Here is a 144,179-nt window from a genome sequence, read left to right as displayed (position 1 = left end):
AGACCTAATGGTTAGCAGGCGTCAGCAGGCACATTATCAGTAGGGTGATGGAATAGAAGAACGCACAGGGATTAGCGAGCCAGAAAGGATAATTGCCTCCTTGTAAAGGGCAGACACGTAGAAACAAGAACAGGAGCCCAGGCCTTCATGATGATTTTGTTTACCTGAGATAGGTGGACCTAAAAAGATTATTTTTAAATTCTATTCTGTAAGTGTGCACAAATACAGATTGATTACACACAAATCAGAATTTCTTGATTTTGGACCTAGTGTTTTATTTTGGTAGCAAGGGGCAGGATATGTTAAAAATTATCTGAGAAGGGAAAATTAGATCTCACATAATGACAGAGCTTTAGTTAAAACAGAACTTATTGTATAAATGAGAAAACTGATGCAAATGTGAAAGTCTCGCTTGGTCTCAAACTTAACATCTAGTATCTTAGCAAGATCTCTTGTCTCCCAGAGTTCAGTCAACTGGACAGGACAGCCAATTGCCTTGGCATGCGGGATGGTGATGTTAACTATCCTGGGTTTATTATGGCTTTGGAAATAAACACGTGTACAAAAGAACAAACAAGTCAACCTCAGAATTCCTGGAATGTTATTACATGAAGAAAACATTTATTATCACACAGATAAATTAATCATTACCCTCACTTACGCCATTTATTGAGCACCTACAAAGTGCTATGTTGAAACCTTTATATAATCTGGAATCAGTATCAAAGGCCACTTCCATGATTTCATTTTTTTCCCTTTTCCCCTTGTATTGCCTTTCTATATGGCCAAAGATCAGAGTTATTTTCTCTTTTATAAATTTTGCTATTTAACACATTATCTTTTTAAATCCAAATTCAAGGAAAGCTCAGATACAGTAAGGAATCAGCTATAATTTCCTTGGTTTCCCTTTCTTCCAGTTCATCAATTAGTCTTCTGATGTTTCTAGGAAAGTTTGAGTGGTTTTGATTTATTTTTACTGGACCTACCAGTTGTATCTATGGACACTGAAACCCAGTTGTTGGGTGCTACCTAAAGACATCTTAGTCATTCTTGGACTGCAGATACAATGATATTCCCATAAGATTATAAATTCTGATGGGATTTATAAAAATATGGGATTTATGAAAAATTCCTAACCCTTAGTGATTCCACAGCCTCCATACTACGTTAACCATTTGTTTTTAATGATTCTGGTGTAGATGAAGTTACTGCACTACCAGTTATGTAAAACCATAGTACAAACAATTATGCCTGGCATGTAACGCTTGATAATGATAACAAATGACTATGTCTCTAATTTTTGTATTTATTGTGCTATAGTTTTATCATTGCTTTAGAATGCACACTCTCTACATACAAAAAATGTTCACTATAAGGCAGTGTGCCATGCTCATCCAGCAGCAGCCTCACAGAAAGTAGGATACTGCATCCTTTGATGATATCATTTTCTCTTGGGCTTGATTTGATCTCATGTGGTTTTAGTCATCACGGCCCCCAAGCATGCAAAATCCACTGTTAATGTTGCCAGTAAGAGATCATGTTGAGTGATTGACCTGAACACAAAATTAAGGGTGATTAAGGACTAGAAATTTGGAAAAATAGGGAGTGATATTGCTCTCCAGGCAGGCATGCTCTCTTCCACACCAGCTACCATCCTGAAGATAAAAAGCAGTGTGATGGAAACTGTTAAAGTATCCAGTTCATTGCAGGTGATGGGACCACAACAATTTCAGAGAACCTACATCAGAAATGGAGAAACTGCTCATGGCCATGAATTGAACACCAAACACCGAAGAGAATTCCTCTCAGCATCTGACCATTGTGGCCAAAGCAGAAAGTTTATTTGCAGGATTAAAAGACAAGGCTGGATTCCCCTATCAAGTTAAATTTGCAGCTGGCTCAGGGTGGTTTGAATGATTCAAGAATCATCAGTTTTAGATGACGTGAAACTGACTGGTAAGTCTGTAAGTGCTGATGTGAAGGCAGCTGAAACATTTTTTTTTTTTTAACTATAGATAAGTTGATTGTGGAGAAAAATTACTTGCCAGAGCAAATCTTCTGCATGTATGAAACCTTCCTGTTCTGAAAACAGATGCATGAAAAGAGCTTTTATGTATAAGAAGACCAAGTCACTGTCAGGTTTCAAGGCTTTTAAGGACAGATTAAGTCTTGTGTGGGAACAGCATTTCAGGCTACACGTGGAAATCCTCTGTGAGTTGGCACCTGTGGATCCCAAGGCAGTCACGGGCATCAGCCAGCATACTGCAGGGCAGTGAGAGTCATGGGTGGCCCAGCCCATTCAAAGCGCCCTCTTGAATGTCTGTACTGGCCAAGTGAATAGGTATTATTTACAGAATAACATATTTTTTAAGATTTTGCTCATTATTGGTAATGACCCTGCACATCCTCCTTTTATTGGGGATCTTCACCCCGATATCAAAGCTGTTTTTCTCTTTATAGGCAGGATGACTGTAGTGGGCTGAAGTTGTGAATTTCCCTTCCCCAAGGTCAGCCAAGCTCTAAAAAATTCCAGTAAGTTAACCTCTGGTAAAATAGTTTCTCCTGAGGGCAGGCCCTAGTAAGAGGAACAGAAAAATGAAATACGTTCTGGCGTATTTCCAAATATTTATTTTTCCCTACTTCTGTTATAAGCATGAGGAGATTTAATCACCATTATTTGTGGTGAGCTTCTGGAGTTAAAACTACCAAATGATTGTCCTCTACCCATCCCCTAGGAGTTTTTAGCACTCAGAATTGTGACACTGAGCCTCCAGGAATTAATTTGTCGATTACAGCTCAGTTTTTTGTTTTTTGCTTTTTTCTATTCTGGCGCTGGTTCCTGTGGCAGTTTCTGCTTTTTAAAGTCCTGATCCTCTGTTTCCTCACCTTTGTTAGAGGGGGCAGCAGTTTGCCCTGTAAACTCACTTCTCTGATGTATTTAAGAAGAGCTGCTGGTTTTCAATTTGTTCAACTTTTAACCTGTTTTTAGGATGCAGCAACAACTTGCATGCTCCAACTAGAAAGAAAAAGTTGAGTATATATGCTTTATAATCATACTTAGAAAACCCCCTTAAAAAGTTGTAGAAAGAAATGTACTAAAAATGTAGTAAATAAATTAAAAGAAATCCTAAAAATATTTTAAAAAGTTAGAAAGATGGCAGGGTAAGAGAAACATAGGAATGAAAATAAAAATCAGTAATCTATGACATCATTATGTAAATAATGCATTTGACAAAATTCAACATCTATTCATAATAAAAATTCTCAACAAACTTGGAAGAAAAGGAGACTTCTTCCATCTGATAGGAATGTATAAAAAAATCTTACAGCTAACAACAACTGAATGATTTTACGTAAGATCATCAGCAAGGGGGAATATGTATTCTCACTGTTCTTATTAAAAATGTTCTGATCATTCTAGCCAGTACATAAAGTTAAGAAAAGCCATATAGATTGAAAAAAGAGGAATGTAAATTTTCTATTTCTAGATGATTTGATTATCTAGCTTGAAAATCCTAAGGAATCTGTGATGGGTTAGTTTTATGTGTAAGCTTAGCTCGACCTTAAAGTTTCCAATTTTTCAAGTACTATGGATTCAGTACAATGCCAGTTAATAACCTAGCAGAATTTCTTTTCATATAAACAAGCTAATTCTAAATTTGATATGAATAGGCAAAGGGAAATTTCAAGTGGGAATGCTACATTATACAGGTATTCTGGAAACTGGTTTATCAATTTCTTATAGTGCACACTCTCTATATACTCAATTTCTTATAAATTGAAACATAAATTTACCATAAGACCCCACAGTTTCACTCTCTTGAATTACCCAGACAAGGAAAACTTACGTTCAGCCAAAAATCTGTATTCACATCCTTACAAAAATTCAATTCAAAATTGCCCCTAAACTGGAAATAATTTAACAGGTGAATGTATAAACAAACTGTGATACTTTTCATAAAATAAAATACTACCTAAAGCAATAATAAGGAATGGAATAGCATTATATGTTATTAATTTGAATACATTTCAAAGGAATTCTTCTGGTCAAAAGATACTAGTTTTAAAGGGATGAGTAGTGGTAATGCATGGTTCCATTTAAAAGGCATTTCTGAAAACATAAAAGTATATTTTCTTCTTTTTCCATTGCCTATAAAATTTGGCATGATCTGTTTTTAGAAATTATCTTTTACTTTTATTCATAAATATTAGTTGTCTATTTTTTTGAGACTAAAAAAAAGATAAGAAGTTAAGTGATGACTCCGTACTGAATCTCAGAGTCAAAGCATTCTATGATAGACATACTCTTATCTGACAACGTGAATGTTACTTTCTTTGCATCATTATTATTATCATTAATATTGTTATTGCTTAATATTTTAATGTAGCAATTGTCTCATTCCTTTTCTGATTGTATTTATGTTCGTTGGTTCTTTATAAGGTTTTTGTTTCTGGTCCTTATCTTAAACATTGTTATTGTTATTAAATTTTAAGCCTTTTTAATTTTGTGAAGGCTAAAAAATGGAAACCTATATACACATATATGTAAAAAAATATATTTCTTAAAGAATAACATTTGAATGTCAAAATTAAAAAAAAATAAAAATAAAAGGCATTCCGAAAACATAAAACTATTGAGATGGAAAACACCTCAGTCTTGGTCAGGGTTTAGGTACCAGAAGATTTGACTGCAAAGGGGTAGCATGAAGGAATTTTGGGGGTTGATGGAAAGGTTCTTATCTTGACTGCAGTTTTGATCAGATAAATCTATACATCTGCTAAACATCGTAAGAGTGTATGCTAATAAAAGGCAGTTTTATGGTATGATAATTTAAAAAATATAAAATATTGTAACAATGCTATACCCTGACAGAAACAATCACCTTTTACTCATTTCCCACATAGCTTTTTTACCAGGTTTTAACATACTATACAATACACTCACTCAACATGTTCATTTCCATGAGAATATAAACCCCAGTAATAAAGACAGAGATTTTTTTCTTCTTATTCTTACTGATTTAAGCCCAATACCTGAAAATATATTACCAATAGCAAGTTCTTAACAAAATGAATGCAGGCATGTTAGGATATATTAAATGGATATTAGGATAAGATGATTGTCCAGAAAGGATCTAGCCATGTATGTCTCTATTTTTCATATTACATGGCTGCATAATTTCCAGAGATTCCACATATATTCCTTTTAATTCTAAAGTCATATGCATAATAGTAGTTTATTGGAAAATAGGACTTTGTGTTCAAATATTTTCTTCAAGTGCACTCACAATAAAATAGGTAATTTAATGGAAGAGAATGAATTACTATTGTACTTTGATCTTCTTATCACGGTGAACTTTGTGTAGTTAATCAAACTGCATTCAAACTCTCAGTGGGAAGTTAGTTATAAATATTACATCTTTTCATGTTGTATTTTATTGAAATATTTAATTATAGCATATTATGCCAGAAATTACAGTAATACAGTTATATGTTTTTCTATATTTAATAGACAAAATAGATTTTAAATAAAAACCAGTATCAAGAGGTAAAGTAAATGCATTATATAATTGCAAAAGACTCTAATCATCAAGAAGCTATATTTTCAACAAACCTGGAGCTCTTAAGTATGTGAAAAAACCATTAGCAGGATTAAGGGAATTAATAGCAACTCTACAATAATACTAGCAGACATCACTACCTCATTTTCAACAATGGAAATAGTAACCATTCACCAAGGTCAAGTTTAGGAAGGACTTAAAGAACATAATAAACCAAGTGGATCTAACATATATACAGAAGATGCCACCAAAGAACAAAACAAAATGAAAGCAGAATAAACATTTTTTTCTCGTATACATGCAATATTTTTCAGGATAAGCCACATGTTAAAACATAAAACTAGTCTTAATAAATTTTAAAAGATTGTGATCATACATTTACAAAAACAAAGAAATAAAGCTGTAATTCAAAAGCTGAAGGAAAACTGGAACATTTACAAATGTGTGGAAATTAAATGATCTACTCTTAAAACCAGTGTGTCAAAGAGGAAATCAGAGGAGACATTGGATGTACTCTGAGGGAAAAACAAAAAGGAAAACACAATGTAACAAAATTTATGGAATGTAGTGGAAACAGTGTTTAGAGGGAAATGTATGTTTGGAACTGCTTCCTTTGATAAAGAAGATCTCAAATCAACAATCTACCTCTACGCATTTGAAAGCATGAGAAAAAGAACAAGATAAACCCAAAGCTAGCAAAATAAAGGAAATAATAAAGATTAGCACACAGATAAATTAAATATAAAACAAACAACAACAACAAAAATAAAACAATGAAAATCAATGAAACTGACTTGGTTCTTTAGAAAGTTTTGCAGTTGATCAACCTTTAGCTAGACTGACTAAGAAAAAAAGAAGAAAGAATCAAATAAGTAACATTAAAAATCAGCATTGATGGAGGGAATGTAGATTAGTACAAATTATATGGAAAACAGCATGTAGATTCCTCAAGAACTGAAAGTATAGCTACCATTCCATCCGGCAAAATCTCCACTGAGTCTCTACCCAGAGGAAAAGATGCCGTTATATCAAAAAGACACAGGAACTTCTATTTTTATTGCAGCGCTCTTCACAGGTCTAAGATACGGAATCAGCTTAACTGCCCATCAACGGATGTGTGGATAGAGAAAATGTGAGATGCACACACACACACAATTATCAATTACTAAACTCAGCCATACAGAAAATGAAATAATGTCTTTTTAAACAACTCGGATTGAATTGAAACACAATACCCCAAGTGAAGTGTGCTAGGAATGGGAAAACAAATGCTGCATGTACTTACTCATAATTGGGAGCTAAATGATGAGTGCACGTGTAATACAGAGTGGTATAAGGGATGTGGGAGACTCAGAATGGAAAGGTTGGAGGGAGGCAAGGGATTAAATAGTACCTACTGAACAGCTCACTTGTATTTGGGGGATGGATCCACTCAAAGTCCCTACTTCACTGCTGTACAAGTCATCCTTATAACAAAAAATACTGGAACACCCTATATCTATGTATTGTAATAAAAAAAAAATAAAGAAAAGGACCTGAAATAAAATGGGAGAGACTAAATACATATATATGTGTTTGCTAAGGACAGATGTGAGAAATGATATACAAATTGAGCAGAGTTATAAGACAAAATATCAATACACCAAAAAGGAAGTTTTGGTCCTGTGTACTAACTGTGAGCTATGTGAAAATTAAGAGAATAATCCCACTCACAGAAAATTAGAAAAATAATTCTACTCAAAGAAAAAATACCAGGTGATTTTCTTATGCAAGGAGATGAAAGAATAGCACAATGATAGCTACAAACTAGTTTAAAAAAGCCTGCACAAATAAATTGGCAGGCAATTGTTGTTCACGAACTGAAATATGTAACATTGTTAAAATGTCAAAAGTTCCCAAAGTGATCGACAGATTTAACGCAATCCTCATCAAAATCCCCATTGCATTTTCTTTGTGGATAAATACAAAAATACATCCTAAAACTTACCTGGAATCTCAAAAGATCCTGAATAGCCAGAACCAAAACAATCTTACTCAAAGAAAAAAAAAAAAAAATGATGTCTCACTTCCTGATTTTCAAATTTGTTTTAAAACTATAATAGTTAAAACAGCGTGGCAACAACATAAAGACAAACAGACCAATGGAATAGAACAGATAATTCAGAAATAAACCCTGAGATACGTGCTTAAATAAATTTGGATAAGAGTGTCAATACCATTTAGTGTGTGGAATGCAGTCTTTCCAACAAAAGTGCTGGAAAAACTGGACAGCCACATGCAAAGGAATAAAATTGGACTCTTACTTTATAGTATATGTAAAAATTAATGTAGAAAAGGTGAAAAATATAATTAGAAATAGTAACTCTAACTTTCTTACAAGAAACTGCAGGGGAAAAACCTTGGATTTGGTGATTTCCTGGATAGTACACCTACGTGCAGGCAACACAAATAAAAATATATAAATTGAAGTCAAGATTAAAGTTGAAAATGTTGGGCGGCACCTGTGGCTCAGTGAGTGGGGCGCCGGCCCCATATACCGAGGGTAATGGGTTCAGGCCCAGCCCCGGCCAAACTGCAACAAAAAAATAGCCGGGCGTTGTGGCGGGCGCCTGTAGTCCCAGCTGCTCGGGAGGCTGAGGCAGGAGAATCGTGGAAGCCCAAGAGCTGGAGGTTGCTGTGAGCTGTGTGAGGCCACGGCACTCTACCCGAGGGTGGTACAGTGAGACTCTGTCTCTACAAAAATAAAAATAAAAAAAAAAGTTGAAAATGTTTCTGTACATTAAAGTACAGAATGAACAGAGTAAAAGGCAATCTGCAGAGTGGAGGAAGTATTTGCAAATTTCGAAATGTATAAAGAAGTCCTACATTGAACAACAGTACAGCTTATTAAAAACTGAGCACCCGGGTAGACATTTCTCCAGAGATATACAAATGACCAACAGGTGTTTCACAACCCCAATGATTAGGAAAAGGTAAGTTGAAGCCACAGTGAGTTACTATCTCACATTTGTTAGGGTGGTTACCATAAAAACAAACAAAATAACAAGTGTTGGCAAGGACGTGGAGAAATTAGAAAACTTGTGCCTTATATGGTGGAACTTAAACAAATAGAGTTCCTTGCTAATGCACTGAAAGTGTTTACTTAGTATTTACTATTTTATAGGCCATGAGATAACTAGTTTGAGGCCATATGGTAAATTGTTTGAACACTGAAAAAGTCTTAGTTAAATGGTTGGCAAATACACACAGATCTTTACAAAACAGATAGAAAAAAGAGGATTTAAGAGGGCACACCATTCAGGGCTTCAGAGGTCAGGGAAATTGGTATTAGCCAGGATGATGTGTTATTGCTTTCAAAAATATATTACCCTAAAAAAAAATCTCAATTCTCTTTTGAAGATATGTGTGGGACAGTTTAAAAAATAATTGTTATGGGATATATTTTATATCTAAAATTTATTTATTTATTCAGGAGTTCCTTAGCAACTTCACTGTATCAGGTTCTGTTGACATAAGGGATATAATAGCAAAAAAGGACACTTTGCCTTAATGCTGGAGAGAAAGACAAATACATAATAATTAAAATAGAGTAATATCAGATCACTTGCAGGTCTTAAAAATACATACAATTAAATAGAATAATTTTTAACTCTAATACTTTAAAGACTCAGTAGGTAAGTATCTTAAATCCAGCCTTCCCTACCTCTCTTCCTTTATTTATGGTGTTTGTTTTCATTTGATGAGAAGAGTCTACTTAGGAAAATAAATTTGTTAGAAACCAACATAGTTCATGATACCATTTTAAATCTTCAAAGTAACCAACTATCTTATAGATAATTATTGTGCATTTATTTAAATATTTTCTTTATATAAATCATTCCTTGGGTAAGTCATATACACACACACACGTTTGTCATAGCCCCAAGTTCTGTTTCCTTATTTGTCTTATATTTCAGCCCAAGTCCATTTGGTTATTTCATTCTTCTACATTTGCTTTTTAAGGATTCATTTTTATCAGTTGTAGAGGAATGGACACCATGCTTGCAAGGGACAGTTACTGACTCTTATCACATTAAAAGGAAACACTGAGAACAGGACAGTCTCCTGGCAAGCCTAGAGACGTTTTGTGACTTGGGGGCAATCCCCCAAGTAACTCAGTGTTCCGGAATAAGATAAGATCAGTCTCTCACTAGTACGCAGTGTTAAACATTGATGCTTAGTAGTTCTTCATGAGGGTTGTGGGGAAAGAGCACGTGAGGAGAGCACATGGCAATCCTTACACATGCAGGTATGTAATTACTTTAACTCCCCACACCTGTTGTGCATGTCAATCACCTTAACTCTCCACACCTGTTGTGTATAACCGTAATAAATAGCTATTGCAGAGGGGCTTGGGGCTATCCTGCAACTAAGGTTAGCCCGCCTCCTGCAAGCTTGTACTTCTAATCCGTGCCATGCCTGATTCCTTCCTGTGGTGACCGAGACCAGGGCCTTAGGGGTCATGACAATCAGTCTTGCTATTACTATAATAGTAAAACAGATAATGTGTTAAGTGTCGTAGGTAATAGGAAAACATATTTTGAACCAGCTTTAGTAGCAACACTGTGACACTTTTTCAGGGTGATGGAATTCTCTTCCCTGAGTTATAAAGGAGGGCTGAAGCTTCTGATAGTGCTGTCTGAGTAGGAGGATGGCATCACCACTGGCCCAGCTTTGGTCTCCATATTCTCATGATAGTCCACACTCCAGCATAAGCCGTTCTTTTTTTTTTTTCTTTTCTATTCTTAGGTTGTAACTGGGTTATAGCTTTCATGTGACGGTCCTACATTAGTTTCATAATAAGGGTGAGTACATTGGGTACTTTTTCTTCCATTCATGAGACACTTTACTAAGAAGAATATGTTCCAGCTCCATCCACGTGAACATGAAAGAGGTAAAGTCTCCATCTTATTTTAAGGCTGCATAGTATTCCATGGTGTACATATACCACAATTTATTAATCCATTCATGGATCGACGGGCACTTGGGCTTTTTCCATGACTTAGCAATTATGAATTGGGCTGCAATAAACATTCTGGTGCAAATATCTTTGTTATGGTGTGATTTTTGGTCTTCTGGGTATATTCCCAGTAGAGGGATTACAGGATTGAATGGCAGATCTATTTTTAGATCTCTGAGTGTTCTCCATATATCTTTCCAAAAGGAATGTATTAATTTGCATTCCCACCAGCAGTGCAAAAGTGTTCCCTTTTCTCCACATCCACGCCAACATCTCTGGTCTTGGGATTTTGTGATATAGGCTAGTCTCACTGGAGTTAGATGATATCTCAAAGTAGTTTTGATTTGCATTTCTCTGATGATTAAAGATGATGAGCATTTTTTCATATGTCTGAAGGCCGTGTGCATGTCTTCTTCAGAGAAGTTTCTCTTCAAGTCCCTTGCCCAGCCTGTGATGGGATCCCTTGTTCTTTTCTTGCCAATGCGTTTGAGTTCTCTGTGGATTCTGGTTATTAAACCTTTGTCGGAGACATAACCTGCAAATATCTTCTCCCATTCTGAGGGCTGTTTGCTTGCTTTACTTACTGTGTTCTTCACTGTGCAGAAGATTTTTAGTTTGATCAAGTCCGGTAGTGTATTTTTGAAGCAGCTTCAATTGCCCAGGGGGTCCTTCTCATAAAAAACTCGCCCAACCCAATTTCTTCAACTATATTTTTATAGTTTCATGTCTTAAGTTTAAATCTTTAATCCAGTGAGAGTCTATCTTAGTTAATGGTGAGAGGTGTGGGTCCACTTTCAGTCTTCTACAGGTTGCCAGCCAGTTCACCCAGCACCATTTGTTAAATAGGGAATCTTTTCCCCACTGAATGTTTTTAATTGGCTTGTCAAAGATTAAATAACGGTAATTGGCTGGTTTATCTCTTTGTTCTCTATTCTGTTCCAGACATCTACTTCTCTGTTTTTGTACCATGCTGTTTTGATCACTATTGATTTGTAGTATAGTCTGAGGTCTGGTAGCGTGATTCCTCCTGCTTTGTTTTTATTTTTGAGTAATATCTTGGCTATTCGAGGTTTTTTCTGATTCCATATAAAACAAAGTATTGTTTTTTCAAGATCTTTAAAGTATGACAGTGGAGCTTTAATGGGGATTGCGTTGAAATTATATATTGCTTTGGGTAGTATGGCCATTTTAACAATGTTGATTCTTCCCAACCATGAGCATGGTATATTTTTCCATTTATTAACATTCTCAGCTATCTCTTTTCTTAGAGTTTCATAGTTCTCTTTATATAGATCTTTCACATCCTTTGTTAGATAAACTCCCAAGTATTTCATCTTCTTTGGCACTACTGTGAATGGGATAGAGTTCTTAATTGTTTTTTCAATTTGACTATTTTTGGTATATATAAAGGCTACCGATTTATGAATGTTGATTTTGTAACCTGAGACACTGCAGTATTCCTTGATCACTTCTAAGAGTTTTGTAGTAGAGTCCCTAGTATTTTCCAGATATACAATCATATCATCTGCGAAGAGCGAAAGTTTGATCTCTTCTGACCCTATGTGGATACCATTGATCGCCTTTTCTTCCCTAATTGCAGTGGCTAAAACTTCCATTACAATGTTAAAAAGCAATGGAGACAATGGGCAGCCTTGTCTGGTTCCTGATCTGAGTGGAAATGATTCTAATTTAACTCCATTCAATATGATATTGGCTGTGGGTTTGCTGTAGATGGTCTCTATCAGTTTAAGAAATGTCCCTTCTATACCAATTTTCTTAAGTGTTCTGATCATGAAGGGATGTTGGATGTTATCAAAAGCTTTTTCTGCATCGATTGAGAGAATCATATGGTCTTTGTTTTTTAATTTATTTATGTGCTGAATTACATTTATAGATTTACGTATATTGAACCAGCCTTGAGATCCTGGGATAAAACTGACTTGGTCATGCTATATGATTTGTTTGATATGTTACTGGATTCTGTTTGTTAGAATCTTGTTGAATCTTTTTGCATCTATATTCATTAGTGATATTGGTCTATAATTTTCTTTTCTTGTTGGGTCTTTTCCTGGTTTGGGGATCAGGGTGATGTTTGCTTCATAGAATGTGTTGGGTAGTCTTCTTTCTTTTTCTACCTTTTGGAACAGGTTGAGTAGTATAGGTACTAATTCCTCTTTAAAGGTTTGGTAGAATTCTGACGTAAAACCATCTGGTCCCGGGCTTTTCTTTTTAGGGAGGTTTTGTATGGTTGATGCTATTTCCAAACTTGATATGGGCCTGTTCAACATTTCCACTTGATTCTGCCTAAGTCTTGGAAGGTGACGTGCTTCCAAGTATTGGTCAATTTCCTTCAGATTTTCATATTTCTGAGAATAAAGTTTCTTGTAATATTCATTAAGGATTTTTTGGATTTCTGAGGAGTCTATTGTTATTTCATCCTTGTTGTTTCTGATTGATGAGATTAGAGATTTTACTCTTTTTTTCCTGATTAGGTTGGCCAAAGGTTTATCTATTTTGTTGACTTTTTCAAAAAAACAGCTTTTCGATTTATTGATCTGTTGTATTATTCTTTTGTTTTCAATTTCATTTAGTTCTGCTCTGATTTTGGTTATTTCTTTTCTTCTACTGGATTTGGGGTTGGAGTGTTCTTCCATTTCCAGTCTCTTGAGAGGTCCCATTAAGTTGCTTACTTCCTCTCTTTCTGTTCTCCTGAGGAAGGCTTGCACTGCTATAAATTTGCCTCTTAGAACTGCCTTTGTGGTGTCCCAGAGGTTCTGATAGTTTGTGTCTTCATTGTTGTTTTGTTCCAGAAATTTGGCAATTTCCTTCTTGATCTCATCTCTGATCCAGCTATCATTCAACATAAGGTTATTTAACTTCCATGTTTTTGTATGTGTATGCAGATTCCTGTTGTTACTCATCTCAAGTTTTATTCCATGATGGTCCAAGAAGATGCATGGAATAATTTCTATTCCTTTAAATTTACTGAGGTTAGACTTGTGACCTAAGATGTGATCGATTCTGTAGTAAGTTCCGTGGGCTGATGAGAAATATGTGTATTCAGTTTTGTTGGGATGAAATGTTCTGTAGATGTCTGCTAAATCTAAATGCTGGATGGTTAGATTTAAATCTAGAATTTCTTTACTCAGCTTTTTGTTGGAGGATCAATCCATCACTGCCAAAGGAGTGTTAAAATCTCTGACTATTATGGAATTGGAGGAAATCAAGTTGCTCATGTCTGTTAGAGTTTCTCTTATAAATTGAGGTGCATTCTGGTTGGGTGCATAGATATTAATAATTGAAATCTCATCATATTGAGTCTTACCCTTAACAAATATGAAGTGACAATTTTTGTCCTTCCTTACTTTTGTTGGTTTAAAGCCTATTGTATCTGCAAATAAAATTGCAACTCCTGCTTTTTTCTGGTTACCATTTGCCTGAAATATGGATGACCATCCTTTCACCCTGAGTCTGTATTTGTCTTTTAAGTTAAGACATGACTCTTGTATGCAACAAATGTCTGGCCTGAGTTTTTGTATCCAGTCAGCTAACCTATGTCTCTTTAGAGGGCAGTTTAAGCCATTCACATTAATGGAGAGTATTGATAAGTTTGGTGAAATTTGGAGTATTGAGTTTTTCGAAAGTCCAGTGGGCATTTTTAATCCTTTTACCATTGTGGAAGTTGGAGTTTGATCAGAAGTTTCTGAGTGAGTTTACTTTTGTAGTAGAGGATTGGGTTGGTTATTATGGAGGATAGGTCTGAGAATATCCTGAAGAGTTGGTTTGGTTATGGCAAATTTCTTCAACATATGAATGTCATTAAAGTATTTAATTTCTCCATCATAAATGAAACTCAGTTTAGCTGGGTACAAGATCCGGGGTTGAAAGTTATTTCGCTTGAGGAGATTAAACGTTGATGACCACCCTCTTCTGGCTTGAAAAGTTTCAGCAGAGAGATCTGCAGTCATTCTAAGTCGTTCTTACCTTTGAAGGTAATAGATTTCTTTCGCCTGGCCACTTTGAGAATTTTCTCCTTCATAGTAACTTTAGTGAAGTTAATTATGATATGCCTGGGGTATGTCTTATTGGGGTTGAGTCATGCTGGGGTTCTGAAGCTGTCTGCTATCTGAATTTCAGGTTCTCTAGGCATGTCTGGAAAATTCTCTTTCATAATTTCATGCAGAAGGGCCTCTGCGCCCAGTGAGGCCACTTCATCTGTTTCAGGAATTCCTATGAGACGGATATTTGCCTTCTTCAAGTTATCCCAGAGCTCTCTGAGTGAGTGATCCATTTTTGCTCTCCATTTCTCTTCCTCTTTGAGAGTTTGGGAGCGTTCAAAGGCTTTATCTTCGATGTCAGAGATCCTTTCTTCTGCTTGGTCCATTCTGTTGCTAAGGGATTCTACTGTATTTTTCATATCTTTGAGGGATGCAAATTCTTGTTTCAGTGTGTCTAAGTCTTTGGTGGTTTTTTCTTTAAATTCGTTAAATTCTTGAGACAGCTTTTGAATTTCTCCACGAATTCCTAATTCCATTTTGTTAATCTTGTTTGCCATCCAAATTCTGAATCAATTTCTGACATCTCAGCCAGTTGTTTGTGAATGGGATCTTCAATTACATCTGCCATATCTTTCCTTGGGGTGGTTGATCTATTCTGGTTATTCATGTTACTAGAGTTTTTCTGCTGATTCCACCCCATGATTGTTTTCACTCCCTTTGATTTTCCTCTGGTGTTTTGTTGAGGACCCGTACAGTGCTGTGGCCTGAGAAACTGGGGCCCCGTTTGGTGTAGAGGGTCTAAGTGGTTCTGTCTTATTTTCAGCTTGTTTCTATGTGACCCTAGTTAAACAGTTGTGTCAGCCGTTCTTTACACATTTTCTCAGCACCCTCCTTCCTGGCTCTTGTGTATCCAACTGCTTCAAATGGATGGAGCAAATGCTCACCCTGTGTCTTCTTGGGTTTACCTGAATTTCTGGAGATTTTGAATTAATACGTTTACTGTGACTTCAGTTGTCTGATTGGTTTACTGTGACCTCAGCTACAGAGAAGAAATGCATCTACAGATTATACTAGTGTTTTATCATAAAAGTGATGGCCTTATGTTCTTCTAGTCTAGATTGTGTATGGAAGCTGGAATTTAGACATTTTGAAGTCTGAATAAAACCATCTACTATTTGAGAAATCATTTCACCCAAATTGACCTATCAGAAAAGTATAAATTCTTAACAAGTCAGTGTTTGTGAAAAAAGTTGTTATATTATTCCCTCTAAAAACGTGTCCTGGGGGGTGACAAGTTTTCAGTTTTGTTCCAGCAGCCTAGTGATTATCAAAAGTGGGTATTGTCTGAGGTCTTTTTCTTTCTCATGTGGGCAAAATTGGAACAATTAATTAAATATAAGTATTATGAGGTATAAGTATTATGGGTGGCATGAAACACAAGGGATTTTCCTGCATTAGAATATCTTTAATATAATTCAAATAATGTATTCTAAATTTAAAGTAATCCTGACTATTAGCCTGACTTTATATTCTAGCTATAAAATCTTAGACATTCTGGGGAAAAAAATCACAAGCTGTATCCCATTCTTTGTTTTATGTATTCTGAAAACATCAGGGAAGTTTACTAACAACATAAAACATCTTCACTATGGCTTGTCCTCTCATTTTAATTGGAAAATTTTCCTACTGTAGGATGAAAAGTTTGAGATTTTTGCACACTGTACACTGTCTCACATACTTTATGAAGCACTGATTATAGAAATGAGAAATATAATTTGCCCACTTACTTATCCCAACACAGAGTTGGCATTTGGTAGCTTATCAATAGGATAAAATGGTCATAAAAATCTAAAAATGTGGTGAATGTGAGTATTACAGCTGGAAGAGGTTTCTTGGTTAAATTGTTTTCTGGCTTAGAAAAAGTGTGAGTGAAGTGAACCATTGAGCCCATATTTTCCTCCTAAAAACTTAAGTTTCTCAAAACTATTGCAGATATGAATGTATACTAAAAGGAGTCTTAGAAGATGTTTGATGTAATCTTAGTTAAAAGCTTTGAAAAATCACGTGTTGCAGATGGTCACTGATAGAGATTGCTTTATTATTTTTAAAATACTAATTTTAAAATTGATTTAAATTCACTTTTAGTTATGGCAAGTTAATAGATTTTTTTTTCAATTTTGTTATAGGTGTGAAGGAATAAAAACATGAGCATTTAGTCTGTGTTTCACAAAGAACTTACTAGTATTGTTAAAACATTTACATAATTAGAATTAAAACCTAATTTCAGCGGGGGCATTGGGCCAGAGGCTCCCGTTAAGAAGGACAGTTAAAGACAGAAGTTTAGCAAGAAAGCCAATGGTTGAAATCTAAGCCAAGAGAGAAGGTTGAAGAATGCACATCAACCCTGCTGAGGCAAGCTGCGACCCCAGGATACAAACAAAAGGTACAAAATCCATTGCCCAGTGGACAGGAGTCCTCTCCCCCACAAGACCAGGTTGAAGTATACTCCATACAAACAAGTGAGCAGAGTTCAAATATCTTCCCATTATATTCCATGGGAGAGACCCTCTAAAAGCCAGACCTCCTTCCCCTACTAGGGTGCTATGGTGCTCTCCTGCCAGGCATAAAACTATATAAAACTGTATATATTCTCTACCTGCAATTTTGAATTCCCAGCACTCCCCTCCCCTCTCACCCTCAGGTCTGGAAGCCTGTCCCCATAGAGTCCAGATTCTTGGGCATTTTCTTGAGGGGTGTGTATGGGGCATGGGCCGTTGCTGATCTGTGCTGCTTCTCCAGCACAGGAGAATGGAGAGGACAGTCAACTGAGAGGGAACCATGCAGGAGTGGCATGCCCCAAGGCACAGAGCAGCAGCCAGGATGGCAGGAACAATAGGATTCACACCACTGGGGCTGTTTTGACAGGACACTCTCAGTCTCTCTGGGCAACCAGAGGAAGCTGGGCATCCTCTCTGGTAGCAGCCACTGGTGGAACAGATCTGGTACAGAAATGCAGGCCCGGAGTAAAGGGTACGCCCCAGAGGCGGTACCGGCCTGGGAAGAGCACAGGACTAGAATACGTGTGCAGAGACAGCAGACTCCCAGGGCTGGGTTGACCCAGAGGACTACTTCAATGAGTCTCAGATGCACCCGGCCATCAGGGGATCATAGCTGAGACAAAGGAAGGCAGGCAGTGGCTGGAATTGACAGCTAAGTGCGAGTTCTGACCACGGTCCACCCTTACAGAAACTGCAGCTGAGACAGGGCAGTGGCACAGACAGGGCTGAGTTGCTCAAACAGCATCTGATCTGCAGGGGAATATAGCCACAACAGAAACAAATTCTGTGAAGTTGTTCTGTTCTGTCAGCAACATTAATCAGAGGCAGGGCTGGAACTGAGTGAACCACCCCAGCCCCCATTAAGCACCTCCCACTGCCAGAGAGTGGCAGCTGGACTCAGAAGACATAGATCATCCTGTCACTCAGCCAGACACAAACCCATGGAGGAGCATATTCTCATTGGAGGGAACTGGGTCACAGCCCTGCCGGGTTACCAGTGACAGGGTATAGAGGTAAAAGGTGAGGAAAGAGACGTCAATCTTCACAGACTAATCTATTTGCTGGGTGGGTCCTCCTGATCTCATGGAGCACCAGAGCAAGTTGTATTTGAGTTGCCAGCAGACCCCTGCAATCTAGTTGCCGGAGACATTTGAACTCTCCCACCTGAGACCAGTGCTGACTGGGACAATTGATTTGGACATCTTGAATTGGGCCAATCACCTGAGGACTATCCAAAGTGGTACCCTGCCTGTGTGGTTGTGCAAAGGTTGATTTTCCTTTTCCAATTGTTGCCTGTGGAGAGCAGGGTGACTTAATTGCTGGTATTTCTCCACAGCTGAGCCTTCAACCCAGAGTAACTGATTCACTAGGGTAAGACAGTGACCAGCTGAAAATAAGACACAGCCACTTAGCCCCACCACCTCAAGAAGGTCTCCAGTATCTCAGGCCATAACACTGTATGAGTCCTTTGCAAAGCTCTAGGGGAAAAGGTACAGACATCAGTCCAAGCTTTTGGGTGAAGGACTGGCCAAACACTACTCCTGAAGCCCCCAAGCCAACTTAACCTTATCTGATCATCTAGCCAACTGGTATAAAATAATCATGGGGCAGAATCAGCAGGAAAACTCCACTAACATGAATAACCACAGTAGATCAATCCTCTCCACCAAGGAACAATTTGGTGGACGCAAATGATGATCCCATTCATAAACAGAATAGAGTTAAAGTTGGAATTAGAAATTCAAGGAGCATTTCAAAAGTTGTCTCAAGAATTCAACGAATTCAAAGACAAAATCACCAGAGATTTTGACACATTGATTCAAGAATTTGCAGCCCTGAAAGATCTGAGAAATACAGTAGAATCCCCCAGTAATAGAATGGGGCAAGCAAAAGAAAGGATTTCTGACATTGAAGGCAAAGCTTTTGAACACTCCCAAACTTTCAGAGAGAAAGAGAAATGGAGAGCAAAAAGGGGTCATTCTCTCAGAGAGCTCTGGGATAATTATTTATGATGGAGAAATTAAATACTTTAATGACATTCACATGTTGAAGAAATTTGCCATAACTAAACTAGCTCTCCAGGATATTCTCAGACCTATCCTCCATAATGACCAGCACAATCCTCCATCACAAAATTAAACTCGCTCAGAAACTTTTGATCAAATTCCAATTCCACAGTGGCAAAAGGATTAAAAATGTCCACTGGACTTTCAAAAACTCAACACCCAAATTTCTACCAGGATTATCAATATTCTCAATTAATGTGAATGGTTTAAATTGTCCTCTAAAGAGGCACAGGTTGGCTAAATGAATACAAAAACTCAGGCCAGATATCTGCTGCATACAAGAATCTCATTTTATCTTAAAATATAAATATAGACTCAGGGTGAAGGGATGGTCATCTGTATTCCAGGAAAATAGAAATCAGAAAAAAGCAGGTGTTGCAATTCTATTTGCAGATACAATAGGCTTTAAACCAACAAAAGTAAGGAAGGATAAGGATGGTCACTTCATATTTGTTAAGGGTAATACTCAATATGATGAGTTTTCAATTATTAATATTTATGCACCCAGCCAGAATGTGCCTCAATTTATAAGAGAGACTTTAACAGGCATGAGCAACTTGATTTCCTCCAGCTCCATAGTAGTCGGAGATTTTAACACTCCTTTAGCAATGCTGGATAGATCCTCCAAAAAGAAGCTAAGCAAAGAAATTTTAGATTTAAACTTAATCATTCAACATTTGGATTTAACAGACATCTATAGAACATTTCATCCCAACAAAACTGAATATACATTCTTCTCATCAGCCTATGGAACATACTCCAAAATTGATCACATTTAAGGTCACAAGTTTAACCTCAGTAAATTTAAAAGACTAGAAATTATTCCTTGCATCTTCTTGATTCACCATGGAATAAAAGTCCAACTCAGCAACAACAGGAATCTGCATACTCATACAAAAACATGAAAGCTAAATAACCTCATGTGGAATGATAGCTGGGTCATAGACAAGATTAAGAAGGGAAATTACTATGTTTTTGGAACAAAATGACAATGAAGACATGTATTATCAAAACCTCTGAGATACTGTGAAGGCAGTCCTAAGAGGGAAATTTATAGCACTGCAAGCCTTCCTCAAGAGAACAGAAAGAGAGGAAGTTAACAACTTAATGGGACAGTTCAAGCAACTGGAAAAGGAAGAACATTCCAATCCCAAATGCAGCAGAAGAAAAGAAATAACCAAAATTAGAGCAGAATTAAATGAAATTGAAAACAAAAGAATTATACAACGGATCAATAAATCAAAAAGTTGGTTTTATGAGAAGTTCAATAAAATAGATTAACCTTTGGCTAACCTAACCAGGAAAAAAAAGAGTAAAATCTCTGATTTCATAAAAAAAAAAAAAAAAAAATCTCTAATTTCATCCATCAGAAATGGTAAAGCTGAAATAACAACAGACTCCTCAGAAATTCAAAAAAACCTTAATGAATATTACAAGAAACATTATTCTCAGAAATAGGAAAATCTGAAGGAAATTAACCAATACTTGGAAGCATGCCAACTTCCAAGACTTAGCCAGAATGAAGTAGAAATGTTGAATAGGCCTATATCAAGCTCTGAAATAGCATCAACTATACAAAATCTCCCTATAGGGAAATGCCTGGGACAGATGGCTTCACGTCAGAATTCTACCAAACCATTAAAGAGGAACTAATACCTATATTACTCAACTTGTTCCAAAATGTAGAAAAAGAAGGAAGACTACCCAACACATTCTATGAAGCAAACATCACCTTGATCTCCAAACCAGAAAAAGACCCAACAGAAAAGAAAATAATAGACCAATATCACTATTGAATATTTGCGCAAAAATATTGAACAAGATACTAACCAACAGAATCCAGCAACCCATCAAAAAAATTATACACCATGACCAAGTGGGTTTTATCCCAGGGTCTCAAGGCTAGTTCAAAATATATAAATCTATAAATATAATTCAGCACATAAACAAATTAAAAACAAAGACTATATGATTCTCTCAATTGATGCAGAAAAAGCTTTTGATAGTATCCAACATCTATTCTTGATCAGAACACTTAAGAAAATTGGTATAGAAGGGACATTTCTTAAACTGATAGAGGCCATCTACAGCAAACCCACAGCCAAAATCATTTTGAATGGAGTTAAATTGAAAGCATTTCCACTTAGATCAGGAACCAGGCAAGGCTGCCCATTGTCACCACGGCTCTTTAACATTTTAATGTAAGTTGTAGCCAGTGCAATTAGGGAAGAAAAGGTGATCAAGGGTATCCATATAGGTCAGAAGAGATCAAGCTTTCTTGAAAGCTTTCTTTCAAGAAAACACCAGGGATTCTACTACAAAACTCTTAGAAGTGATCAAGAAATACAGTAGCACCTCAGGTTGCAGAATCAACACTCATAAATCTGCAGCCTTTATATATACCAACAATAAACAAGCTGAAAAAACAGTTAAGGACTATATTCCATTCACAGTAGTGCCAAAGAAGATGAAATATTTGGGAGTATACCTAACAAAGGACATGAAAGATCTCTATAAAGAGAACTATGAAACTCTAAGAAAAGAAATAGCTAAAGATGTTAGCAAATGGAAAAACATACCAGGTTCATGGCTGGGAAGAATCAACATTGTTAAAATGTCCATACTAACTAAAGCAATATACAATTTTAATGCAATCCCTATTAAAGCTCCACTGTCTTACTTTAAAGTTCTCGAAAAAGTAATAAATCATTTAATATGGAATTAGAAAAAACCTCGAATAGCCAAGACATTACTCAGAAATAAAAGCAAAGCAGGAGGAATCATGCTACCAGACCTCAGAGTATAATGATCAAAATAGCATGGTACTGGCACAAAAACAGAGAGGTAGATGTATTGAACAGAATAAAGAACCAAGAGATGAATCCAGCTACCTACCATTATTTGATCTTTGACAAGCCAATTAAAAACATTCAGTGGGAAAAAGATTCCCTATTTAACAAATGGTGCTGGGGGAACTGGCTGGCAACCTGTAGAAGACTTAAACTGGACCCACACCTTTCACTATTAACTAAGATAGACTCTCACTGGATTAAAGATTTAAACTTAAGACATGAAAATATAAAAACACTAGATGAAAGTGCAGGGAAAACTCTTGAACGAATCAGCCTGGGTGAATATTTTTTGAGGAGGACCCCCCGGGCAACTGAAGCAACATCAAAAATATACTACTGGGACCTGACCGAACTAAAAAGCTTCTGCACAGCCAAGAACACAGAAAGTAAAGCAAGCAGACAGCCCTCAGAATGGGAGAAGATATTTGCAGGTTATGTCTCTGACAAAGGTTTAATAACCAGAATCCACAGAGAACTCAAATGTATTAGCAAGAAAAGAACAAGTGATCCCATCTCAGGCTGGGCAAGGGACTTGACAAGAAACTTCTCTGAAGAAGATAGGCATATGGACTACAGACACATGAAAAAATGCTCATCATCCTTAATTATCAGAGAAATGCAAATCAAAAGTACTTTGAGATAACATCTAACTTCAGTAAGATTAGCCCACATCACAAAATCCCAAAACCAGAGATGTTGGCATGGATGTGGAGAAAAGGGAACACTTCTACATTGCTGGTGGGAATGCAAACTAATAGATTACTTTTGGAAAGATGTTTGGAGAATACTTAGAGATCTAAAAATAGACCTGCCATTCGATCCTATAATTCCTCTACTAGGTATATATCCAGAAGACCCAAAATACCATTATAACAAAGATATTTGTACCAGAATGTTTGTTGCAGCCCAATTCATAATCGCTAAATCATGGAATAAGCCCAAGTGCCCATTTACCCACAAATGGATTAATAAATTGTGGTATATGCACACCATGGAATATTATGCAGCCTTAAAGAAAGATGGAGACTTTACCTCTTTCATGTTTACATGGATGGAGCTGGAAGATACTCTTCTTAGCAAAGTATCTCAAAAATGGAAGAAAAAGTATCCAATATACTCAGCCCTACTATGAAAATAATTTATAACTTTCATATGAAGGCTATAACCCAATTATAGCACAAGAATATGGGGAAAGGGGCAAGAGAGAGGAGGGGTGGGGGGAAGGTTGGATGGAGGGAGGGTAATTGGTGGGACCACTCCTACGATTCATCTTAAAAGGGTACAGGCAAAACTTATTAAATGCAGAATGTAAATGTCTTAACACAATATCTAAGAAAATGCCATGAAGGCTATGTTAAACAGTTTGATGAAAATATTTCCGATTGTATATGAAACCAGCACATTGTAACCCATGATTGCATTAATGTACACAGCTATTATTTAATAAAAAAAAAAAAAACTAATTTCAGAGTCCTATGAGCATAGAGTTTCATGCAGTTTTTACTGGTTATCCTTAAAAATATAAAAATTAGGCGAATTTAAAAGGCAATTTTATAACCTGATTTCAGGGTTCTAAAGTTATTTTCCAGTGAAATAGGGCTTTAAATTTCTAATAAATATTTATTTGAAAGTAAGTAAATCTCACAGTGCTAGGAAAATCATCTTAATTATGGAGCAGTCCCTGGTCACTTTATATTTATTTATTTTTACAGTTATTTGTGGAACTTATATTTCAGGAACTTATAAGTTAATAGACATTACAGAGAAATGATGGCCTGTTTACTTTAAATTTTTTTATTGTATTTAATCTTTTTATTAGCTATTTCCATTATGTAAATGTACATTTCATACTTTAAAAGTGCTATTTCCTGGGCGGCGCCTGTGGCTCAGTTGGTGGGGCGCCGGCCCCATATACCGAGGGTGGCGGGTTCAAACCCGGCCCCGGCTGAACTGCAACCGAAAAAATAGCCAGGCGTTGTGGCGGGCGCCTGTAGTCCCAGCTACTCGGGAGGCTGAGGCAGGAGAATCACTTAAGCCTGGGAGTTGGAGGTTGCTGTGAGCTGTGTGATGCCACGGCACTCTACCGAGGGCCATAAAGTGAGACTCTGTCTCTACAAAAAAAAATAAATAAATAAAAATGCTATTTCCTGTAATAAATCCCCTCAGATACAATGTGGAAATTGGTAAAGAAAATTGTTGATAAGTTGGAAATTTTAGGACTGTTTTCAAGAGTGATATGTATTTTTAAAACTTACAATAGTTACAATGATAATTATAAAAATTATTTTCCGATATTCATTTTTATCAGTTTTTTTATGTGAATAACACAGATCTAATAATATTAAAAAGGCAAAGTAAAATTTTCTGTACACATCCTATGATTAACATTTACTAAATAGCAATCTGCTTTGTCCATTTGCTCTAGGGAGGATTACAGAGGACAATTTTCAAATATCAACTTATTAGAAGTTCTCCAAGTATTTGAAATGAACTGTTTCTTCCTCATCTATCTTAGTCAGCTTGGGCTGCTTATAAAGAAGAAGAAAGCAGTTTTTCACAATTTTAGAGGCAAAAAGTTCCAAGACCAAAGTGATAGAGCAGGTTTGACATCCAGCGAGGACTCATTTCCTGGCTTCTAGATCCTTCTTGCTGTGTCTTCAGGGGATGGGATGAGAGCAAGAGCTTTCTCAGGCTTCTTGTATCAGGACCATAATTCCATTCACAAAGGTTCCATCTCCACAAACTAACCACGTCTCAAAAGCCACCCCCTCCTAACACTGTCACCTTGGGAGTGAGGAGTCCAACATATGCATTTTGGGGGTGCATAAGCATTCAGATGTGAACGGGGTATATTCACAGTCATGACCACAGACTACATAAACATGCAGATCGTAACACTGTCCAAATTCACAGCTCCCATTTCAAGAATGCAAATTTGACAAAAACAAGTAAAACCTTTTTCATCAAATAGCTAATCATGAAAGAGACTCCCCTTCTCATTTTCTATTCCATTCTATAGTTATTTGTATCATGATACTATCAGTTAAGATTTTCATTTCTTCTTAGTATGTAGCATGTTGCTTGTGGTCTCAAGATTTATCATAAATACTTAGCAAACTACATAATAGAAGGTTAAAGAAGGAAATAAATGATGCACACAATTCAGCTAGCCTTCCCTGGATCCATTGTAGACATACTTAATATTTACTCATTAGAATTTGTTGTTGAATGGCTGATGTCTATTTCTATCATTTGTATTAGATAAGTATCTAACAAGCTCTTCTAATTAAAAGTTTCCAATGTTCACTGGTTGAAAGAAGAAATACCATTTCTTTTTCATTTAATATTTTGAGGGAAGTGAATGATGTAGGGTACATAGATAGTTATATTCCCCAAAGTGGTTCCAGAATCTAAGAGCCTTTGATCTTTTTACTCATCCTGGGAAATATATGGTTAATCCTGATGGACAGAAGCCCATGTGTGGTTGCTGCATAGAGAAATTAAGCAGAGGATCTGGGCCAGGATAAAAGTCTCTTCTTAAAAGTGTACTGCGCAAGTTGCGCGCATGAATTCTGACTTCACCCCATTGACTGGAATTCAGTTACCTAAACAAAATATTAACAGCATGAGAGGTTGGAGAATGTACAACCACATACCCCATTCTATTTAGGCGGTTTTATCACTGATCTGAAGAAAAAGAAAGAGAAATTGCCTCTACTGGTGGTCAGAGTGTAATATAAAAATGTTCCTGAAAAGGAGATATGTTAAGCCCAACATTTGACTTTTGAATGTATTGGTGTTTTATTCTCAATGCTATCCCCAGCATGAGTTTGTTCTGCTCGCCTCCTAAACAAGGATTTTATCGGCCAACTGTATTGTTGAGCTGCCTTTGCTGCTGGACATCGGGCAATCCAGAGCTGGCTTGTCATTCTTTTCTTTTTTTTTTTTTTTTTTGTAGAGACAGAGTCTCACTGTACCGCCCTCGGGTAGAGTGCCGTGGCGTCACACGGCTCACAGCAACCTCTAACTCTTGGGCTTAAGCGATTCTCTTGCCTCAGCCTCCCCAGCAGCTGGGACTACAGGCGCCCGCCACAACGCCCGGCTATTTTTCTGTTGCACTTTGGCCGGGGCTGGGTCCGAACCCGCCACCCTCGGCATATGGGGCCGGCGCCCTACTCACTGAGCCATAGGCGCCGCTCCTGGCTTGTCATTGTTACTGCTCTCTTTCTAGTCACACAGCACAGATCTAAGTTCATTAAACACACCTCTTTACCTTTCCCGTAGATGCCCTTCTCTTCCCTGTTTGACTACAACCATGTTCTTGATGGCCTTTGGTGCGTTTTGACAGAACAATTGGTATAGGGATACAATCAACACTCACTGCTGTATCCTGCTCCACACAGAATACTGTAAGTTAAATAAAGGCCAGGAAAACACTGTCCTTGCTCTCTAAATGTCCCAGTTTCATAGGATCCTCAGAAGCAAACATGGATAACATTAATAAGAGAAAATCTAAGTAATACAAGTGTAAAACAGATTGTTATGGAGGGGAAAGAGGAGAAATGAATGCTTTTGATGGCAAGAAATAGTAAGGTTCTGAGAAGTCATTTTGCAAGAATAGAGATGTCAATTTAATTCTAACAATTTGCATTAAGAAGGTGCAATCCGGCTTCTGGACCAAATAAGCTTGGGGATGACCTTAAGCAAGTGGAAGGGGCTTAGCAAATGATGGTTGGTGGAGAGTGTGTTGATTATGGGGTGTAAGATGGAGTGTCCAATTTGTACTAGGAGTTTAGGTTAATGAGTTTGGTTTTCTACTTCTGGGTAGTAAGTAGGTGCCACTGGAATATTGCCCTAGGAATGTAATGAGTTTAAATATTTTCATGGAGATAGGTAGGTGGATTTACTTTAAAAGTCTAATATAAGATAATTTGAATAATTGGGGTCTATAATGCAGGTTTGAAGTTATAAGTTACAACAGCCACAATAAAGGGAACAGAAAGGATTGCATATGAGATGATGAAAGTATTTACTACAAATATTAATAAAATTCTGAACAAAAGGAGCTGAAGACTTCCACTCCTGTGAGAAAAATAGAAATATTAATTGACATAGAGAAAGAAAGAATTGTCTTGGTGGAAATGGTGAAGGGGTTCTGTTTTAGATACACCGAAAGTGAGTTACCTATGATCTTGACTGAGATCTAGAGCGCACCGGCTCTCCTCCCTCCCTTCCTTCCCCATTCCCTTGACTTCCTGGCCCCCCACCATGAATTGATTTGAGCTTTTCCTTTATGTGGGTATAGATCGTCTACTGACTTCATATTAGTGTTGAGTGCATTGGATTCTTCTTTTTCCATTCTAGTGATACCTTACTGAGAAGAATGTGTTTTAACTCAATCCAGGTTAATACAAAAGATATCAAGTCCCTGAGTGCCTTTGTATTGTGATTCTGTCTAAATTTAGCTTCTAAGAAGTTCATGAATATCTTACTCTCCTATTGACTGGAATTCATCGAAGGAACCAAGATTAGGATGGGAAAAGGAGTGGAGCAAAGAATAAAAGAAACTTTTTCAATCAAAGGCAAAATCAGGGCATCAGAAAGGGAGATCAGGGTATGAACTAGATTAGAAAATTTGATTGCAGAGACAAAAAATATTACTTAAAATATTTCCATACACTAAAGAAAATATAAAGCAGAAGCAATTAAAATTTGGCATAGGCAAAGCAAGATGGAGGGAAAGAATTTAAAAAAATAATAAAGCTGACATCAGTTCAAAAAAAATTCAAAAAAACAAAAAAAACAAAATAAAATAAAATTTGGCATAGGCTTACAGTTTCAGTTCAAAGACATGAATAGCTGGAAAGAATGTTTACTCTTAAAAGCAAAAAAACAAACTATTAACTACTTATCTTCAATCCATCAAAGAAAAATTACAAGGACAACAGCCTGAAATTTAAGATTCATAAATGTTGTTACATGAATTAACATTTTGTAACTCACCATACCTGACTGGTTTGCTATGGTGTGGATATGACGGGTGTTGACAGGCACCTGGGTTGTTTCCTGTTTTGAGAAATTATAAATAAAGTTGTTATAAAAACTGATGCAAAAATTTACAACCAACTTGTTAATATTTATCTGGCTGTGCTTTGGCTTGAAGTGTATTGAATATATAGATATAATTATAGAGAATCCCTAGCTTAACAAGACTGTGTTTTCCAATCCTTGAACACAGTATCTCTTTCCTTTTCTTCAATATTCTCTGACTTCTTCTAAATACGTTTTTTTTTTTTGCACAAATGTAAATATTTACCTATCTATCTACATATTCATGTCTTTATCTATATTTTAGTTTCAGTTTCTGATCTTTACTTGCTGCAGTGGAGAAACCGGATAGACTTTTGTAGATTGACCTTACATCTTGTGACCTTGTTTAATGAAATCTCCATTCTTGAAGTTTTGGGTAAATTTAATGGGATTTTCCACTTATATAATTATGTGACACATGCATAGAAAGTAAAATCGCTCCTAAGTGTTATTCCACTGGACTTAGTTCTGCCCACTAAGGACATTCTATAATGATCCTAATCTTATTTTCATAAACTTGCTTTCTTTATACTAGTTCATCTCCTTTATATATCCCCAGAGTCTTGTAGCAATCTGTGAATGCACTTCTTTTATTTTCTCTTTAAAGTCATATTTAGCTTGCCTTAAACTAGCTGCTCTATTTTAAGTGACTACATTATTTTGGTATATATTTTTTTGAAAGATAGTTTGTAGATTGTGTGCAGAACTCAGATATTGAACTAAATTGAACTATCTGTGTGATAGTAGAACAGCAGTAACAACAATAATAATAATAATTAATAGGCTTCATTGGCCCAGATAATTCTCATAGTTGCCTTATGCATCGATATTTCAATTAACACTTCATAGGTAAATAGACATAGTTTTATACAAGTTAAGAAATTTGGTGATATTTTCTCAGGTATATATAATAAAGCTGGTATTAATGCCCAGATCTCTTATATCAAATCTATTGCTCATAAACACTATTCTAGCATAAACGAGAATAGTGAATTTATTCTATAAATTTCACTGTGTAAAATGGAAATTGTTTACCATATGAGTTTGCTAATTCAATTAGTACTATACATAGTAAGTAGGAAATTAAAACTCTAAGTTTATTTATGAATTATTTATCTAGATACCTCTATTTCTTTTTTTTTCTTTTTTTTTTATTAAATCATAGCTGTGTACATTGGAGATACCTCTATTTCTATGTTTAATTATTGCAGTTTTGGTCAGTTCCTCAACCTTAAGGTTAAAAACAAAGCAATGGATAAATTTTATTTTATTATCCCTTTTTATGAAATATTATCATCTAATTATTAGCTTCTGAAAATTTTATTTTATTATCCCTTTTATGAAATATTATCATCTAATTATTAGCTTCTGAAAATATTTAAAAAATTCTAACTTTTGAGTATGTTTCTACTTTGCAGTAGAATTTAAATTTCACATAAGGAGACAAAACAGTTATTAAGACAACATCTAGATAATGAAATAAATGTAACTTTTTAAAATTGAAAAACCAACTGAAATACCTAATTTTATGCTCCTAAGATAGTTCATAGCCTCTAGAAATCAAGGACTATCTGATAGCACCATTACTAATTAACTTAGATTCCTAGAGAAAAATGTTTATGCAAACTACATTCAGGGTTGAGGATTTTAAAAATTGTATGCTGAACAGAAGATTACTCAATACTGATAGGCTGGTGAGGGTGCAATAAAACTTTATGAGCAGGTCAATATATAGCTGCACAATTTTCCCTGATAATTATTTTGGCAGCTCTACCTAACTCTGATGCAGCGTAGAAAACAGAACAAGCTATGAAATAAGGTAAGTCTTTGGTTCGTATTTTTTGCTGTTTTTCTATTTCCAAGCAATTATGCTTTTCTTCATCCATGTTGACAATATTTTTTATATATCTGCACTCATTTAAAATAGAAAAATATTAAATTTTATACTGCCTTTTCAAATATATTGTACTAAAGAGCCCTTGTACTAAAACATGAGAAATTGTATTTTTTTTAAAGAAAAAAGAATACATGTATTTTCTTTGTCCAGATATTTATTAAAGTTTTTGTCCGGCATAGGTGAAATAATAACTGGTTTTAATTGCTCTAAACAGAAGAAGAGTGGACTGGAAAATAATGTGAAAAATAGATGAATAAGTATATTTAAATATGTTTTAAGAAAATTAGGCTGAATACATTAACTTTTTCCTGGTAGATCTTGTAAAGATCTTTTATCAAGTTATCATCTAATGCAGTACTATTCATTTCCATAAAAAATATCCAGAGAAACCATATTAATATAAAATTTCTAAAAGTAAGTTTGCTTAAAATTACTATGATCCAAAATGATCATTATAATGATCACTTACAACATATAAACAATTTTAGTATTGATTATTGATGAATACTCATATGAGTAATTTAATTTTGGTACATTAATATCGTTCTGATTTTTCTAGATAAAAGAGAATTTCTTTTGTGAAATTCTCACAAAAGCATTTTTCAGAATTTTATTAATAAAATAAAAAAGCACAAATTTTGTTATTGGCATCTTGATGCCAAAGTAGCATATTGCTTTAAATGAAACTTATTTAAAGTTGAACATTAAATGTAACCACATCATTTTTACATAACATCAGGCAACTGCGTTTTATTTTCCAAACATCTTTATATATTACCTGTTGCTTTGATTAAGTTTTGCTTATAGTTTCTTTGAAGATTACTGTGCAATAAACAGCTTTCATATCTGTAACAGGAAATTATATGCTAAATTTGAATGCTAATCAATCTTCAAACGTTTGTTCCTAAGCTATATTAAAAATTAAGCTTATGCTCACTAAAAAGTAGTCTTTGAGCTACATCCTTACTTTTCTTGCTGTTAAAATGTAACAATCTAATAGAGGTAATTGACATGCATGTGAATAATTGCAATAGGCATGTTATATGCCAGGGTGAAATGGAGAAACGATAGATTAAGAGGAATAGACTCACAAAGGCCCTGATATTTGAAGTAGATTCGTCAATCAGATTTCACCTGGAAGATGAGATGGGGAGGGACCGTGTGCTCTCCAGAAAACTGTGCAACAGTGTTGGGGAAAGGATGACACTATAAGTCTAAAAATATTTTGAAGGGAAATTCAAAAACTTATGGAGTGATTGATGTAGGAGAAAAATAGGAGAATGTGAAAAGAAGTTCTAAGTTGGGACAATTTGGCACAGGGACTGATGCAGATATCCCCACAGGAGGAAGGACTATTTTAAGAGCCCCTCCACCCTGACCCCCCAAAAAAGGAAAGAAAAAAAGTTTGAAAGCAGCAATAAGACATTTACCTTAAAAATTATAAATACCTATTTCAACTTATGTCTTTGAATGAATGAAGATTTACATAAAAATCATGAAAAAAATCACCAAAAAGTTCATGATAACTTGAAAACCAGAAGGAGGTGAAGATGTAAAGTCAAAATCAAATTAAACAAGTCTGGTTTAACATAATAATTCCAGCAGGGTCCTTCCCGGTCTGCATTTGGGTACCCTCTGTGCACTAATTCAAACTCATCTTGTTATCTAAAAATGAATGTATATTTTTGATATGAGAGTTTGGTATATTTTATTTGTTGTTTCATGGAGGAAATTGTTGATTAACGTACTTTTAAATGCTTTAAACTGAGCAACAACTTGCAAATATATACTTCCAAATATATATACAGGTATATATATTCTTTTCCACTATATTATTGTGGGATTTAGTGTTGGAATTGGAAAAAGAAGAGTTTAATTAGAAAAATCTCAATTTTTGACTTCAAACTATAAAATTATTTTTCTTTAAGTTCCTAATCAATAAGCATCTCTTTCATAGAGGTGCTGTGCGAATTGAAAAACATAATACAAATGGAAGTCTTTGACTTGTAAAATGCTCTAACTTGGAAGGGTAAGACACACCTACTTAGAAATACTTTTTTTTCCTATTTTCATTTTAGTGTCCTCTTGTACCACTAATTCATTCTTTTTACTTAAAATTACATATGTTGCTTACTTTGTTTTTTTGTCAATGTGAGTTATTTCAGGTTATTAACTGCTAGAACTATGTGCTTTGATCTTGCTTAGAAAACAATGAATATAATTTCATGATAATTGATTTAGTATGGTTACACACTTTACATTTTGAACACACGTTATTTTCTTTCATTAGATGGCAAGAAGGAAGTTCACTGGATTGGAAATCTCTCTGATTGTCCTCTTTGTCATAGTTACCATCATAGCTATTGCCCTTGTTGCTGTTTTAGCAACAAAGACACCTGCTGTTGAAGGTAAGTCATATTAAAAATACTTACACATTTAGTGTTTTTCTTTGTTATTCCAGATTTCTCTTCTCCATTAAACTAATCACTTTAAAGTATCTTCTTCCCCCAGTTAGTTTCTTCTCTCATTTTTGGATCCTTCTGTACACTTTTTCCCCAAGAGTAGATGATTCTCTCTCCTTTCTTTAACTATAAAACATAAATGGTAAGTGTGGTGCAAATGCATAATTGTTTCCTTTTGAATCTACATGAAGACCTTCTGTGAACATATTTTTTTTCTGAAGAAACATTCAATAGAATTCTGTACTGTCAATTTTTAAGTTTATTTGGACCTTTTCCTTTTTATAATTAGGTCTCGAATTCGTGGGTCCTTTTTAATATAAATTTATTTTAATTTTTATCGTATAAATTCATGTATACATTAATGAAGTGTTAATTACTAGACAAATCTAAAAACATTAATTAATGTCATGTTTTATTTTATTGAGCTTTTTCCTCCACCAGAAATTAGGGATCCTACTTCAACTCCAGCTACCACCTCGTCTCCTTCTGGTTCAGGAAGATGTCCAAATGAGCCGAATGATGCTGTCAATGAGAGAATAAACTGCATTCCAGAACAATTTCCAACACAGGTCTGCAAAAGATGTCCCTAATATTTTTATGGATATATAAATCATATATATATAATTACTTAATACTGGATCAATTTCATATTATTAAGAATTTTCATGTTATTTAGGCTGCATTTTTTTATTTTAGTTCTGTAAAAGCAAATGTTATATAATAGAAATTACTCAGCTTGCTTTTTTGTATGTCTGTTCAGTTCAGATTAACAAGTTAGTATTTATTCATCCTTAAAAAGTTATTGTTAACTTTAGAAACTTTTTTGAAATTATATCCTTTCCAACAAAACATACCAGAGAGAATATCTCTGCTCCATTAGAGTAATTGTGATGAAGGCCTTGGGCGGTGCCTGTGGCTCAAGGAGTAGGGTGCCGGTCCCATATGCTGGAGGTGGCAGGTTCAAACCTAGCCCTGGCCAAAAAAAAAAAAGGGCGGCCCCTGTGGCTCAGTGAGTAGGGCGCCGGCCCCATATGCCGAGGGCAGCGGGTTCAAACCCAGCCCCGGCCAAACTGCAACAACAACAAAAAAAAAATAGCAGGGTGTTGTGGCGGGCGCCTGTAGTCCCAGCTACTCGGGAGGCTGAGGCAAGAGAATCGGGTAAGCCCAAGAGTTAGAGGTTGCTGTGAGCCATGTGACGCCACGGCACTCTACCCGAGGGCGGTACGGTGAGACTCTGTCTCTAAAAAAAAAAAAAAAAAAAAGAAGGCATTAAAAGGAGTACTTGTGAAAAATATAATAATGTTCATTTTCTGAAATTGGTTATTTTTTGTTATATGACAGTTAGGAAGGAAAAGATCAAAATAGAGAAAATTAAGGTTAGCCAATTGGATTCTTGTGACTCAAAATTAATTTTTTTTTTCTTCCTAAGCCTGTATGGGAATAAAGGTCCATTTGTGCGTGTGTGTGTGTGTTTACAAATTCTGACAGCTAAGTTTGTAAACTCACCCTAGAAAAAGTGCTAAATACCTCATTGCTGAATATCACTATAGTCGCCTTCAAAGTCCTCCCAGTGGGGAGCTGTACAGTGATGCTTGCCTATAAGTCCACATTTCAAAGCAATTTTGGAACTCTTTCTGGAATGATCATCAGAGCTGTTGTTGTCTGAGGTCTGAGAATTAAGTTCACCAACTTCCTACCATGCACTTACATTAGCAGCACTGTACAAACAACTTGGTAAGGTTTCTTAACCTTGGTATATCAAAGTCTCACAGCTGTGCTCCTGTCAATGTGTGGTGATATCTTGCTGAGTGACACTTATTATTGTTGTTGGATATTTCTGAGTCCTGACAATTCTGTTGGTCATTCCAGAAAAGGAGTTCTAAAATTACTTTAAAGGGTGGACTAGGGGCTGGTCTAAGTATAGCTTCCCAAGGAGAGTACTTTGAAGGTGGCCATAGTGATACTCAGTAACAATGTATGTAGCACTTTTTCCAGCATGAGTTTGTAAAGTAGTTGTCAGTCCTCACATATGTAGTCATCCTGGGGTATTTGCAGGAAATTGTTTCCAGGACTCCTGAAGATACCAAAATCTGAGGATGCAGAAGTACAGGGCTCTTGGATACGATGTCATACCATTTGCGTGCAAACTCTGCACATCCTCTCACACATTCATAAAAAAATCATTTCTAGATACTTACAATGCCCAACACAATGTAAACACTATGCAAATAGTTGTTATACTATATTTTTATTTGTATTGCTAATTTTCAGACAGTTTTGATCCATAGTATATTGTGTCCACAGATGCAGAGGAAGGACTGTATCTATTGGCATTTTACAAATGTTTGCATTTGCAAATATAATATCTATACCTACGTCTCGATTTTCCCATTCCCCCTTACCACACTCAAAATAAATAAATAAACTATACAATTTCCATTATCCCTATACTATTTTTTGCCACATCATAGTTAAAACATAATTTTCTGATTAATTTTCCTTGAAAAATTCCAAATAGATAAGATTTTCCCCAGGACAATAGCAGGAGTAGCAGGCCCTATAGCTTACTCAGTGGTAAAAGAGCTAAATGACATAATATTTACTGCAGCACACAGAGGAAAGTGGCCAGATAGCCCAGTTAATTTTCTGCTTCAGAAATGACTGCAGGTCCACATAGAATTCTGTTAGGAACAACAGTGCCTACAAGGGTCTAATGGGGAAGCAGCATTTAAAAGCCAAATGGGTATCATTTTGAGGCCCAGTTATTAATCTTTTGAGCCCCTAGATGTTGGGTTTTTGAAGAATTTATTCAATATGAAATAAATTAAACTTATGAGTTTAACAAATTAAACTTCAAAAGTGATATTTAAGTCTGTCATTTTAGGGAAAAAATAAACTTATCATTTTAAAAGTTTAATGCATCAATTTAAGTATTTTCTTGACATTTTTAACTAGTAAAAGTAGAATGTAGCCAAATGATTTTAAGGTAGTGCTAATTTTAAATAGACTCTCATTCACAGAGTATTTGAATTATATGGGGACTGAGAGGATTTTTTAAGGCTCAAAGAAAAATTCTAAGGTCATTCTGCTCGATTAGAGACAAAGCTAGAATTAGGACGTTGTTGTGAAGTTACATGTGACCTTGTTTTCATGAAGTCAATAGTCCTTATTCAAGAACTAGCATCTTATAATTTTTTCTAACTGGGTGATTTTACAAGGTAGTATTTTTCTATTATGGGAAATGGATTTAAAAAAAAATAATGGATGACTGAAAAAATAAATTCAACTTAAAATTAGGAAAGGGCCTACCCATTTCTACCTGTGTTTCTCTTTTAAGAAATGTTACATTTGTCAAATTAGATTTTTATTCAAACTTGGTCACCCAGAGTTTTTAAGAAAATTTTGTTATTTATAGTTTTATACCTTAAATAATATGTTTTCACTAAGTCCCTTGACGATTCTTTAAAATACCTCACATGTGAATTTTTCATCATATCAAGTGACCTACTAGAGCAACTATTTATCATCTTAACCATATTGACACTTCTCAAGATGAGAAGCATGCCACCTGCTTAAATGGGATTTGCTCCAGACAAGGCGGGTGAGCCTGAATTTGACCAAAATGAAAAATTTCTTAGCATTCTTAATTTTTTAAAAAGCTTCTTTGAGTTTGTACATGTCTCAGGATTTATCATGACTCTGAAAATTTTCAAAATATGATTAATATTGTCGTATAAATAACCAATTTTTAATTATAAAAGGCATGAACATTTATGGCACAATAATGAGAAAACAGGAAAAAGTCAAAATGGAAATCTAAGAAATGACTATCACTTTAACCACAGTGTTTTACCACAGTGTTTGCTGTAACAACATAACACAGATGCAAATCTGACACACTGACATTTATATTCTCACTGTTTTAGAGGCTGGAAGGCCAAGATCAAAATGCTATCAAGGGTGGGTTTTAGTCGGGGTCTCCCTTCCTGGCTTGTAGATGGCAGCCTTCCCATTGTTACTGTCATAGAACTTCCTCTAAATGCATCTGGAAAGAGAGAGAGAGAGAGACAAAGAGAGAGAGAGAGGAGGGAGAGAGAGAGATCTGGAGTCTCTTCCTACTCTTACTAGGACAACAAATCTGTTGCAGTAGGGGCCCACTCTTATACTATATAATCTTAATTTCCTTATTAAAGAATTTATCTTCAAATACAGTCAGATTGGGAGGTAGAGCATCAGCACATGAATTGAGGGGAGGCACAATATATATGTACTGCATAAGGCGTATCATAACCATATGTTATATAAAATTTATATATGATTACTCATGTATATGAAATACTCCATTCTTTATAATTATATATACACATATCTATACACATATTAACTACAAATAGGGATATAATAAATCTTTTGTATTTTTTAACTACTAGAGATTAATGAAACTCTACCTATTGATGGATGGTGTGTTTTAATTTTTTGCTTTGTCCAATGAAGCAAAAAGAGGCCTGATTTTGGATGAGGAATTAAAAATAATGATGGGGAAAAGCCTAAACTCCCTAAAAATAAGAGAAAATGAAACATAAACAACAAATATCAAAAATTTCACGAGAAAAATAAATTATAAGAGAAATAAATTACGATTGTTTTTAAAGCAAAATAGAATTATCCATTTTTAAACTTACATTGGTAAGTACATGTAGTAAGTTGAATAACATTTTTCAAAAAATTCATGTCTGTGAGGAGTCATAGATTGTGACCTTATTTGGAAATTGTGTTTTGCAGATATATTTAGTCAGCATGAAATCACACTGGATTAAGGTGGTCCCTGAATCTGAGGACGGATGTCCTTATGAGAATAGAGAACTGTATACAGAGACAGATAGGAAAGAATGCCGTGTGAAGACAAATGCAGAAATTGAACAGATGCATCTATAAGTCATAGAAGACAAAGGTTCACTAACAGCCACAGAAGCTAGACAGGGTCAAAGGAGAATTCTTTCTTTCAGCTTTGGAGGCAGGATGGCTCTGCCAACACCTTGAATTCGGACTCTGAGCCTCCAGAATGGTGGAACAATAAATTTCTGTAGTTTTAAGACACATTTTCATAGATATTATGAAAGTCCTTTGGAAACTAACACAGTGTGGTTTACAAAATTTAAAGTAAATCTTGATTTGCTACACTTTTTTTATTTTATCAAAATATGATTATATGGTGCTCATTTTTTTCGTCTTCTTTTTTTTTTAATTTAGCACCTTGAAACTTTTCTAAATAGTTACTTGCATGTCTAATTCTGCATCTTTGTTTTGTACTAACATTTAAAAAATCTTTTATAAAGACTATCTGAATGATAATTTTTGTACAATTACATATTTGTATTGCTGGCAGTATTTCTATGGGTTAGGTTTAGGTAAGTAGAGGTAAAATTGCCAGATCACAAGTCACACATACCTTAGTTTTTGATAAATAACAACCATCCAGAATGATCTCATTTGATTATGTAGAATGATCTCATTTGATTATGTGCATATGATATATGGGAACATATTTGATACCATTTTAATTTGACTTTGTTTAGTCAATTGACTAAACACGGAATCTTTTAACTTATTTCTATGGAAAATAACCAATAAGGAGAACATATGGGTGTTCATATTAGGAAAGTATATCATGCTATTAAATTTAGATATTACATAGATTTATAATTGACCACTGTTAATGCTTACCATCACCATATCAGTCAACTTTGTATAACATTTGTAATTTTTCTTCCACTTCACATCTCTCATTTAAATAATAATACTACTGAAAATTTAGTATTTTGCTTTACTTATTGAATGTGATTGCAGCAACCATTTGTGATACCTAAAACATTAACTAGTTAAAATATTTTAAATAGTAAAACATTGAACTAATAAATAGTGGAAAATAACTATCATAAGAACTTTATGTAAACTTGAACCCAAGGTCATATCTTCATCTTTACAGCCAACCCTGCAGCTTGACATATAATTAGTGCAAAATAAATGTTTCAGTTTTCTGCATCAGCACCAAGAGAACGGAATAAAATTTCCCAGAGGACAAGAACCTTTAAAATACAAGTTTGTACATGGCTGAGTGTGGTGGCAGGTGCCAATAGTCCAGCTTCTCAGGAGGGTGAGGCAGGAGGATTACCTGGGCCAAGGAGTTGGAAGTTGCAGTGAGCCAGGCTGATGCTACTACACTCTAGCCTTGGACACAGAGTGAGGCCCTGTTTCAAAAAGAAAAACAGAAGAAAAGAAACATTTGCCCTAATAGCATACTTTAATAACCACAATTTGAGCATCCATCTCTAGCAGGTTGCAGTTGAATTCATCAAGTAATTGTATTTCTTCCAAATAAAGAGAAAGAGAGAACACATAATATTTTGGTATCATGGTACAAATATTACAATTTGGTATCAATTGTATATTTAAAGGAGTATACAAATTGTATATTTGAAGGAATACACTTGTTTTTCAAACATTATTTCATTTAAAAAAAGAGAGACTGAAACATCTGATAATAGTTCCAATCATACTATTCCTTTTAAAAACTATTTTTCCAGGCTACTTGTGCCCAGCGAGGCTGCTGCTGGAGGCCTCGGAACGATTCTACTGTTCCTTGGTGTTTCTTTGCAGATAACCACGGATATAATGTTGAAGAAAAGACAACAACAAGTACTGGTGAGAACTGCTGTGTCCTAATGATTCAATATGATACATTCTAATTGAAACAAAAGTGTGTAAAATATTTTCTTTGGAAACATACCTTAAACTTAATCCATAAGAAGGGTTTACACAAGAATGGTCAAATGGGTTACTGAGAATTTCTAATCTCCATGAGTGTATTTAATTTAAAAACTCTCAGTTGTGATAAATGTAATAAACTATAACAAATATACAAATTATTTAGTAATTATTCATTCTTATAGTTAAAATTACTCATTCCAGCTTTTTCTTTTTTTCATTATTCAAGGATCTACAGCCAAATTAAGAAGGATATCTTCACCTACAGTCTTTGGAGCTGACATTGATAATGTTCTTTTGACAACTCAGAATCAGACGATCAATCGTTTCCGGTTTAAGGTTTGGTTTTTGAGATTTCCAAAAGAGATTCAACAGTAAAATACATTTATGAACACATTTTTCATGTGACCAATCTACTTTCCCTCTTGAGAAATATTTATTCCGGGGGGGGGGTAAAAAAAAAAAAGAGAAATATTTATTCCAAATCAAAGGCCTAACCAGACACTGCTTTTCTGAGCCTATTTACTTAAATATAACAATTATATTCCTTCAGTACTTATTTCTGAAAAGTATAATAATATAGTCCAGGTGAAATATTTGATATGGTGTCTTAGAGAGAATTAAGACTGAGTAAACATTAGTAATTTGTAACTTTTATTATTTAAACTATAGGCTATGATAAAGGATGAAAGTTTAACTTGAGAAAAGTGTTTAGAGTGCCATCTAATTGTCACTTTTACTCACTGTGCCTTTTTACCAGATATTAGTTGTATTCATGAATTTAATAAAACTGATTCTCACTGATACTTGGCCAATAATTTATTATTATTATTTTTGTTATTTGATTTGGAAGTAAAACCAGCACCATATAATTGGTAAATTAGCTTTTTAGCAACAATTTGCAGGACCCAAGGGTTTTCTTAAGACAAAATTGAAAATTCTTATGGGATTATCTACAGGGGGGAACACTGATAAGCACTGCTCAAAAAGTCTAGCGTTCAATAATTAATATTTGATAATACTATTATTAATATTCTTATAAGCCAATAAAAATCTTCACATGATTATATATACAATGCTTTTGTAACCAATCGAATCTTTTTATTTCTTAACAATTTACATGGTTTGTACATAACCACTCACATACATTGAAATGAAGGTTATAACTAGATTAATACTTCTGTAAAATTTTAGATGTATTATATTTTACTTGAGGCTTGCATTTAATAATTAATTCAGAATTTAAAAAAATAATGGTTTGGAATCAAGTATTTTAATTCGTTTAAATTTTTGCAGATTACAGATCCAAACAACACCCGATTTGAAGTTCCTCATCAGTATGTCAAAGAATTCACTGGGCCCGTAGCTTCTGAGACATCGTACGAAGTTCAGGTTACTGAAAGCCCCTTCAGTATCAAAGTTATTAGGAAAAGCAATGGCAAAACATTGTAAGTAGTTATCCTACTTTACCTTTATATAAAACAACTGGTCATTTTTATTCTATTGTTATAGAAGAGGAATGTCTTATTGTCAAGGTATTTTCAGAAAGAATAAATTTCCTCTCCAAAGAGGGTAGATATACATCTTTGTAAAGATTATGGGGATAAGGAGTTTTTATTTTCTTTAGATGAAAAATGCTAGAACTTGCATGAGAATATACAAATTTGAGCACACCATAGGTGATGGTGGAGAGCATCAGGGATGCAACTATTCTCTTGTGTAATTTTTACATATATAGAATGCCTGTTATATCTTTTCCCCTTATTTATCATATTCTGTTGCCCATTTGTAGAATCAAATAGTTACTATTCAGAGAGGGGTAATTATCATGGTAATACTGAAATGATGTATGTATATATTAAATGAACTATAGGCTGAATACATTTATATGAATATATTTATGGGAGTGTATTTGTACAGGGGATTTAGTTAGAGCCTATGGATAGTTTCAAGGGAAATTCTGTTCATTGCCAAGAAATGTTAATAAAGCAATCATCAAGATCGAATCTCAGCAATTACTTCTAATAAATATATGTTGATAGTTTTGCAATTACATTTGTGTTAAAGCATAAAAATATTCAATGCTAAGAAAAAAGAAAAGAGGCCTGTGCAACTAAAGCATAATCTCACATATGGAATCTAGCATCAAAAAGTCAAAATTATTGTCAAGGAGAGGGTTAGGGTTGGTGGTTACCAGAAGCTAGAGGCTGGAGAGAATGTGGCGATGACAGTCAAAGGATTAGACAAAAGGAATCGTTTGAGATCTGTTGCATAGCAATAATGTAGTTAATAATGAATTTAATGTATATTTCAGAATTGCTAAGGGAGTAATGTTGATTCCAGCTGTCACACCACAAAATAGTACATAGGTTGATGGAAATATAAATTATCGTGATTAAAAAATTTAATAACATATATAAAAAACATCTCATAAAAATTCTATGAATATAGTCATCCCTCTGTATCCTTGGGATATTGGTTCAAAGATTGTGTAGTATTTTCCTATAACTTAGACACTTCTTCCTGTATACAATAAATGATCTTTAGATTACTTATAATACCTAATACAAAGTAAAGGCTATGGAAATAGTTGTTATACAGTATTGATTAAGATATTATTATAATAAAAATTGATTAACATATTATTATAAGAAAATCATGTAGAGAACACAGGTGATCTTCCATTGTTTTCTCAAAATATTTTCAATCTATAAGTGGTTGACTCCACAGAACCAAAATGCATGGATACAGAGGACCCAACGTATATGAGATTATTATTTATCAATCAAATTGAAAAATGAAAACAAAACACATTAAATACAAGATAACATTTCTTTATAGTACAGGTTTTGTCTGCGTAAAATATGCAACTTCAATTTTTTGGCAAACAATGATTTTTAACTTAATTTTTACATAAATTTTAGATATGAAAATGTTAAGTGTGATACTGTATTTTAAAACTCAGTTCCAAGAACAAAGCAGATCTGGGCTTGAAACCTTGCTCTGCTGTTTATCAGTTTATGACCTTGGAAAATGCCTAAATTTGCCAGCTTATGTCATCTGTAAAATGGAATTGATAATACTAATTAGACTTTAAATTTCTCATGGTGCTCAGAAGAGGGAGTGCATATGAAAGGTATTGTCAATGATGAAGCAAATTGTATTGATGAAATGATGAAGTTCTGTGTATGGGACCTGACAATTAAGTTCACGAACACATCCTAGAAAATGTGCTACGTACCTCATTGCTGAATGTCACTCTAGTCACCTTTGGAGTACTCCCCTTGGGACGCTGTGCTCTCCCACCAGCTCCTAGTCTACCCTTCAAAGCAGTTGGGAACTCCTTTCTGGGATGGCCACCAGAGCTGTTGTCACATTGCCCTTGACATCCTGAATGCCATCAATATATCTTCCTTTCAATATTTCTTCTCGCTTGGGTGAAGGAAAAGGTCACTGGGAGCCAGATAAGATGAGCAGGAAGGATGTCCCAACACAGTTATTTTTCAGTAGCTGAAAACTCCCTGTCATACAGTGCTGTGTCAGCTCTTCACTCTGTTCATCCCTGAGCAGCTTTGGGAACATGTTTCCACATATCTTTCTCATACCAAGAGTTTCATCGAAGACTTTCCTGTTTCTCTGCTGATATTTATTTGGTCTGCTACGCTTATTATCATCAGGCGATGATTCTGAACCGCAATTCCATAACTTTTCTTCAGTCCTGCTTGTTACTGGCCACCCTCAGAAAAACATTTAATTCAATTGTACACTGCTGTTTTCTTCAAGGCATTATCCCTTACACTTGGCCTAACATATCCCAGATTGCAATTCCACTTTTGGAAATTACCATTGTTCATTGCCTAATTCAAGCTCCAACATCCTTGTGATGGGTACACAAAAACAGGTGATGGCAATGTGAACGCCACTCTCCAAGACATAGCCATGTGTCAACAGGAACACCCCAGTGAAACCCTGACAGTGCAAGGGTGACGAAGCCTTACTTGTGAGTTATTTGTACAATGCTGCCAAGGGAAGCACTCCATGGCAAGTTTGTGAACTTAACTGTCAGAAGTTCATAATTTGAGTGTTTCTAAGAAGTGACCAGAGGTAAACACTGGCATCTTTAACAAAGTATTTTGAATGACTTGAACATAAAGCCGTGTGTGGAGCACTCACAGATGTCCATAGATCATTTATTAATTTATTTCATGGTGCAGGTTTGATACCAGCATTGGTCCCCTGGTGTACTCTGACCAGTACTTACAGATCTCGACCAGACTCCCCAGTGAATATATTTATGGTATTGGAGAACACATTCATAAGAGATTCCGTCACAATTTAAATTGGAAGACATGGCCAATCTTTACTCGAGATCAACTTCCCGGTGATGTAAGAAACTATCTCTTATTATAAATAAAATGGGCCTATTGGAACAGATAATCAGTTTTAGCTTATTTGAAGCATCATTTAATTAAAATCATCAGTGAAGCTATTTGGATGTCAGGGATACATAATCTAGAAGCTTCTTTATCTAAGGGGTGAGAATTGATAGTTAAGCTCTAAATTAACTCAATGACTAAAGATTTTGTGAATATTTGAGCAGTCATTTCCACTTTATGGATTCTTTAACTTTTATTTTCACATTTTATCATTCCTTTTTTGTCACCTTATACATAAACCCAGCAATGGCTATTTATTGCACTAAAATAATTGCAAAGACTTTTCACATTTTTCATGTCTTCATATGGTATGGTGTCTGCCTAACAACTAGACATTAATCTCTGCCCTTCTTCTAGTTTCAAAACATCTGATTATCTTCTAGAGATTCAAATATCAGCTTATTTGGTTTTCTTTGCGAGTACAGAAACTTAAGGTTCTTTTTCATTCGTCTATTATTGAGGGCTCATTTTAAATTTCACATCGTAAGAACTTCTTTCAAACTCTCTCATGAGCCTTTTTAAGCCTTTATTTAGCACAGCAATCACCACAGTGTATAGTCTTGTGTCTGTGAGGGTGAGATTCTTTTTTTTTTTTTTTTTTTTTTGTAGAGACAGAGTCTCACTGTACCGCCCTCGGTAGAGTGCCGTGATGTCACACAGTTCACAGCAACCTCTAACTCTTGGGCTTACGCGATTCTCTTGCCTCAGCCTCCCGAGCAGCTGGGACTACAGGCGCCCGCCACAACGCCCGGCTATTTTTTGGTTGCAGTTTGGCCGGGGCTGGGTTTGAACCCGCCACCCTCGGCATATGGGGCTGGCGCCCTACTCACTGAGCCACAGGCGCCGCCCGAGGGTGAGATTCTTGAAGACAAAAGTCAAAACATTTTTTTCAGATTGTTTTTCATTGCTCCATAATTGAGTTGGGTCAAATGTTTGTATATTTTAATGCCAATGCTATTTCATTCCCACCAATAAGCAAATGAGTATTTTTTTTTTTTTAGGAGCCTCATTTGCTCTAACATTTTTTTTTTTTTTTTGCTCCAGCACTCTTAGTACATTTTATCAATTTCTGTTTACAGCATCACTGTCTGAGAACCTAATTGCTATTTTCTATACATTCTTTCCTTTAAATCTCCATACCAAATCAGTCACAAGGTTTTTTTTTTTTTCCTTTCACATCATCTGTGTCTTTCCAAGCAGTCTCCACAATTTCAGTTCTCATCAGCTCTCACCAAGTATACTACAAAAGCTCCGTGGGGGTCAGCATTGTCTTGGAATTCCCCACAGTGCTTATATGGGGCATAACTGATAAACACACCATTACTTTATTATAACAAATAGCTTATCAAAACTCATTTAATCATAATCAAACATGAGCGAAAGTTAAATAGTATATTACTAGTATAATGTGTATATTATCAATATGTCACATAATTTTATGCTAAGATAATCTACATAGTTAAAATAAGTTAGATGTTTTTATACATATAGATCTGTACAGATACTGTACAGATACATACAATGAAAAAATTGGTATTAGAAATACAGAAAGTTATAGATACAAAAATATGAAGATCATTTTAATATTTATAATTTATTTAAATACAAGCTGCAACAATTAAGTTCATGAATTCGTCTTAGAAAAATTGCTGCAAACCTCCTTGCTGAACTATGGTCACCTTCGAAGTATTGCCCTTGGGAAGCTACGCACTGGCACCAGGGCCTAATCCACCCTGCAACGCAATTCTGAAACTGTTATTTCTGGAATGACTATCAAGCTCTCATCAGATGAGGTCTGACAATTAAGTAGTGAGCTTTCCATGTGCACTTAAATTTGCACCACTGTGCAGACAACTCGGTGGTTTCATTTGCTTGGTGTAGAAATGTCTCACAGCTGTGTTTGTTCGACATGTGATGGTGTCTGGGCAAGTGCTTGCTGTTGCATGTGTTTCCGCGCTGTGTGATAGCCCTGAAGGCCGTTCCAGAGAAAGTGTTTTGAAGTTGCTTTGACGAGTGGACTAAGTGCCTGCATTGGTGTGTGGCTTTCCAAGGGGGCACTTCAGAGGTGACTATAGTAATATTCAGCAATGAGGTGTGCAGCACTTTTTATAGGGTGAGTTTGCAAGCTTAATTGTCAGGCCATGTACACTTATTTTATACTTAAAATAACTTATTCTAAGACACTTTGAAAATTTTATTTTCAAATTTTTGCATTATAGAATAATAATAATTTATATGGCCATCAAACATTCTTCATGTGCATTGAAGATACTTCTGGAAAGTCATTTGGTGTTTTCTTAATGAACAGCAACGCGATGGGTAAGACAAATCTATTTGACCAAATGTTTAAAGGAGATATAATTTGAAATGTCTTAACTGATCTCCTTATTCCAATTATGTGTATCACACATCAGAGTCAACTCTACTGTCAATGTTTTGCATGTGGATCTATTCTAAGTAGGTTTTGAGATTAGTGAGTCAATGAATTTCTGTATATCAGTATTTACATTTTTGAGAAATTCTGCTGTTTTTTCATTTAGACACTTTATTTTCCCTTGAGAGAAAAATTGAAACACATTCAGGCCAATGAATATTTTCATTTCCCAAAAGCTCATTTGTCAACATAGAGTAAGGGGTCACCACGGCTAAAAAAAAAAGCCTCTATAAAGATAGGAAGATGGAAGAGTAAATTTTTAGTTTGTCACAATTCGAGTAATGTGGAATCTTTTGTTTTTAATATTGTGAGTTAAATATTTAATAAGTAAATCAATGATGATAAAAAGTTACAAACATTAATCATGTCCTTGCAGATTCAATTTATTACACGGTTACCCAATTCCTATTTCTTAAACATAAAAAAATTAAATTTAAGACATTTATTTTTAGAAATTCATATGTGATAGTACCATTTCTCAGAGAATCTTCAATTAAAATGACTAATTAAAATGCTATTTTAGAAAGAAATTTATTTTTGTAAGAGGCTCCAGGGGAGCTTTTGCCAACATCTTTAAAAGGAACTATCTGAGATACACGATTGCTAGGTAGAGTCTTTTACATGGCAGCACTCTGCCACCCTGCTGTATTATTCCTACATTCACTATCTTATTTCTTCTCAGTTATTTAGAAATAGTGTAAATGATGTGATTCATATAAAATACTTTAAACCAACTTTGCAATTATTGTATTATTATTTGCCATTTACATAGACTCTTCTAACATTTATTTTTTAGAGATTTTCATCCAGCCTACTCCAATAGTAACCTACAGAGTTATTGGTGGCATTCTGGATTTTTACATCATTTTAGGAGACACACCAGAACAAGTAGTTCAACAATATCAACAGGTGTGTTTTAGGTCTATTTTGTAAATTATTTTCTGCTGTACTTTTCTTTCATCTAACATGTTTACATATGTATGTGACTTTATTTTGTATATTGGAGATCTCTTAGCTAAATGTTTCTTAAAATTTTATCCTTTTTAAGATACAAATACATGATTTTTATTTTTCCCCATACAGTGAATTTCTTATGTATACTTAAATGTCTATATTTCTGATTTTAAAATGATTTTTTTACCACTAGAGTGCTGGGATAAAGAGCTGCATTTGTTCGAGATGTTGCATGTAAATCTTTTCTGGTTTATAACCTACTTTGGTAGATCAAAGCAACTAAAGGGAAATATCTTTTACACTGAGGAGAGGCAATGGATTCGTAGATCATATATTCTTTTCATCAAAGTTCTGAGGAAACCAAGTTTTGAGATAGGCCAGTGAAACTTGCTGTGAATGTGTAGCAGGTATACGTCAGGAAAACTGGCTTTGAGCCTCAGGCTGAGGGAGTGTCAAGCTTGAAACCTAGTTGGAAGCCTTACATTTTAAATAACTAAGCAACTTTCAATTCTTGTTAAGTACCATCTTAGTGTACCTGAAGCCACGATAGACTTCGAGTATAATCATAATGACTCCATGTGAGTGATCGCCCTTTGATTTTGTACAAAGTAGTTTTCTAGACATAGATTATGGAGAAATCATAGATTCAAAAAGTTTGTAGAAAAACCTAAGCCAAAGAAAATGGATCCAGCTCAATAAGATTATTTCCCTTTATATAACCTAATACTTGGTTTTAAGTGAAAAAAGAAAGTGTCAGTGACATCTAAATTTCCATATGCAAAATTGTGTCTTCTGAGACAACAGGGTCTCTTTTTCCATGGTGCACTGAGCCTGCTTGAGCCACCCTGGGGTGTGACAAGGAGAAGGGAAGGAGCCAACACCTGCCCTGTAGGTGAAGGAGATTAGAACCTCTGCAGTAACTAGGAGGGAGCATATATTTTACTAACATTTTTTTTTAATTTTTTTTATTATTATTTTTTTTTATTGTTGGGGATTCATTGAGGGTACAATAAGCCAGGTTACACTGATTGCAATTGGTAGGTAAAGTCCCTTTTGCAATCATGTCTTGCCCCCATAAAGTGTGACACACACTAAGGCCCCACCTCCCTCCCTCCATCCCTCTTTTTGCTTCCCCCCCCATAACCTTAATTGATCCTGCAATCCCATTACTGGGCATCTACCCAGAAGGAAAGAAATCCTTTTACTAACATTTTTGCAAGCTCAGAGATAAATAACTTCCAAATACAAGGAAAGAGAGATTATGTACTTTTCCAACTTCCTTGTTTCTTACATGATAACTTTTTTCGTTGTTATAGGAAGTGGCGTGTTACAGGACAATTTCCCTTTCATCTCAACATGACTTTATTGCTGTTCTTCTCCTCTCTTTTTTAACTTTCCATGATGAAAAAAATGTATATCTTAACAAATGCTACTTACTGGAATGTTACACTTTTTTTTTTTAGCACTACAAAAAATATTAAGGACAAAACATAAACTTGTTGAGTTTCATGGAAAAAATAGAACAGAATATCTAGGAACGATTTAAGAATGCAGGCTACATTAATCTTTGTTTAAAAATATGCAAGTTTAAATGAATACTGGAGATACAAGAAACCAGAAGCACAGTGGTATTAGTCACTAATGCTAATTGCATTTCCCTTTATTGAAACTGATTACCTGTCCATTTACTCCCAGCTCGTTGGGCTACCAGCAATGCCAGCATATTGGAGTCTTGGCTTCCAACTGAGTCGCTGGAATTATAAGTCTCTAGATGTAGTGAAAGAAGTGGTGAAGAGGAACCGGGATGCCGGCATACCCTTTGTAAGCAGTATGAAGGGATTATGGGAATATATGTCAATTATTGTCAAATAATACTAAATGTGAGAAATTTTTAGATATATTCAATACATATTGTATTATATATTTATAATTATAAACCACATTTAATCAATCATAAAGTCTATTTATCATCATACCTTATGCCCATGACTTCTGAAAGCTACAATACATTCTTCTGAAGAACTGATTATTAGTTATACTGAAACAGAATATGTATTTAACCATGAATGAAATCGTATCCAGTTTTTTAAGTACACCTTAACTTTAGAGCCTATATATTTTAGCTGGGACTACAGGCGCCCACCACAACACTTAGCTTTTTTTTTTTTTTTAATTGTAGTTGTCATTGTTTTATCAGGCCTAGGCTGGGTTTGAACCCACCAGCCCTGGTATATGTGGCTGGCACTCTAACCACTGAGTATGAGGGCTGAACCAGAGCCTATACATTTTAAAGTGATTTTCTGAAATATGCAAAGTCTTGCTTTCCATACAGTGAAACCTATCACTGAAAAAACGTGGACAAGCATTTAATGCATTTGTGCTTAAGAATCAGAAAAAAAAAACTAGTTTTATAAACAGTATTATTGCTTTTTCAATGAAATAAAAGGAATATTTTATCTGTCTATTTATTTATCTATCATCTATCTTAGAAAGGTCTCATTCTGTCACTAAGGCTGTAGTACAGTAGTGTGATCATAGTTCACTGTAGCTTCAAACTTCTTGGCCTCAAGAGATCCCTCAATCCTCTGCCTCTCAAAGTACTGGGATTGCGGGCAAAAGTCATCTTGCCTGGGCTTCTCATCTTTCCATTTAAAATATAAATTCGTTGGGATTAAAGTTGATGGGATTAGCGAGTTCTTTCAGTATTATTTGTTGAAATGCACTGTGTTAACTTCCAGGACACACAGGTCACTGATATTGACTACATGGAAGACAAGAAAGACTTTACTTATGATCAGGTTGCATTTCAAGGGCTCCCTGAATTTGTTCAAGATTTGCATGACCATGGACAGAAATACGTCATCATCTTGGTAATGATTGATTGTAGGTTAACACATTGTTAGTATTTACACACTTAGAAATGAATAGAATTTTTTATCATTTCTTCTTTCTATTATTAGGACCCGGCAATTTCCATAGATAAGCGTGCCAATGGCGCAGCATATGAAACCTATGACAGGGGCAACGCAGCAGGTGTGTGGGTAAACGAGTCTGATGGAAGCACACCCATCATTGGAGAGGTAAATTGTGATATTCATTAAAGTGGTTGTGTCAGATTGATGTATCCTGAAACATTAACATCTCTGTGAGAGACAGGGAGAGTGCATCGGTACATATATTTGCTTTCACCTCTGGTTTTGATAGATGTTTTAACTGTGGAGAGAAGTTTTAGGCAAAGGAAATATACTAAATATCTCTAAAAATGTTCTTATGAGAAGTTGTATGGAGGAGAGTGAATAAAATACACCAGATACAATATTGTACCCTCAATGAATCCCCAACAATAAAAAAAAAGAAAAAAAAATACCAGATAACTTTCAATGCTACAAATAAAACTAAAGCTAACAAAGTAAAATAAACAGCAAAATTGTTATAACAAAAATTCCATGCAGACTTTAATGTAAAATAATTACAAATGTAAGTGCTTATTTAGTGGGCACTAATTTTGTGATTTACATTTAATCTTCACAATAAAGTGATGAGATGCTATGACAAAAAGTTCTTATTGTACAACTGGAAAATATAAATCTTTCAAAGGTGAAATAACTTTCCTATAATTAAAGAGCTCCTAAAGAGCAGGATCAGTAATATACCTAGATCTCAAATGCACATTATTAAACAGAATAAATACTCTTTAGAAGGCAATGTTACAAAACATCAAAAACATAAAATATCTGGACACGTTAAGTGTAGGTAATGAGACATAAGCATTTCTGTGATAAAACAAAAAGAAATAAAATAGGAGACATATCAATTTATCAAAACCATGTTTATAATAGCAGTTTCTTGTAATAATGAAGAATACTATAAACATCATTCCTACTGGATTCACCAAACTTAAAATTTCTAGTGAAAGTCTTCTTCAAATTATTATGAACTTCATCAGGAAAAAAAAAAAGACACATTTTTTTAGCTTACTAATATTTCACAGAATATATGTTTTCAATATCTGCTGTAATGCACATGGATAGATCAGAGATCCAAAATACAAAATAATATCATTCACCTAAATTTATCTACAATTGATTTTTTCTTGCCTAATGCTGTAAAGAGAAAGTAAAATGCTGTAAAATAAGTTAACCATAATTCATAAAGGAACAACAGCATATGTGATGTTTAATAACATGGAATTGGGGATAAAATCCCCTGGGTTTGAATTTTTGCTGTACCTGTTAGTGGTGGTGTGAGTTTGAAGGACTTAACTTCATTGTGCACCACTTCTCTCATCTGCAAAATAAGTATAATTGTAGTCTCCACCTTCCCTGTAAAGTGGTGATAAAAATAGTACCCAACTTCTAAACTCTTAATAAGGATTGAGTGTAAATAATAATAAAAGTCCTTGAAACAGTACCCGGTGTTCATGTCATATTAGTTTTTGATAATAAAAAATAAATATAAAAGGTGATTTTTAATTTTTATTTCTTCGAAGGAAATGCCTTTGGAAAGGAACTAACTTACTTTCTTTTATCAAACAAAAAATGTATTACATACGGCTTTTTGTTTATTACCCTAACCTACGAGGATGTTCAGAAATAAATTTCCTTACAGTCAAATGGCAGCCCTTAGACACTTAGAAATGAAAGAATCCCTTGTTCTTACAGTTTTCTCTTCCTAAATGAAAGTTTATGACCTCAGTCTCATTTACTTTAACTTTGCTCTTAAAGTCGGCCCGAGATTATTGGGAATACACAGTCATGTGGACTTAAAGAAGTCCAATAATAAAACTTCAATGATTTTTATTCTCAATTCAATCAGTTTGAAATTCAATTTATTTATTTTTCCTTTTTTATATAAATATTTATATGTGAATTATCTATCTTTCTAGGTATGGCCAGGATTGACTGTCTACCCTGATTTCACCAACCCAACCTGCATAGACTGGTGGGTGAATGAATGCAATCTTTTTTATCAAGGAGTGAAATATGATGGACTTTGGATTGTAAGTAGCTACTTTAAACCAGTGAATTTGTCAATAAACATGAAATTATTTGTCCATTATTAAGTCAGTAAGATGTATTTTTGTTATGTTCAACAAAAAATTAAAAGCCTCCACAATTTTTTTCATCAACATTGAAATATACCTGTCATGTGCACAGGTTAGAAAAGATCAAAAACTAAAAATACAAATTGAGAATTTTTTTCTTTCCTAGAAATGTTCTTCATAGAATGAATTTTGTTTCTTTAACCAAGGAGTTGTATCTCCCTGAACAATACTTAATGAGATTTGACGATAAACTGATAGCAGTGCAATTCCAAAAACACTAATTAAGGTTTGTGATAGTCAACCAATTTCCATATGAATCTGGACAAGACCCACACTTTAAGATTTCCTTTTAGTAAGCTGTGGGATAGAACAAACCAAAACTGGCAATAGGTTAAGTGTTTCATCTCAATCAAAGTTGTGTTTTCTGCTAGCAATGTGAAATGGAATAAAAGTGTGTAGAATCTTCAGAATTCTATGATTATTAGTAACAGAATGAAGATGAAAATTGATTTCACATGAAAGAATCAATGTAAAATATTTAAATATTTTGAAGTTTTGTCATACAAGCATGGAAACATGGTTAGATCAGAATGTGATAATTTTACCAGTTCACAATATAAGGAAAATAGTCTTAAAAGGATAAATTATTAGTTTACTAAAGGAAAAAGATTAAACACTTTTACATGAATTTCACCACATATTATATAAAATATAGCATTTAAATTTTTATCATCTTTTATTAGAATATGTCTCAGGCATGTAGGTCTATTTGTCAAAGTCATACTCATTATATTTAATACTTACCACATATACTATATTTTAATAGAAGTCCCTTGTAATGCATTTTGTAAATTTATCATTTTAAAAATTCTGAAATCATCTTTCTGCAATTTATCTAAATGATTTCAGTGAAACTTCAGTTACTTAATATCATGTAAAATTAAATTAAATTAGTATTTCCAATATTACAACTAGTAGACACCATTGTGTCTGTGATACTCAGCAATGAGGTATGTAGCACTTTTTCTAAGATGAGTTCGCAAACTTAATTGTCCGCTGTCGTTGAACAGCAGCAGCTCTGATGGCCATTACAGAAAAGGAGTTCCAAAAATTCCTTTCAAGGGTGCAGTCTGTACTGGCATCAGAACATAGTTTCTCAAGTGGAGTACTTTGAAGGCAGTGGCAGTGACCTTCAAGAATAAGCTATGTAGCACTTTTTCTTGAATGAGTTCACAAATGTAATTGTCTGATCTTTTTTTTTTTAAACTTTTTTTGACCTTTTATTACTATCAGTCCACTGAAGCTTTTGCCTTACAACTACAATGGTTCGAATCTACTAGTTGTAATATTTAAAATACTAATTGAATTTACTTTCACGTGATATTAAGTAACTGTAGTTTCACTTAAATCATTTAGAGAAATTACAGAAAGATGTTTTCAGAATTTTCAAAATGATAAATTTATAAAATTCATTTTAAGAGGTAAATTCTATTAAAATATAGTGTATGTAGTATTAAATACAAGTACAATCTAGATGAATAAACATCCTATAGACATATTTCAATGAAAGATAATGAAATGGTGAGTGATATATTTTATGTAATATATGGTTAAATTCATGTAAAGTGTTTAATTTTTCCTTTAATAAATAAGTAATTCATTCCAATGTAAGGAAAAATTATTTTCCTTACATTGTAAACTGGAAAAGTTATCACATTCTGATGTAATCATATTTCCATGCTTGTATGACAAAATTTTTAAATATTTTTGATTAGTTCTTCCATGTGAAATCAATTCTGTTTTTCATAAATTGCATAAAAATTTCTACTTGGAATGACGGCTGACAAATTTTGTAAATTTTATGGCAAGTTTGCACATACATGACTCAAACACAAATGAAATTAATTTCATAGTTGAGAGTTTCACCCTGTAATTCCTCAAGTACACTATACATACAAGGTGTTAAAATGGTTTAGATGAAGAGTCTCTCAAAATTTAAAGTAATACAACTCAGTACTCCCAAATTATGAATTTCAGCAGTTTCTTTTTAAATTTAATTTATGGGTAGACTCATAAAGAAAAAAATAAACTTATTGGCTATGTAATCATAGAGTTTTGAAATTTATTTTTGCTGGATACTGGAAAACAATATTGAGATTAATACTCTAGGTAATTTCAAAGAAATAACTCCCATGTAGCTTTAGGTATTTTTATGCTTCAGAATACCTATATTATTTTCTCTCATTCCTGGCTATTCTGAAAATATTTGGGAAATGGAGATATTTCCTTTTTAATATCTGCATCACAGTGATAAATCTCTTCTTTGTAAACCTTGAACACCTTTAATTTCTCATTTTAACTCCATGTGACAAGTTTCCTTAGATTCTCTCCATATCTAGACACTTCCATGAAAAATTTTTGAGAGTAATGGAATTGAGTAATCAAGTTCACTGTAATGGGTCAGAAGAAGCCCATATTCAGAAAAGCTTTAGCAAACTTAATTAGTAGGGCTAGTTGTTATTACAGTTTTATGAAAAAAAGCAAAGTCTAACTGTAACACAAATGATTTGATTTTACATTTTTAGAAAAAAATGTTTTTATAAGTCTTTGTGAGTGACACTGTTAGTCTGTTAGAATATGAGGTCAGGCAATTAAATTCATGAACTCAATCTAGACAAAGTGTTACGTATCACATTGCTAAATATTACCATGTTCACTTTGAAGTCGTCCTCTTGGCCTTCTGGTGATCAGAGTGATGTTCAGCGATGAGGTATACAGCACGTTCCCTAAGATGAGTTCACAAACTTAATTGTCAGGCCTTATTTGTAGAAAAATACTAAGTTTTTAGAACAATTTAAAAAGCAATAGGAGAGATAGATACAACCATTGAACAGTTAATATTGAAGCATTAATGTTAAAGAAGATGCTGGAAAGCTAGAATAAGAGGGGGGGCAGGGCAGTGCCTGTGGCTCAAAGAAGTAGGGCGCCGGCCCCATATACCAGAGGTGGTGGGTTCAAACCCAGCCCCGGCCAAAAACTACAAATAATAATAATAATAGTAATAATAATAAATAAGATGGGGCAGAACTCAAAAAGGTGAAAATTAGTTAGGTCTTAAATATGAATGGAGAAGAGAAGTGCAATAAATAAAATATAATTCTGAGAGGAATAAAACTACCACAGAAACAAGGATATGGCTGAGTGATGCTTTTATGGGAGCAGAGATAGTTTATTAAAGAGATATGGAAAATAAGACTTACAAATATATAAAAATTCCCAATGTAATTAGCAGAGAAGGAAGAAGAAATAAAAATACGTGTTACAACATATGATCTTATGTACTTAATTGGTCATGATCACATAACTAGTTAGTGGTGAGAGAAGATTGGGGCATCGATCTAAATCGCTAGAAAATACATTTTTAAAAATCCTATCACTATATCTCCAAAAATGGTGTAGGTTCCTAGTTTCCACAGTATGGTCAAACTGATCTATTATTAGTTCCTTGAGATTTTTCAAGGATTCTGTGAAGTCTTAACTATTTTAATTCTAATACCAAAGGCTATTTGCCTTTTTCCACTTTCAATCACTCATAAGAGTACAGGAGCTGTGAGCTGGACAAATGCCGTACAAAACTATATAAGCGGAAAAAATAAATGTGCTAGGGATGGGTATAATGATAGGCGGACTCACAGTGAGAAGACTCACGCAACTATTCAGAAAAGACAGTTGCTTAAAACTTATATGATTAATGCCTTATATGTGAGGCCTTATATCAGAACTAGACCAATTTCTTAATCTCCTCGAAGATACCTCTATTATCTTATGTAAACATTCTCCTTATTTTTAGGTTTGTAGCTTATATTTTTCTTTTGGGAATAAAATAATATTATGATTGCCTTATATAAAACAATATCAAACAAGTATAAATTTTCTTCTTGTATGATTTTAATAATTTTACATCTACTTTTCTTTTATTTTGTCCATTCAGGACATGAATGAAGTTTCCAGCTTTATTCAAGGTTCAAAGAAAGGGTGCAGTGAAAACAAACTAAATTACCCACCTTTTACTCCAGGTAAATTTTATTTGATGATGCAACTACCAACAATTGACAATGATTTTCTCCTTGACTGGTAATTACTCGCATATATTTCTATAATCTTTGGTATAATTTTAAAATCTTGAAATCAATGTTTTCTTTTTTCTCTTAGCCAAAATGTTCTTTCCTAGGATTAAATTTAAGTAAAGTAATCCATTTAAAATCTTTTAAATGAGTCTGTAGGTATAGGATGTCCAATATATGCTTCTATCATATATGATAGATACGTGTGTATGTGTGAGTGTGAATGTGTGTGTGTGTGAGAGAGAGGGAGCGAGAGAAATCCTATTTATATGAAATGTTCAGAACAGTCAGATCCATAGAGCTAAGAAATGGATTTGTGGTCTGCAGAGCTGGTGGAGGGGGCGGAGAGTTACTGCTGATGGGGATGGGGCTTCCTCCTATGGAGATGAGAAATGAATATGTTCTGGAATTAGATAGAGGTAGGATTGCACAACAATGTGAATGTTCTAAATGACAAAATCTTGCTCTATTACCCAGGCTGGAGTTCAGTGGTGTGATAACAGCTCAATCTTGAACTCTTGGGTTCACTCAGTGATCCGCCTGCCTCATCCTTCTGAGTAGCTGGGACTATTGGGAGGCACCATCACATCCTGCTAATTTTTTGTAGAGATGGGGTCTTGCTAAGTTGCCCAGGTTCATCTCAAACTCCTGGCCTCAAGCAATGTTCCAAAATTGGCCACCTAATGTTATGGGATTATAGGTATAAGTTACCAGACCTGGCTCATTTTTTTTTTCCTTAAGTCTTCAACAGGAAGCCCAAGCATGAAACAGATAAAAAGCTGGATGGGAAAAGAGTAGTCCAATCACTTAGCTAGTCCCTGCCCGACCTGGAGGCCCAGGCTGTAGAAGGCTGCCTTTTCTAGGAAGTTTCCTCTGACCATTTTCTCCATGACCATCATGCAGCCCCAATGCTGCTTAGTTATTTGGTGCAAACTCAGAGGGAGGGGCAGGGCCCTGCCAAGCTGGGGCTGGATTTGGGGAAGCTTGCAGAATAATTATTAATGTGGGAATAAGTATAAATCTAATAGTTGTTCCAAGATCAGCATGAGTAGAAGGTAAAGAACTCATTAGAGCATAGTGAGTTATTTCCCTCTTTCGTTATTTTTGACTAAATATGATATTACATAGAACATCATAAAAAGGCATATAAAGTTTAATATGAAAATATATCTCTTAAGAAATCTTTCCTATCTATTTTCTCTAAGATATTCTTGACAAACTCCTGTATTCTAAAACAATCTGCATGGATTCCGTGCAGACCTGGGGGAAGCAGTATGATGTTCATAGCCTCTATGGATACAGCATGGCAATAGCCACAGAGAAGTAAGTATAATTTCATTCAGAAAATCCTTTCATACTTATTATCTAGAAATGTTCTTGACAATTTAACAATATAACTAGGAAATAGAAAGAGTAAGAAAAAAAAACAAAGAGTATGTTCATGATGAAAATGTGTGGACTTGAAAGTATCAGTTTTTACCAATATTCATAAATTTGAAAATAGGTTATTCATGATTCTTGATATATGTACTTACCATAGATTTCCTATTTAATTCATAGATTTAAATTAAAAAGTTTAATTCACGTCATCTCTGAATATAATTGTGTTTTAAGCATGACCTTGACAAATAACCTGGAAAAATATTCCTCCTACAACAGGTCTTGTTTTTATATAAAACTATTTTTCAAAAACAAGCATTTTGGGTGACGCCTGTGACTCAATGGGTGGGGCACCAGTCCCATATACTGAGGCTGGCAGGTTTGAACCTGGCCATCCAAACTGCAACCCAAAAATAGCCAGGTGTTGTGGCAGGTGCCTATAGTTCCAGCTACTCAGGAGGCTAAGGCAAGAAAATTGCCTAAGCCCAGGAGTTGGAGGTTGCTGTGTGCTGTGATGCCTCAGCACTCTGCTGAAGGAGATAAAGTGAGACTCTGCCTCAAAAAAAAAATTTTTTTTTTCAATTAAAATTACCCTAAATAGCATTACCCTAAGTAATTTTCTAATGGAATATGTTATAAAACATGGTACAAAAACAAAAGAAAGAGACAATCACATTGATTATTTGCTATTCCCCAATCATTATTTAAGGTTCTATATACAATAGTCAGTAAAATGAAAATAATGGCCTCAATGGACTTGTAATTTTCCCACAATTAAACAATTATGAGTGAGTGTTAATTCAATCCCATGTTTTTCTTGTCCCAAATCACACCATGACATCAAAATTCTTAAACCCTCTCTACATGGTGTGTGCTTACTTTTCAAGCACAGTAGAGTAATAATATGTTGCAATGCTTAAGATAATAAATTCTGTGTAAGAAAAAAAAAAAACTTATGGTCCAATATGATAAAAATTATAATATAGAAAAGTGTCTGGGAATATTATTATATATTTACTAGAGTAGTCTGGGTAATTTTTAGACTGATTTAATTTTTTTGTGTATTCTCCTGATTATTTATCATTTATAAAAAACTAACACTAAGGTTTGGGTACAACTAGAGGTAAGATGAACAGTACTGGTAGTTGTGGATCATAGTTGACTTCTAGAAACTAGAACAAGAAATACTTCTTAGCATAATGAGGAAAAATTTTAAGAAAAGACCTGCTCTGCCAGAATTTTTAAGGCCAGCCCTGTATTACACACTAATCATCACAAAAGAAGCCCATGATTTTAAAATCATCCAAATGCTAAAGCTTAGAGCCCAGGTGTCACAATGGCTCAAGAGGTTAAAACAAACAAACAAACAAACAAATAAAAACAGTAAAATTTGATTCAACTGGATGAACAGAAATCTACCTCACTTATCAATTATTTAAATAAATGTGAATGGATTGAATTCCCCTCTCAAGAGACATAAGCTGTCTGAATGGATAAAAAAAAAAAAAATCAAGTATCTGCTGTCTCCAGAAAATGCATCTAATCCACAAGGACTCATTCAGACTCAAGGTAAAGGCTAGAAAACAATATTCCGTGGAAATATAAACCAGAAGAAAGCTGGTGTATCTCATGTCATATTAGACAGCATAGACTTGAAAGCAACAAAAGTAAAGAAAGACAAAGATGGTCATAGTATAATAGTAAAGGAAACAATTCAACAAGAAGACATAACAATTCCAAGTATTTATACACCTAACACAGTTGCATCTAGATTTATAAAGCAAACCATATTAGATCTACAAAGAGATAAACAACATTATAATAGCTCAGGACAACACCCCTCTGATAGAACTGCTAGATTCTCCAACAGAAAATAAATAAGCATGGGACTTAAATGAGACTCTAGAGCATTTGGGCCCAACAGGCACCTACAGAACATTCTAAACTGTTGCATATAGATTCTTGTCATCAGCATACAGAACATTCTTTAAGATTGATCACATCCTAGGCCACAAAGTATGGCTCTACTAATTTTTTATAAAGGGAATTATATCATTTATCTTCTTAGACCATAGTGGGATAATATTAGAAATCAACTCTAATAGATACACTTCATTCTACATGAAGTCATGGAAATTAAACAATCTACTGCTGAAAAAATTATCGGGTCTGGGATGAAATTTATATAGACATCATGAGATGTTTTTAATGACAAAGGGGACACGTATTATCAAAATCGGTGGGATAGAGCAAAAGCAGTCCTAAGAGGAAAATTCATAGCCTTAAATATCTATATCAAAAACAGTAACATCACACATCAACAATCTAATGGATTATTAGGAATAGAAACACAAGGAATTAGAAAAGGAGGACAAACCAGTGCTAAACACAGAAGAAGAAAATAAGTAACTAAGATTAGAGCAGAAGTAAATGAAATCAGTAACAAGAGAATTGAACAGAAGATTTAATGAGACAAAAGTTGGTTCTTTGAAAAGATAACCTAATTTACAGACATCTTGCTAGATTAACCAAAAACAGAAAAGAAAAAAACCTTAATAGCTCAATCAGATATGAAAAAGGAGATATTACAAATGATATAGAAATAAAAATCACCATCTCTGAATACTATAAAATCCTCTATGCACATAAACTGGAAAATGTTGAGGAAATTCACAATTCTTAGAGACTTTGAGAAAATTATATCTCCCGAATATACCAATATCAAGTAACTAAATTGAAGCAGCAAATATCGTCCAATGAAAAAAGTTGCAGACTAGAGATTTCACAGCCAAATTTTACTATACGTGCAAAGAGAAATTGGTACCTATACTACAAAAAATATTTCATACCACCAAGAAGGAAGTAATCCTCCCCAATTAATTGTGTGAATCCAGTGTCACCTGATACAAAATCCAGGACAAGACACAACAGAAAAAGACCAATATCTCTTATCAATATAGATGTGCAATTCTCAGTAAAAATTCTAGGAAATTGAACTCAGCTGTGCATTAAAAAGATAATTCACTATGACTAAGTGTGCTTCATCTCAAAGATGCGAAAATGTCTCAACATACACAAATCTGTAAATGTGATTCACCACATAAACAGAAGCAAAATCAAAAATCATCTCAATAGATGAAGAGAAAGCATTTGACAAGATTCAGCATACTTCTATGGCAGGAACACTTAACAAAGTAGGCATAGATGGAATATACTTCAAACTTGCAAAGGCCAAATGCAAAAAACTCACAGCCAACATAATGCAGAATGGGGAAAAATTGAAAGCATTCATGCTTATATCTGGAACTAGAAAAGATTTCCCATGGTCATTACTTCTATTCAATATAGTGCTGGAAGTCCTTGCCAGAGCAATCAGATAAGAGAACAAATTCAAGTCTATCCAAATGGGAAAAAGTGGGGTCAAACTATTACTCTTTCCTGATGATATGATCTTATATCTTGAAAACCTCCCAAAGATTCTGCCAAAAGACTCCTGAAGTTGATACATAAGTTTAGTAGTCTCACTTTACATAATCAACATACACAAATTAATAGCATTCCTATACACCAACAACAAGTTAAACTGAGATTCAAATCAAAGACACAATGCCTTTCACAACTGCAACAAAGACTAGAAGATACCTGGGAATACGGTTAATCAAGGAAGTAAAAGATCTCTACAGGGGAACTATGAGGTACCAAGAAAGGAAATTATAGACAATGTAAATAAATGGAAAACTATATCGTTTTCATGAATCAGCAGAATCAATATTATTAAAGTGTACTATCCAAAGTGATCTATAGGTTCAATGCAATCACCATTAACATACCAGCATTCTTTTTCACAGAGCTAAAATAAATAATCTTACTCTTCATTTACAACCAGAACAAACCCAAATAGCCAAAAGCAACCTTAAGGACAAAGGCAAATTGGGAAGCATCACCTTACCAGACTTCAAGCTATACGGCAAGGCTATGCTGACCAAAACAGCATGGTGCTTGTGCAAGAACAGAAACATAGAGCAATGGATCAGAACAGAAAACCCAGATATCAAACCATCCTCATCTTGTTATCTCACCTTTGACAAAGCAGACAATAACCTACAGTGGAGAAAATAATTCGTAGTCAATAAATGATGCTGGGGAAATTGAATAGACACATGTAGAAGATTGAAACAGGATATGCCCCTTTCACTACTCAAAAAATGTAAACAGACTCAAATCTAAGACTATAAGAATTTTAGAAGAAAATGTTGGAAAAACTTTTATAGATATTGGCTTATGTAAAGAATTTATGAAGAAATCCCCAAACAATCATAGCCACAACTAAAATTAACAAGTAGGACCTTATTAAATTAAAAACTTCTGCAAAGCCTCACAATCAAAAGAGTGAATAGACAACCTACAGAGTGGGAGAAAATATTTTCATTCTGTACATTGCCATAAAGGGCTAATAACCAGAATCTGTAAAGAACTCAAGTAAATCAGCAATAAAAAAAAAAAAAATCATACGATCCTATAAAAAAATGGGCAAAAGACATCACCAGCTTTTCAAAAGAAGATAGATTAATAGTCAACATCTCTAATCATCAGGGAAATGCAGATCAAAACCACCATGAGAGATCCGCTATCCCCAGAGAGAATGTCTGTTATCAAAAAACCCCAACACAACAGGTGCTTTTGCAATATCGGTGGTACTGCAAACTAGTATAATCCCTGTGGAAAGTCTTATGTAGGTATCTCAAAGAATTAAAAATAGACCTACAACTTGATCTAGCAATCCCATTACTGGGTGGTTACCCAAAGGAAAAAGTCATTTTATAAAGAAGACATAGGCACTCAACTATTTGTTGACAAAAAGTTCACAATGGCAACCATGTGTCACCAACTCAAGTGCCTGTCAATCCATGAGTGGATTCCTAAAAGGTGCTATATGTACACTACGGAGTACTAATCGTCCATTAAAATAAGGTGAACTAATCGATACCTCTTGTAGCTTCATGAATGGAATGGGAGATTATTCTTCTAAGCAAAGTATTATGAGAATAGAAAAACAAACACCGCATGTACTCAACCCTAAATTAGGACTAATTGTTCAATACTTATGCACATGTGACCGTAAAACTCAGTGGAAAGCAAGCAGGTTGGAAGGTAAGAGGGGAGAAAACTCACATGCACAGGTACAATGTATATTAATCAGGTAACGGGCACACTTAAAGCTTTGACTGAAACTGCACAAAAACAATTCAGGTAAACAAAATATTTGTACCACCACAATATTCTGAAAATTTAAAAAACAAAATGTAAGTTTAATCACAACATTTCTGGCTAATATTTTAATTGCAGATATTGTTTTGAGCTGAAGTTTAGGTAACTAAATGTTACATCTATAAAAGGATTTCTTTGAGTTTAAACCATATATTTCCAAGATGAACATTGAGTAGATACCAAAAGCACATCATTATTTAATTTTGGGAAAGATGACTAAAGTCATTCAAAATCTCTCATTTCCCAGTGGTTCTTTCCATTGTATTTTACAGTATGCATTTAAATAAGTAAATGTTAATAGCTAAATGCAAAATTGATATATGTTTTTGACAAAATTGTTTCAAATAATGTGGCTTGGCTCCTGGAATTGTAAAATATGCGTCTGAAATTGGGATTTTAGAATTTACACATTACAACTTTATTTTTAAAATAAATTTTCCTTATTAATTTGGTTTTATCTTTAGAGCTATAGAAAAAGTTTTTCCTAATAAGAGAGGCTTTATTCTCACCCGATCGACGTTTGCTGGATCTGGACACTACGCTGCACATTGGTTAGGAGACAACACAGCTTCCTGGGAACAAATGGAATGGTCTATCGCTGGGATGCTGGAGTTCAGCTTGTTTGGAATACCTTTGGTAAGCCACTTTCACAGTACTTTTTAAATATCATCTTAATAAGTTTTGGGAAAATGTTTAAAAGGGATGTAAGAGAAGAATAAGGAATATATGAGAAAAATAAAAGGATGGTTGATGTCTATAATATTGAAATCATTAGAATGGGAAAAATATTAACAAAATTTAATCAGAGCAAACTAATTTAGGAGAACAAATGTAAATATAAGCATGGTATATAAAATGTTTGTGTGAGAAAGGTAAATGAATGACAATAAAAGTAATAAGAAAAATAAATGTTACAAGTCTAAATCTATTTAAAATACTGGGTACCAGTATACATTAAATTTGTTCAGAGGAAAAAGGTAAAGACAGAAAAAACTGTTCAAAATTTCAAAAGTGAAGATCATGTATACTAAGAAATTCTAAACATAACAAATCTGACATATTTCTATCAAACAAAAAAGCAGGATACAATATTAACATTCTAAACTAAAGAGAGCTACTTCCTAACCAAAAAATGTAAAATATATTAAAAATTATAGTGACTCGTTTTTTTTGTTTGTTTGTTTCATATGCACAATAAAATGGCAATAAAAGGCAACCACACACACAATCTTGCTATGAAAATTTAACAAAATACATTATCAAACTTTCATTAGTCGAAAAATAAACTGAGTTGAATTAAAAGGAACCTTAGAATTGAGTGCAAACAATTTCACTTTTCTAATCTTGTGGAATTTCAGTAAATAATTAGTATTTAAAGGAAAACTTACAGTCTTTTATGCTTAAGTTAAAAACAAAGAAAGGCTAAATATTAACGAATCAAGTGCATGAATTTAAAACACAGAAAAAGGAAAGATGAGTAAACCTAAAGAAAGAATGTAGGTTAAAATGAAATAAGGAATGAAATTAACATAATAACAGCAAAGTCTCTATAAAAAATTTAAAATTCATAATACGAAAGTTGCTCTTTGAAAACTTTAGTCAAATGGACTGATTTACGTCATGTTTTGTAAAAAAAAGTGATATTAGAATGTATTTTAATATGAAGTGTCATTTATTGTAACATTAGTAATTAATTATAAAGAGTAAATATTAAAATCAGTGTAGGACTTTTTGAGAAATACTTAAACAGTAACTAAAATTGAAGATATTCTGTGTTCAATAATAAGAAGGCTTAATATAATAGGAATATGCATTCTCCCTAAAATGTTTTGCAAATTCAGTGGAATTCCAATTTAAGCCATAAAAGGGATATTGAGGAACATAAATAGATAATTACAATTCATGTCATAGATGATACATTTTTAACTGAGGATTTGTTTTGCTAGTTTAAGCTGTAGTAATCAATACAATGATACTGGACTATGGATATGTAAATAGGTTAAATATAGCAACATGAGACACAAGTCCATGCATATATAGAAACTTGCTTAATTATAACACTATCATTGCAGATCAGTGAGGAACGTATCAACTATTCATTATCCATTTGAAAAACTAAAATGAAGCTATTTCTCAAATCATACATAAAAATCTATCCAAGATAGACTAAAGACCTGTGTGTAAAAATTAAAAACGTTCTCTATCTTAGAAGAACTTACAAGAGTTTAAATGTATGACTTCAGGTTAGAGTACTAATTACTTAAACAGAATGCAAAGAACACAGATTATTAAGGAAATGAAAACTGTCCATCAAAAAGTCATTTGAGAAAAGTTAAAATGAAATAAATTTACATACAGGGAAATGATATTTTCAGTTAATATAGTCAATAAATAATCAATACTTAATTTAAAGTGCTTACTGTAAATCCATTAAAAATAAGAATAGAAAAATTAGTAAGAGATAGAAACACAATTCTATAGAAAGAAAAATCCATATGGAGTCAATAAAAGTATAAAAGAGTTCTCAAATTCCCTAATAATCCGAGAAATGCAAATATGAACATTGCATAAATGCAACCTGAAATGCACAAGTTCATAATTTTGTACTCGGTTCCTACTATGGTAACGTTTCTTAGGGGGGAATCTAATCAAGGGAGGTGAATTTGGATTAAAAAGCAACACATTTTAATTTACTTTTTATCATTAAAGATTATATCCAAAGAGATAATAAAGACATAAAAACATGATACTAGAAAAATGTTTCAAGAGACAATGAAGAACAAGCTGTGTAAAGTAATGTAATTACAGACCAGGACGGTGGAAAAGTGGACAACAGAAGATTGCACTAAGTTAGAGCATGTAAGGGCAATAAAACGTCCAGATAATAAATGATTCAAGATAATGAGTTGAGGCAAAAAATTCGAGGCTCCAGGCAAATGTGATGATCTGAACACAATAGATATATTTGTTATTTAGGTGGGAGCAGACATCTGTGGATTTGTGGGTGAAACCACAGAAGAGCTTTGCAGAAGGTGGATGCAACTGGGGGCATTTTACCCTTTCTCCAGAAACCATAATGGTGACGGGTATGAGGTAAGTGACTCTTGTTCTTAATGTTTTGAAATAAAACACAGTCATGTTTTTAACAATACAAATTATATATGTTAAATATATAGATGATATGGTCTGAAGGATTGTAGCTTGATTTTTAAAGAACAGTTAGAAGTCTTATTTTTATAGCCTCTCTCTATATTTTGTGTATAAGAAAGGATTAAACAAGGAAATCATGATAAAAAAGTATTCATGACCTAAATATTTTATTTAGGCCTAAAGAATATGTTGTACAGATTGTTAAATCACTGGTATTTTAAATTAGCACCAAAGTTTTTTGAATATGGATGTGAGCATTCTAATAACGTAGGTTGTACGTCACTTTTTTCTCATAAAATGTATATGCTATCAAGGATTTCCAGTTCGGGGGTTTTGTTAAAGAAAAAGAAGAAATTAAAGACAGTTTCAAAGCAATTTGAATCCAGAGTCTTTCTATAATGAATAGCTTGAATAAATATATTGAGGGAAAACACAACTAATACTTTTGAAACATGAGTTTGGACTCGCAGGAGGAGAAATATAAGAAAATACAGAGCTATTGTACCAGAACTGCGAATTCAACTAGGGCTGTCAGAGGCATATTTTTTTCAAGGAAATGGTGAAACTCTCTTAGGCAGTTAAGTATATGTTGATTAAAAAATTATTCAGTGTTCACACACTGGTTGCAATCAGGGCTCACATGCTGCTTGAGAGGCAGAGCAACTACTCAGCTCAGCCCGGAAGCAGGCAGCGTAAGACAGAATTAAAGATGTAAGTGGGAGTTTAGTTACTTCCAAATGCACCTAAATGATACATTCAAGAAATTTGTGTCCATGGGAAATTCTGATACTACTAACATTACATTCTATATTCAGAGAACACAGATGAATATAGAATGTAATGTTAGTAGTATCAGAATCTGTTCAGAGAACACAGATGAATATAGAACGTAACAAGATATCCTTAGCTACATTAGAGATTTATTGTTGAAGTAAAGGGTGAAGGGAAGGGAGAATTAGAAAGTGGGGAGTGTTTTCAGAGTCTGGTTTGGGTCTGAACCCGGTGAAGATGACTGGGAAGAGGACAGTGGTGGGCAGAACTGCAGCCATGGAGCTCTTGTCACGAAGCTTCCATCAGGCCAGTGAAGAGTCCTCAGGGCACAGCTGGACACCTTCCCTGTGTCTCCAGGAATAGCCTGTGTGGTATTCTCACCTTGCTCACCTAGTGGCTGGGAGAAACCAAAGGGAAACACACTTCAGTGCAAACAGAGTGGGGGATTCATCAAGGAGGGGCAGAAACCTTTTATTGATTTTGATAACCACGGCAGGGGATCTAAACAGTCTGCCCCCCATCAGTGCACCTGGGCTTACAGAGTGGCTTGAGCATGATTTCAGGAAGGCTGTACTTGGAATTGCAAGTCTGTGGGCTGGCCAGGCAGTTCTGTTCCCTGTGTCCTGAGCCAGCAGACTACCTGAGCTTATTCTTCCAATGGACAGGGCGCAGCCAAGATGACAGGTCCTCAGGCTAGTACATTTAAAGTCTTCACTTACATCCCATTACAGAACAGTTCACATGACTGAGCTCCAGGTGGAGAGGTGGGCTGTGCCCTTCACCTTCACTGGAGGGGCTAACAAGTCACAAAGCTCGGAAACAATTCATGTTTCAGTAATTCATTCTACCACTGTTGACGTGTGAAAAACTCAATTTTGTTAAAAAAAAAATTCATCTTTTCTGAGCATGTATATTTATATTGACATTCTTTATTATATTGCTTTAAAAATATTGAAATATACACTTCAAAATTAAGTGTAATTAAAACATGTAACATATAGCTGGAAATATTAAGACACCTTGATGATGAAATAGAGATAAGTTTAATTTTTTTTGTAAAAAAGCTAAAACTTGTATAATTTACTAAAAATTTTTAAATTTATACAATTTAAGAATAGCTTCAAAAGCTCCTATTTTAATCTTTTTTACACTTTAGTTTTCTTATGGTAGTTTCTCCTCCTTTTTCACAGCATCAGGACCCAGCATTTTTTGGACAGAATTCACGTTTGGTCAATTCGTCCCGGCACTATTTGACAATCCGCTACACACTGCTACCGTTCCTCTATACTCTGTTTTATAAAGCCCATGTGTTTGGAGAAACAGTGGCAAGACCAGTTCTTCATGAGTGAGTATAATGAACAAAAACAAATATCTTTATGTTATATTATAATTATATCTATATATAATATTCAAGCATATGTTGAAAAGATTAATGGAGATAAATCAAGGTATCAAGTACATTTCTGTTGTTTATTTTTACATTTGTGTAATTGACTTGCTAAGCTATATAATGATAATAAAAATAGATAATTTGATACATTGGACAAAAATAGGAACAAATTGAGAATTAATAGAAACCACAGGAAAAAAGGTATGTAAAATATGTTAGGAAAATTATAGCAGTAAGAAAGTTAGCCATGGAATTATTGAAAACATATCAAGGAAATATTTGCGTAATTATGTAAATATAGACGGAGGGCCTTGTATAGCAATAGCAAAAATGTGATCTGTGCTTATCTCAATCCAGATCAAAATAAAACTCCATAACAAAGAAGTTTAAAGAGAAGAAAGTAGAATATGAAAGATTTTTTCCTACTTTGTGAACCTATCATACAAAAGAAAAGTAATTAAACAGAATAGTTGTTCACTAGAGATAAAAGTAACCTTATCACCTACAATAGAATTATAAGATAATTTCCTTTCTTCCTTCCTTCCTCTCTCTCTCCCTCCCTCCTTTCCTTCTCTTTCCTTTATTTTAAACTAAAATGGTAAACTGAATAAGGAATTTAGAAAAGTTTACTTTGTCATTATATCTTAAGTGTTGTCTTTGTTCTTAGGTTTTATGAGGATACAAACAGCTGGATTGAGGACCTGGAGTTTTTGTGGGGCCCGGCATTACTCATTACTCCTGTTTTAAAACAGGTGGGTTTTATAAGTTTAATAGATGTATTGCTTAAAGGGAATTCTGTATAAGAAAATACACACTGTGTTGTAAATAAAGCGCAATTTGAAAACCAGGTGATCGCATGAAAATGATGGGAAAACAGTGGGGTGTGGTCTGTGGTTTTTACCTACTTTTTAAAGTGCGTGTCCACGGAGGGATGCTCGGATAAGCATATTCATGTATGCAGTGAACGTGCAGTTTGTAAAAATCCGTGTACATGCTCACATTATTTTAATTGCCACTCAATTAATTACATCTTTGTCTCTTTGCTTTTGGTATTTTTTACCTTGTGATATTGTCTAAAGCCTATAAAACAGCCTTATAAGCTATAGAAAATACATGGAGCTTAGAAACATAGAGGAAATTATTTTCCCCTGACTATTAAAAAAAAAAAATCCTGACAATATTTGACAAGATTCTCTCTGTTAAAAATGAGACTAACAAAGTATGTATTATCTTGCTTTATTTTAGGGAGTAGATACAGTGAGTGCATATATCCCTGATGCTACCTGGTACGATTATGAAACTGTAAGTAAACTTAAAAGACGTTTACGATGGCTTCCAACATTTTGGGTACCAGGAAGCAGTTTCATGAAAGACAATTTTTCATGGACTGGAGTTAGAGGGGGATAGTTTTTGACTGTTCAAGAGCATTGCACTTACTGTGCACTTTATTTGTATTATTATTACATTGTTATATCTAATTAAATGATTATACAAATCACCATAATGCACAACCAGCGGGAGCTCTAAGCTTGGGATGGGAGGTGGTGACACACGAAGTGTTGCTGTGTCCTCAGAACCACTTCAGATCATGGGACGTTAGATTCTTATAAAGAGCTGGAGGCCTAGATCCCTCACACGCAGTGTTCACAGTGGGGTTTGTGCTCCTATGACAGCGGTTCTCAACAGGAGAACAGGTCCTGTCACGACCCACAGGAACTGTGTGAAAGGGTGGCAGCCTTAGGAAGGTTGAGAACCACTGTCCTGTGAGAATCTAATGCTGCTGGACTGACAGGTGTGGTTCAAGGGCGAGGCGAGCAGTGGGGAGGAGCTGGAAACACAGACGCAGCTTGTCTTGCTTCCCTGCTTCTCACCTCCTGCTATGGGTCTTGGTTTGTAACAGGCCACAGATCAGAATGGGTCCGTCTCCACAGACTGGGGACCAGAGGACTCAGAGATTCATAAGGAGATTATTGAACACTTGCACGTGGAAACCTAACTTCAACACATAGCACAGATATTTGTAGAGTTCCTATTACTTTTAATATCATAATAAATAATAATTTCACACTTGAGAAATGTGTAAAAAATATTGAAGTATACCCTTTATTACATAAGAACTAGACTTTATTATGAAATTATATTCTTTAATATAAAGATGTAGTATTCATTTTTAAATGGTGGAAGTAAGAAGTCAGCAGTAATTAAGGAAGAAACGGTTAAGAATTTTATGCTTTTTCCTATTTTACATGGTTATCTTATAAAATAACTGAGTTTTCAGCAAATCTTAGTAACTATTTTTATATATTATATCCCAACATTTGGAAAAGTCTTTTCATTCATCATTTCAACTTTGAAAGGGCAAGATAACAGCATTTATACACATAATCTACTTTTTTTCTATTGACCAAGACCTCTTAAGAAGCATGTATTTTAATAAAAGGCATTGGTTTTTTTGTTTGTTTGTTTGTTTTTGAGATAGTTTCACTGTGTTGTTCTGGGTAGACTGCTGTGGAATCATAGCTCACAGCAACCTCAAAGTCTTGAGCTCAAGAGATCCTCTTGCTTCAGTTTTTCATTTTTAGTATAGACAAGGTTTTGCTCTTGCTCAGGCTGATCTTGAACTCATGATCTTAAGCAACCCACCTGCTTTGACCTCCCAGAGTGCTAGGATTATAGGCATGAGCCATTGTGCTCTAGCTAAAAGGCATTATTCTATGTTATCACTTAAATTTGCAAAGGAGACCCTTTATTTGTATAGAAACAATGATTTTTAAGAAAATCCTTTCTAAAGACATGGTTAATTTTAACCCCAAACAAAGAATAAAAAGTGGAGCTAAATAATGGCCTTGCTAATTATTATAGATAGGATATTAGTTTCTTTAGGTTGATTGCTTTTTTAAAAAATAAAACGATTTTTCTTCTGCTTTGTGCAGTAAATAGAAAAGATAATTCTCTGTAGAAGATGAAAATATATTAATATTCATTTGGATAGCATGAATTGCTCATGGTAAAAATTGTTTCCATGTGTAAATTTTAATTCTTATAGAATTTAAAGTCTTCACTAGTAATACAAAAATCTTTTTGTATTTCAAATATTAGGGTGCAAAAAGGCCATGGAGAAAACAACGTGTTAATATGTATCTGCCGGCGGACAAAATAGGATTACATCTTAGAGGAGGGTACATTATCCCCATTCAAGAACCAGATGTAACAACAACCGCCAGGTAAAATGAAAATCGTTAGCTAAGATCTGAAATAAAATTCTGATATTTTATAATTTTTTAAGAACCTGAGTTTAATGTTTAGCTTATTACCAAATGATAGTTGACGTAGAGAACTAATACTTAACTCTAACTGTCATTGTTTAAAATAATAAAATTATGTATATTCCTACAAATGTTTTAAATTCAATAAATGAATATACAGTAGAACCTCCATGGTTGACAACCTTTCTACATCGACCACTTCCTGAAGATGACCCCATTGCCGCAGACTGTATGTACACCGCACCGACTGACCCATATGGTAGAGCTGGTTCCTCGTGTTGACCACCTCAGTACATTGACCAGTTTCTTAGGGCCCCGTGGGTGTAAGAAACTGGTCAGCAGAAACTTACAGAGGCTCTTGTGTAATTTGATTAGAAGAGTAAGGCTCCGGCCCCATATACCAAGCCTGGTGGGTTCAAACCCGGCCCCGGCCAAACTGCAACAAAAAAATAGCCGGGCGTTGGGGCAGGCACCTGTAGTCCCAGCTGCTCCGGAGGCTGAGACAAGAAAATCGCGTAAGCCCAAGACCTGGAGGTTGCTGTGAGTCCTGTGCATCATGGTACTCTACCGAGGGTGGTACAGTAAGACTCTGTCTCTACAAAAAAAGAAAAGAAAAGAAATAAATTCATCTCTTGTTCCAAAACTTTAATTATATTCACCATTCCATATACAGAATTGAAGACAATCTTTGATACTTAATAACATAGACTATTACATTTGCTACATAATTGAGAAAATAATGTGTCTATTTTTACTTACTTTAATTTCTATAAAAAATAAGTTACACGAGTTTATCTTTCTGCTATTTTTTTCTTTTTTACTTTTAAGTTGATAAAAATGTGTGGATTTTTAAGTTAGATAAAAAAATAAGTAAGTTGTTCAGTAAAAGTAAATCTCAGAAATATTTAGAAAAATAGAAGAATCTTGTAAATTGTGACTCTCACCAGCACAGAGTCTCGTCTTGAGTTCACATGTGTTTCTATATCTGAAATACCCCAACAGAGAGTCACTCCCTATTTCTTACCCTGCTGTGTTTTTCTTAACATCAGGGATATCTGAACTTATATTCTTTGCTTTTTCTTGTATGAGTGTTCCTCCTCCCTTACGCTCTAAATGCCCTAAAAACGGGGACTGAATTGCTGCAGCTTTGTTCCCCAAATCTATACATGATCAGGTTGTTATAGGATTTCCAATTCCCATATTTCTTGAGGAAACAAACTAATGAGAGAATGAATGTGTATTAGTAATTTAATTATTTTGGCCTTCTACAATTAGCAATTGTCATAATGCAACTATTTTATGATTATGCTCTAAAAAATGGCTATACTGTCGAGCTGTACTTAATTAACAAGAAAAGCATATGCTTTGGTCAATGAATACTAAAAGGTATATATTCTGTACAGAGTAGGTGCCTTGACTGTATGGTGTGAAGAATACTATTTTGTGGCAATATAAAAATGAGAAAAATATTATTGTTGATCATAGGTCTCATTTGTAGTATTGCAGTTATCTTCATTTATAAGGTAATTAGAGGTTTCACTAAGCATTTTTTAAATTTTCATATCATACTTCTCATTGTTTGCACGTAAGATGCAGACTTAATGCATTGCGCCTTAGGGTTACTCAGGTTGAACTGAACAGTCACAGGACATTTTTTTTTCTTTTTGAATTAAAATGTTACACTGTTTCAATTTTGAAGGTGTCACAACCTTTTAAAAAATCCAGTCTTGTATTTATTTCTTTATTTTCTAAGTATATAATAAATTATTTCTGCATGCATATAAGAAAATTGATATTAAAAATTATTGATACATATGAACAAACATGAAATAGGTTGAAATGAACTTATTTACAGGATGTTTTATTATACTTATTTGTAATCATATATACACCTAATTTTCCTTAATAGCCGTAGGAATCCGCTAGGACTTATAGTTGCATTAGATGAAAATAATAGAGGAACAGGAGACTTCTTCTGGGATGATGGAGAAACTAAAAGTAAGTTCCAAAGTTGCTTGCTTCCACATATTCATTCTGATGATGGAAAATGTTGATTTTATTTGCATAGGTTGCATACATTTTAAAAACATCAAAAATGTCCATTTTTAATTCCTCTTGTTTTATCTGTTGTAAGCCTCAGATGGTGTCATATAATTCAAATTTTTACTCATGTCGTACGTATTTAATTAAAATATCTAGTTTTTTTGTCTATTGGATTGTTTTAAAAATCATTGACAACACTTTATCTGTTAGATTAATATTAAAAATTAAAATGATCAAAAAGTTCCCAGATATAAAAATTGCATCATATTTTAACTGCTTTAAATTACCATAGTGGTTAAAACTAAAATGTTGTTACTATAGAGAAAAAAAAAAAAAACTGTGGCATTTAAGGGGTTTAGTTAATTAGTGTCAAATGATTTGAGGTAAAAGTGTCCTCATATAAATGCTTCACAATTTTTTTTTTTATTTCTCAAGTCTCAAACTTACGATTTCTATATAGCAAATAAATGACAAAACTGGCTACTTTATGCTAATGTGTAATAATGCCACGGTAAATTTGTTTGGAATAAATTATTCAATTACAATTTTCTTTATAAATGTAAGGGCTTTTAAAAATCTTGTTTCTGATTGTAGAGGGTTCTTGGTTACATATTTTAATGTGTGCACACACAAAATGACGGGTTAGCTGCTGTTTTTGCTTATTACTCCTCAGATATATTAAAGAATATACTAAATGCCTATAAACATTCAAGTATTTCTAACCTAACTTCCAGAAGTTTCCTATGTATTGATGAACTGTCCTCCACCTGGAAATATGGAAAGTATGAAAAAAAGAAAGTCATGCTCTTTAAGTCTTACTATTGATGAAAGTGTAGATGTTTTAAAACTACCACAAAGATTCAATAGCTCTCTCTGAAGAATTGGGATAGTCACAGTTTAAATCATTTTTATTTATGATATTAAATGGATGTGTTAAAAGTAAAATGTATTCTCTATAATCATCATTTCACTGGGATATCTTCCTGATGCAAGCTGTGAAGTAAGAAGCAGCATTCACAGCCGCTTACCATAAATAGCCTCATGCTTTTACCTGCAGTCTTAGCCTTGGTAAGCGCAGTCTTTTGTACCCTTCACCTACATTTCTATCTCTAGCCCAGAGCTCTGTGGACTCAACCTTTCTTTTTGTATGCCTAATGAAAATCTAAAACGTAACCAGCCAAAAAGAGCTCAGATCGTACCACCACGGATCTGCCTCACCTGGGGTTTTCTCCTTGCCAGTTGATGGCAACGTCATCTCTCCAACACCAAACACCTTGAGTTGACCATTCTTGCTCCTAAACTAAGAATTTCGACTAGTTCTCCCTTGATCCAGATCCTTCCATCAGCCCCACCATTCTCCCAGCTCTCTTTTAATTACTGCAGTAGCTCCCTAACTCATCCTTTTTTTTTTCATTCTATTCCAATCCACCGTGTGAACTTTCCTTTTAAAACACGACTCAAATCATTATCACATCTCTGCTCAAAACCTTCTAATGATTCTCTTTTGCACCCAATTAGGAGCAATACTACCTAATGCCCAGAGAACTTGCCATGGTGTGCGCTGAGTGCTGTTATGTGTACCCGTGCTCACGGATAAGCACACACACTCATAGCCCCAAATACTCTCCATTTCTCATTCTATTTAAGCTCATCAACCTTCTTGCTCTTTCTCAAACACCGGGAGGTGACAGCACACTGGGGTCTGCTTTCCCATGGAAATAAATTCCAAGCACTTGCTCTTTAGAAGTTCTGTGAAAGTGGATTCCAGCTGAATCTAAATTCCTTGTCATTGTTGATCAAACAATGCTGTTCACCTAATAGGGCTCTTGTTAGCCAATAGGACAAGATTTTAGGGTTCTTCCAGTTTCTTGAATTAATAGCTATATTTCCATATGCATCCCTTTATTTCTTCAGGTAAAAATTTATATTATTGTAATAATTTCTTTTCATAGAAGTAGGTGGTTAAGGATAGGAAGTATATAATTTAATTAGTTCTCTTATAATACATACGTAGATATAGTTATATGTATATAAAAAGGTAAAGAAAATGATAATTCTGGATAATGAATTTGTAGGCAAACATGCAAACACTAACTGGTCTTCAACTTCAGTTCTGATTATAATTTGCTAGGATTAGAATTTCAAGCAATATTGTTGAAAGTATTATCTACGTCCTAAGATTCCCTTTATATATTTCACACTCTGTTTCCTCCAAATGGTTGCATTTCTAACGTTTTTTATTAATGAGCTATGTTGATAAAAAGTCTTGTTATGTATATGGTACAAAAAATTATTGTCTTCTCCAAATTAAAAGTTATTTTAATTACAAAATAAAGTTTATTTCCATCTTTAACTTATATCCATATTTTTTCTTTTTTCCCCCCAAAATTACAACAAATGAAAAACTAAAGAAAAGGATGCAAAATAAAATTACGATCTGCCACATCTTCCCAAGGAAAATATCTCATTATGTGGTTTACAAGTGAGAGAACAGGCACCCATGCAAAAATGCATTTACAATTATTTATCTAGTACACTAAGATTTTTTTCTCTCAATCTCCAAAAAAATTTTAGCAGTTTCGGAAAAATTAAAGTAGGTTAATATGTATTCTTTTCCTTTACCTTCTGGGCATTTACAATATCAGATTAGTTTGTCTACAGATAGTGAAAAAGTAACTAAAAAAATTTGTTTAGATCTTTAATCAGTAAACAAAATCCATTTTTTCTTTGTTGTATAACTGCAAAAAAGAGCAGAGAATTTAATATTGCATTTTGTGCTAAAAACTTTCTTTTTTTCATTTCAGATACTGTACAAAATGGCAACTACATATTGTACAGATTTTCAGCTTCTAACGTAAGCATTATCCTTTGACACACAGTTAAATGTACACTCTGTTAACGTCTGGGTTATTCTTTTATCATGAATCTTTTTAAAGATCTTCATATTTACCTCCAGGTTTTAATGAAATGTAATAAAATGAATTTTTAAATTAAACATTTAAATTTTAAAATTATACATAAATTTTTACCTTAGAATTTTAAATTTAACTGTATTATGCGTTTCTAGCCATGAAATTGATGCCTAAAAGTCTGTATATGTCTTCATGCGGTAAATTCGGTTTTAAGAAATGTTCTCTAGGAAAAAAAAACTGTATTTATAAATGTTTTAATGTATCAGCTGCAGCAATAATAAGTATGGATTTGGGGTAGAGTTGAAAAACCTAAGTGCAAAGTAAAATTCTGAATAATTTATAGGAATGATTTTCATAGATGTTGGATTTTCTAATATGTTCTTTTTGCCAAAGCTTTTTTTTTAAATAGAATCAATATTAAGGCTAGAACAAAAGGTGTTATATATGTTGTATCATGAGTCATTTATATTATCTGTGTAAAGTTTTATGGCACATATATAAAAATGAAATAATTATTAATGAGTATATTTATCTATGCTGCTTGGATGGGGAGAGTTGGTAGGATGGTTTTTTTTCTTATTTCATACCTCTATTGTTATTTAAGTTTCCTGCCTGATGACATAACAGATAATATGCTATCCCATTTTTTCCAGAATTCTTTAAGTATTGAATGCACACACTCAGGGTACCAGGAAGGAACTACCTTGGTATTTCAGACCATAAAAATTCTTGGGTTGACAGACACTGTCACAGAAGTTCTGGTGGCGGAAAACGGTCAACAAATGACCGCCCACAGCAATTTTACTTATGATCCTTCAAACCAGGTAAATGCAATCTTTTAAAATATTTGCCCGCCGTCTACTATTACCCTGGTACACGTCATCAGGCACATGGTTTCTTCTTCTTCTTTTTCTTTTGTGACACGTCTTCCCTCCATCCCAGCTTGTCTCCCTCCCTCCCTCTGGCTCTTTTCACTTCTCCATTCTTCCTTCCTTTTTTCTTTTTCTTTTTCCTGCCAATATTTCCTTCATGTCCCTCCAATTTGTAGTCACATATCAACATGAACAGGACTTCTTGCTACGTCTCCCTCCTCATTTCACTTTCTCCTGGATGTCACTTGGAGCACAGGCCTCCCTGTATTTTTCATACCATCTTTTGCCCTGAACTGCACCCTACCTATTGTGGACAACAAAGACTCCAGTGATTTAGCTGCATATTGAAGATTTTTCAACATATTTATTCAATCCATTTCTTTAATTGATCTCTCTATTCTTTCTTTTAGGAACTTTCATTCTCCTCAGGATGTATCTTTTGCTTTCCTGACTTCAAACTTCACATGTTTTTCCTCCTATAGCAGACTTTCCATTTCTTGTGAGTTTTTGTCTTCTTTAAAGAGGGCAATAGTGAAGGAAAGAGGCCTCACGGAACTGAGCTCTGCTTTCACTCTGCATTTAAGCACTTTTAATTAATTTCTCTTTATCTCAGCATCTTCATATATAAAATGTGATATTTAAGTCATAATGTTGCTTCGGTTAGTAAATTAATGTATTTGAAATGTCACGGAAAGTAATAGTTTTTGAAACACAAACCAATTTTTTTTGCATTTATCTTTCCACCATTTGTATAATATTAGATTACTAATAATATCAGCATAGGCTAATTATAAACTGTTTAAGGTATAAAACATTGTCTTCATTTTTTGCACAAAATTAATTGTTTATTTCACCTTTGTGTCATAGTCCTCGAAGCATCACAAACAAATAGAAAACTGAAATTGAAATTGGTAATGTTACCAAGTAGGGAATCAAATGAAAGTCTTGTAGCCACCAACAAAGTTATAGTAAAGACAATGCTCTATTGAAAATAAAAAAAAGGAAATTGCTAGAAAACTGTATGCATCATACTCCTTCAAACCAGCAAAACACTCCCACATGCACAGGAACACAAACAGAATTTTTCTCCCATAAGGTATAGAAATGCAATTTTTAAAAATATTGTGGATGGGTAAATGTGTTTGTAATGGGAATTCCATGAAGCAATTCCAGAGCGGGCCAGGAACACATTTAAGGATTCTGGGGATGATGTGTCCTGTGACATGGAGGTATGGGACAGGGCAGATGAGACTTCACTTACACCTTAGCAACATTAAGATGAAATCAGATTTAAATGCAGTCCGCTCTGCCGTGAAAGAGGCTTGGCTCAGCTCTGGGGTTTCAGTTGCTCCCTGCAGTCTCCAGTGAGAGGGCTCAGAAGGCGTCTTCTAAACAACAAAGCTGTGTCTGCGTTTGGGCCGCTGGCAGCTGCTGTTTGCATGAGACTGACAACCCATCATGACCTTTGGAGGAAGTCGCCACTTTTCCTTGGAAGTTGCCACCTTTCCTTGTGTCCCCTCCGTGTGTAGTGACAGCTTCTCTGCTTACACACTGGGCAGTCTGTTACTGTCTTATCACCTTCAACGCTAACACCAACCGCAGCTCCATGTACATTGGCAGTGCGGGCATCGAAGTTTCCCCAACAAGACTGCGCAGTGTCTGTGGCCAAGAGCCATGAGGCCACTTCCTCTCTCCTGTTCCTTCAATACAATTAGCAAACTTCCTCCCTGTTTGTTTTTCTCGCCTTTCCACAGAGGCCCAACACCTTCCTCATGAAGTGAATAGCCACAGCTAGGCATTAAACGACTAGATAACTGGGTATGGTTGCACAGAGCCAGAACTTCAGCAGGCTCAAAGCTTACAGATTAGCTGAAGGTTTGCTTTCCAAGTTTTGCTTTTATCATAAAAAAAATAAAAAGCGCCCATCTGCTCTCTGTAGGAGTCGACTGCCGTGTTCAAGGTTAGCAGCCCTAGTGAGTAGAGCCTGTTTGCTCCTGTTCCATAGGTGGGGGATTAGAGATAGGGGTGGCTTCTGGTTCCCCATTCACCATCTCAGATCCATCCCTGGATCATTGTCTTCCAACATTTTTTGTCTAATTCCTAAGCCCTATAATTCAGGGCTATTCACTTAGCAATTTTCAGAAAATATGTCATGGGTAATTACTTTTTATATAATAAACTTGATATAATTTACATATTCCTACCATTTAAGGTTAAATTAATATAATTAAATAATGACAAGTTTATAGAGAACGTTATTAATCTAGAAAGATTACATGCTATTATAATACAAAAAATAATTTTGTTTGGTTAATATGTGCAATATCAATATATATCTGTATCCATTTTTATGTCTAGCTTTATGCTTAAATGAAACATAACCAGGCTCTAGTAAGTTTATCTTTCTAATTCTGCAGCTTTAACCTTTATATGGATTTTCATTTCTCAAAATAGTTTTGAAAGTACGTTTTTTGGATATCAAAGAATAAGCTATGTAGATGAAAATGCTGTTGAGGATAAATTTCGTCCATGTTAATTCCCAAGGTATATAAGGAAGAACCAAAGAAAACTTTATAATCCCAATAACAGAAATTATTGTGTATATATACAGCTATTATATACATAGTGCGTATACACAATATGTCTATTGTGTATGTGCATATATATATATTTTTTATACATCCTCTGATTCTTTTCTTTTTTGCATAATGCAATATTTTCCTCTCTCACCATTATCTCTCTAACTTTTAAGGAGTATATAATCATAGGTTTAGAATTAAAGAAATTGTTATTTCCCTTCTCTGACTCTGCGAGCCAGCATATCAACTATAGCGCACAACTTTTTTTTCTTCCCGGCATATTCCTTGAGGGAATTAACATTTATTTCAAGCCTAGCATATTTCAGGCATTGCTGTAGATGCTTTAAATTTACATCTTGTCAAATCTGTGTAGCAACCTCTTTCATTAGGAGTTATTAACCTGGCCCTGGCCCAAAACTGCAACAACAACAACAGAAAACAGTTATCTTAGGAGGGGCGCCTGTGGCTCAAGGAGTTATTGTCCCCATTTTCTAGACAAGGAAATTAAAGATAGTGCAGAATATATAACTTTCTCAAAGATTTACAAGCACCGAATGAGAGAACTGAGAAATGTCTGACAGATAACTCCTTTCCACCAGTGTCCCACAGTCTCCCATAGCTTTTCCATCTCAGGGTTTTATACATTTTGGTGGCATAACACTTTTCTCCCTTGTATTCTGTTCCTCAAGAATTATATTCAAACCATTAATGATTTGAGTTGAAGAACTGCTGGAGGTGCTACATTCTGTAAAATGTTACATATTTCTAAATTGTGTGATGGTGAGATGTGGTCTTTAATGTTTTATTTTATTTGTTTTTGCCTTCAAAGATTCTCCTGATAACGAATCTCCACTTTAACCTTGGAAGAAGCTTTAATGTCCAATGGAATCAAGTTTACCCAGAAAATGAAACCTTTAACTGTTATCCGGATGCAGACAACGCGCCTGAAGCAGCGTGTAGACAACGAGGCTGTTTATGGCGAGCGGTAATAATAGTTTTGAGTGTGACTCATGATTTGTACATAAGTATTTCAATGTGAGCTTTATGTATTATAATTTTTATTCTACAGCATATAAAGTAAACTCACATAAAGAAGTATTTAGAATTTGAAATTAGCATCTCTGATAAACAGTTTTTTATCTTAATTATTTCTCTAAAGCAGTTCTGTAAATGCCAATAAATGAATGTATAAGTTGCTTTCCTGGCACTTCAGAGAGTACAACTTTATACTAAAGTACTGATAACACAGTGCTTTACTTGTTGCTCTGTTTATTGTTGGGTAAGATATTATGCCAGTAGTTGATAGACTTTCAAAAGCATTGTCTCAAATTATTAAAATTTATTTATTTGAGTGATTAGTTTTGTTCCATAAGTGATGATAATTCCAGCCAGTTATTCTGGCTATCATTCGAGCAGGATTAAGTTGGCTGTGGATAGCAGGTGTTTTCACCAATGTTGTACCAAACAGATATGAGAACTATCCCCTTTTGCTATTAGATTTTGTCAGGAAAATATGTCATAGAACCAGATAATTAAATGCATGTGTTAAATCACAGAGGATAGTCAAGATACATCTCTCAGCAACTTCCAGAAATGTCTACGTTTATGTGAGGGCGATACACAGAATCTCTAGCCCCATTCTTCGCCATTGGTTGTTAGAGCTGCATAGTCTTTACCATTAGTGAAGATTAAGGAAGAATTGAGGAACAGAAAAATTGAGGAGAAGAAACAGATTGTGAAATGAAGAGTACTCAAAGAGTGAAATATTTTTTATTTCTCCATCTTCCCTTTAAATAACAGCACTCTAGTCAAATCTATGCCCATCCAACCCCGTATTGGATTCAGAGCATTCATGTTCTTCCATTGTCAAAACACAACATAAGGATATTCATTTCACTAAAGCACAAATAACTACTAAATATGAAAATGTAAACAAAGAAGTATTTTTTTCTGAAATTATAGTTTTTCAGAACTATAAGTATTTTAGCATTTACAGATTTTTAGGTGAAATTTTAATGTTAGGAAGTGAATCAAAAGAAAGATTTGAATTTGATTATTTGGGGTAGAGAAATACTTCCTTGTGTTTCTTTAGATGACGTTTTTTCTTTGTTTAGTCATCCAACAATTTTGTATTGAAACTATATTCTAGTCATTGCTGTAGGTGAAAAAAAAATAAACAACTCTCTCATGTGATAGAGCTTTTTTTGCAGTGGGAAAACCATCAAACAGTAAAAAAATTATATGTTAGATGTTAGATATATACTGTAGAGCAGTGGTTCTCAACCTTCCTAATGCCGCGATGTATTTTTATTGAAGCAAAGGGGTCGCGACCTACAGATTGAGAACCACTGCTGTAGAGAAAAATAAGCAAGAAAAGGGAAGGGACAAAATACCAACAGTGCAGTTTCAATGATTGGACAGGGAAGGTTCTTTGATAAGGTGACACTTGTTAAAAAGGATGAAGGAAAATTAAGGAATGTCATAAGATTCCAGAGGAAAGAAACATTTACCTGAAGTGCATCTGAAGTGCAACAAGAAGGTAGCTGAGAGAGGCCACAAATGGCAGGAGACTAGTGTGATGGATATAGAATCAGTGAAGGGAATATCGGTCATAGGACTATGGCAACAGGTAATTGAGATCAATCAAGTAGGCTGTTTTTAGTACTACACGCTGCTCTTTAGGATAGGATGCCACTGGAAAGTTTTAAACAGACAAGGGATGAAAATGTACTTCCATTTTTATGGGACTATGATAGCTGTTTTGTTGGAAATAAACCACTAAAAGAATCAAGGCAAGAAGACCAGGAAAGAGGCAAAATAAGATGGACAGATTAAAGCAGAGTAGAAATGGTAAAATTAATAAGAACTGACTGAGTTTGTGCATTTCGCAAGACAAAGCAAAAATATTTTGTTCTTTGATTAAATGCATCTTAAAGAATGGTTCAAGTTTTTGGTTTGAACAACTGGTTAAAAAAATTAAAAACAGCTTAGATAGGAAGTTATGTTTTGAAAATTAAAATTGAGATGCCCAATAGAAATCCAAATGCAACTTTATAGTTGTAAGAAGTATTTAAACTAATGAAATGGAGAATTTTATATCCTAGATAGTATGTAAAATTTTTTTTTTATTTTTTTTTATTGTTGGGGATTCATTGAGGGTACAATAAGCCAGGTTACACTGATTGCAGTTGTTAGGTAAAGTCCCTCTTGCAATTATGTCTTGCCCCCATAAAGTGTGACACACACCAAGGCCCCACCCCCTCCCTCCGTCCCTCTTTCTGCTTCCCCCCCATAACATTAATTGTCATTAATTGTCCTCATATCAAAAATTGAGTACATAGGATTCATGCTTCTCCATTCTTGTGATGCTTTACTAAGAATAATGTCTTCCACTTCCATCCAATAGTATGTAAAATTTAATGTTAACCTGTACACAGGTTTGAAGTCATGTGATAGGAAGACATCATCAAGGAAATGAGCTTTAAGACATGAGAGGAGTTTAAAACCTTTTCTCTGAGATCATTACAATGTGTAGTCAGAGAAAGCAGGAGGAACAAGCCATGGAACTGAGAAAGAATAGTTAATGTATTAGATTGAAAACAGACAACAAATTGGGTATTGAAAGCCAAGGGAAGAGAACACTTTTCTGTTTGAATCACAGCATTTTTTTGTATGTTTTTTTTTTTTTTTTTTTTTGGCTGGGGCTGGGTTTGAAGTCACCACTTCTGGCCTATGGGGCCGGCACCTTACTCCTTTGAGCCACAGGCGCCACCCAAGAACATTTTAAAATAGTGAAATGAGCCGTGTAAATTCTGCTTGCAAGTCGGTAAGATGAGAACTGGACATTGACATCTGAATGCAGCAGTGTGGAAGCCTCTGGTAACTCTGACAAGTAAATATTTGTAGAGTGCTGAGGGGCTAAAAGTGTGATTACAGTAAAAATTAAGAGACATTGGAGATATGAGTAGGGTGAACTCTTTTATATTGTTCTGTAGAGCAGAAAAAAATGGGCCAGTAGTTGGAGAAATTAGTGGGGTGGAATTTACTCTTCTTTCAACATGGAAGAAATAATGTAAGTTTATGTTGTTCAGGATAACCTACAATGAACACAACATATGCCATGCAGCAGAGTGGGGAATTAAAGAGAGATGGCTTTGTGGGCCAAGAGGGATGGGATTGAGTACACAGTGAAACAGCTCACCTTGCGCAGAAGACGGATACTACAGAATTACTTTGCTACAGGAGCTGAAGAGGTGGCATAGGGGTAGATTTGATGTTTGCTTCTGATTTTTGTTGTTGTCCTGTTTCAGTATGAATTGATTTTCGTTCTGTTTGTTTTCCTGTTTCATAGTGATAATTTTTAGGTGATAATGATAATATCATTATTAGGTGATAATGAGAATAGGAAAAGAATTTTGGTGCTTGGAGAGGAAAGAAACTGTCATGTAGGGAAATGTGATGGTGAATGAATGAGGAAAACCTAGCGTGATTGCATTGTCAGGAGTCAGTGGGACTTTCGTGATATATAACATGATAGCAGTTGCATGGTCGTTTGTATTTTTCAACCAACGTTCTGCTACACAACTATCATCACTGATTGGAAAGACAGAGGATACATTTTTTCCAGGGCCATGGTTTTACGCCTGCAAGGAGAATGCAAGTGAGGGGCCATGTGGATGGAGGTCACTTGAAAAAGAATAATTTAAGTGATTGAGAAAAGAAATAAGCTCCTTAAGGAAAAAAAGTAAAGACACCAAGGGGAGAGGAACAGAGTAAGGGTCAGATAGCGTGGTGACCCACGGTGTGCTCATGCTGTGTATATTCCCTGAATTTGCTTATTCTGATAAGGAATCAAACATAAAAACTTATTTTTCCCAATGCTTTATTATTAAATAGTAAAAGATTAGACACTATTAACATTTTCCAAATCAGTAATCATTTTAGAAAAAATGGTTGTTTTTGGAACGTTGACTTGCTGATTCATCAAAGTTATCGTTCCATTCACCTAATTTAATATTTGTATTTAATGCAGATATCAAATCACATGAGCTCTAAGGGTACTATCATCTAATGTTATCAGAAATCTTCAGATCTAAAAAGATTACATCCTCAGAAGTGTTGTTCCAGGTGGCAAATTCTCTGCTTCTAAAATATATAAATGCAGGTGGAGGGAGGCCAGGTTTGAGTATTTAAAAAGAACTACTCAAAATACATGTTAAATTTATTCAATTAGGTTTTACTTGGATGATCCAATTTTAAAATGTTTACGTGTTTTAATTTTAACCTATAGGTCTTTATCCTATTTTCCAATATTAAATAGCCAGAATATTTTCATGGTAGCTACAAAAATAGCAGTGCTGATCGGAATTATCAATAAGAAAGATAAATCAGTCGACCTGTAAAGTGATAAACAAGCCGTGGCCCAGGACACAATGATGTGATGAGGGAGTCATGGACAGATGCTGCTGTGCTGGGAAGTCAGTGGGATTCCTGGCTTTGCTGGCAATCATTTCAGGCACCGATTTGTATGAGTACCATCCCATTTGTGTACGTTAAGCATTGCTGTAAGCCTAGACCATCACATACCTAAAATCTGAGTAGGTTAAGCAAAATAAGATTTATTTTTCTCTTACAAAAATAATCCCAAGACCAATATACTGGCATTTCAGTGCCAGGATCCTCCATATTTTCCACTTGGTTTTCATCTGAAAGTTGTATCTTAGTTTCCATCATAAAATTTATACTTCAGGCAGAGCAAAGAAAGTAAAAATAAACTCAACTTAATCACCTTACACCCCTTTCTTTTAAGGAGATTTTTGGACAGTTATAAAACTTCAGAAAAGAGACTGGGGGAAAATAAGGGAATATTATTTCTCCCAATGATGCAATAATTTAATAAATAGGGAAGGTATAGAGAAATAGATTGCAATAAGACGACTAGCCTTCAATGCCATAGTTTATTGGTCTTTTTCTTGGGTCCCATCTTTCATCCTATATAAACCAATCAGCTCTGACCCTCAGCCCTGGTTCCTACTTTAAATCTTGATGAAGATGCCATCAACAAGCATAATGACAAGTCATAAAAGATACAGCTTCACAATAAATGAATGAAAAGAACTTTGAGTACATGGCCATTTAGGGGTTGATACAGAGATATTTTTACACACAAAAGACAAAAGGCAACAGTCTAAAGGGTAGGATGAGATCAAAGGATGAGATCAAAATTTGTGATTAATGTAATTTTTTTTCAGGTAACACAATCTAATTCTATTTTCTTGACAAGAAAATCTGTGACATTTAATCCTTCTGCTCGAAGTTTCTTTCTGTAGAGCCAAAATATAAATATTCTAAATAACATTTTAGTGCACGGGATTTCAGATCACATCATAGATATTTTGTGTTGTGACTGCTGTTCCATTTTAGTGTTTATGCGATGAAACAGGAGCCTACCTTATTATTATTTTTTTAAAGACGTAAGTATTACAATGCTTACACGTCCTGACAATGAACTTGAATTGTGCTTTTAGGTTTCTTTATCCAAGGCACCCGAATGTTACTTTCCAAGACAGGACAACCCTTACTTAGTCAAGTCAATGCAGTATTCATCAACGGGGATTACAGCTGACCTCGAATTAAATGCTGCAAATGCTAGAATAAGGCTGCCTTCGGAACCCATCTCTACTCTTCATGTGGAGGTGAAATATCACAAAGATGATATGCTGCAGTTTAAGGTATGCGTAATAAAAACTATCCCAATCTTAACTCATCTCTCAACGTTAAGACTTTTAATAGGTTTTGCACTTGCGTTTTTAATATAATAGTAAGGGTTCTTCATTGGCTTGACAATACTTTGATTCTATAAATATAAAACATTTTTATACATTTTGGCCACACCTAGGCAGACAATACACGAAGCTTTTCATTTTTGTTATCTTTGTGAGTAAACATAAAGAGGTGATTGAAACAGACATTAAATTCTTTTTTCTTTCTTCTTTTGAGACAGAACCTCACTCTGATGCATTGACTAGAGTGCTGTGGCATCATCATAGCTCCCAGAAACCTCAGATATTTGAACTTGAGCAGTCTTCCTGCCTCAACCTCCCAAGTAGCTGGGACTACAAGTGCCCACTACAATGCCCAGCTAGTGTTTTCTGTTTTTAGTAGAGATGGGGTCTCACTCTTGCTTAGGCTGATCTTGATCTCCTGAGCTCAAGCAGTCTGCCCTCCTCCGCCTCTCAGAGTGCTAGGATTACAGGCGTGAGCCATGGCACCCCATCATAATTTACATTCGTGATACATAGATGAGTAACTTAAAATTAAATGGTATCGATAGTTCCATTAAAATAAATAAATAGGATACTTAGTATTTTCTTTTTTTTTTTTTTGGCCGGGGCTGGGTTTGAACCCTCCACCTCCGGCATATGGGACCGGTGCCCTACCCGCTGAGCCACAGGCGCCGCCTGATACTTGGTATTTTCATTACTTTAATCACGGTCTAAATTATTCTGGCTAATGCAATAAGAGGTGCATAAATAATTTCTTTCAACTTTTATAGTTAGCAGATTTTGTTTTACTCCGAGGACATCCATTAAGAAAACTATTAGAAATAAGAAAAATAAGGCAAAAAACTGGATGAAAAATATCTCCAACAAATATTTTCTTGTGTACAATCATTAACCATTCAGAAGCTGAAATGATAGCAATCCCATTAATAAAATTAAATGAAGGAGTTCAAACATGAAGGACAGAGTGAGAACCTATTTCTTAAAAAAGAAACCCAATAAACAAGAAAAATATAAAAAACTGTAGGACAAAGTGGACTGTCTCACAGGATAAAAGCTTCAAAAGTATGTGTAGATGTAATAAGTACTAAAAATTCTACATAAGAATAAATAGTATTTTAAAAGTTAATTCATTTCAGATTAATTGATGTTTTAAATGTATTTCTAGACATATCTCAGTGGAATATTTTTAGAGACTTTATAAATAACATTTAAGCTCTTCTGGAAACAGAAACATATGTCATTGGTAGAACTGAAAAAGAGTGGCAGAGGTGATTAAAATTTAGAAAATTAGAACACGGTCAAAGTGGAGACAGAATCACCTAACAGTTTATTAAGTAGGATGTCACAAAATATGTGTGTATGTGTGTGTTATCCATACGTATTTTATAACAAAAATAGAGCAAACTTCTTAAGATTATAATATACAAATAGATTATTTAATAATTAAATAGAAAAGTGACCATCTCAAATTATATGCTAAAATGAAATTTACATTTACTAGCGTGTGAAAAATAAATCGAATATAACTCTAGGACAAAATTTAGCTGCATATTATTCTTATATCTGGCTAATAAAGTCCTGTCAAACCACGGATGCAAAGATATGAAGCCCATAGATGAAACTATATATTTTCGTACATAAAATTTAAGCATATTTCCACACCAAAAATCACTATAAAACAACTAGAGGACAGAAAATTAATAATATTTGATACTGATTTGACACATGGAAAACAATATTAACTCATTCAGTCAAGAAAAATGTGTATAAATGGTGGTACTTATACATAATGGAATATTATATAAGTACCAAAAAGATAGAAATACTGCCATTTGCAACAACATAATGATAACGGGAAAGAGTACATTAAGTGCAATAGTCCAAACGCAGAAAAATAAAGCTCTCATATTCTCACTCATATGTGGGGGATAAATATTAGAAATGATTGATCTCACAGAGACAGAGACTAGAATGATGGTTACCAGAGGTTAGGAAGGGGTGGGGAGGATATAGTAGGGATGGCCAATGAGTGTAAAAATATATTTACATATAATGAGCAATATTTGAGCACAATGAGGTAACTACAATCCACAATGAGTAAAGGTAAAGTTTAAAATAACTAAAAGTGTGGCACTGGAGTGTTCCTAACACAAAGAGATGATAAATGCCTGAAGGTATAGTTACCCCATTATCTTGGTTCCTTAAATTCAGAGTATATGACTGTATTAAAATATCACATGTACCCTACACTAATATAGAATTATTATGTATGCATAGTAAATAAATATAAAACACCTTATAGGCCGAGATTCAAAAGAAGCAGCAAAAATGAGAAATAGAATATTAATGTCTTTATAGTCATTAAAAAGTTCCAGAAGCAAAAGGCAAATTCACTCGAAAGGGAAATGTCAGTGTTGATTTTTCATCAGGAGGGAATACCTAATAATTAAAACATATTTTTAATTGAACATAAATTAACATTAGAGTACACAATTTGTGTGAATATGTATTAGTACAAATAATTATGGAAAGCAGTTTGCTGATGAGTATGCAGGACCCTAAAAATGTTAGTACCCTCTGACCTAAGTGTTATTTCTAAGGAATGTAATGAAGAAGTAAAGACAGAAATAAACAAGGATCAGCATTAACTTTGTATCACATGTATGGCAAAGAACATCAAAACAACTTGTATGTCTAACCAGGAGATGATAAATAATTTTGGATATAATGATATCATAGAATATTTGGCTCTAAAAGATTTAAATTTGATTTTTTATTGTATAGAACATGAATCAAAAAGCATTTTTAAAACAGTATAAAAAAGTAGCAGTCCACTTAGTCCCATTATATATTCATATGTGATTTTTTAGATTTGCAGACCATAGATGTAGAAACAAGAATTGTATGAACATCATAATAACCTTGTTCAAACCATTATTTAAATTTTTAATGATATTTACATGCTGCGTTAGCAATAAGAGTACCCTATCCCTATTTTTATTATTTCTCTGGAATAGATTTATGATCCCCTAAAGAAGAGGTATGAAGTTCCAGTACCATTGAACATTCCAACCACTCCAACAAGTAGTCATGAAAATCGACTTTATGATGTTGAAATCAAGGAAAATCCTTTTGGTATCCAGATTCGACGGAGAAGCAGTGGAAGAGTTATGTAAGTGATAGAAATATTAGTTAGAAGAATATTTTCATTTTAGCTAAGGAAGGGAAAGGTAAGTTGCATATTTTCACAGACTTCACTTTGCTATAATAGCATCACACTAAAAATTTAGTTGTGTTAAATAGCTTTGCCTACACTAATATTTCCAACCTAAACAATTAGCATGCTCACGGGACTACCATAAAATATTGGCTCACATTTTTATTTACATTTTGGATGTGATCACCTTCATAATTAAATATCAGACTTACTTTACTGATGAAGTTGAAAAATACACGAAGGCTCCTCTTGAAATGTACAAAAAATGTTAACAAAAATAAGTGAGTAAAATGAGTGACGTAATTTACTAGTACTATCGAAGTTATTAGAGCCAGAGACAGACAGAGCTAATAATTTCTGTGCTAGATATTAATGAAAAGAAATCAAGTCACACAAATCTATATACATTTTATGTTACAATGAATACATTTCATTAACAATGTAATGTAGTTTTTATGTTAGTAAAAGCTCTACAAACTATACTATGTTAAAGTACGTATTTATGAAACTTAAGCTTGCCATGTCATTCTATAGTTTCTACCTTGTCATCAGGATATTTTCCAGGTATTATCAAGATGGGGTTGAATAGTGAGCACAACTATGTTGTAATTGTTTTCATGATTTTGTTATAGCAATGTTTTTGTTCAAAAGGATGAGAAGCTAAGTCATCTTGTAAGAAATTCCATTATAAGGGCATCATTTATTATTTGGCAAGCATTATTTGTTATTAAAACAAGTTTTCATAAATAGATAACAAATATTTTGAATATGCCCAAGATCGTTTGTAACACATGTTTCCCCTCCCAGCCAACCTTGCATTCTTTTCATTCCTTTCTTCCTCCTTTATGTTCTTTTACAAATGATTTGAATGACCGTACATTTTTTGGTAACATATATAAACACTGAGTTTCATAAATACAAAATAAAGAAAGAAAAAACAATGGGGAGTAGTAACTGGGGAAGAGTTTGAAGTTGAAAAATTCATTATATTTTCAGTTCTCTGTAAGATTGATTTCTTTTTATTTCATATGTGAGAAAAAGGTCCAGGGATTATCTCAAGGGAGCAGGAAAAGGGAAGCCTTTACCATTTCTAGGTCATATATCACTGTGTCTTTTATAACTTCATATTTTATTTTTGAAAGCAAGATTTGACTCAAGATGAACATGCATGTGCAATCATATTATTCATATTGTGATTCACTTGTGAGTATATGAAACACATTTTAAACCTTCCTTATATTTACCAAAGTTTAATTATTCATTTCCATTTGGTACTTTAGTATAATTAGATATGTAGGAAAATTTCAGATCACCTAAGAGACAGTACCACTATTATTGGTGATACTACTTGGTGTATTTTTATAGTAATAAAACCTTTATTTTGTTTGTTTTCAGCTGGGATTCTCGCCTGCCTGGATTTGCTTTTAATGACCAATTTATTCAAATTTCTACCCGCCTGCCATCAGAATATATCTACGGTTTTGGGGAAGTGGAGCACACAGCATTTAAGCGAGATCTGAACTGGAATACCTGGGGAATGTTCACGAGAGACCAACCCCCTGGTGTAGGTACCAACCGTTAACTTCTCCAGGAGGCAACTCCCAGCATGGTTAGGATCTGGGCACTGCTGTGTGGGCCTGGACTTCAGTACTGAAGTATTGTCAGAGGGGCTTGGGATCTTCAGAGTACCAATAGTGATTTCTTAAAAGAAGCAAAAAAGTCACCATAAATTGCAGGTGAAAGCAGAGGGATGGATAGATAACAACGTGCTTGAACAGAGAAAGAAGCTGGGTTGTGACCCAATTCCCAAAGCATCTCAGAGAAAAGAACACGGATTCAGTATTCCCTATCAAGTTTCCATTTACTTCCAGCTTTTAGAAAGTAACTGTTTTCAACTCTCCTTGATTTTTTTTTTCTTAGACTGTCATTTGTTCCTTACTTTCCCCTTTCTAACCTACAACTGCATTCGTGTATTTTTATGAGGCCAAACTGCTAATATCTTCAGAAATTGTTGTTATATATACTCAAGACACTTTTCTTCAAAGTGTTATCTTGTTAATGTGCCAGACTTTATGAATATTTAATATACTACACAAAAATAATAACTATAATTATTCTGAACATACAATGAAAAAACCTTTTTAATAAAAATTATCTCGTTGCTATTTTTCACATTATGTATCCTTAAGGGATATATTCAGTAATGTGCTATAAATATATGTACTACAGAAACCACTTTGTATTGTTAGGTGTTAAAACAACTTTTACTTGTGCCGTAATAGTTCAGACTTAGGTTACTGAAGACTGTTTTTCATTTATACCAACTTGAAAGCTTGAAAGAATATGTTTTGCCTAAATTTATTACTTTTTTAAAAAAAATCATTTCTTAAAAATCTTTCATCAAGGAAGCACCTGTGGCCTAGTGGGTAGGGCGCTGGCCCCATATACCGAGGGTGGCAGGTTCAGACCTGGCCCCAGCCAAACTGCAACAAAAACTAGCCGGGTGTTGTGGCAGGCACCTGTAGTCCCAGCCACTCGGGAGGCTGAGGCAAGAGAATCTCCTAAGCCCATAAGTTAGAGGTTGCTGTGAGCTATGATGCCATGGCAGTCTACTGAGGGCGATAAAGTGAGACTCTGTTTCTACAAAAAAAAACCCTTTCATCATGATATAGGTATTATCAGATAAATATAATTATGATTCTTATGTTAACAATTACAGGGATTCAAATATAGGGCAATGAATTATATATTTTACAAATATAAAATTTTGTATAGAGATAAAATATATAAAGTTAAAATATTGTTATTTTTTAGACACTTTGATTACTTCTATCACTTCTATCATGGAAACAGAAGCATCAATTTATAAGTAAATTAAGAGATATAATCTTTGGAAAGAAGCCAGCTACTTTAATGCCAATAACAAGCCCCCTTCACATGTCAGTATTTGTAGGTGTTACATATTTGTATATTACCTTGAGTGCTCTAAAGCAATAAACATCCAACAGTTAATTATTTTCTGAAATACATTCATTGTAATCCAAGCATTGTGTGAATTACAAAGAGGAACATTTAAATCCGAAGGGTCAATCTTAAAATGAACTTCAAAATAGCATTGATAAAGTTCACATTATTTTTATCTGAATATAAATTGTGCTTTATTTTTATTTCAGTATAAACTTAATTCCTATGGATTTCATCCCTATTACATGGCTCTGGAAGAAGAGGGAAATGCCCATGGAGTTCTCTTGCTCAACAGCAATGCAATGGGTAAAATAATTGTTGAATTTCTCATACTTGTCACTTTATACTAATATGTTATATATAAATAAAAATGGAATGATATTTTGTGTTTCCAGATGTTACCTTCCAGCCAACTCCTGCTCTAACTTACCGCACAATTGGAGGAATCTTAGATTTTTATATGTTTTTGGGCCCAACTCCAGAGGTTGCCACAAAGCAATATCATGAAGTATGATTGCATATTTCTCTTTTATTTAAATATGACAATTTTAAAAATATAAAAACATACAGTAATCCCCTTATTTTACACATAATTTTTTTTAAAGGTAATTGGCCGCCCAGTCATGCCACCATATTGGGCCTTAGGATTCCAACTTTGTCGTTATGGATACAGAAACACTTCACAGGTTGTGGAACTATACGAAGAAATGGTGACTGCTCGGATCCCCTATGTATGTGTGGTGATTTTTAAGACAATATTAAATATAGAATATGTAAAATAGAATGGGATAATTAAACACTTACTTTTAAGTTAATTTAAGCACTTAATAATAATGCTTAGTTTTTAGTAGTCATTTAGTAATGGAATATGAGATTTAAACACAATGTTAAAGTTTGGTGAAGAAAGGAGAAAGGATAACACCATTTCTTCTTTCTTTGTCCCCAGTTCTATGACTCTGGGGGGCTCAGCAAGGAACCATGCCCTAGCGTTCTTCTCATAAACTTGAGGCTACATAGGTACTTAGATGTATGCTGTGTATTTTCTTTGTGTTAGGGCAAAAATTGAGAGGGCTCTGTATTATCAATGAATTTTACAAATTGCAGAGAACAGGTCAGAGGTGAGACTGGGTAATTCCTTCCCCCCACCTCCTGAAGAGATAATAGCGGCAATGCCTTGAGCAGACTGAGAGGATTTGCAACAATTTTTTCCCTTAAGTTTCAGGAAACTTACTATTCCATAGTATCCACACATAATCAATCTGAGCAGTTTTATTTTTTATCAAGATTAAGGAATACATGGATACTGCTGGTAACACTTAAATATTGAAATATAGAAGGCTTGGTATATGTGTATGATTTCATTCTAATAAGAATCAGAAAGAGCTCATTATAAGATATTGGTAGTTATAGTCGAATACAGTGTACAGCTGCTAAGTATACTATTAGAGGAAAATCAATTATATAGGCTGCTGATATAAAATTGTAATTTTATTATCAAAAAAGAGGTTTTATGTTATTAATCCCACTATATCTACCATGCTTTTAATCATACCAAGAAGAAGAAATTGAGCTAATGTAAATTAAAGGAAAATAATTACTTATTTTTTTACTTACACTTAATTGAAGAGTACATGATAAAATTCAAACATTTGTTAGTTCAAATATATTTGCAAGACATTTTGCTCTTTTTAGCAGTACTATTATCCTAAAAATGGCTTTGATGGACAATAAAAGAAAATCATATAAAATTGATGAACTTTCTACTATCCCTTTCCATCCTTTTGCCAATATTAAAATTATTTGAAATCATTTCATATTTGCTTTGTAGTCCCCAGACATAGAACAACACTTATTTCTGTATACACTGTACAAAATTTTAATTTTTCATTTAGTGTAATTTCATTGCCTCACAAACTCTTATACCCTTGTGTCTTCCTGTTTCCTTTGAGAATGACATAATATATTCTAATATAAAAGAACTTTTACTACTAAATCAAAATTACTAAATAAACTTATAATAAAATTAAAACATTTATAGGAAGTTGTTCACAGGATATTTTGCATCATTATGTGCTACTTACTTTTATTCCTTGAACACTGAATTAGTTTATTAATTCCTTCTAGGATCTAGTAAAGAGAGACTGAAACTTTCTTAGTACCGTGACTTTTCTTATGTAAATATGACAGAATGTGACACACTTGCCCTCTTGTGTTTCTTACCCCCTGCCGTGATCCTCACGTGTCTCAGGACGTCCAGTACACAGACATTGACTACATGGAAAGGCAACTGGACTTTACGATTGATGATGAATTCGCTGAACTTCCTCAGTTTGTTGACAGAATAAGAGGAGAAGGCATGAGATACATTATTATCCTGGTCAGTATTTATGGTTTATCTGAGTCTTGTTAGCTTGGTACTATTAATTGTCCTGGGGGGGAGAGGGAATTCAAAATCGGGTAACTTTGGATTCCACTCTTAAGTCTACAATGTTCTTCTTTAGTACTTCATTTTATCAACATGAGCTGCCGCCAGCTGTTAGTATTTCGGTGTATCCTTAAAGCTCTAAGTGGAAACCTGGGAGACAAAGCCACCTGTTCTCTAGCTGCCATCCCAGCTACAGACTGACCTGTATTTATAGAGGTTATCGGAAAGTAGATCTTCTATTTCTATTTCTATTCAGTTCTGAAGCCGTTCACTGGGAGAGCTTCTGATGCTTTTCATATTTAAAAAATTTCCTTCTGGTTTGTGATTCTGTGAGGAGAACTTTTTTTTTTTTTAATTGTTGAGGATTCATTGAGGGTACACTAACCCAGGTTACACTGATTGCATTTGTTAGGCAAAGCCCCTCTTGCTGTCACGTCTGGCCCCCAAAAGGTGTGGCTCACACCAAGCGCCCACCTCCCTTCCTCCTTCCCTTTCTCTGCTCTTCCTTTGTGGGGAGAACTTTTTATTACATTTGCTCTTGGCCGAAAGGCTGAGAAGCAATGTGCAGAGAATTTTTTTATAATTATCTTAACGGAAGCAAGAAGGTAGCAAGAAATTCCACCATAGAAATAAAAACAAAACAAAACAGCTTTGTAATGTTGAAATCATAGCCTATACATTTCAAATGCCCTTAAAATTTCCTTCTGAGAGATTTAGATGTAGCTAGAATACTGATGTTTTACAATTGTCAGTTCAGGTGCGAACACAACATTATGATAATATAATATGACAAATTACAATGCTTCATAATGACTTTCCAAGCCATTTCATATATACCTTGTTTGTATTTTATTTTACTTTTAGGATCCAGCAATTTCAGGAAATGAAACAAAGCCTTACCCTGCATTTACCAGAGGAATAGAGAAAGATGTCTTTGTCAAATGGCCTAACACCAGTGATATTTGTTGGGCAAAGGTACTAAATTTATATCTTTAAATGGAATATTTATACATATATATATATATATATATACAATGCTATTATATTGAAATTTTCCATTTAATTTTGTAAAATGTTGAAGACAAATTCAAGAGTAGAGATAACACAGAAACTGACTGATTTAACAACTAATAAAATGCTGTATATTCCGTGTCTTAAATCCAGATGATTGGAAAGAAAGAAAGAGGTCATACAAGTCTTATGTCCAAATACTATTTCTTTCATCTTTGAGTTGTAGTTTATTATACTTGTTAGTATCTTTTGTGTTTTATTATGAAACAATCATTGGTAGGTGGCTGTTTTTGACTGTAGGAGTCATTTAAAAGTGTGTACTTCTCTTCAGAAAGCTTTCAATAAAAGCAGCAAAGTTTGTTACGCACTGCACTTACCGTTCTAAGATGGAACAAGAAATATCATTCATTGCATTTTATGTAATCAATGATATTCCCATCTGAGTGCATGAATATATAAATATTTTGATTTGGTTTTCAAATAAAACAATCAAGAAAATATCCAGTATCACACTAAAGTGAACAACAGCAGCAAAAATAATGCCCCCAATCCCTTAATGCAGTGGTTCTCAACCTTCCTAATGCTACAAGCCTTGAACACAGTTCCTGTGGGTCGTGACCCACAGGTTGAGAACTGCTGCCTTAATGGGAGATATAAGTGCAATGTGAGATTCTTACTGGATTTTGAACCAAAATTTAGACATTTGTGGTAAAAGTGGTAAAATTCAAACACATTATATTAGTTAATTGCATTGTATTAACATTCATTTATTGGTTTTGATAACGATACTATTAGACAACTACGTAATTTTCACATGCACTTTATGGACACCCTGTATAAACATTGACATTAAAAGAAGGTGATTGAAGGCTACAGACAAACTCTAGGTACAATAACTGCAGATTTCATGTTATTCTAAAAAGGTTTGAAAATAAAATGGTAAAAATAAAATAAAAAGCCAGAAAAATCACATGACACGTTGCTGTAACACGGTAATATTTTAAGAAACAATCAGAGTGTGGCATTGAGGGGATTTTTTTCCTTTCTACTTTCTCCTTATTCCATATTTCTACTCAGAATTCTACTCTTTCTTCCATTCCTCTAGAGCACTATTCTCTATTAGAAACTAATCTCATGTGAATAGTCTTAGGAAATTACTTACACTTTTATATGGATATTGCTAACTTGTATATCACGGATTCACATTCTAAGAGCACTCAGCATGACTGAATTTGGGCTCTCTTTTGTGTGTTTTTGTTGGAGTAGTGGAAAACATTGGTGGTCAGTGTGTGGGGGTGGGGACTGAAGGGAGATAAGAATTTATTACCATCTGTGAAAATCAGTGGGATTTTTGAATCAGCATGACGTTATCAAATCAGATGTTCAATTGCTGCCAAATGAAAATATTATAAAATAATAAAATAAAATAAAAAAATATGTATTATATTTTGTTTTCAACTCTGGAGTAGTTCTAAAAATAGTTCTAATATACTATACTAAATTAAATTTGGTATATGCTTTTCGCATTATTGTTTTACCAGACTTTTCAGTTATATGCATTGTTTTCAAAATCACTAATTACTGCAAAGGTTGTCAAGATTTTTTATTTGTCATATTGAAGACTAGATTAATAGAAAATGTGGGAGTAATTTTCAAATTATGTATGTGCAGTAAAAGCAAAAAAAAAAGGGTCATTGGAGCAATTACAGATCTGGGGATCTTGAGTCTTTAATAAACGTCTCATGTTCCATGACACATTATTTACATTATATTCATGTCATATTGAATTTATTTTGAACTGTTTATTCAATTCTTCTGTTGTGTAGGTGTGGCCAGATTTGCCCAATGTAACAATAGATGAAACTATAACTGAAGATGAAGCTGTTAATGTAAGTTTGCAGCGATGGCTTGTATTCGGGTTTTCTGTGATGGGCTTATTTTACTCAGCATAATATCCTGAAGGTTCATCCATCGAAGAAAAAGAAATGACAAAAATTATCCCCTGCAAATTATAAACAAAAGTAAGCAAGAGTGGCTACATGGAAAATGAATTTTAAGTTAAAAATTGTCATAGAAGAACAAAGGTCATTACATAGTGATAAAAGCGTTAATTCATCAGGAAGATGTAGTAATTATAAATATATATGTACCCCAAAGCAGAGCATCTAAATATGTAAAACAAACATTAACAGAAGTGTGTGGGAAAGAAGACTAAGGCAGATCAGTCTTTAAAAATTTAAGAATATTGAAATCATACCAATTATTTTTCTGATCACAATAAAATTAAACTAGCAATCAAGAATGGAAGACAAACAAGAAAATTCACAAATCAATAGAAATTAGACAGCACACCATTGAACAGCCAATGAAGCAAAGTAGAAATCAAAACAGAATCAGACAATTTTCTCAACATTCCTTAGAAAAGTCAAAATGAAACCACAGCATAATAAAACTTAAGATGTAACCAAAGCAGCACCTAGAGGAATGTTTGTAATGATAGATGCCTACATAAAAAAGAAAAAGATCCGCTCGGTGCCTGTACACAGTGGTTATGGCACTGGCCACATACACTGGGGCTGGTGGGTTTGAACCCAGCCTGGGCCTGCTAAACAACAATGACAACTGCAACAAAAAATAGCCAGGCATTGTGGCAGGTGCCTGTATCCCAGCTACTTGGGAGGCTGAGGCAAGAGGTTCACTTAAGCCCAAGAATTTGAGGTTACTGTGAGCAGTGACGCCATAGCACTCTACTGAGGGTGACATAGTAAGACTCTGTCTCAAAAGAAAAGAAAGAAAAAGATCTCCAATAAACAACCTTTACAGACTAGGGGAAAAAGAACAAACTTAGCTCAGAGTTAGCAGAAGGGAAGAAATAAAGATTAAAGCAGATAAAAACAAAACAAGGAATACAAAATTAATAGAAAAAATGAAACAAACAGCCGGCAATCCCTCTTTTATGTAGAAGAAATTATAATTTGTAAATGTACAATTGTATGCAAGTATAAAGAATAAGGAGCTTAAAACTTCCAAAATCTTCTAATGGAGAGTCCAGGAACTGCAGAATTTTGTTGTTAAGGAAAATAGAGAGTTTTAGTTCTGTTTGAGATTCAAAAGCTACTCTTGGGTTGCTGGCCCACCCTGGAGAGAAGGGCCTGGTTTCTTAGATAGGTGGTGAACAGCTCCAGTGTATACAGAATGGCTTGTGTACAATTCCTTGGAACTGTATTCCACAAAAGATAATCAGATTGTTTGACCACATGTAGACGATTAAATTTCTGGATATAAGCAATGATTTGCACGTAAGAGATAAAAGTATTCACCTAAAAGAATAAAATAAAACAACAAGTGAATGACGGGAAAGTCCTAAAAATGGAGGTTAAACAATCTCAGAGGAGAGAGATTGTTTCTTAATTATCATTGCGACTTGGACGAGGGCCTAGCATGGAAGGTGGCCATTCAGCGTAATCCCTCTAAGCTTTCTGTCCTTATGAGTACAATGTAATTTACAGGAAGATGATAAAATTAAGTCCCTGTCAACTTTAAAAACCATCCATGATACATATTTTATGTCTGTGTGTTTTCTACCCTGCCCTCCCTGTGCATATCGCCCTCCCATATCCTGGTCGCAGGGAAGACTGTTTCAGCTACATAAACTTAAAAGGTACCAAAAATGCATTCAGGGTGTGTTTTTGAAAAATTTCCCATTGATTTAGCTGCAGAAAATCAATTGTTTGGTTACTCTGACCTTGGAACTAGTGACTGGCAAGTGGAAAATTTTCTTAGTAGGGAGTGGACTAAAACACTTCTTTGTAGCTGGGATGGGAAGGGTTAGATGTGAGAGAGAAAGAGAAGTGCTTGGGTCGTTGTATGATGACATATTAGTTCTGGGAGTTCAGAAACCTGGAAAAACAAGTTTTAATCAGAAAGGTTTTACCGTGAGCTTTTTCCACTCCCACTGTGCTCTACAAAGATAAACCTCAAGTAGAGGGCTCTACAGGGGCAGAAAAAAATTGCCTGTCACTCTAGGAAGCACTAAAAACATCCTTCCATGTGTTCAGAACTATTTTTTTTTTTATAATCCACATAGGTACCCAAGGCTGCCCTCTTCACTGATGAGGTGTTCAAAAGAGAATCACATATATTTATGCAATTAAGCTTCTCAGGCTGCCTTCACTACCAGGCATGTGAGCCTTGTGAATCTGAAAGATGGGCTTAGACACATATGTCTTATGACTTTCCACATGTGGGTCTGAATTTTTGTTTTGCAGGCTTCCAGAGCTCATGTAGCTTTTCCAGATTTCTTCAGAAATGCCACAGCAGGATGGTGGGCAAGGGAGATTATAGATTTTTACACTGACCAGATGAAGTTTGATGGCTTGTGGATTGTAAGTAAGCTTTCGAACAATTTCTAAGGTATTTATTAGGTAGTGATTATGCAAAATTCTTAACAGGCTCTAGTAATGTCAAAAAATATTCTTTGTAAAAATCAGCCCACTCATTTTTCTCCATAGAACTTTCCTTTAGAGAATAGACTAAAATAAAATTTTAACAATTCATTTTTTCTTTATTGATGCTACTTTTTAGACATTTTCAATTTGACCAAGGAACTCATTTATCCTCTTATTACGACTGTTAATACATGGAAACATTTATTTTATTGTCATACAATGTAAGAGTAAATTTCATGCTTACGTCTGTCAGTCTTTTGTGTAATAAATAAGCTTTTATAAATTTAGCAATATTGTTTTCAGTTTCTTTTTTAGAGGCAATTTTAAAATATTAGTAAGAAAATTTTTAGTAATATAATTTTGAGATATAATAAAAATTTATTTTACCATCAGTAAATATTTAACACAGAAGAATTTATATATTACTTCTCTAAATTTCTGGAGGTGAAATTGTTTTCTATTGGTTTTTCCACTAGAAGGCATTAATTTTTTCATATTAAAGATTAGCTTCATAGAAGTACCATTATGTAGAAGGTTTAAAAATATAAAACTTCATAAGGAATAGTTGTTTTTTTTTTAAATTAACAGGGTGTGTGTATTTATTGGATATATAAAGTTATATAACTTTAAGGGATTTTCTTAAGTATATCCTGTGAGTGATACCTTGATCCAGAGAAAATAACTTATTTTCAGGTAGAGGAAATCACTTTTAAATGGCACGTAATTTATGTTTTTAGGCCATGGTCACTTTCTGCATGACTCCCAGAGGTCCTCAAACTGAGGCCCGTGGGCCACATGAGGTGGTGTGATTGTATTTGTTCCCGTTTTGTTTTTTTTTTTTACTTCAAAATAAGATATGGGCATTATGCATAGGAATTTGTTTGTAGTTTTAGTTCTTTTTTTTAACCATAGTCCAGCCCTGCAACGGTCTGAGGGACAGTGAACTGGCCCCCTGTTGAAAAACTTTGAGGACCCCTGAGAGATCCTAAGATGTGTGCTCAATGGAGATACTACTTGAAATTTTCTGTGTTTGTAAAAATAAAAGCAGTTAACACCAGGCTCAGAGTGGGAATGGATTGGAAGGCAGTGATGAGACATACACTATTATAATCTAATTCTTATGTCTTGTAAAATATAAAAATCTATCACTTTGTATTATAATACACAAGACAGAAAAAAATAAGACATTTAATGTTTTTAAAAAGAAGGAATAGGTCAAAAAGTTAAGAAACACTGAGTTAACTAAATATTGAGGTGTTTTATATTTTGTTTTTTATAATAGTAAGTAAAGTATTATTCAAATATGCTACTCTAATTCGCTCCCTTTTGGAATTAGTTCTTTTCAAAATGTATGTTCTTGATTTATTTTTTTGTTTACATTTCTCTCTCATCTGTTTTAAGGATATGAATGAACCATCAAGTTTTGTAAATGGAACAACTACTAATGAATGCAGGAATGAAAAGTTAAATTACCCACCATATTCCCCAGGTAGAATATTGTTGCTGTGCCATTGAAATTATTATACCACTAATTATTAATCATTTTATATATACCTGATGATATAGGGAATAAGATTCACATTCCCAATTCTCACTATCCGTTCATACATTCAACCACACATTGACGTATTAGAAACATTACTTAACACTAGTTTGAGAAAAAAAAAAATAAGCACCATGTTTTACATATATGAACATAATTTTAAATCTGCTTGAAATTGTTATTTTGATTTTCTTAAGAATCTTCCAAAATTTGAAAATTTTAAAACTCTAAGAAAAAAATAAAATTTTTCTTATAAAGTTTACTTTAGCTTATCCTTTACTAGGAATAAATTAAAAAAATATTAACAATACTTCTCTGCTTTTCCCTGACCTAGAAGGGATGACTTCCATATTTATCCTCATTCTCTTAAACAAGCAGACATTTTTATAAACCATTAACACAGAAGACGTCAACAAAACTCTGAGAAAAACACATCTCAAACTGAGCGAAAGTGAATTAGAAATAGCAGATACCTGGCTCTTGATCTCAAGGCTTTGCATTACCAAGCAGATTTTTTTAACTAAAAATTTACTAATTTAGTATTTTCCATCCAAACACACTAAAAATAATAGACATTTGGGACTATGTTTATTTTTCAACGTATTTACGATTGTAATATAGTTACAACTGTAGGCCAATTTCTACTTATAATTAGCATAGACAAACTATGCAAATAGTTAAAAAAATCAATAGTTATTTTAAAACTATGATTAACATTATTGCCAAAAGAACATGCAGTTATGAGGTGCACGTTTCAGTGTGTGGCAAAGTGTGTGCTATGTTAACATTTTTTCATTGATTTTCCAGCACTCACAAAAAGATATGAAGGACTCCATTTCAGAACCATGTGCATGGAGACGGAGCAGATTCTCAGTGATGGGTCATCAGTTTTACACTATGATGTTCATAACCTGTACGGATGGTCGCAAATAAAACCCTCTTACGAGTAAGCAGCGTTTATAATTAGCCTCTCTGTTTTTATCCTCAGACCACAAATCTAAGGGTACCTACGTGCAGTGTCATCAGACCTTACTTGGGGGCCTTTTCCTTCCTGGTGTTTTTTCCCAATGTTGTCTGTAAATTAGTTCTTCACAGCATTTAGAAAAGTTGTTTTCTATCAGCTGATCTATCAATCTATGTTGTTATTGTTTTTAATTTTCATCCTATTCCAAAGACAATCTCCATTTTAATTTGTTTTCTACCATGTACCTTTTACAGTGCCTGGCAAATAATAGATGCCAATGAATAGTGTTGAGTGTGTAAATGATTAAATAACATCCAGTTTGAAGTTATTGATTAGGAATTAAAGCTTGACTAAATCTGTTACTTAAATTCATTAGAGCATTTCTGAATGATCCAGAGATTCTCAAACTCCCGTACTAAACATCTGTATTTTAACAAACTCCTAGGTAAGGCCTGTGATGATAGAATACATACCTCTCTCAATATCAAGTCTTGGCCAGGACTGTCCACTAACATTTTCTGCAATAACAGAAATGTAGACGTCTGAGTGTCCCCTGCAGTACCCACTAGCTATGCATGTGGAATGATGTAGTTAGTGTGACTGTGTAATGGAATTTTAAAATATATTTAATTTTAATTAAATAATATTTTATAATTAAACATAAAATAATAGGTGACAAATGGCTTCTATATTAGACAGTGAAGCTTGAGATCGCTAGCTCTTGACTGCATATTGTAATTGCCTGGAGATTTTTAATAAATCACTCTCCAAAGACTGAGTAGAGAAAAGAAAACTGTACTATCATTTGCATTATCTCATCTCTTGATAAATCTTGGTATAGAATCTACTTTAAATTGAAAAATTATTGTTTTTAAGACCTAGGAAAGCCTTTCTCTCTTCAAACTACCTTCTAAACCAGGAAATATTATTGAAGGAGTTCTCTGATCAGTAATGCGTAGAATCCGTGTTGAGAAGTTAGAACTGAAAACAGTTGGAGTGATCAATAGTTAGAGCTGCCCTTTGTTAAAAACACACTTAATGGATTCAAAAAGTTTAATTTGTTTAATTAGTCGATTCGATGTATGAATAGTTGATTTAACTTGCATTCATGGAGAAACTATAAAAAACCACTTAATATCTGCTTTTCATTATGGTAAATTTGGGAGGAAAGAAGAAAAATGTCTTTATGCCTATAAGGATTTTTGCAGTCTGAGGAGACAAGAATCACTGGGCTGTACTTGGAGGAAGGGACACAGGACCACCCTCACTCAACGTGCAAAGCAGAAATAAAAAGAAATAGTTGAAGAGAATAATTCATGTAAACACTCAAAATATTTATCTTAATTAGTGCACTACAGAGGACAACTGGCAAAAGAGGCATTGTCATTTCCCGTTCCACATACCCTACTGCGGGCCGGTGGTCAGGACACTGGCTTGGTGACAACTACGCGCGTTGGGACAATCTGGACAAATCCATCATTGGTAAGAGGAGTCACTGTAGTTATCGTTATTCTTCTACATCTTCTGTTACGCTGGTGATGGCTGATAGACTATAAGTCCTCAGCATTTTATTTAGGCATGGTATTTTTTTTTTTTTTTTTTGTAGAAACAGAGTCTCACTTTATGGCCCTCGGTAGAGTGCTGTGGCCTCACACAGCTCATAGCAACCTCAAACTCATGGGCCCAAGCGATTCTCTTGCCTCAGCCTTCCGAGTAGCTGGGACTACAGGCGCCCACCACAACGCCCGGCTATTTTTTGGTTGCAGTTTGGCCGGGGCCGGGTTTGAACCCGCCACCCTCCGTATATGGGGCCGGCGCCTTACCGACTGAGCTACAGGCGCCGCCCCTAGGCATCGTATTTTTATGACAATAATTAAAAAGGTAGTTGGGCAGGGAGTAGGATTGAGGTTGCAGGGTAGAAATTAATGATGGCCAACTAGTTTATTTTAAGAAAATAACGTTCTTCTTTGTGGTCTACATTTTCTGGTTGGAAAGAGCATGATCTGGTAAAGACTATCTGGAGCTAATGCACAGAAATTCTAAATTCTAGAGAGTAAGATTTACTGATAGACACTAAAGGACGTATTTGACACCAAATTTTGAAAAAAATTTGTCACAGTAGTGGAATAAGTAATACAAAAGACTCGTCGTAAAGGAAAAATAGATAATTTAATCTTTCATGACTAGTATTAGAATTTTTTTACTATTGATAGATTCAAGGAAAACAATAGATATTTAGAAATATTTCTTTAAAAGAAGAGCTCAGAAATCACATGCACACTATTTTATTGAAGTGATCGTTCCTTACTAGCATTTTATTAAATGAAGATAATTCAATTTGTCTTGTTTTTTTTATTTTTATTTTATTTGCTTTTCAAAATTTTATTTCAACATAACTATTCTTACAGAAATACACTCATGTTGGTTAATAGAATGCAATTTAAGTTTAACTTATCCTACACAATTTGGACTAAAACATGGTACATGGTTTAAAATTTTTTAAAAAAGGATGAAGACCTATTGCTAAATAATTGAAGAAAAATCCTCTTTATTTTCAAAAATAAAACTTGGAAACTGCTAGCACCTTTTTCTTACAGTATGTGCTCAGTAACAGATTTGTACTCTACAAATATCATTTTACAAGTGTCAAGGAAGCTTATGGTGTCTTATTTTTGTAATCATCATCAACACTATAACGTAAAAAAAGAACATTATGAGAAGTGATATAAAAGTATATTAACATCTGAAAAAATGTTGGATTGGATTAAAATGGAGACTGACATCAGTATCTTCATAAATAGCAACAAAAAATATTAAAATACATGAAATAGTAGCTTCCTAAGATTTTTACTTTTTCTTTTTTTTAGGTATGATGGAATTTAGTCTCTTTGGAATCTCATATGTAAGTAGCTCTATTCCCTTTATTTTCCTAAATTAAAAATATTAAGAAACAAACTATTTTGAATTAATTAAATATAACCATCTATTTTAGACTGGAGCAGACATCTGTGGATTCTTCAATGATTCAGAGTATCATCTCTGTACCCGCTGGACGCAACTTGGAGCGTTTTATCCATACTCAAGAAATCACAACATCGCATTTACTAGAGTATGTAATTACTGGATTTAATTTCAGTCTTTCCTGCAACCAACCTTAGAAGATCTTTAACAGGATGCATTTGGCTGATTTCCAAGCAAATGTTTTTGGGCACTTCATAATTATTGAGGAGATCTGAAACCTTCATTCTGAGAATATTCTGAGAACATTCAGGCTATGCTGCTGCTTACTTTAACATAAATACTTTGGTTCATGGGCATATTTACTGCTGTTCTATCTAATTTGGTAGTAGTTGGGGAAAAGGAAAGCTTGCCTCTGGAAGTTCTTCCAAGTTGAAACAGAACAATCAGGAAATCAGCTTCAAACTAAGTAACTGGAAGTGAAAGTTATTTGTCTCAGTGCACTAAATGCTTTAAAAGGCAAAAGTTAAAGCAATGAGTGAGAAATCGAGAAACATATAAAAGGAAAGGGCATTCAGGAGAAATAAATTCTGTGTGATAGCACAACTATACACTGTTCTAAACTGCCTAGAGGAATTTTTGAGTAATTGGGGAAACAACACTAACATTCATGGAAAACTATGAACAATTAGGGTCAATACCTCAATACCCAGCACAAAATTTTGTGAGATTTTCTATTTATGTATTTGTTTGTTTATTTATTTTACTTCAGGTTATTGTGAGGATGCAAATAGCCAGATCACAAGTTTTGAATGTTTTAGGTAGGGTTCCCCTTGTGTTAGTGTCTTATGCCCAAAAGGTGTGCCATAAACCACTCCCTGTGCCTTTTAAGTGGGAGCACACCAGTCCCCTCCACTTCCCCATCCCTCATTCCCCCTACCCACATCTTGAAGAATTAAGTTCTCTTATATGGACATCTGTTAGATTGTCTACTGGCTTCATAAGAAAATTGAGTAGATTGCATTCTTGCTTCTCCATTCTCATGATACTTTACTAAGGAGAATGTGTCTCAATTCCATCCAGGTTAATACAAAAGTTGTAAAGTCTTCATCCTTTTAATAGCTGAATAGTATTCCATGGTATATATATACCACAGTTTGCTATTCCGTTCCTAGTTTGGTGGGCACTTGGGTTGATTCCACATCTTGGTGACTGTGAACTAAACTGTGATAAATATTCTAGTGCCCATATCTTATGATAAAATTTTTTGTTTTTTTTTTTCCTTCTGGATAGATGTGTAGTAGTGGTCTTGTAGGGCCAAATGGGAGGTCTATTTTGAATTCTTTGAGGATTCTCCATACTTCTTTCCAAAGAGGCTGTATTAATCTGCAGTCCCACCAACAGTGTGAAAATATCCCTCTTTCTCCACACCCACGTGAGCATCTGTAACTGTGGGGCTTTGTGATGTACACTAATCTTAGTGGGATTGAGCAATATCTTAAGGTGTTTTTGATTTGCATTTCTCTGATGATTAGGGAGGATGAGCATTTTTTCATACGTTTGTTAGCCATTCATCTGTCTTCCATTGAGAAGGTTCTGTTCATATCTCTTAGACAGTGGCAGGTGGTATTGTTTGCTCTTTTTTTGTTGATTAATTTGAGTTCTCTATATATCATAATTATCAAGCCTCTGTCTATTTGCAATTTGCAAATATATTTTCTTATTCTGAAGGTTATCTCTTTGCTATACTTGTTGTGTCTTTAGCTATGCAAAAGCATTTTAGCCTAATTAAGTCTCATTTGTTTATTTTTTGTTGTTATCGTGGTGGCCACTGAAGTATTTTTCATAAAATCTTTACCCAGGCCAAAATCATCAAGAGATTTTCCCACACTTCATTCCAGGATTTTCATTGTTTCATTTCTTAGATTTAAATATTTTAATTAGGCTCAGCACCCGTAGCACAGTGGTTAAGGCTCCAGCCACATACACCGAGGGTGTTGGGTTCAAAAATGGCCCAGATCAGCTAAACAACAAATGACAACTGCAACAAAAAAATAGTCAGGCATTGTGGCAGGTGCCTGTAATCCCAGCTACTTGGGAGGCTGAGGCAAGAGAATCACTCAAGCCCAAGTGTTTGAGGTTGCTTTGAGCTGTGACACCACAGCACTCTACCAAGTGTGAAATAGTGAGACTCAGTCTCAGAAATAAATGAATAAATAAATAAATAAATAAATCTTATGTTCATCTTGAGTCAATTTTTCTAAGTGGTAAAGAGTGTGGGTCCAATTTCAACCTTTTACATGTGGTTACCCAGCATGATTTATTGAATAGGGATTCTTTCCCCCAATCTATGCTTTTGTTTGATTTTTCAAAGATCAAATGGCTATAAGAGATGGGTTTCATCTCTTGGTTTTCTAGTCAGTTCCACGTCCCTATTTCTCTATTTTTGTGCCAGTACCATGCTGTTTTGATCACTATGGCCTTGTAGTACATGAAAGTCTGGTAGGGTGATACCCCCAGCTTTGTTTTTATTAACCAAATTCTTGGCTATACAGAGATTTTTTTGATTCCATTCAAAATGAAGAACTATTTTCTCCAGTTCTTCAAAGTATTATGTTGGTATTTTAATGGGGTTTACATTGACTCTGTGGATTATTTTGGGTAGTATAGACATTTTAACAATGTTGATTCTTCCCAGCCAAGAGCATGGTATGTTCTTCCATGTGTTAATGTCTTCTGCATTTTTTTCTTAGAGTTTTATAATTCTCTTTGTTAAGGTCCTTCACCTATTTTGTTAGACATATTCCTAGGTATTTCATTTTCTTTGAAGCTACTGTGAAGGGAATTGTGTCTTTGAGTAGCTTCTCATCTTGGCTGTTATTGGAATATACAAAGGCTACTGATTTGTGGACATTGATTTTATATCCTGAGACATTTCTGTATTTTTTGATAACTTCCAGGAGTCTTGTGATAGAGTCTTTGGGGTTCTCTAAGTATAAGATCATATCATTGGCAAAGAGCAAGAGTTTGATTGCCCCCATTTGGATACCCTTTATTTCCTTCTCTTGCCTGATGGTATTGGCTAGAACTTCTAGCACTATGTTGAACAGTTATGGCGATAGAGGACAACCTTGTCTGGTTCTAGTTCTAAGTGGAAAAGCTTTAGGTTTACTCCATTCAGGATGGTATTAGCTGTGTGTTTGTCATAGATGGCTTCAATCATTTTAAGAAATAAGCCACCTATGCCTATTTTCCTAAGTGTTCTTGTTAGAAAATGATGCTGAATTTTATCAGATACCTTTTATGCATCTACTGAGAGGATCGTATAGCCCTTGTTTTTGCTTCTATGGATATAGTGCATTACATTTATGGATTTGTGTATGTTAAGCCAGCCTTACATCCATGAGATGAAACCTACTTGATCATGATGTCTAATTTTTTTAATACGTAGTTGTAATATGTTGACTAAGATGTTACTGAGGATTTTTGCATCGATATTCATTAGTGAAATTCGTCTGTAATTCTTGTTTTTAGTTGGGTCCTTTCCTTGTTTTGGTAGCAGGGTGATATTTGCTTCATAGAACATGTTGAAGCAGACTGCTTTCTTCTCAAAGTTTTGGAATACCTTCTGCAGTACAGGTTCAAGCTCATCTTTAATGGTGTAATAGAATTCTGGTATGAAGCCATCTGGTCCCGGGCTTTTTCTTTTTGTTGGAAGCTTTTTTATTGTTTCTTTAATCTCAGTTCTTGTTATTGGTCTATTTGAGAGAAAGATTGAGGAAGTATTTGTAAATAAAAATCTAAGAGGTAGAAACCTGCACTTAAGTCTAAATATAAATTAATGTAATTGAACTTTGGAATGTATTTCTTAGAATTAAATACTGTATACCAACATTTTAAAGTTGAAATCATATTAACGATCTCTGTCTTTTTCTTCTTCTTTTACTTTGGAAGTACAAACAGTGGGGTCCTGCGTAGCTTAATACTTCTTGGATTGTTTTTATTTCCAAGGTGTTGCCTATTCTGACACTGCACACAGCAGTGATCATAATCATCATTTGAATTTTATTACGCTTGAAATCTAGAAAAATTGGAATTTTCTAGATTTGAAAATCCAACAACAACATGACAACTTTAAAGTGCCCCAGTTTTGTTGATATTAACACCAATCATCAAAAGTGTTATCCCTTCCCCATGGAATACTGTGACAGCTTTGTTTATTTCTCTAATACAAATTAAAATACAACAACATTTTTACAGGCTTTTAATTGCCCACTTTTCGTTTTAGTCTTTTGAGATGGAAGGATTTGCTAATGCAAACATAAGCATACTAAAATATGAGCTATTCTTCATGGATGTTCATTTAAACTAGATCAGATCATGAAATTCATGTGATTTTTAATTCAAATATCATTTTATGGCTTCTCTCTATATCATGTGATAGAAAAACTATTGTGTAAGATCTTTGTGAAGAATATACATAGAAAAAGACAATGAATTGTATCATTTCCTACTTTTTCCCTCCAAAGGTGTATTTACACATGATGATTTAAACGAGGGCAAGGGATTATAACTACATAATTTTGCTTTGTTTCAGAGACAAGATCCTGTTTCTTGGAATGAAACTTTTGTTACAATGGCAAGGGACGTTCTAAATATCAGATACAACTTACTGCCTTATTTCTATACACAAATGCATGACATTCATGCTCATGGTGGCACTGTTATCCGACCCCTCATGCATGAGTAAGTACAAAGTTTCTCTTTTTTTCCCTACTATAAAGATGTTGCTTTCATTCAATTTATTCAATAACTTCTTACAGTGAAATATAGAACATTGGAAACATTGGAAAGGTTTTAATAGTTATTTTAGCCTTCATGTTGGGTCCATAAACATTTACATAAACAAATCTACTAATAAACAGACTAATATCTGCAATTAAAGATGAAACACCTTAGTCAGTTATTAAGAAGTGATAATATTTTTAAAAATAACTAATGTATACCAGATGTTATTTCAGATGTTTCATACACAAAATTGCATTGACTATTTTATAAATTTATTGGAGAGAATAATATTATCCTTTATGATTTAATCACTTGAGGTTTATTAAGTAAATCTACAATATATAGATGTCTGACCCTGGAAGGCCATCTAACCTTTTCCTTGAGATGTGCTAATGAGATGTACTTGAACAGTTCCATCATTCTTCTTAGAATTTTTTCTTTGATTTATCCTGAAAGCTTCAACTAATATCTGACCACACTTAAAAGTCTATTACCTAGAGAGCAAACATTTTTAGCGTTTTTACTCTTCCATGGACTTCCCCTAAGAAGCCATTTGCCTTCTATTTTTAAGGCAGATACAAGAAGATTCTTATTGTTGACATTAAAGAAACAAAAATAGAAAAAGAAAAACATAAAACATAATCTTAGCATACTTAGCTTTTTATCATCTTACATTAATATTATCAGAATAAATAAAAGGTATGTTAGATTTCACCAGTAATAAACCACTAACATAAGGGCAAATACAGTATGTTTACCAAAACTAAAACAATACTATCCAAAATAAAATTATCAAAATAACAAGTTTATCGGAATGCCTTCTTTTTTGATACTCATGTAAGAAATTCAATTTTCTTAAAGAAAAAAAGCGAAAGACAAAAAAACCCTCTTCAAATTATGTTTTAGCAACTTTATTTACCATAATCCCTTCTTTATTTTTATTGATCCCTGTGTTTTTCATTCCCAGACTCTTAACTTTTTTCTTATTCCTGTAAACTTCTCAGAATAATTGGACTAATGGCTCTGGACTGAGTCTCCAACCATAACATTGTTAACTAGGCAGACTTTAGTCTTGTTAAAAATACTGGGCCTTGATTTTCAGGGGAAGTCCACGGAGGAGTAAACCCAGCTGTCCAATCCAACATTAATCTCAATTTTTAATAAAGAAAAACAATATAAAAATTTTAAAAAAATTAAAAAATAACCTTTCATTTCAGTTGGAGAAGAAACATGAGCATATAATAGTGGCTATTCTCAAATTATAAAAGCAAATTTTTCTAGCCATTGTATTGCAAATGCAGAGGTCTCTTTTAATATGGAAAAACCTTTACAGATGTGTAAATCCAGGCTTTAGACAGCTTTATAGAATAGGATTATCAAACTCTTTTCAAGTTAACAGCTTAAGATTCTTACAGCACAAGTCTCACAGTTTTCTTCCAAGGTATTTGTTACAGTTGCTTCCTAGCTTGCTGAACATACATTAGGAAAAGTGAATATCTGTGCCTCTTTGAGTTCTCTTCCCAAGGTGATTTTTCATTCAATTGGTCTTACAGGTTCATCACAATTCTCTGCATTTTTTTCAGGAAATTTCATCATAGTCCAGAATTGTTCATAAAGTATCGTACTGCCGCACAGTGGATTCTAAGTGATAGGATTGTTTTTTAATATTCTCATGGGTTGATCTTCACTTTAATCCACACAAGTCTTTATTGCAAAATGTAATTTGAGGATTATTTTATTTATTTTTATTGTTTAGAATTCATTGAGGGTACAAAGAATTACGTTACACTAATTGCCTTTGTTAGGTAAATCCCCTTTTGTAAGTGTGTCCCACCCCCAAGAGGTGTGCCACACACTGTGACCCCTCATCCCCATCCTCCTCCCCTCTCCCCACTTGCTCATACCCCTGCCTGTCCCTTGTATTAGCTCATTTGCTGCCTTCATATCAGAGTAGAGTACATTGCATTCTTGTGATGCTTTACTAAGAATAATGTGTTCCAACTCAGTCCAGGTTAATACAAAAGATGTAAAGTCCCTGTTCTTTTTAATGGCTGAATAGTATTCCATGGTACACAGTTTGCTAATCCATTCCTGGGTTGGTGAGCATTTAGGTTGTTTCCATATCTTGGCTATTGTAAATTGAGCTGCAATAAACAGTCTAGTGCAAATGTCTTTATGATAAAATAATTTTTTTTTCTTCTGGGCAGATGTCTGTAACGAGATTGCAGAATCAAATGAATTTGAGCATTAACTTATGGTATTCTGAAGAAATGAAGTTCTTTGACTTAATTTAATTATATGTAATTATTTTGTCAAGGTTCTTTAATGAAAGGGAAACCTGGGATGTATTTGAGCAGTTCTTGTGGGGTCCGGCGTTTATGGTCACCCCTGTATTGACACCAGTAAGTCCGACCACATAATTTTGTTCACAAAATAATTAGTCTTTGATTTATATGTTTTTTAATGACTACATGTTTAAATTGCAGTATGCTGAAACTGTGCGTGGCTACGTCCCTAATGCTCGGTGGTTTAACTACCATACAGTAAGTGTTTGAGGAATTCTGGGGAACTGACTCAATGGAAATGGGTAATAGTTTGGTTTCAGCCTTTTCATCAATGACCTGTATGTTTTACTTTCCACTTAAAAGAATAAGATACTTCCTGCTATTTATAGCTGAATCAAATTAACAATGCAGGGCAAGGGGGTTAAGGTATTCTGCTGCAGTTTGTTATTAGTCATTGAGTTATTTTAGCAAATAAACATGGAAAGGGCACATAACAAACAGAAAGGTCATTGCCTTTTACTGGGCGTGTAAGATGATCGTTAAAGGTAGTTGAGCCCTTCCTCAGGTAATGAACATGAAAACTCAGGGACAGCTCCACAAAATCAATTAGCTATAAATTACTTTCAAAGCTTTCGTAAGGACTTATATTTAATGAGGAACTGAAGATATATTTTAAAATAAATGTTACTTCATGTATTTAAGATATATACCATGACATTATGGGATACATAAAATACTATAGTAAAATGATTGCTATAGTGAATCAAATAAGATTTTGTGAACAAATGTTTGTTTTAAAATTTCTTAAGTTGAAAAGCATGTCATTGGATTTTGTACCTGAGTCCCCTCACATACCAACACTCCTCATGATTCTATGACTTGCTACTTTTGTTCTTTCTGTCCCTTTCATTTCCAGGGCCAAGACATTGGTGTCAGAAGACAATTTCATGTTTTTAATGCTCCTTTTGATACAATAAACCTACATGTCCGTGGTGGCCACATCCTACCGTGTCAAGAGCCTGCCCAGAACACACATTTCAGGTCAGTGAACTGTTTTCTGAGCTCAGATTAAATTTTGAGGTACAGGAATTTGAAAGGGTCTGATACCGTATCCCGATTGCAAGCTAGTGCAGTATCTTGCCACAGATCCATGGATGCTTGGGAAGAGACAAAAGTCTTTATTGTTGGACTGAAACAGAAACTTCAGATTAGCAACAGTTTTTCTAGTCTTCCGAGTCCCACGAGGATGACATGGAGTAGCCCAGCCAGTTGTTGCCCACATAAAGGTTGTGTCACAGCTGAGAAACCCCAAGTTTAAAAAAAAAAAAAAAAAAAAAAAAACAATTTTGACAGGGCTGCACGCAAACCTGTCCTTCCTTTGGTTTGAAGGGAGACATTCTCTTTTTTACAGTAGACAGTAAAAAAAAAAAAAAAAGAAAGAAAAGAAACCAATAAAATGATAAAGTATTTTCAAAAATTTGCCCAGTCTTCCAATTCTCTTTATTTTTTAAATTAGCATTTAAAAGAGTTCAGAAGAAAAGCTATCAGGGTCTGTGTATGCTATGATATGCAGAAATGCAAGAGACTAATGAAAAATTGTCTTCCAACGAACACTTTTAAATAAGAAAATGTCTCCGACCAAAATATAACTTAAAATTCTGTCCTCTACATATAACATGTGGAAGTATTGACAAATGAAAGTCTTATATGTTGACTGTCTTCATTTTTTTTCTGCCTCTAACATGTAAAATAAACTACAATTTAGTTCATGAACACATAATTTTTTGTGAACCAGTTTATAAGCATTTTATTTTTCCAGAGCAGTTTCGTGTTCACGGCAAAAGTGAAAGTCCGGAGATTCTTCTCCAAAAGTGGAACTCCCTGCCCCCACATGCTTAGCCTCCCCTATGAACAACATCCCTACCTGAGGGATAAATTAAGAAAGTCACCAGAAAACAATTTGAATATAGAAAGAGGTTATTTTTATTGATTGATTTTTTTTTTAAGAGTCTCACTTTTTTGCCCTTGGTGGAGTGCTGTGTGTCACAGCTCACAGCAATCTCCACCTCTTGGGCTTAGGCAATTCTCTTGCCTCAGCCTCCCGAGTAACTGGGACTACAGGTGCCCATCACAATGCCCAGCTATTTTTTGTTGCAGTTTGGCCAGGGCTGGGTTCAAACCCACCACCCTCAGTGTGTGGGGCCAGCACCCTACCCACTGAGCCACAGGTGCTGCCCTGAAGTTATTATTATATATATTTTTGTTGTTAATTTAAATGTACCCACACTGTTGAACTTATTATTGTTGAGTCATTATTTCCACCCAGAGTCTGTCGTTTACATTAGGATTCACTCTTGGTGTGGTGGATTCTGTGAGTTTGAACCAATGTATAAAGACGTGTTTCCACTGTTGCAGCACCATGGAGAGTAGTTGGATTCACTCTTGGTGTGGTGGATTCTGTGAGTTTGAACCAATGTATAAAGACGTGTTTCCACTGTTGTAGCACCCTGGAGAGTAGTTGGATTCACTCGTGGTGTGGTGGATTCTGTGAGTTTGAACCAATGTATAAAGACGTATTTCCACTGTTGTAGCACCCTGGAGAGTAGTTGGATTCACTCTTGGTGTGGTGGATTCTGTGAGTTTGAACCAATGTATAAAGACGTATTTCCACTGTTGCAGCACCCTGGAGAGTAGTTCTACTGCCCCAAACGTCCTCCTGTTCCATCTGCTTATCCCTCCTCCAACCCATGGCAACTACAGTAAAGTTACTGTCTTCATATTTTATCTTTTCCAAAGTTCCAGATAGTTGGAATCATACAGTATGTAGCCTTTTCAAATTGACTTCTTCCCATAATTCTGTACATTTAAGTTTCCTTCATAGCTCTTCATGGCTTGTTATCTCATTTTTTGAAGCACCGAATAATACTCCATTTTCTGAATTTTTTTTCACAAACTTTGTGTCAATGTTGCTTGAAGACTTCTCCTTCCTTCTCATCTTTCCTGTTTCCCTTTCTCTGCCTTCTTCTGACTGTCCTGTGATATATTTCCAGACTCTTTATAGACCATGAGATGTAGAGATAGCCACTGGTAATTTACTACTCCTTCAAACTACTAAGTTTCTTGCTGTCCACATAGGAAGCAGATGTGTCTTTTAGCAGCCTCGTCCCAGGTAAAGATGAAAGAATACCGATATTTGCTATCACTGTTGATAACTTCTGAACAGGACACCATCTTCTTCACCCGAGGCCTCTACCTGGTATGCCCCGCTCTTATTCAGCCATAATGCCACAGTCCATGAGTCGACTTTGCCTTTTGTGACCAATGTAAGAGTGAATCTCCTATACCAGGCACAGAATCTCTATTTCTGTCACCCAAATTCCTGGCTTTCTCATTCTCATTCTAGAGGACTCGGTCTCTATTTTTCTTTCTTTTCAAGCTATTTCAGCTCAATAGTCTACATACTGATGGTCTCAGTTGGCATGAAGAAATTTACCTCATGTTCTAGAACCAGCCAGCTCTATTTCCATCAGTATTCTATTCTGATGCCAAATAAGATAAAATTAGTGATTGCGTGTGATTAGCGAAGGTTTCAGGGAGGAATCAATTTATAAGTTGTGCCTTGAAGAATCCTTGCTTTTGTTATGAGACAGGAGAGAGACCATTGTACATGATAGGATAAAAGATGTGAAACTATTTTTAATCTTAAATCTTATTATATCCAATAGAAATTGCAGAGTAAACAGATTTTTATATTTCTAAGTTATACTTTTACCCCAGTGACCATGAACTGAAATGCATATGTATTCAGGGTAAGATATGTTAACATCTTTTACCTGGAAAATATCAAGTTACAGGGAGAGATTTAAACTCTAGAGATGCTGGCTATTTTAGGAGACTTCTGAGACATCCTTCTGGAAAGGCACCCAGTTAAAACTATTTGTCTGAGAAATCCTTCTTTAACAATATGATGTTCCTAAAACAAGTTGTGTCTTATAAATTGCTGGATACTGAACAATGAAGCAAGTATTTAACTCAAAAGTAGGCCTATGGAGGCACAAGTTTGGGAGGTATTGTCTATTACAGGGATAGAACCTAGAACTTGCTAGCTACTCTATACTTTCCTATAATAATGGCCAGGGATCATGCAGTGGTTTATGTACGGAAATGTGAGGAAGACTTAATTCATAAGAGATTAAAAATGAAAATAGCTCAGTGTTTAATGGGCAATAACAGGATTGCAAAAGAGAAGAATAAATAAAATTTCAATAAACTTAATGTGGTTTTAATTGTTATATATAAGGCCACTTCTGATTTATTACGGTAGGTAAACTTGAGAACAAAAAACATGCCTATTTTCTATTGAACGTAAAGGATTTTATGATTTCTATCCTATGTCAGTTTGCATTCTACTTACTTGTTACCATATTTATGTTCCTTTAGTGCTTATATGGATATGTGGATACATCCCATAACTAGATATAAGCTAGTCAATAAATATGGGTAAATCTGTACTTTTCTCTCTTACAGTCGACAAAATCACATGAAGCTCATTGTTGCTGCCGATGATAATCAGATGGCACAGGGGACTCTGTTTTGGGATGATGGAGACAGTATAGGTGAGTGTTAAATGTATTGGTGACATGAATATTCTCTTACGTTAATTTTATGTGACCTATCATTCTTTGAAAGCTGAGTATAAGCTATTACTATTACTCAAAGTTCAAAGACATTAAAATTTTGTTAAATCAACTTAAAGAGATAAACAGTGTCACAAACATTTAAAGACCCCTCTCTTTCCCTTAGTATAGTTAGTCCCTGTTGTAAATGTTTGAATAATTAAAAATTTGTTTGGGTAGGGATTATGTATCTACCACCTTTGTCCTTTCAGAAGATATCACAGGTACTTCACATAATAGACAGTGACTTGAGACTGTTAACAGTCATATTTAATATCAGAATATGATGCTGTAGGGCAGCAAAGGGGTGATCCTTGTCTTCACCTGATCATAGGGGTCTTAGCCAACACCCTTATAAAAAAAAAAAGAGACAAGTTAACAAGAGAAAGCATAACAAACTTATTTTGTCATAGTTTTATGTGACATAGGGGGCTTCAGAATAAAGTTCTGAAGATATAGGGAAAGTTATCTGATTTTATGCTTAGATTCTATAAAGTGGGAACAATCGGGAAGAAAAGTGATTGTGCAAAAACTGTACGAGCTCATGGAGGCAGCCTGAGTGCGGAAACCTAGCAGTGTAGCATTTCTTCCTGGCCTCTTTGTAGTAGCATTTCTTCCTCCCAGGTACACGGTAGAACCTCATTGGAATAAGGATCTAATTTCTTTATACACAGAAAGGTGAAGGGGTGTTAGAACAGGATTTTTAAGCTTTATGGTTGGCTAGCTTTGGGTGAAAATGGATTTCATGTCTATGACTGGACTTGGACGGTGAGAGACAGGAAGATGGGAGAAGGCCAGAGAGAATCTTTACTTCTGAACCTTTGTTTTGGGTGCCTCTAAAACTAGGAGATAGAAACCAAACTCAAGTAACTTAGTCCTCTGTATTTTATGAGTATTGTTTTTGCTTGTTTGTTTGGTTACTTTTGTTTTTAATGTTTAACTTGGCGGGGACTTCACCCTATTCACCTTCCACGACAGATTTTTATAATCCCTGGAAATTCAGTATAGTTCAATTATTTTTCTATGATCTCTTCATGCAAGTATACAAAATTGTTTTAGCCAATTATATTTGTTTGCTTTGTTATGTTTCACAGTTTCAGTATATTTGATGTAGTTTAGTCTAAAATTTTTAAGTAATCCATTAACATTTCTTTACTTAGTAGCAAACACAATCAACGGCAAATGCCACATCTCTCTATTTATTAGATCATAGTCTCCAAAGAAGTTTCTCACCTACCAATCTCGTTAATGGGCATCCATTTGAAAGGATTCCTTCCTTTTTAAACAAATACATTCAAATTTTGTGACACATTATAAATAGTGTGCTAATAAATTGTTTCTCTCTCAAAATAAAGAAAAAGAAAAAAAAAAGTGAAGATCCTGATGAACCTATCATCAAATATGGAAACATTAAGTAAATTTTGGTTATTCTAACTTCTAATAAAGATATAACTCAGTAAAATGTTAATTTTTGCCACTATCCTAATGAAATAGGTATATGGGTGCCCTTATCTTCCTCTTTAAAAACAACAAAGACGCCCAGATCCTCATAATAGCCATCACTTTTGTTTTTAATCTCAGAATTCTGTACTTAAAAATTAATCATAAAAACTCATGCTAAAATTGTACAGTATGTTTAAAAATTAAAACTACAATATTTAAAATATATTAATAAGAAAATGTCTCACAGAACATAATAAATTACTTAATGCACATGTTAGTTTTTTTTGTATATATATATATATATAAAGTTTGGGGCACAATATTAATTTTAGTATTTGCAAAATAATTTTAATGGATTAACAAAAACAATGCTGACATGCATGACAGTGAAAAGAGTTAAAGTGTATTGCTTTTTCAAAGTTCCCTCAATACTTGTTTCCCTTATTGGCCTGTACTTTCCCCTTTTTGTCTTATACATGCTTGTTTGCTTTTCTAAACATCAGCCCAGTCTTAGAAGTCAAAGAAAATTAGACTTCATTCCAGACTTTGAACATCATTAGTTGTTTCATTTTTGACAATTATTGAACCTCTTTGAGACTTGCTTTCCTCTTTTATCCAGGTGGGCATAATAATAATATATACCTCTTAGCATAGAATGTGGCAGGGAGTAACATTGTAAATAAGATTGTAAGATTATTATTAAAATTGATTGTAAATATGACAGGATTATACTTTAGATAAGATGGCAGGCATAAATGTTACATGTATCAGTTTGATTTTAGTAGAGCTGTCACAACTGAAATTTTCCTTAAATGACAATGTGTTGCCACCACATTTCTTTTCCTTTAAAATTATTTTGTCGGTCACTGAGGTGGCAAGTAGGCATTCATTGCCATCACCACCCAATTATGTTTATTCTTGCACATGTATGCACTTCCGGCCTCCTTTCTAGAGATGTGTGCTGGAGTGATTTTAGAACTGTTACTGCTACTACTGTGTTACCCTCCTACACACACACACACACACATCTACATTGTCCCCTTAGGATCTTTCCTGGTGATTCATCTTTCATTTTCAGCACTCCTCGAACTGTGTCTGAAGAAATTAAATAGCTTTAGAAAATAATTAGATATGCATTGATACTCCTTGCTATCCTTTATACTGGAGAGAAGCAAAATATACTAGTATTTACCTTTATTCTTTGAAAATAAAAATATGTCACTTTTTTTTCTCTCTCTACAGACACCTATGAAAGAGACCTATACTTCTTGGCACAATTTAATTTAAATAAGGTATGTAAGGTCATTAATATACTATTTCTTAAAGAATATTTGAAGTTTTATTCCATGTTTCCAATATAAAAAACCTCATTGCAAATATTTGACTACACAAATTGCTGTATTATGAAATGGAGTAGAAGCTCCACAGTTGACCATCTCCCTACATTGACCAAGTTTTCTCAGACCAGATGTACGCCACATGTGGGCATCAGTACAATAAGCCTAGTTCCTTATGTAGACCACCTCCATATGTTGACCACTTTGTTAGAGTCCCTTGGGTGGCCAATGTACAGAGGTTCTACTGTCTATTTTTTGGTTAACCAACATATATATTTTTTAAAAAGTTAGTTGCTTTTGTAAATGAAAGGTTGAAATTATTTCTTTTTGTCTTTACAGACCACTTTGACAAGCACTATATTGAAAAACGGTTACATAAATAAGAGTGAAATGATACTTGGACTCATCTATGTGTGGGGGAAAGAAAAAACAGCTGTCAATGAGGTTAATCTAATATATAATGAAAATAAAGTATCAGTTACTTTTAACGAAGACTCAGACAACGAGGTAAGTAACATAAGAAAATATTTTTAAATGTAGCTATTAATACATCTACATAAATTTCTTATATTTCTCAGCCCTAAACAAGCAGTCATGATTCTTATGTGAAAGTTTCATTGCTGCCAGTAATTAGCCTTTACCTTGAAAAAATAATTTTAGCTCTTCTTGTGTTTTTTTTTTTAGTTCAATAAACAGTATAAAATAATCTCTTAACCTTTTTTATACTAAATCCTGTGAATCTATTGCTTATAGTTTTCAAATAACATATATTCCAGAAAACAGCTAACCATTGCCAGCATTTGGCAACAGTTTAAAGCTATGTTTAAAGCTAAGTTTAAAGCTATGCATACATGGCTGAAAATGTGTTTATGCACATATCCTTTTGTGTTATTTACATATTTAATTTAATCTTGCCTTGATCGTGTCAGGACAGTAATAAAATACACACAGATTTCATTAGACTGATAATCATTAAATTTTACCTTTCAAGTTCTTTTTCTATAAAATCTGGTATTAATCCAAAGAGGCTGTACTTTATTGAAGAATGAATTTTAGAAAGCCTTTAAGAAAGTGATTGGTGTACACTAGGCAGTAAAGAAATGTTGATTTTTTTCAACATGCCCCCTCTCTTTCATATTTGATCACTGAATTTAAAATTTCTGAGCCAAGGTAGAGAATCTTGTAGGTAGGAGAAAAAGTAGTAATGGTAACGTTTTTGAAATTATTGTATCAGATGATTGTTTGATTATAACTGCAGTTGATCATCTGTATGAGTAAGCTCTCTACAGGTCTAATTGAAATTGTCTCTGGTGAAAGAAAGTAACACATACAGAATTCTAATTATTGGCAATAAATTAAAAATCAGAACCTTTTTATGATTGAGGTAAAATGATGCATATTTCTAAATCTAGACTTTGGGTGAAAATAACTTGATAACATTTGAAGATGGGCATCATGGAAATTCATGTAGTACAGTTACAAATAATTCCATCATCATGTGCAAAAGTTAAATAATAGAAATGAACATAATTGGTTAAGACTTTTGTCTCTTTACTGTCTTTTGATAGTCACTCCACCCCTCATCGATTTAATTTCATTCTCTGTACAAGGGGTCGATTTGCTAAGATTGTTGCTAAAATGGTGGCAAACTCTCTAAAATAAAAATTCATAAAAATAAAAAAGAAAAACAAAGTACATCCTATTTACTTAGAGGACATTTTCCCATTTTTATGACCAAGTAGTACACTCTTTAGTACACATATATCACATTTATTAATCCATCCGTGTACTGATGGGCACTGGGGTTGCTTCCACATCTTTGCAATTGTGAATTGGGCTGCAGTAAAATTTGGATGCACATATCTTTTTGATAAAAGGACTTTTTTCATTAGGTAAATACGCTGTAGTAGGATTGCTGGATCAAATGGGAAGTTACTTTTGGTTCTTTGAGGAAACTCCCTACTGTTTTCCTTTCTTTCATATGTTTATTGGCGATTAGTCTATCTTCTTTTGAAAAGCTTCTTTTCAGGTTTTTTGCCCTCTGTTTTATGAGGCTATTTGATTACTTTCTTGCTGATCTGTTTGAGTGCTGTATTGATTCTGGTTATGAGCCCTTACTTGGATGTAGAGTATATCAATATTTTCTCCCATTCTGTAGGTTGTCAGTTAACTGTATTGATTCCTTGCCTATATACCCTGTTTCCCCAGTGTCTTATTTTAAGCTGTGCTCCCAAAGATGTGCTAGGTCTAATTTTCAGGGGACGTCTTATCTTTCCTGTAAGCAAGTCTTATTTTCAGAGGATGTCTTATTTTCGGGGAAACAGGATAGAAGAAGCCTTTTAATTTAATCAGGTCCATTTGTTCATTTTTATTTCTCCTGTGATTGACTTCTGGGTCTTTTTTAATGGAAATGGCCTCCTCTATAACAGGAAAAAACTAAAAATGTGGTGGTTCTGATTAAACAATTGTCATTTTACTTATTTTTAGGTATTAACCATTGACCTGCGCAATCAACATGTTACACTCGATGAACCATTTGAAATCTCCTGGTCTTGAAGGTCACCATCAATTCCAGCCATCAAATAGGAAGAAATGCATGGATTCATGTTTTAGAGCACATATAATTATCTTTCTTCACTGTTTTTTTATATTCTATAAAATATAATTTTCACAGCATCTACCTACATGTTATTGTACAGTGCACATGGATGGTAGTGTTAATCTTATTATATTAGCATGGTCTGGATTCAGTTTTCTAAAATATGTCAAATAGAATGTGAATAGTTCTACTTATCCATGTTAAGTATCAGCTAACTGTAAACTAGTTACTACATATGTATAGGTATAGCTAAGATATAAATTGAACAGGTAATTCTAAATTAAGTGAAATCTTTGTGTAATGGTAAATTGTATATAATAGTTCCTCAATGTTTAGTAGCATTGAGATATGTATCAACATTTGTCACAAGATTTAATTATTTCTTAATATGTACATTGAATTAGAAAATGAAATAAATGAAATAAAAGGTATATAATTATATAAAGTGTGCATTTTTTCTCTTTATTTTCCTAAAGGTAATTCCTTAGTCAGTTTGGGCTACTATAACAATTACCCTAGACTGGGAGGCTTAAATGATACTTGTTTCTCACAGTGCTAGAGTCTGTTCTGGAGTGCTGGAGACTGAGGCATTAGTAAATCCAGTATCTGATGAGGGCATACTTTGGTGTTTGCTGACATCTATCATCTCATACTTGGACCCTCATATGGCAGATCTAGAGAAGAAACATGCGTCTCATGCCTCTTCTTTATAAAGACATTAATCCCATCATAAGAGCTTCATTCTCATGACCTCATTGTCACATTTCCCCTCTCCCAATACCCTGACTTTGGACTTTACAGTTTCAAAGTATGAATGTAGAGGACAAAAACAGCATCTGAGAAATCCAAATTTCTTTTTCTAGTTTTACTTTCTATCCAAGACAGAGAAATAAGGAACAACATACAAATTGGAAAGGAGGAAGGGAAATGGTCCCTGTTGCAGATGGCTTGATCATATAAATAAAAAAACCTAAAACATCTACTAAAAAACTGAAAGAACCAGTAAATACATTCAGAACATTTTCATAATATAAACTAAAAATAAAAAATTCAGTAGTATGTCTACATGCTAGTAGCAAACTATCTGAAAAAGAAATCACAAAAAAAACTCATTATAATAGCTACAGAAATAAAAATACTTAGGAATAAATTTAACCAAGGAGGCAAAAGACCTCTACAATGGAAACTATAAAACATTGACAAAAATTGGAGAAGACATAAATAAGTGTAAAGATATCCTGTGCTCATAAATTAGAAAAAGAATGTTTCTGAAATGTTCATGCTACCCAAAGTGATCTACGGACTCAATGCAATCAGTATCAAAATCTCAAGGACAGTCTTTTCAGAAATAGAAAAAACTTTCTAAAATTCATAGGGAATCAAAAGACCCCCAACTAACCAAAGCAACCTTGAGCAAAAATAAAAAAGCAAACAAACAAAACAAAGCTGCAGGCATCACATATCTGACTTCAAAATACCCTGCTACGCTGTAGTAACTAAAACAACATGGTGCTGGAGTAAAAAGAGACACACAGACCACTGGAACAGATAGTGTCCAGAAATAAATCTGTGAGTTCAAAACTCACTGATTTTATTAAAAATACCAAGTGTACACATTGAGAAAATGACTTTTTCTTCAATAAATGGTGCTGAGAAAGCTGGATAGTCACATGCAGAAGAATAAAACTAGATCCCTATTTCTCATAATACAAAAAAAAAAAACAATTCAAAATGGATTAACGACTCAACTCTAATGCCTGAAACTGTAAAGCTAGTTGAAGAAAACAAGGGAAATGCTTCATGACATTGGTCTGGGGAAGAAATTTTTGGATAGGACCTAAAAAGCACAGGCAATAAAATGGAAAACAGATAAATGAGCTTACATTAAGTTAAAAAGTTTCTCCATAGCAAAGGTGAAAAAAAATCATTGGAGTAAAGAGAAAACGTACCAAATGGAAGAATATATTTGCAGACTATTCACCTGACAGGGTATTCATATCCATAATTTATAAGGTATTCAAACAAGTCAATAGCAAAAATATAATTAATCCAAGTTTTACATGTGCAAAGGACCTACACTTCTGAAACAGACATTTAGAAGGTCTGTTCTCACCTGGCGAGCGTGCAGAGGAAGGGGAAACTTGCACTTTTTGGTGGGAAGATAAATTAGTACAGTCATTATGACAAAACTAGTGAAAGTTCTCAAAAAACTGAAAAACAAAACTACCACATGACTCAGCAATTCCACTGCTGGGTATGTATCCAAAAAATTGTACAATTTTTTTATGTAGAGGAGATTTTCACTCCTCTGTTTATAGCAGTACTACTCATAGCCAAGAGATGGACTCAGCCTCAGTGCCCATCCATGGATGAATGGCTAAAGAAAATGTGGTATATATACAAAATGAACTTCCATTCATTATTAAAAAAGAACGAAACCCTGTCATTTGTAGCGATATAGGTGGAACTGGAGAACACAATGTTAAGTGAGATGAGCTAAGCGCAGAAAGACGAGTCCAGTATGATCTTACTCGTAATCTAAGAGAAATCTCACCCAAGTAGAGAGCAGCTGAGTGGTTACCATAAAGCTGGAAATGAGAGACGAGGGGAAAGGCAAGGAACTTGATCGGGGTACAAATTTACATTTAGAGAGGAATATCTCGTTCAAATATTATATTACATAGTAGGGTAACTCCATCTAATGGCAAGTGACTATGAAGATCCTGAAAGCTATCACCACAAAGGATTTATAAAATTTGAGGTGAGGGACATGCTAACTGCCTAGAATTGTTCACTGTACAACATATGTAGGTTTGTGTTATGAAACATTATATTGTGCCCCAAAATATGTCTAATTTTTGCATTCCACTTATAAAAAATAAAAACTCAATTTACCAAAAAATTTAAAGATTTGTTTAAAAACTCTCTATAAAAATTTGATTCCAGTGACCAATATTTGTCTTTAGTCCTGTACAGACTGCTTTGATTACTTTGGCTTGGCCCTATGTCTTAAAATCAGGAAATCTTAACCTTCTATGTTTTTTCTGAATAGTTTTGGATATCCTGGGTTTCTTGAATTTTATTTTTATAAATTTTAGAAGCAGCTTATTTGTTATAAATTTTAGATTTGGCTATTTTCTACAAAAATGGCATGTGAGATTTAAAAATTTTTTTTTTTATTTTTTTTCTTCCCAGTAGGTGATTACTTTGAAAGAGATTGTGTTATCCTTTAGCTCATTTGAGGGAGTCCTGCCATCCTAACCATATTGAGCATTCCAATCTATAAACATGAGATATTTTACAATTTATTTTAAATTCTAAAACATTTTTCAACAATGCTTTGAAGTTTTCAGTGCATAAATGTTGTTAATTTTAGTCCAACATATTTTATTCTGTTTAATACTACTATAAATTGAATTGCTTTCCCATTTCATTTTCAGATTATTTATTGCTCATGTATAGGAATACAATTGATTTTTGTATATTATTAGTTATAATAGTTTTCTGGAAGGAATTAATTAGGATTTTCTATTTGGAAAAAAAAAGAATATGTCATCTCTAAATAGAGATCAGCATGCCTTTCCTTTATCCTGCCTAATTGCCTACATTAGAACCTTCAGTACAGTTTTTAATAGAAGGAGCAAGAGCAGACATTCTTGTCTGATTCTTGAGCTGAAGGAAAAAGCATTCATCACTCTTTCACCACTAAGTGTGTTAGCCATTAGTTTTCTTTCAGATAATCTTTATCAGGTCAAGGATTTTCCCTTCCAGTCCTAGTTTATTGAGTATTTTTGCCATAAAAGTGTACGGGGTCCTGTGAGATGCAATTCCTCAATCTCCTCAGAGAGTCCTGGGTTTGTTTTCTTTCTTACATTACTATGATGCACTGCACTGGTTGTTTACTGAATGCTAAACCAACCTTGCATTTTTGAGATAGCCCAGATTAGTCATGGCTTATAATCTTTTCTCTATGTTGATTTATTTATCTTATTTTTTTAAATTTAAAAGCCTAAATAAGGTTTTATTTTGCTATATGAAACCAAAAAATCTTTAATACATAATACAACATGGTTTGTGTGTGTGTGTGTTTTACAGAAGAAAATGGCAGAAGTACAGACCTGGGTAGAAAAATACATTCAAGCATCTATTCCAAACAGTTCATAATTCCTAAAATCATGAACAACAGCACACAAACTCAGGCAGCATTTTTTTCCCTTAAAAAATTTATTCACATTTGCTTAATAACTTAAAACAAAGTGAGAAATACCACCTTCCCATTATATTGATGACTTTTATGTCCTCAACAGAATATGAGCAAAACATTAAAGATATTTTTATATAGTGTACTTTTTTGTGTCTTTGTTTGTTTACGGTGTTATAGTAAGGTAATCCTGCCCTCATAAAATTAGTCCTAAAAGTTCTTATCCTCTTCTATTTCTTGAAATAACTTAAGAAGATTTTGTCTTAGTCCACTTTCTATTGCTTAGAATACCTGAGAGCAGGTAACTCGTAAATAAAAATAATTTCTTTATTACAGTTACAGAGGCTGAGAAGGAAGAATTAGGTTTGTGGAAGATAATTTGGAGTTGTTTAAAGTATCCTAAACTCTTGTTTTCTAGACATCCCCAAAAGGGATGGATAGACACTATATTGTAACAGCTAGATTCTCTGGATTGCAAGCGGCTGAGTCAGGCAAGGAGGCCTGTTGTACACAAGGGGACGCAAGGTGTACAGATAGGAAACTAAAGTGGGCGAACAGGCAGGCTGGTCAGGGAACTGGCAGCTTTGATTGTCTTAGTTGTCTGTCTTCCCTTTTTTATTACTATGTTTCCACAAACACCACCAGTGAATTTTTCTCTTTTGCAACTTTTGCCTCTGTTTATCCATGACTTTTACTTTTCCTCTTCTCTATATGTACGTCTTGGTTTCAGTCACAAACACAGATTATGTCATTTGTTGGTATGGGGATCTTATCACCCCCAGTTTGTGGTTTGAATCCAGAATTTTATCCTTTGCAGTTCTGCCTGTCCTGGGGTGTGTCGTATGGTGCCAGACAGACACAGGTTGCTAGAATCCTTCGGAGGCTGGATTGGATAGACATCCAAGTTGGCATCTTCATTCCCATTTGATGTTTCAGATTTTGTCCCCTCTCTCCACATTTAAGTTTCTAGGTCTTCTTATGTGGTGTGGAAGCACCAAGAAGGAGGATGTGATATGGTAAATAAAAACAGTCACAGACCAACCCAGTGCTATGGAGCCCAGTTTTAAGAAATAGACTCTGTCTGTGGAAGAGTGGTGCATAAAAGGACGGAAATGTTGATGACAGCCACCTTTGTTGACAAGCTACCAGACCTGTGAGTTTATGTTCTTTTTTCTTCTTCTTCTTCTCTTTTCCATCTTTTGCTTTATTGTTGGTGCTGAAATCTTCATGGCCTCCCCTGTTTTGCCTTATTATTAATATACAGAGAAGGTGTCAATAAAATGTGTAAACATTTTAAGGAATAAAAAACCTGTATGAAAATTATAACTTTCAAGTCAGGGTTGATTCTACAATTACAAGAGGTGCTCAGACGTGACACGTATTCAGCTCTGGTTCTCGGGATATACTGAGTATCGTAATTTCTAACCCTAAACAATGGCTGCTCTTCAAGAAAGACTTCACATGATTCCCAGCACCTTCCTGACCTAGTGGGGACGTGGTTCTCCGCCCTTACTTATGCTATTCCACCCATCTCCTGCTGTTTTAATGACACTTGCCTATTTTATTTCTTGAATGGCATGCTTCATTCCATCTGAGGTATTTGCACAATCACTTCCCTTTAAACGCTTCTTGTTCTATAAGCAACAGCACGTCCAGCTCCCAGACTTCGCTTTCATTCATTGCCATGTCTCCTGAATAAGATCATCCTTGACCAGACCTGTGCACTCCCCAGCCCCCTTCACTGGCTCATCCTTAGCACTAATTAGCATGAGGCACAGCACACCTCTGAATTACATATTGATATGTTACCTCTCTTCCTCCTCCAAAACATGAGTGCTTAAGAACAGCATCTGTTTTATTTGCCAACTGCCATATCCCTTATCCTTAGAAGGGTGCCTATCAATTAGTAAGTCATCAATAAATGTTTTTGGATGAACTAATTTATTATATTTAATTCCCTTGACAACACTGAACTCATATTTTTCCCTTTCTTTTTAAAATGAGAAAACTGTCTGTTAAAGTCAGAGAGCAAGAAAGTGACAGTGCAAAGATTAGAATCTCAAGTGCATGGCCAAAAAGTCATTAGGTCTGATGCCCTGACATGCATTTGCATGAATTTAGAATGAGAAGAGAAAGAGTTTCCTTTAATAGAACGGTTATTATTTTCCTGGACATTTCTGAGACACTCCATTTCCCAGTTTCTATCTCTTTTAAATGGTGTTTTTTATAGAGGAAACAAAAATCAGTATTATTTAGCCTCACACTGATGGATTTCTGTATTTAATTTTCCATATATGTGGCAAAAATTTAGCTGATCTGAGGCATTCTCAACCCTGAATCATCAAAAAACAGGAAACATTTGCATTTGACACACTAAAATTTTGGATGCTTGCTTTCTTGGTTCAACACATCCTGATAGATGTAAACCAGTTTCAAATGGGATCCAGATATGTGTTTTTTCTCTTTCAATATTGTTAACTTTTAAAATAGATTTTTTTTCTTGAAAATTCAAAATTTTTCTTCCTAAGAACAATTTTGTAAACTCTTTGGAAACTGCATGCGTAATTCTGTACTTATACCAGTGAAGCTACCACCACAATAAATATCACAAAATTTATTTGGAAAACATGGGTATATTTTTTTCAACAAAGTCCAGGAGAATCACACAGTCATAAGGTTATGGTCTGGTGATTTGGAACCTTAATCTGTGGTCTACTGCAATGATTATGAGAGGCACAGTAACGGCTCCCTAAAGATGTCTGTGCCTTAATCACGGAACCCAGGAATTCATCAGGTCATTTGCCAAAAAAAATTAAAGTTGCAAAAGAAATTGAAGTTTCTAATCAAGTAACCTTGAGGGCAAGAGGTCATTTTAAATTGTCTGAATAATTCTAAAATAACCAATCTCAGAAATGTTTACTGTCCTAATGTCCCTGTGAGGAGAGCTGAGACAGACACAGTGTTGAAAATCAATAGCCACGATGGGAGTAGCACCCACTTGACTTTGGGCACATTATTAATTTTCATCTGTAAAAAGGTGACAATACTAGGATCTATCTTCTACATTTTTATGGATGAAAGGAAGTTTTGAAGAAGACAGAATTCAAAAATAGGGAAACTGCATTGAACTTTGGATGCTGTGTGAGCCAGATTTATAATCCAAATAAATGACTCCCATCCACAGGAAGGAGTCTCAGCATGTGTGTGATTAAAGCGTATACCTGTAAAGTTGCAGATTACAAGGTTGTGGACCTTCCTAGTTGTCCATGAATTGTCCAAACCAAGAATGCAAATGAAAGGTTTTATGACATTTCATTTCAGATATTTATATTTTTACTTCTGGCTTGAATTTCAAGGAGTTACTTAGATTATTTAAAGAAGGCTATAACTCCTACTTCTCAGACTGCTTGAGAAAGATAAAGTTCCTCTGGTGATTTGATAAAAATCATTCCCCAGAGCTTGCAAGAGGGCTGGGATGCCTCTGGTTCTGGCAACCTGAATAGTTCAACAAAGCAGCATTAATTTATGGCTACACACTAGTTTCTATCACCATAAGCACAGTCCTTCTTACCATGGATCTCAAAAATGTGCATTAAAATTTTAGCACTACAAACTATCAAATGAATGCATTATTGTGTTTGAGAATAGAATGTGCTAGCTCAAAGCTTAGTAATATCTACATATTTTGAACTTTCAGAAACGATTTTGACACAGTTGTTCACATTTTACTTCGTAGACATGAGAGTTTCAGTGGTAGAAAGAATTGCAGGGCAAAAATGATCAGTTGCCAGGAGCAGGACTTCAAAATAATCAACAGTAATAAAGTCCATCTTTGATCTGGAAAAGAGCTGCCCCAGCTGATGCTCATATGATTTTCGTATGTTTTATGGATAACTGGGAGGATGGTGATAGCATCAACTGAGCTTGCATAATCTCGGTACACGGAGAGAGAATCCAACAGGCAGGTACTATAATCAGCAAACATTTTCAAACACTTTCTGTCTGTCTGTCTTCCTGTCTTTCTTTCTTTCTTTCTTTGATATGCAATGAAGGAGAGGATCAGATGAAAGGTCACCAAACATCTCTCCTAGTCACACGACTAGAAGTAGTGAAGTGAAACAATCAAGCTCAGCAATTTCAGTATAGGTTTGGGTGTTGTGCACTGCATGGCTGTAACATGGGCTGTGGCTTAACTTGTTATCACATAAAGTGACTGTCAAAGGCAGCTGTAGGGAATACTTTCCCTCTTACCACCTGCGACCAGCTGACTTAGCTATATCTCCAAGCATTTGCATGTGTGGAAAATTCATTTTATCCACAAGAATATACTCTGTCAAAGTGCATTTTTTATTGCATTGTGTCTGAAAAATGGGAGGAACATTTACAAAAGTGATCGGTGGCTGTCTTTCGAATTGAAGTAGGTGGTGGAGTGCACAAGCTATTCACTGCACAGGCATCTCACGCTCTGTGAGTCCAGAGCAAAAGCCAAAAGAATCATGCAGAGATCTACAAAATCCATTTTGCTATTTGATAGTGCAACTTTTAATAATACAACTTCATTAAAGATAGGGAAAAAACTTGGACATATACTAACCGTGATGATTTGCTGGGACAACGGTTTTAACTGGGTCTTTCCCAGGCAAACCAGGAGCTACGTTTCACTCTAAGTATAGATGTAAATCTGCTTAGTGTATTGGTCAGGACTTTTGGGTTAAGTGAAAAAGCACCAATCAAATTTGTTTATGGGTAAAATAATACATATGATTTTCTATTTTCCCATAACATAAACATATAGATAAATATCCATGGGCTCAGGAAATGCCTTCATTTCTCTTTTTTTCTTCATCATTTGTTTTTTATTCCTAATTTTCTTACATTTATTTTGATCAGTTTGCATCACAGTAAAAAAGGTGCTATATGTAAGTCAAGTCTTACCCTATGAGTTAGTAATCTAAGGGAAAAAAATACATTTTTAATGACAGCAGAATTTTGGGAAATGACTAATGTACTCAACTTGGATCAATTAAACTTTCTGGAGCCAATCAGTATGACCAAGTGGTTAGGCGTTACTAGAAAATTAATCTTTGTCAAATGATCAGCCCAGTTTTGGGGAAATGTGGCCCATGTAATTAACAACCCAATAGCTGGAAAAATGAAGTTCCCAAATGGAGAAGATGTCAGGAACACAAAAAGAGCCCCAGATAGTCACTACAATGTACTGGGCAGGGGCGTCTAGACATTGACCTCAGGGGAGGGGAGAGTGTAGGGATGACTGCTTAGAAACAATGATTATGAAGGACGCTAAAATCCAAATGGGGAGGGAATTCAGATTAATAACAAGAAATACAGTATCGAAAAGCAAAAAGTAAATTAAAAAAAAAACATTTTCTAGACTCAGTTTCTGCAAAAAATTGTTATAAATTTTATTTTTTCTGTACCAAAGAGTAACCGTACTATCCTACCAGCTAAATTATGGATTGTTTCACTTATGTTCTGGGTTTATCTGTGAGATAAAGGAATAATATACCAAGATAAATTTAAATTATTCTTAATTGTCCTTGATTCTTTCTTAATTTATTTTGTGGTGCTATATCAGAAGGTTTGAGAAAATAATTTATAAATTCCCAATACTTTATATATTCTGGAGACTGGGAAGTCCAGGACAAGAACCCACAGGTTTAGTGTCTATTGAGGTCATTCTCTTTTTCCAAGAAGGTGCCTTGGACTGTGCAACCTCTAGAACTGTGTTTGTCAGCACAGTTTTTAATCCTGGCACACTTGAACCTAGAGTTAAACTTCTGCAGCACAATTAAAACACGTTGATCAAAAAAAGAAAAAAAGAGAGAGAGAGAGTAAAAAAAAAAAAAAAGGAATATACTTACTGTGTTTTTGAACTTCTTTCAAAAATAATTTGATTAATGATCTTTAAAAATTTTCACAGGACACCTAGGATTCTCTCAGGACACACCAGTGTGCTATGGTACACCAGGTGAAAATCACTGCTCTAGAGGAAAGGAAGTCTGGAGGGTCACATGACAAAACTGTGGATGTTACATGACAGGAGGCAAATGGACCAAGAAGAGGAAGAAGGGGCCAAGTTCACCCTTTTTTTTTTTAATTAAATCATAGCGGTGTACATTAATATAATAATGGGGCACCATACACTGGTTTTATATATAATTTGAAATATTTTCATCAAACTGGTTAACATAGCCTTCCTGGCATTTTCTTAGTTACTGTGTTAAGACATTTATATTCTACATTTAGTAACTTTCACATGTACCCTTGTAAGATGCACTGTAAGTGTGGTCCTGTCAATTACCCTCCTTCCAGCCATCCTCCCCACTCCCCTCCCTTTCCCATTTCCCCATATTCTTGGGCTATAATTGGGTTATAGCTTTCATATGAAAGGTATAAATTAGTTTTATAGTAGGGCTGAGCACATTGGATAATTTTTCTTCCATTCTTGAGATACTTTGCTAAGAAAATTATGTTCCAGCTCCATCCATGTAAACATGAAAGAGGTAAAGTCTCCATCTTTCTTTAAGGCTGCATAATATCCCATGGTGTACATATATCACAATTTATTGATCCATTCGTGGGTCAATGGGCACTTGGGCTTCTTCCATGACTTAGCAATTATGAATTGGGCTACACTAAACATCCTGGTACAAATATATTTCTTATATAGTGTGATTTTTGGTCTTCTGGGTATATACCTATAGAGGAATTGTAGGATCAAATGGCAGGTCTATTTTTAGTTCTATAAGTATTCTCCAAACATCTTTCCAAAAGGAACGTATTAGTCTGCGTTCCCACCAGCAGTGTAGAAGTGTTCCCTTTTCTCCACAACCACGCCAATATCTCTGGTCTTGGGATTTTGCAATATGGGCTAGTATTACTGGAGTTAGATGATATCTCAAAGTAATTTTGATTTGCATTTCTCTGATAATTAAGGATGATGAGCATTTTTTCATGTGTTTGTAAGCTGTGAGCCTGTCTTCTTCAGAGAAGTTTCTCTTCAAGTCCCTTGCCCAGCCTGAGATGAAATCACTTGTTCTTTTCTTGCTTATACGTTTGAGTTCTCTGTGGATTCTGGTTATTAAACCTTTGTCAGAGACATAACCTGAAAATATCTTCTCCCATTCTGAGGTCTGTTTGCTTCCTTTACTTACTGTGTTCTTTGCTGTGCAGAAGATTTTTAGTTTGATCAGGTCCCAGTAGTGTATTTTTGATGTTGCTTCAATTGCCCGGGGATTCCTCCTCATAAAATATTTGCACAGGCCAATTTCTTCAAGAATTTTCCCTTCACTTTCTTCTAGAATTTTTATAGTTTCATATCTTAAGTTTAAATCTTTAATCCAGTGAGAGTCTATCTTAGTTAATGGTGAAAGGTTTAGGTCCAGTTTCAGGCTTCTACAGGTCACCAGCCAGTTCACCCAGCTGGTGAATAGGGAATAGGGAATCTTTTCTCTACTGAATGTTTTTAATTGGCTTGTCAAGGATCAAAGGAGGGTAAGTAGCTGGGTTCATCTCTTGGTTCTCTATTCTGTTCCATACATATACCTCTCTGTTTTTGTGCAAGTATCATGCTGTTTTGATTACTATCGATTTATAGTCTGGTAGTGTGATTCCTCCTGCTTTGTTTTTATTTCTGGGTAATGTCTCGGCTATTCAAGGTTTTTTTCTGATTCGATGTAAAACAAAGTATTATTTTTTTCAAGATCTTTGAAGTACAACAGTGGAGCTTTAAGAGGGATTGCATTAAAATTGTATATTGCTTTGGGTAGTATGGACATTTTAACAATGTCGATTCTTCCCAGCCATGAGCATGGTATGTTATTCCATTTGTTAACATCTTCATCTATTTTTTTTCTTAGTGTTTCATAGTTCTTTTTATAGAGATCTTTCATGTCCTTTGTTAGGTAAACTCCCAAATATTTCATCTTTTTTGGCACTACTGTGAAGAAAATAGAGTCCTATACTGTTTTTTCAGATTGACTATTGTTGGTATATATAAAGGCTACCGATTTATGCGTGTTGATTTTGTAACCTGAGATGCTGCTGTATTCCTTGATCACTTCTAAGAGTTTTGTAGCAGAATCTCTCGTGTTTTCCAGATATACTATCACATAATCTATGAAGAGTGAATGTTTGGTCTCTTCCGACCCTATACGGATACTCTTGATCATCTTTTCTTGCCTAATTGCAATAGCTAAAACTTACAATACAATGTTAAATAGCAGTGGAGACAATGGGCAACCTTGTCTGGTTCCTGATCTGAGTGGAAATGATTTCAATTTAACTCCATTCAATACAATATTGGCTGTGGGTTTGCTGCAGATGGCCTCTACCAGTTTAAGAAATGTCCCATCTATACCAATTTTCTTCATTGTTCTTCCCATGAAGGGATGCTGGATATTATCAAAAGCTTTTTCTGCCTCGATTGAGAGAATCATATGGTCTTTGTTTTTTAATTTATTTGTTATATTTATTAGAACATAACATAATATTTATAGATTATATGATATTAATAATTCTATAAATATGAATTATATTTATAGATTTACATATATTGAACCAGGCTTGAGACCCTGGGATAAAACACACTTCGTCATGGTGTATAATTTGTTTGATGTGTTGCTTGATTCTGTTTGTTAGGATCTTGTTGAATATTTTCACATCAATATTCATTAGTAATTTTTATCTATCATATTATTTTCTTGTTGAGTCTTTTCCTGGTTGGGGATCAAGGTGATGTTTGCTTCATAGAATATGTTGGGTAGTATTCCTTCTTTTTCTATATTTTGGAAAAGGTTGAGTAATATAGGTACCAGTTCCTCTTTAAAGGTTTGGTAGAGGCGGCACCTGTGGCTCAGTGAGTAGGGAGCCGGCCCCATATGCCGAGGGTGGCGGGTTCAAACCCAGCCCCGGCCAAACTGCAACAACAACAAAAAAATAGCCAGGCGTTATGGTGGGCGCCTGTAGTCCCAGCTTCTCGGGAGGCTGAGGCAAGAGAATCGCGTAAGCCCAAGAGTTAGAGGTTGCTGTGAGCCATGTGATGCCACGGCTCTCTACCCGAGGGCAGTACAGTGAGACTCTGTCTCTACAAAAAAAAAAGGTTTGGTAGAATTCTGACGTGAAGCCTTGTGGTCCCAGGCTCTTCTTTTTAGGGAGATTTTGTATAGTTGATGCTATTTCAGAACTTGATATAGTCCTGTTCAACATTTCCACTTCATTCTGGCTAAGTTTTGGAATGGGACATGCTTCCAAGTATTGGACAATTTCCTTCAGATGTTCATATTTCTGAGAGTAAAGTTTCTTGTAATATTCATTAAGGATTTTTTTAATTTCTGAGGGGTCTGTTGTTATTTCATCTATACCATTTCTTATTGATGAAATTAGAGATTTTACTCTATTTTTTCCTGGTGAGGTTAGCCAAAGGGTTATCTATTTTATTGACCTTTTCAGAAATCCATCTTTTTGATTTATTGATCTGTTGTATAATCCTTTTGTTTTTAATTTCATTTAATTCTGCTCTAATTTTGGTTATTTCTTTACTTCTGCTGGGTTTGAGATTGGAATGCTATTCTAGTTGTTTGAGAAGTCCCATTAAGTTGTTAAATTCCTCTCTATCCATTCTCTGGAGGAAGACTTGCAGTGCTATCAATTTTTCTCTTAGGACTGCCTTTGTGGTATCCCAGAGGTTCTGAACAATTCATGTCTTCATTATCATTTTATTCCAAAAATTTGATAATTTCCTTCTTAATCTCGTCTATAACTCATCTATCCTTCAGCATAAGGTTATTTAGCTTCCATGTTTTTGTATGAGTATGCCGATTCCTGTTGTTACTGAGTTCAACTTTTATTCCATGATGGTCTGAGAAGATGCAAGGAATAATTTCTATTTTTTTAAAATTGCTGAGGTTAGACTGATGAACTAAGATGTGATCGATTTTGGAGTATGTTCCATGTGCTGATGAGAAAAATGTGAATTCAGTTTTGTTGGGATGAAATGTTCTCTGGATGTCTGTTAAATCTAAATGTTGAATGGTTAAATTTAAATCTAAAATTTCTTTGCTTAGCTTCTTATTGGAGGATCTATTCAACACTGCCAAAGGAGTGTTAAAATATCCAACTATTATGAAGCTGGAGGAAATCAAGTTGCTAATGCCCGTTAGAGTCTCTCTTATAAATTAAGGCACATTCTGGCTGGGTGCATAAATATTAATAATTGAAAACTCATCATATTGAGTATTACCCTTAACAAATATGAAGTGACCATCCTTATCCTTCCTTACTTTGTTGGTTTAAAGCCTATTGTATCTGCAAATAAAATTGCAACACCCACTTTTTTCTGCTTTCCATTTGCCTGGAATATAGATGACCATCCTTTCACCCTGAGTCTATATTAATCTTTATAAGGTAAGATGAGATTCTTGTATGCAGCAGATATCTGGCCTGAGTTTTTGTATCCAGTCAGCCAACATGTCCCTCTTTAGAGGACAATTTAAGCCATTCACATTAATTGAGAATATTGATAAGCCTGGTAGAATTGGGGGTATCAAGTTTTTCAAAAGTCCAGTGGACATTTTTAATCCCTTCACCACTGTGGAAGTTGGAATTTGTTCAAAAGTTTCTGAGTGAGTTTACTTTTGTGGTAGAGGATTGCACTGGTCATTATGGAGGATAGGTCTGAGAATATCCTGGAGAGCTGGTTTAGTTATGGCAAATTTCTTCAACATGTGAATGTAATTAAAGTATTTAATTTCTCCATCATAAATGAAACTCAAATTAGCTGGATACAGAATCATGGGTTGAAAGATTTTTTTTTTTTTTTTTAGGAGATTAAAAGTTTTTGACCACCCTATTCTAGCTTGAAAGGTTTCAGCAGAGAGATCTGCAGTCATTCTAATATTCTTTGCCTTATAGGTTATGGTTTTCTTACGTCTGGCTATTTTCAGAATTTTCTCCTTCATATTAACATTAGTGAAGTTAATTATGATGTGCCTGGGAGATGTCTTATTTGGGTTGAGTCACGCTGGGGTTCTGAAACTGTCTGCTATCCAACTTTTAGAATCTCTTGGAATGTCTGGAAAGTTCTTTTTCATAATCTCATGAAGAAGAGCCTCTGTGCCTTGAGAAGCCAGTTCCTCACCTTCAGGGATTCCTATAAGGCAAATATTAGGTTTCTTCTAATTATCCCAGAGCTCTCTGAGAGAATGATCATTTTTGCTTTCCTTTTCTATTCTTCTTTGAGAGTTTGGGAGCATTCAAAAGCTTTGTTTTCAATGTCAGATATCCTTTCTTCTGCTTGATCATTCTGTTACTGAGGGATTCTGCTGTATTTCTCAGATCTTTGAGGGCTGCAAATTCTTGTCTCAATGTGTCAAAATCTTTGGTGATTTTGTCTTTGAATTTGTTGAATTCTTGAAACAACTTTTGAAATGCTCCTTGAATTTCTAATTCCAACTTTACCTCTATTCTACTGATTTTATTTGCAATCCAAATTCTGAGTTCGATTTCTGACATCTCAGCCATCTGTTTATGAATGGGATTTTCAGCTGTGCCTGCCAAAGTGTTTCTTGTGGGGAAGTGGGTGATGTACTCTGGTTATTCATATTGCCAGAGTTTTTCTGCTGATTCCACCCCATGATTATTTCAGACTGTTTGGCTAGATGAACAGATAAGTAAAATTTGGGTTGGGGGCTCCAGGACTAGTGATTGGCCAGACCTTTTCCCAAAAGCTTGGACTGGTGTCTGTATCTTTTCCCCTAGAGCTTTTCCAAGGACCTGTAAAGTGCTACACCCTGAGAGAATGGGGGCCTGCTTGGTGTGGTGGGGCTAAGTGGCTCTGTCTTGTTTTCAGCTGGTCTCTGTCCTACCCTAGTGTATAAGTTACTCTGGGCTGAAGTCTCAGCTGTGGACAAATACCAGCAATTAAGTCATCCCACCCCCCACAGGAAACAATTGGAAAAGGAAAATCAAAACATCCCACAACCACTTTGGACAGTCCTCAAATGATTGGCCTAGTTCAAGAGGTCCAAATCAAGTTCACTCATTCTTAATGAGACCAATCCACCCTCGAGAGTAGACACCTTATGCACTAATCATCTATTAAAATATCCATCCCACAGTGCTGTTCCAATGGCAAAAAAAATTTCAACATAAGTTTTGGATGGGACAAACATTCCAATCATACCGCTTTTCTACATTTTGAATTATTCCCTCATTTTGATGAACTATGTTCCTGTATTATTCTTGGGTACACAGTGGTGTTATAAAAGATATACAGAGTGTGAAATGATTAATTCAAGATAAGTAAAATATCTATCATCTTAAATACTTACGTACTTCTCTTGTATAATTGCAATTGTGTATTCATTATAGAATTTTTAGGATTTCAACTTCATACACTGGAAAATTAAGGGAATGAGGGGAGGAGACAAGATGGCTGACTGAAGCCAGTTTTCCACAGAAGCTCCCATGAAGAAGGAGAGTTAAAGGACAAAAATTCAGCAAGTAACCGGGTGGATTTGAGCTGCACTAAGAGAGAAGGTTGTAGAACGCACATCAACCCCGCTGAGGAGAGCTGCAACCACAAGGATACAAACAAAAGGTAGAAAACCCATCACCAAGAGTATGGGAGTCCCCTCCCCCATGAGAATGGCTCAGAGTGTCCCACAAACAACCGGTCAGACTTCAAAAGTCCTCCCACTACACTCCACGGGAGACACCCCCTAAAAACTGGACCTAACTCCACTACTAGGGTGCCATGGCATCCTCCTGCCAGGCATAAAACTGTATAAACTGTATAAAGTCTCTACCTGGAATTCTGAGCTCCTAGCACTCCCCTTCACTCACACTGGGGTCTGGAGGCCAGTCCTGGTCAGTTGGCGGAGAGGGGACTGCACCGGAGTGGCAGTTCCCTGAAACACAGTGCGACAGCTGTCTTTTGGTGACAATACGGCCAGGCATAAAAACTGTGTAAAGCTGTGTGTGTTCTCTGCCCGCAACCCCAGGCTCCCAGCGCTCCCCACACTCCCTTCTGCTGTCGCTCCAAGGTCTGCAGGCCTGTCCCCCAGGGGTCTGGACTCTTGGACGTTTGCTCTAAGGGTGTAGACAGTGCTGGGCTGCAGCCTGTCGGTGCAGACTCTGGGATACGGGAGCGCAGAGAGGACGGTTGGCCAGAGGGGAGCTACACCGGAACGGCCATTGCCTGAACCGTAAAGCAGCTGCCCTATTTGCTAGCAATACGGCTCACTACCGAATATTCTCAAGCCACACCCCCTGTCTCCCTGGGCAACCAGAGACTCTGAATTTGCCTTAGGCAACTCCAACTTGCAAACCAGGGAAACTCCCAGGGTGGGGCTGACCCAGACATCCGCTTTACTAAACCTAAGACACACCTGGCCCTCAGGGGATCGTCAGCCTATAGACAATACAGGACCAAAGACAAGCTGATTTGGAGCTCAATTCAGCTTCTCTTCTGCAGGGGAACCGCAGAGTTGTTCTGTTCTGTTCTGTCACTAACATTAATCAGGGGCGAGACTGGACCTGAGTGAAAACCCCTCAACCATCATCAAGCGCCCGAGGTTGTCAAGCCTCACCTCCTCCTGCTGGAGAGAGGCAGAGCGCAGTGGCCTGGCAGACTTCCTTGTGATTCAGGCAGGTACAAACTCTTGGAGTACCGATTCGCAACAGGCAACTGGGTCAGCCAACTGCAGGGCTAAAAGTGACTGGATGTGAAGTGGTGCAAGGTGGGGAAGGAGGCAGTAACCTTCCCAGACTGATTTATTGGCTGGGTGGCTTCTCCTGACTCCACGCAGCACTGGAGCAAGCCACACCAGAGTAGTCACCAGACCCCTGTGATCCAGTTCCCAGAGACCTCTTAAACTCTCTCACCCGAGACAGGTGCAGACTGAGACAATTGATTTGGACCTTTTTGAACTGAACCCATCGCCTGAGGACAAATCAGGTGGTGCCCTGGGTGCTCGGTGGTAGGAAGGTTTGATTTTTCTTCTCCAATTGTTTGCCAGTGGGGGGCGGGGTGACTTAATTGCTGATATTTCTCCACAACTGAGACTTCAACCCACAGTATCTGTTTTACTAGGGTGGAACAGAAACCAGCTGAAAACAAGACAGAACCACTTAGCCCCACCACACCAGACAGGGCCACAGTTTCTCAGGCCACAACACTGTACAGGCCCTCGACAAAGGCCCAGGGGAAACAAATCAGAGGGAGTAAAACAACCATGGGGCGGAATCAGAGGAAAAACTCTGGTAAAATGAATAACCAGAATAGATCAACCACCCCAAGGAAAGATATGGCAGATGCAATTGAGATCCCATTCATAAACAACTGGCTGAGATGTCAGAAATCGAATTCAGAATTTGGATGGCAGACAAGATTAATAAAGTGGAATTAGGAATACGAGGAGAAATTCAAAAGTTGTCTCAGGAATTTAACAAATTTAAAGACAAAACCACCAAAGACTTAGACACACTGAAGCAAGAATTTGCAGCCCTCAAAGATATGAAAAATACAGTAGAATCCCTCAGCAACAGAATGGAGCAGGCAGAAGAAAGGATTTCTGACATCGAAGATAAAGCCTTTGAACGCTCCCAAACTCTCAAAGAGGAAGAGAAATGGAGAGCAAAAATGGATCATTCTCTCAGAGAGCTCTGGGATAAATCAAAGAAGGCGAATATCCGAATGATAGGGGTTCCAGAAACAGATGAAGTGGCCTCGGTAGGCACAGAGGCCCTTCTGCATAAAATTATGAAAGAGTATTTTCCAGACATGCCTAGAGATTCTGAAATTCAGATAGCGGACAGCTTCAGAACCCCAGCACGACTCAACCCCAATAAGACATCCCCCAGGCATATCATAATTAACTTCACTAAAGTTAATATGAAGGAGAAAATCCTCAAAGCTGCCAGGAGAAAGAAAACCATTACCTTCAAAGGGAAGAATATTAGAATGACTGCAGATCTCTCTGCTGAAACTCTTCAAGCCAGAAGAGGGTGGTCACCGACTTTTAATCTCCTAAAGCAAAATAACTTTCAACCCCAGATCTTGTATCCAGTTAAACTGAGTTTCATTTATGATGGAGAAATTAAATACTTTTATGACATTCATATGTTGAAGAAATTTTCCATAACAAAACCAGCTCTTCAGGATATTCTCAGACCTATCCTCCATAATGACCAACCCAATCCTATACCACAAAAGTAAACTCACTCAGAAACTTCAGATCAAACTCCAATTTCCACACTGGGGAAAGGATTAAAAATGCCCACTGGATTTTTGAAAAACTCAATACCCAAAACTTCACCAGACTTATCAATATTCTCCATTAATGTGAGCGGCTTAAACTGTCCTCTAAAAAGGCATAGCTTAGCTGATTGGATACAAAAACTCAGGCCAGATATTTGTTGCATACAAAAGTCACATCTTAACTTAAAAGACAAATACAGACTCAGGGTGAAAGGATGGTCGTCCATATTTCAGGCAAATGATAATTAGAAAAAAGCAGGTGTTGCAATTTTATTTGCAGATACAATAGGCTTTAAACCAACAAAAGTAAGGAAGGACAAGAATGGTCACTTCATATTTGTTAAGGGTAATATTCACTATGATGAGATCTCAATTATTAATATCTATACAACCAACCAGAATGCACCTCAATTTATAAGAGAAACTCTAACAGACATGAGCAACTTGATTTCCTCCAGCTCCATAATCGTCGGAGATTTCAACACTCCTTTGGCAGTGTTGGATCGATCCTCCAACAAGAAGCTGAGCAAAGAAATCTTAGATTTAAATCTAACCATCCAACATTTGGATTTAGCAGACATCTTCAGAACATTTCATCCCAACAAAACTGAATACACATACTTCTCATCAGCCCATGGAACTTACTCCAAAATCGATCACATCTTAGGTCACAAGACTAACCTCAGTAAATTTAAAGGAATAGAAATTATTCCATGCATCTTCTCGGACCACCATGGAATAAACTTGAGCTGAGTAACAACAGGAATCTGCATACTCATACAAAAACATGGAACTTAAATAACCTTATGCTGAATGATAGCTGGGTCAGAGATGAGATTAAGAAAGAAATCGCCAATTTTTTGGAACAAAACGACAAGGAAGACACGAACAATCAGAACCTCTGGGACACCGCAAAGACAGTTCTAAGAGGGAAATTTATAGCACTACAAGCCTTCCTCAAGAGAATGGAAAGAGAAGAATTTAACAACTTAATGGGACATCTCAAGCAACTGGAAAAGGAAGAAAATTCCAACCCCAAACCCAGTAGAAGAAAAGAAATAACCAAAATTAGAGCAGAATTAAATGAAATTGAAAACAAAAGAATAATACAACAGATCAATAAATCAAAAAGCTGGTTTTTAGAAAAGGTCAATAAAATAGATAAACCTTTGGCCAACCTAATCAGCAAAAAAAGAGTAAAATCTCTAATCTCATCAATCAGAAACAACAAGGATGAAATAACAACAGACTCCTCAGAAATCCAAAATATCCTTAATGAATATTACAAGAAACTTTATTCTCAGAAATATGAAAATCTGTAAGAAATTTTCCAATACTTGAAGTACATCACCTTCCAAGACTTAGCCAGAATCAAGTGGAAATG

At 34.8% G+C, this 144,179-nt stretch overlaps 1 protein-coding gene across 1 annotated transcript; it reads left to right on the top strand.

Moving 5' to 3' along the window:
- Window positions 1–29,878: 29,878 nt before the first annotated feature.
- SI (sucrase-isomaltase) lies at window positions 29,879–123,759 on the top strand. Its single transcript, XM_053600537.1, has 48 exons — window positions 29,879–29,943; window positions 32,312–32,429; window positions 32,925–33,052; window positions 39,068–39,185; window positions 39,478–39,587; window positions 40,545–40,696; window positions 43,463–43,634; window positions 45,904–46,003; window positions 46,915–47,027; window positions 48,768–48,893; window positions 49,811–49,942; window positions 50,033–50,152; window positions 51,958–52,071; window positions 56,108–56,192; window positions 57,446–57,563; window positions 63,353–63,524; window positions 65,865–65,981; window positions 68,000–68,154; window positions 68,867–68,951; window positions 69,445–69,501; window positions 71,299–71,423; window positions 73,375–73,463; window positions 76,313–76,362; window positions 77,074–77,244; window positions 80,701–80,856; window positions 86,399–86,602; window positions 89,674–89,828; window positions 91,269–91,437; window positions 93,047–93,143; window positions 93,233–93,345; window positions 93,443–93,568; window positions 95,086–95,214; window positions 96,127–96,237; window positions 98,100–98,162; window positions 100,542–100,658; window positions 102,123–102,210; window positions 103,072–103,210; window positions 104,577–104,710; window positions 106,096–106,130; window positions 106,221–106,337; window positions 110,784–110,932; window positions 113,292–113,376; window positions 113,461–113,517; window positions 114,176–114,300; window positions 117,787–117,875; window positions 120,621–120,670; window positions 121,055–121,222; window positions 123,203–123,759. The coding sequence occupies exons 2-48, from the start codon at window positions 32,312–32,314 to the stop codon at window positions 123,269–123,271; spliced, it is 5,472 nt and encodes a 1,823-aa protein (XP_053456512.1). The 5' UTR covers window positions 29,879–29,943; the 3' UTR covers window positions 123,272–123,759.
- The last annotated feature ends 20,420 nt before the right edge of the window (window positions 123,760–144,179 follow it).

This window comes from Nycticebus coucang, chromosome 8 (assembly GCF_027406575.1).
Source record: "Nycticebus coucang isolate mNycCou1 chromosome 8, mNycCou1.pri, whole genome shotgun sequence".
NCBI lineage: Eukaryota > Metazoa > Chordata > Mammalia > Primates > Lorisidae > Nycticebus > Nycticebus coucang.
Note: the sequence above shows the minus strand (reverse complement) of the source record. Positions and strands in the feature narration are given on the sequence as shown.

What these genes read in the sequence shown, in the direction of transcription:
- SI (XM_053600537.1), top strand. Translation starts at nt 32,312, where the DNA reads ATGGCAAGAAGGAAGTTCACTGGATTGGAAATCTCTCTGATTGTCCTC. An exon ending in GCAAGACCAGTTCTTCATGA is followed by an intron (nt 68,155 to 68,866) that starts GTGAGTATAATG and finishes CTTTGTTCTTAG; the next exon opens with GTTTTATGAGGATACAAACA. An exon ending in AGTTTGATGGCTTGTGGATT is followed by an intron (nt 100,659 to 102,122) that starts GTAAGTAAGCTT and finishes ATCTGTTTTAAG; the next exon opens with GATATGAATGAACCATCAAG.